The 122,798-nt window shown below is 40.8% G+C and overlaps 2 protein-coding genes, 1 long non-coding RNA gene and 2 pseudogenes across 3 annotated transcripts; 2 read left to right on the plus strand and 3 right to left on the minus strand.

Moving 5' to 3' along the window:
* Positions 1 to 648: 648 nt before the first annotated feature.
* On the minus strand, positions 649 to 20,722 carry ZNF367 (zinc finger protein 367). Its single transcript, XM_075549806.1, has 5 exons — positions 19,938 to 20,722; positions 10,960 to 11,110; positions 9,372 to 9,491; positions 7,823 to 7,961; positions 649 to 3,096 (listed from the first exon to the last, which is right to left on the minus strand). Exons 1-5 carry the CDS (start codon positions 20,331 to 20,333, stop codon positions 2,865 to 2,867), a joined length of 1,038 nt encoding a protein of 345 aa, XP_075405921.1. The 5' UTR covers positions 20,334 to 20,722; the 3' UTR covers positions 649 to 2,864.
* Positions 20,723 to 24,209: 3,487 nt separating this feature from the next.
* On the minus strand, positions 24,210 to 49,758 carry LOC142448196 (uncharacterized). The gene is made up of 4 exons (XR_012784509.1): positions 49,416 to 49,758; positions 47,349 to 47,385; positions 37,090 to 37,217; positions 24,210 to 26,202 (listed from the first exon to the last, which is right to left on the minus strand). It is a non-coding gene; the product is annotated as an uncharacterized LOC142448196 (long non-coding RNA).
* Positions 49,759 to 49,917: 159 nt separating this feature from the next.
* HABP4 (hyaluronan binding protein 4) lies at positions 49,918 to 116,529 on the plus strand. Its single transcript, XM_075549805.1, has 8 exons — positions 49,918 to 50,384; positions 54,608 to 54,770; positions 74,249 to 74,410; positions 74,558 to 74,626; positions 92,211 to 92,294; positions 108,177 to 108,348; positions 113,611 to 113,796; positions 115,165 to 116,529. The coding sequence occupies exons 1-8, from the start codon at positions 50,036 to 50,038 to the stop codon at positions 115,219 to 115,221; spliced, it is 1,242 nt and encodes a 413-aa protein (XP_075405920.1). The 5' UTR covers positions 49,918 to 50,035; the 3' UTR covers positions 115,222 to 116,529.
* Positions 77,009 to 80,251, plus strand: LOC142448885 (methionine-R-sulfoxide reductase B1 pseudogene; annotated as a pseudogene).
* LOC142448886 (histone deacetylase 8 pseudogene) lies at positions 97,702 to 98,249 on the minus strand (annotated as a pseudogene).
* Positions 116,530 to 122,798: the final 6,269 nt, after the last annotated feature.

Raw genomic sequence — 122,798 nt, forward strand, 5'->3', positions numbered from 1 at the left:
GGAAGAGTAACCAACAAAGGGCTAATGGTTAAGAGGTACAAAGTTTCTACTGGGGATGATGAAAGTTTTAGGAGCAAATGATAATGATAATACAATGTTGCAAATAATTACACTGAATTATACACTTTAAAAAGGTTAAATATCACAGTTGATGAAAATACCAAAAACCCACTTTGCTGACTCTTAGAAGGAAAAGGCTGAGTGGATTTTGGGGGAGAAGACCCCAAGGTTCAACATGACCAGGCTGTTAGTGAAATGAAATCGCAGTTGCTTGCTACCTTAAGGCCTATGAAGGGACTGGCAATGGCTTCAAACGTACCCACACAAATGAACTCGTAACATTGTGATAATGAACCAGATAGGGTAGTGAAATAAATATCTAAATCTGCGAGGATGTACTTGTAAAGTAATTCATGCTGTGGTTGTGATAGGCAGAACAAAGGTCTGTGATAATACTAGAAGGAAAGACAAAACGCACCGAAGAATGACGGGAAATTGTAGGGCTGCAGGTGACTTTTCTGCTTCTTAATTAAAAAACAAAAGTTTATATATTTGAGAGGAAAACAAACTATGAAAGCTACAAGGATGATGCACTTTAATCTTTAAATTAAAATAAAATTTTATTCAAACATCTCTTGAAGAAATTACAGCATATTTATTCTTTTGCTGTTAACGCTGCCAAATTACAATTTAGTCATATGAAGCATAAAATACCTCAAATTTTTAATTATAAAACCACATTTTTAAAACAAAAAGCAGTCATTAATGCATTTCAAATTTTAGATTTCAATGTATTTTGTCCAAGTATTTTGCTTATGTAAAAAAAGAACATCCTAAATATTTCTATAGTGAATAGTTGTGATAATTTCATAAACTGCTCCGATTATGCAAAATATAGTTTATATGCTTGAAAACATTAACTATTATGATTGACAAAAGCTGGAGAAACAAGGAAAATCCTTACTTTTGAAGGCCTTAAATTTTCTTATCTGTGAATTAGCAAGTGTTTTTAAAATTCTCACTGCCTTTCCTTCTTTTAGGTAAATTTGTCAAACTTTCAGGATCCCAAGACCAATGAGTCTTGCTTTTCTCTTTGTTTTATCATTTAAATGGTATTTGAGGGAAAATTCTAGAGGAAATATTGATACCTAAACAAAAATATCTGATGTTACAGTCTCTCTTACCGTGTTTATAAGTGCTCCAAGTTAAGATTCTACATTCCAGATGACAAGCAAAATCCTTTGACCATTACAAATACAAATTTATTACACACAAAAATAAAATAAAATCCCTCAAGGTTTGCAATTTACTGTACAGAGGAGTTACATTTTTAAAGTATGTCCTCTTCATACACATCATTTGTTACTGTATCTTCTTTCACTACTTTTCAAGGTATTTACATACCTTCCCTTCCCCGTGGCTACATAGTGAAACTACCTGTGTACTGTAACACGTTTAGGTTCTTTTTGTGAAGAAGCCTACATTCTAAATAATGTTTAAATGACATCTGAAGATACCACTTCAATTAAAAAAGGAAAAGACACTGAAGCGCCCATGTTTCCCTCTATTATTCTGAGATTTACTCCAAGTTAGCAATCTATAAATTACCATGCTAGGCATGGATATTTAGGTTCTGCTTAAAACAAAAAGCTAAAATGCTCGAGGCTTACACCTATATAAAGGAAGTTGACTGCTCAGCTCTGTGATTTTTCTGCTCATGCTTCAGTACATATATAAAAAGTGATGTTTAATAACTTAATCTATTTGGGGAAATGGTTTATAACCACCACACAAGTTGACACACTTGCAGTTAAAAACTAATCTAGAATCCTACTTATTTAGTAGTTAATATTTTCTGCAGTGTTCAATAGATAAATTTTGTGAACACAAAATAGGTTTGGATGTTATTCTGAAAGCAAGGTGGCTTTTGCACTGAAATATAAATATGGAGGCTTCCCACTTGCTGAGAATTCTAAACAAGCGATACAATTTAGTGTTTGCTAACAAAAGATCTAGAAACAGTTCATTACAAAACAACCCTGTAGATGTCCCACTTATGAATAAAAATCCAAGTGCCAAATCTCATTACAGGGCCCACAATACATGCTTTAAAAAGGACCAATTACCAAGTTACCTAGACTTTGCAAGATTAATCACTCAATTTCCGCAAATGAGAAATATAAAATGTGCAAAAGTTCCCAAGTTAACATACTATGACAAGTGATTTTCAAATCCCAATAAATGAGCATAAGAAAGCCCCCAAAAGAGAGAATAAAGCTGATTTTATTCAAATTGTGAAAATTCTGAGCAAGTGTCCATCTTACCAAATCCTTCTTGAACATGTTCTAAAAGAGCTTCCGTTCTCGAGCCTCACTGGGCAATTTAAGAATATGTGTATTCCATACACAGCTTACGCTTGCCTGTCTGCCTCAGTGTTTACAGTATTGTTAAACATACTCATATACATTGTTAAAAATGATCTTATACCTATTTCAGATTCTTTGGCTATGTGTACCATTCTGTGTTGTCATACAAGTGTCTTATTCAGAAAGTGCTTTCTGTGAGAACTGCTTCCAATGAATGCATTAAACTTGCAAAATCTAGCTTCCCACAATCGTTTTCTACCCTGTACTGTGCAGACCCATATTTACAAAATATTTTAAACTTTACATCAAATCCATTTCCATATTTTAAAAAAGTGCAATTCTCTCTCACCCCATATTTTAGGGCAATGACATTCTTCATAAATTTCTACAGAATAGCAGCCTATGATAAGCAAATAAGGTGCTTAGCTTATGCCCAAGGATCTACTTTTAAAGTACAACGGGCAGTACTTTTGTACAGTGGAGGAGTCAGTATGCCAGCTACTGGCGGAGTGGTGCTCCTGTCAGGTTGGCGAGCTCAATGAGGGCCAGGGCTCCGTGCAGGCGCTCCCGCTGCTCCTGCAGCCTGCGCTGTGCCCCGCTCTTCTCCTTGTCCTCCTCCTCCTCCTCGTCAGACTGAAGATACTCCAGAGGGTCCTGCTGTTCCTGGTCAGCTTTCTGAGCAAGCTTGCCTTTCAAGGTTGGCGCCCGCTGCTCTCTCGTTTCCCAATACCTATATGAAATACATATGCATTAATCATAGAATATACACTAGATACGCAAATGTTTACTTATCTCAACCAAGTCTCTACCACAGCATTGTTTTGTGTATTAGTGTACAGTACTATAAAGTGATTTTACATGAATCACATCCACTTCCCATTATAGAAGGAAAAAAAATGAAGTTCAAAGTGTGAGGGACCTTCTCTGTGCCTCATAATCCAAACGGACACTTCTGGGGCTCACACACAAGTTTATAATCATGGCTTTTTTGCCATTAAACTAGCGTGGCCTTGAAAATAATTAATAAAATGGACTAGAGTGAAATACACGCATAGGGTGTATGGGGAGAGTGGGGGAGTTATACACTTCCATTACATAGCAAATGTTCAACTCTTTTAGTAACTAAAGAAAGGCAAACTTAAGTCACATAAATATGATGCCATTATTAAAGTCCACAGTAAGATTTGTGTATGCTGTTGAGGTTAACTGCCATCAAATCGGTCTGACTCATAGCAACCCCATGTACTACAAAAGGAAACACCACTGGTCCTGTGCTGTCCTCGGAATTATTGATATGTGAGAGTCCATTTGCAGCCACTGTGTCAATCCATCATGTCAAGGGCCTTTCTCGTTTTCACTTGTAGACTGCTAACTTTATTCTTAATAGTTAAATGCAATAAATGTCCATCTACTGGCGAATGAATAAACAAGATTAGGTTTCTCTATGAGTTAGAATTGACTCAATGGCTGTGAGTATCTGGTGTTTATACCATGCAATATTACTCAACAATAAATAGAAATGAATTGCTGATACACACAACACAAATGAATCTCAAAGTAATTATGCTAAATTTAAAAAGCCAAAGAAATAGGAATATATACTGTATAAAACTCTGAAAAAGGTAAACTAATTTTTGGAGGAATACAGTAGATTAATGGTTCTTTGAGGAGGGTGTGGGGGGAAGTATCACAAAGGGATATGAGGCAATTTTTGGAAGTAATAGATATATTCACTAGCATTATTATGAAGGTTTTATGGGGCTTCAAAGAGTAAACAAAAATTCCATTACCTTTAAATTCAGCTTTTGCACAAACTGTTTGAAGGCCCCTCATGCCATAATGTATCAAAGTATATACTAAATGTGTACAATTCGTTATGTCAATTATACATCAAAAAAGTTGTTTTACATATAAAAAGAATAAAACTAACAAATTTCAAGAAACTCAAAATACTCCAACTGAAAAAATTTGGAACTAGTCATTGAGGCCTAACAAAGAAATTAAAATAGTCCAGTATGACTACTAGAAAGGAAATTGGCAAAAATAAGCTTAGGGAGGAAGCACACTAGAAAGGTTTGGGGGCTGCAGAAGCTGCTATCTGTGCTTCATCTTGGACTGTGGGCTATAGTACAAGAGTTTTTTCATTGCCAGTGGGGTGCTGCGTAATTTTTTTCCCTAGAAAGGGAGCTGTAGGCCAAATAAGTTTGGGAACCTATGGAATAAAGAAATCTTACTTTCAGATACCATTCGGCTTTGTATGGAGCTTACTCATTGGGATATTTCTCAGGGACATAAACGATGCTAGGCCCTGGGAATAACAGAAAACAAGACAATACCACCTTTCCTCAGGAAGGATTTGCTCCCACAGAGAAGGGGCACACTGAGTTCAGTGTTCTAAAAGGAAGAGTGCAGTGTTAGAATAGCATCTCAGAGTATGAAGTGAATCTGGCCCCAAGTTGGGAGTAGTGAACAGGCAGGGGAAGGCATCCCTCTAGTGAGTGGCCAAACAAAGCGGACACAAGCATTGCACACAAAGGCCCTGACATTGCAGCCAGAGTGCTGAGACCAACAAGACGCCCAGTGGCAACAGTGATGTGGCCAGAAGTGAGCAGAGCTATGGCAGGAATTATGGATTTGGACCTTATTCTAAGTAACAGAGAAAGCCAATGAAGGCAGGGAACGGCATGATCAAAGGTTGCTGGCTTATATATACAATAGTGAATTCTTAAAAAAATTTATCTTGAGAAGTAATTTTTGGCACTGTTCTTCCTGTGCCTTTAAAAATAAATAAACTGGATGTTTTATGGAACTATTCTTCAAAAGAACTTCTAAATTGTAGCCCTGTTCCAATCAGCAGACAGTTTCTTTCACAAAGAAAGTGAAAAGTTTTCCCTGATGACAAATGAAATGTGTTATTCATAAACCACTCTTTGAAAAAGGTGGCACACAGAGTCCGCTGAGATACGCTTAAAAAAAATGCAAAAGGACACAGGGAAAAAGCTACTGTATACAAATATTCCTGAAGTGAGGACGATGTAATGTGGAAGGGGCCAGACCAATCCAGAGATACACATGGTAGCCAACTAAAAAGGAGGGGTAAAAACAGAGAAAAAAATGGGTAGTATGGGAACAGGGCACTAAACCAACCAAGGGGAGGGTATTGTTTATATCTCCACAGGGAAAGAGGGACCAGACTTCAACATGGTGCTCCAAGATGTGAATGCTACATACCGGCATGAATCAGGGAACCAATGGAGAGGTCTGAGGGGCCGGTCTCAATCCCTACTACATGGACACCTGCCCCTCCCCCCAGAAGAATTCACTTCAGAGGACAGCACTGAAGCTACAGCTTAGGGAGAGGGACATGTCTGATCAGAGCACATGGGAGCAAATGAATGGGGAGAAAGAGCGAGTGGAGCACATCCTGGCCCACCAAGCCTTGAGGATGATATCCCTGCTCAGAGCAGCCAATGCACAGAAAGGACCATATGGCCGGCCCCACTATGAGACATGATATCCCTCACTGACCCATAGTCCTACAGGGGACAACACTGAAAACAGTGCAGGAATTGTGCCCGAGCTGACCCCACCACACCGAGGCAAAACACTAAGGGCATGTGGCAGAACAGCAAGAGGAGCAGAGCAAGGAAGTCCTGAGGGAGTACCAAAAATAGACTTTGGGGCCAGGGCATGGCACCCCATCCGACTTGACTGGAAAACACTCCCAAAGGTCACCAAACAGAGTTTGAACTATTTACAGGCTTTTGTTGTTGTTGTTGATTTTTTTGTTGTGTTTTTGTTTTGTTTTCTTTTGTTGCTTTGTTTTGCTCTGTCTTGTTTTGTGCAATTATCTCTGCAGGTCTGTCTAGATAAGATAGACTGGATAAACAATCTGGAGGAGAAAACAATGGGATCAACAGTTCTGGGGGACATGGGAGAGGAGGAAGTGGAGGAAAGGAAGTGGTGTTAACAAACCCAGGGACAAGGGAACAAGTCATCCAAAATCAGTGGCGAGGAGGGCATAAGAGGCCTGGTAGGGCTTGATCAAGGACAATATAACTGAGAGGAATTACTGAAACCCAAATGAAAGCTGAGCACGATAGTGGGACAAGAGGAAAGTAAAAGGAAATAGAGGAAAGAACTAGAAGGCAAAGGGCATTTATAGAGGTCTACATGCAGGCATGTACATATGTAAATATATGAGGATGGGGAAATATATCTATGTGCATATGTTTATAGGTTTAGTATTAAGATAGCAGATGGACATTGGGCCTCTACTCAAGTACTCCCTCAATGCAAGAACACATTGCTCTAGTAAACTGGCATTCCATGATGCTCACCTTTCCGACAATCTCTGAAAGACGAATAAGCAAATGTGGTGAAGAAAGCTCATGGTGCCCGGCTATCAAAAGATATAGTGTCTGGGGTCTTAAAGACTTGAAGGTAAACAAGCAGCCATCTAGCTGAGAAACAACAAAGCCCACACGGAAAAAGCACACCAGCCTATGTGATCATGAGGTGTCGAAGGGATCAGGTATCAGGCATCAAAGAACAAAAAAATCATATCATTGTGAAAGAGGGGAGTGTGGAGTGCGGACTCAAAGCCCATCTGCAGGCAACTGGACATCCCCTTACAGAAGGGTCTCGGGGAGGAGATGAGCCAGTCGGTGCAGTGTAACACTGATGAAACATACAACTTTCCTCTAGTTTTTTAATGCTTCCCCCTCACCCCACTATCATGATCCCAATTCTACCTTACAAATCCGACTGGACCAGATGATGTACACTGGTACAGATAGGAACTGGAAACACAGGGAATCCAGGAAAGATGATCACTTTAGGACCAGTGGTGAGTGGCGATACCGTGTGGAGGGAAGGTGGGGCAGAGGGGGAACCGATTACAAGGATCTACATATAACCCCCTCCTTAGGGGTCGGACAACAAAAAGTGGGTGAAGGGAGATATCGGACAGTGTAAGACATGACAAAATAATAATTTATGAATTATTAAGGGTTCATGAGGGAGGGGAAAATGAGGAGGTGATACCAAGAGCTCAAGTGAAAAGCAAATGTTTTAAGAATGACCATGGCAACAATGTACAAAGGTGCTTGACACAGTGGATGTATGTATGGATTGTGATAAGAGTTGTACGAGCCCCCAATAAAATGCTTTTTTTAAAAATGGTGGTACTAACAAGGTGCACGTTGATTAAAGGGAAAATTCATGCTTTTAAAATAAATTATGGCCTGGACTCTCCACTACTTATACTTACATTGTGGTCTCTAAACACTACTCACAACAATTCTATGATTTTAGAAATTAACATGCCATTTCAAATTGTTTTATAATATGCATAAAAAGCAACTTAGTTAAAATGAGAGAACTGCTGAAGTCCCTAGCATCAACTGAGCACTCAACACAGACTTTCCCAGTGGCCGAAGTGCAAAGTGCCTTACTTTGCCAACCACTCCGCGGCAGCCTTGTTGTCCGCAGCCTGGTGCTTACTGAGTGTGTCTGTGAGCTCCTCTCTCTTCAGTCTGGCATAAGGGTGCTTCGGACAGTGGCGATTTGCATGGGTGAATCTGCTTAGGCAGCCTTCAAAACACAGAGGGAAACACGTATCAGACTCTGCACATCAGCAAATTGACATGGAAAAATGCTCAGTTTCTCTTGTATCTAAGAAAAGTAAATTGATATTGTGAGGCTTAGCATGCTATCATTTGAAGACAAGCAAGCCCTACAGATAGTGTTACAATGAGGGAAACAAATGTAAGCTCGGTCTTTCCTGTCTTGGAAATGCGCCATCAGGTGAACTTGTCCAGTAGCCCTGGGAAGTGCTATGATAGGAGTCAACAAGAGATGAAAGACTTTTGAACCAGTAATTCCTTTATTGGAATCTACTGTAAGGAAATATCTCCAAAGATAAACAAACTAAATGATATCTAACGTCAATTAAGGGCATATGCTTAAGCAAAGTCGCTAGATAAAATAATTCACAGATGTCCCTAACACTTATAACAATAAAAAAATTAAGCAACAGGAAAAAAAAAACTATAACTAAGAAGTTCATGTATAACTATGTAAAAATGTTTATATGAAAAACATCTGATTAAGAAAACTGTTCCTGGGACAGATAGAACTGGAAACACAGGGAATCCAGGAATAGATGATCTCTTCAGGACCAGTGGTCAGAGTGGCAACACCGGGAGGGTGGAGGGAAGGTGGGGTAGAAAGGAGGAACCGATTACAAGGATCTACATATAACCTTCTCTCTGGAGGACAGACAACAGAAAAGTGGGTGAAGGGAGATGTCAGGCAGTGTAAGACATGACAAAATAATAATAATTTATCAAGGGTTCATGGGGCAGGGAGGGGCAAAAATGAGGAGCTGATACCAAGGGCTCAAGTGGAAAGCAAATGTTTTGAGAATGATGAGGGCAACAAATGAACAAACATGCTTGACACAATGGATGAAAGTGTGGATTGTGATAAGTTTTATGAGCCCCCAATAAAATGATTTTTAAAAAATTTTTAAAAATTTTTAAGTGTTAAAATCTTATCATTACCCCTACTCATGGGGGGTTGATTAGTGGTTTAAACTTTTAAATACAAAGTTGATGATCTGAATAAAAACCCCCACTTAATTTAATTTACAATGAAAACTGGCTTAAATTTTGTTTTCATGCCCTCTATATTTTAGTAAAGATTTAGAAGGCAATGTGCTTACTTGGCAAATCAAAAAGTTTAAAACCAACCTAAAAGGCCACCCTTAAGGCTGTACTTACCTTTGTCAATTATTCTACTGCCTACAACTGGGCTTAGTGTGCTGCTGGCTCTTTATTCTTTTCATTCTAAAGAAGTTCACATGGATTATAATTAACAAGCAAGGTCGGTTATGTTTTAGATGTCGGAAAGGAAAAGCTCTCCCCATAAAAATTCAAGCAAAGGTATTTCAATTTTAACTCACAACTAGTTAATCCATAAACTTAACTTTAAACTCCATACCATTTTCTGAGCAAACAAAAGGTTTTTCTCCAGTGTGAAGACGCTGATGTGTTTTAAGCTGTCCGCTTTGAACAAAGGCTTTTCCACAGTCTGGGTAGTCACACATATATGGTCTCTCACCTATGTATATAGATGTTATATGTTATTTCTGAGAGAATAAGGTGAGAAGAGGAAGGAAGGAGAGAGAATCAACCTTTTCATGAGTTATGTCCCACACAGCAACATAGTACATGTCATGCCCTGCCCAGAGCTGCACGTGGAAATACTAACAAACATTTTGGTACACACGGCTCTCAGCTTAGAAGCACAAGACTATTATTGTCTTTAGGCCTTGAGCTTTTCCTTCAGAATCAAATTTTTGAAGTTAGTGTCTTCAGCTTATCCCATCTTTTTGAAAAACCCTCCATAATCTGAATCACTAGATTTTACTGACTCTTAAAAATGTCTTTAGGGTGTTTCAAAGAAGTTAGATTGGAAAAAAAATTTTTTAATTAAAAATTGGGTTCTCTCACAAAGTAATAACTTAATTATTAGTGCCTAAGTCAAAACTTCTAGTCATTTTAGCTTACAATGATTCAAAATTAAAACTACCAGTTTTCAGGGACTTAGTTAAGAAAAGTATATTCTATCATCAGAATATTATCTTTTTAAAAACTAAAGAAATCATAATCACAATGGGAAAAATAGCCCAAATTCTAAATCAATATTATCCAATAAAAATACAAATGCAAGTCACTCAGAGTGGCCATATTTTAAAAATACGTTAAAATAGGTGAATTTTAATAATAAATCTTCTTTCATATATCAAGTAGTATCATTTCAACATGTATTCAACCTATAAGATGCATTACTGAAACAGAGTACTTTCTTCTCATACATGCTGCCCGTTTCAGTTTTGACTAGCTGCTCTTCAGAGGGCTCACTAGCCCCGTGTCTAGGCACTACCATTTTGACAAGCACAGTCCAATGCTAAAGGTACAAGAAAGTACAAGACAGTGGTAATTGGTTTTCCGGGGCCTCTCCGTCCGTATCAGGAAATTATTGGGTGAACTTTAAGGTTCCCTCTTCTGGGGCCAGCTTTCTCTATAAAAAGAATACAAACTCTTTACAAACGCACTGTTTGCCTCTCTATATGGTACTTAAAGTGCAAGTGCAATTTCTGTATACAAATAAAGACGTATGATAATCCTGACAGAGTAGTTTGCCACAGATTTGCTCAAAAAGCCAAATACTAAGATGGCACTCTAGAAAAATGACCATGTTAGTATTAGGCCTACAAATGTGTTCCAACAATTACAGACATGGCATAAGAGCATGCAGCGAGGTAGAACGATGGAACTAAAGTGAGCAGTAACATGCCTGTGATATGCCTGCTAATTACCATGCTAACTTTAGAAGTCACGTGGAATCAATGCTCAGAACTTCTTCCCACAAAAACAGAAAATTACTACTGTGCCTATTTCTTAAAGCCTCACTACTAATAGTGGTAACAAAAGACATAGGGAGCTAAAAAATTAATTTATAGGCCAAAACATTGAATCAACTTTTAGTAAACTGTTGCTTCTGGCCTTCCCTACAATTTGCTTACCTGTATGCGTCCTTTTGTGGGCCTGGAGTGACTTCTCCCGCGGAAACACCCTATTACAGATGTTACAACGGATCCTGCTAGATGAATGCTCTCCTTCATTTATTAAGTCTTGGACAGTATCTGCTCTGGGTCTACCACGTCGGATTCCATCCTGTTAACAAGTTTTATAAGTATCAATTTACTGTTGATCTCTCCACTCACTAAAACAAGGTATCATTAAAAAAATTGTCTAAAACAGCAGAATAGTTAGCTCCAATTGTTCACCTTTCTACAGAATCACCCCCAAATTGAGCAAAAACTGTCAAAAGTATATCAGAATTCTGGAAAATAGTCAAGAGATTCACATCAATAAAGAAAAAGGCAGTGAAAATGCTTGGGAAATTTTGCCTCATTTCCGTTTATCCTCATTTCACCCCTTCTTCAGCAGTCTTTAAAACAGCAGCTGTGTTCAGAGAGGGACCTGGGTCCCTGCATAGAGAGGGAGGAGAACATGCCTTATTGTGAAAATACACACATACGCACACGCACGTCAAACTCAGGGAGTTTGCCATAGGATGTTTCTGTTTCGGCCTGTCTGGGAGATATGCAAAGGACTGACACAGGGTGCTTGTCTAGGTGGAAGAGTACTCACACATAAGGGACTGGTTAAAATCTCTTTAGGGCAGTGAACAACCTGCTTCTACGTGGAGCAAAAGCTTTGAGGCAAACGTTAGGTGCACTGAGGCTGAGAGAAAAAGTCGAGTAGAGAAGTCTCTGAAAAAAATCGGGCAATGACAAATGCTCACTTACACCGAAGAATCTAGAAAGCTACACACATGGAGGAAAGTACCTTGAGAAAACACCTGAGAAGATGCTAAATGTACCTCTGGCTGATTTTTCTTTCTACTCTCCACAAACAAGTAAGGGGTAAGGTAGAGTTGTAAAGGGCCTAGCTGTGCTATACCTGTGAATGTGACATTGTTTAGAAATATGTTCTTTCTTTTGTCATGCCAAAGTAGGGTAGGTCCTGACTCTACAAGTGGTAACTTACAGAAAGGGAAATCAGACACAGGATGATGCCAGGGGAAGACTGATACCATGTGAGATCCACCCAAAAATCAAGCAATGACAAGGAAAGCTCAGGGCTACCAGGAACCAAAAGAAACAAGGAAGAATCTTCCAACAGAGCAAAGATTGCATGGCAATACCAGCACCCTGAATTCAGACTCCCGACCCCCAGAACTGTAAGACACACACTGCTGTTCTTTAAAGCCACCAACTTGATGGTTCTGTGTTATCATAGCCCCAGCACAATGAAACAGTTTGGTACCAAGAAATAAGGTTCTGTCAAGAGATGGCTAAAGTATGAGAGTAGCTTTGGAATTAATTGGGTGCATTGGGAGAATTTGAGGTGCTTGATAGTAATAGATTGCAAAAAGGCAGTTGGTAGAAGTATAGACATTACAGATGATACTGGTGAGGGCTCAGAAAGAAGGAAAGCTGTAGGGAAAGCATCTATCATCATGAATAGATGGTTGCTAGAAATGTGGGCATTGAATGTGCTTCTACAGAGGCCTTAAAAGAAAAATGATAAACATTTTATTATACATTGGAGGGAAGGTGATCTTTGTTATGAATTGTCAAAAAACTTGGCTGCATTGGTTTGTGAAAAGAAGAACTTGTAAGTGGTGGGACTCAGATATTTATCTAAGTCAAGTCTAGTTTCTTGTTGCTGGTTATAATAAAATACAAGAAGAAGAAAAAATAACTGAGGAGTTAATTATTATTCAAAAATCCAGAACTTGAAGATGTAGAAAATGCTCAGCCTATTTATACAGTAAAAACTGCTAAAACATATTCTGGGAAAAAAACAAACAGCAACAAGGGTGTGCCTAGCCAACCATTTGCTACAATGAACAGGCAAGTACTATGGATCCAATAAATCTTATCAGGAGAAACACTGCCAGGATAGGGAACACAGAGGTTAAAATGAAGGAAAGTTGTGCAGTTCCTAGAATTCTAACAAGCAGGAATCAAACTGGTGGAACTACTTGGCTATAAATATGCTAGCCTTCAGGAAAAGAAAAACATGTATTTTCTTGCTTCTAGAAGTCAAGAACAAGTGTCAAAGGGCAGAGCCACTTGGTCAGTTCCAATATAAAGATCTAAATCTTCCCAACAACTTAAAAACATTAGCTAGAAAACTTTAGGATAATACGTTACTGCAAAATTCTATTCACGTTGCTAGAAAAACTCAGTATATAGAGGTTATAAATTATGTTTCTAAAAGTTATAGATATTGGAATGTATTTCTAGCATAAGTTAATGGCCTCAGGTCAATCTTATACTGTGAAATCTAATTAGTTGTATACTTTTTTTTTTTTACTAATTTTATCCTGAAAACCCTCAGAAAGTTTTCAAAAATAAGCCCTTCTGTATTTTCATTTGGTCTTGAGGCATTAAATGTAAGGAAGAGGAAAACGTAAAGATTGGTACTAAGCGTATTTTATATTTGTAGCATAAATTCATAGAGGACTAGTGGTTAACAGATTAAGCAGTCACTCTTCAGAGAAAGATGAGGCCGTTCACTTCCTCAGGAGCACTCCTCTCTCGCAAGGAGTTGGAACTGACTCAGTGGCAGTGGATTTGGTTTTTGGTTTAGTATGAATTCTCATAGTAGCCCTGTTGAGGCTGTTGAGTAAGTTTTACACTGCTAACCACAAGGTTGGTGGTTCAAGCCCACCAGCTGCTCTGTGGGAGAAAGATTTATAGCTTTGGAACTCTGTATGAGTTGGAATCAATTAAACAGCAGTGGGTTTATAAATTTTCATCATTATATTTCATTTATGTCTTACTTATTATTTATAGTATTATAAAATAATTCATTGTTCCTTTCTCTATCTGGGTTTCAGTGAGGCCAACACTGGCTTTTGGCCAATAGATGTGAGAAGAAGTGAGGTCTACAACTTCTGAGCAAAAGCTTTGAAACCACCACATGGTTCTAACGCTCCTCTTGGTCCGGTGTGAAGCACGTCTGGGGTCTATTCTGCAGTCTGGGGTCTATGATAAAAAGGACCCAGAGCACATTTGCAGTCACCACTCTCTGGTCACAGCACATGCCCAATATTGTGATGCACCGTTACACTCTGAGGCTGCATTCTTCTGTAGCACATCTGTACATATACTAATTCCAACACCTTAGTAAGTACTTATTAAGCACTTATTTTTTCAACTAAGTACTTGTTGAAAAAAAAATCTCTCCAATTATTGAATACTGAGACTCCAGAAAGAGATCATTCCCCCCCCAAATTTATTTAAATCCTAAAGATGTTCCCATTCACAGTAAAACTAGGAATTGCTAAAATCTTAAACACCTTGAATGATTCTCATTGTTTAAATCCAAATTAGCCAATCAACTGATGGCATTATTAAGTAGAGCCCAAATTCTTCACCTTCTGTCCTTGGCTTTGATCTGCACTAGCCACAATGAGCCCTGGTTTTTCATGTGAAGGAAAAATAAAATTAGAGAATCAATTGCCATTATTTATTGAGTCAAAATAATTGTATATATGGCATAAGTTATGGTTTCATATAATGAACTTTAAGTCTTGCCTCACAATACAAAAATGCTTATTTTTCTCTACAATAATACAACATCTGAGGTCAATAAAAATAGTTAATTCCACTTACAAGGAAATGGATAGGGTACCTATTTTATGCAAATAGCACACACTTTTTATGTTTGCTTCCCAGATGCTCCCGCGGCCAAGAAGGTAGTTTCTTAAGTGCCACAGACACCAATTTGTTGTTTTTAAGATTGTTGCTGTAAATATATAGTTATATAGAACATACAAAAATACCTTCAAGTGGAGGGAGTAGTTGGCAAACATATAAGACTGGTGTAAGTTAGGTAAAGATAACTGTCCACATGATCACCTGCCTCATTTATCTTGATACCAGAAGAACCAGGTAGTGTCTGCCTACTACTAATGAACATTCTGATCAGTAACATGATCAGGCGAAATCCTTATAAAAAGTGAGAAGAATATAGAATAGAACTTAAAATTACTCAAGAATCCTGACTCACTGTACCTATTGAATCCAGAGGAATCCCTGAGACTACAATGCTTTTCCTAATATAGTAAATATAGAAAAACAGAGCACTGACTATGGAAATTTGAAATAACAGATTAGTATCAAAACTTTAAGGATAGTCATTGCAATTTTCTCTCTGCTTCTGGCAACAAAAATATTTACAAGCATGTCTAATGGTAAAGAAGATTTTAAACTTAATTGCCTCTCAGCAACTCTAAGATTGGCCTTGCTTCTGCTACAATCAATACATTTTCCAAATAAGCAACAGTTGCTGAAAAGTAAATAAAATACAACACCCTGGCCATATATAGGTAAGGTTTCACTAAGTGCATTCTTTCAGTAGAGAAAAGACAGACAAGTAATCATCTAATGCCTAAAGAAAGAGCATCCTTTAACAAAGCATATAAACAACAACAAAAAATGTTGCTTAAAAAGCATCCATTTCTTTGCCTCAACAAAAGACAGAGAGGAAGGTGAGAAGAGAGAAAACAACACATCCATGGTTCTGGGTGAGCCTGGGCAGTTGGAGATCAAGTCACCAGCAAACACATCCATCAGCAGACTAAGGGAAACAGAAGGCCAAGGAAAGAGTGCAGTTTCAAATTCGAAAGGCTTGGATCGCCATGATGCAAAGACTGTTGCAGAGTAAACAGCAACATGCCTCAGTTTGCAAAAGATGTTCCATTATTTAAATTTTATTAATTTAAAAAAAATAAAAACAAAATCTTAGTGTTTCCAGGAGGTAAACTAGTGATAGTGAAACTGCCTTAAGTATTTTAATGGTATTTTGCCTTTTTAATATCTTTAATAAAATTTAACTTAGCTCTCAAGGAGTCCTGGTGACATAGTGGGTGGCATGAGGTTGGAAGTTTGAAACCCCTGTGGCTCTCAGGAGAAAGATGAAGCTTCCTACTACCACAGAGATTCAGTCTCAGAAACCCACAGGGCAGTTGTACCCTGTCCTATAAGGTCACCATGAGCCCAAATTGATTTGACAGCAGTGGATTTGGTTTTTGGTTCTCCAAGTCACATAGCCTTTTTACCTAGGCTTTTCAAATGTTCGCCGTCAAACTGATTATTCATGCAAAGACTGATAAACCTAAATATCCTTGACACATTGTTAAACAAACAAAAAAATACAACCTAGAATGAAAATATAAATGTCTCCGATGGAAGCGTAGATGAGAAAAGATAATTAATTGGTCATTTTCCCATTTAGATTTAGATCAAAGTTTTGTGAGGCTCAAATATTTGCTTCCTAACTCTACTATCCACCTATTTTTCACTATATTTCCCACGACTTCTTTTCAGTTATGCATTATGTGTGCCCTTATAGGAGTTGTAAGGTTACCTTGTTTCATAAGTCTACTTATATATCAGCCTAATAATAAACAATAACAAAACCCTACAATCAATTCACACATGGTTTATATACAGGAGTAATATGGTATAAATATTTAAAGCAAGGTCTTTGGAAGTTATAATCAATTCCACTACTTACTCTAAACTTAACTAAACTTAACTTGGGGCCTCTTTTGTTCATTCTTCCTCATTTGGTATACAAGAACTAAATGAATTAAAGAATGCAAAACCCTCGATGGAGCCTGACACTTTGCTACCAACTGCCGGGCAGTAAGTGGTAGCTACTATGTTAGCATGGCAGTGATCAAAAGGTACTGTCTGAGGATTTCAGCCGCTAGAAAGGGGAAGTAGGATATGTAGCTGGCTGGTCCTTAGAGGTGAGAGGTGGCTGAAGCTGAGCACAAGGCTGCCAGACCACACAGGTCCACAGTCGAGAAGTCACCTGTACAGCAGTCTGGGGAGGAGCGTTCATGTGGCTCAAGGTAGGGAAGTGTGGGATATCGTAAGAAGGAAGGAGCTAACCCTCCTCCCTTCCCTTGGAAAATAAAACCAAACCACCTCAAACTGAGACAATCACAGTCGTGTGATTTGTGATAAACTAAAAACAACAAAATACCTCCCTGCCATTGCGCCCATCAGTGGGTAAAGAAAGATGGATGTGCTCCCCACAGGCAGGAGGGGCTAGCAGTAAACGGGAACCACTGAGAACAAGAGAAGGCTTACGCTGGTTATGCAGGGCACAGAGACCAACACCTCTCTGGGAACAGCGGTGACAAATGTTGGAAAATGAACACAAAGGTTCTCAATCATCACTTTTAGTGCCCCTAACTGTCCATTGGAGGAACCCTGGTGGCAATTGGGCTACTAACCACAAGATCAGTAGTTCAAAACTGCCAGCTGCTCACCAGGAAAAAGATGACGTTTTCTGCCCCATCAAATGTTACAGACTCAACGCACACAAGGCAGGTCTACCCTGTCCTACAGGGGTTAGTAAGAGTTGGAATTGACTTGATGGCAATGTTTGGTTTGGTAGAAGGACGCTGGAAAACATTCCCTAAAAGAATGAGGTCGGAAGTGGATGTTATTACAAACTTGTCTGTCATCTTCCAATACAGGACCTGACTTAGCACTGTTCACCAATGATCCATATGCAGATAAAGAACTACACACTTGCGAGAAAGTAGCAAAGTAAAATGGGCTGGTAGTGGCTGCCTTGAATCTGGGGTAGTGACCACAAATCCAATGTGGTGGTTGCTTCCTTAACTAAATAAAAACGACAACACTGTATTCCAGACCTTTCCCCTTAAAGGTGCAGAAACTAAAGGAATGGATTTTCAGTGCTGTATTTGAGTTGCTAGTTCTATAAAAAATAAATTAAAACCATTTTATCCAACTTATAAAACAACTATAACATTAAAGACTGTAGGAAGGAGAAAAAGAGAAATATATATAAAAGGTTTCTTCTTCATTGACTTGTTCTTCATAATTTCTGGTATATTTTAGCTCTCTAAATACAGGTAAGCAAAGTAAAAATAAAAATACACGGAATATGCTAGTAATTAAAGAAAAAGATTTGTGTGAAGGTAGATTTGTTTTAGGTAAAAAAAAGAACTTACTTAAAACTTTTACTTAGTGGTTGGAACCCATCCAGTTACTACACAGGAAAATGACCTGGCAATCCACTGCCCCAAGATGAAAGTCCAGGAAAACCCCTAGGGAAGGTCTACTCTATCAGCTGGAATTGACATTCAATTAACATCATATTACAACGTGCTAACATCTTCTTGGACAATACAAAATCATATAAAGGAATATATGAAAAGTATATTAAGAATAGCGATTAATGCAAAATCTTCCACAAGCATGTGTGCTGAAATATATATACATATATAGACACACACTCACACAAGACTAAACTGAACGTATCTTGAATACTCATCCATCTTAAGATCTAGAGCTACTCTAGATCCACAAATTCACTCGCACCCCTACAAATACTTCTATTTGTTCTTTTCGTTTTTATTGATACGCTTTTTCAAGTGTTGACATGTCAAAGCATAGTTAATTTCATAGTTCTTTACTAATATCATCAGTAAAATAAAATATCAATTTCCTCAGAGTTCAAACAACAGTCTGAACATACTGTTACAAGTGTAATCCCTAAACTTGTTTCGTTTTAGAAATACAGTATCTGCCAACACAAAACCCTTCCCACTAGGCCGTTTACATGTTATATATCTTTAGTAAACTGTTAATCCTATCTGTCTACTTAAACAAAATCAAACAACCCACTGCTTGGAGTCAGTTCCAACTCTTAGCAAGCCTACAGACCAGAGAACTGCTTCTTAGTGGCCATATAAATCTTCACAGAAGTACATTGCCATACCCTTCACTCACACAGCAGCTGCGGTTTCCAAGGACTTCATTCATCTCACTATTATTGAGCCCTTTGCATTTACAAAATATTAAGGTATTAAACTTGAATCGCCCATATACCTGGCCCTCCTGGGGCTAAGAGTTAACAGAGCTAAGTATACGTCTCCAGAGAGGTAACCCGAACACATACATCAGTGGGCCTTTCATTTGCTGACCAGTTGATCTTAGACTGGTGGTGCCCTGTGTAACGGAGTAAAACTGGCCCATAGGGTTTTCTGTGCTGTCATCTTTATCAGAGCTGGGAGCCGATCGTCAGGTCAAGTCGCAGGTTAGTAGCCCAGAGCTCACCCCTCGCGCCAACAAGGCCCTTTACAGCAAGACTAGAAGCCACAAAACCCAACCTCAGCACTCCCACCTAGCTTTGTAGTTCCTTTGCGGCTGTAAAATGTAGCTTCGAACCAGGTGATCACATGCGTGATCAAGCGTACAGCCTGAGGCTCCACGCAAAGGGAGGTCAGTGACAGAAAGCATCCCTTTCCCGTGTGTTCTCGGCACCCAGCAAGTAGTACCCGGGTACGTGAAATTCAGCTAGGACCCAAGCTGCGCGGGGAAAGACTCCCGGATGCCCGTCCAGCTCTTCAGCTCGGTCTGCAGCTCATCTTCAGCCAGGGCCGGTGAAAATGGGCTGTGACGGTGCAAGAAGTGGGCACCACCCACCCCTGGCCGCTCGCAGCGACGCGGCTCAAGGTCCGCAGCCCCTTCCTCCCTTGTCCGGTCAAGAGACTCAGCGGCTGGCTGAGCAGCTGACAGTGGCCGCTGACCGGGTCTCCTCTCCTTCAACAGCCTACGCAGCACCCAGGTCACCCGCTGGCCAGGCTGGGCGGACACCCAACCCCGGCCGACGCCATGTGACCGCCGCCCCCCGCCCTCCCACCACCCGCGGGGTGGGGGTGGGCGCCGCTTTTTGGCGCGCGGCAATGACGTCAGCGCCCAGTCAGTGGCCACGGCCTCACCAGCGGCCAGCGCCACCTCGCGTTTCAAACTTGGCCCCGCCCCTGCCGCCCGCGGAGTCCCAGGCACTGCCATCTCAGGGACGCGCCGTTAACGGGCTCTCGGCTGCCCCGCGCTGCACCCGATCTGCACACCCGCCCGCCTGCGCCGGTCACCTTGAGGTGGCCGCTGTCAGGACTGCTCGCTTCCTCTTCCTCTTCGCCCCCCGAGGCACCAGGCGGGGGCGCGCCTCGGCCCCGAAGTCCCGGGTGCTCGGCGGCGGCGGCCGGCGAAGAGGTGGCGGCAGCACCCCCCGAAGCCCCCGGGCTGAGAGTCACGTTGTGCGCGTTCTCGCCCCAGCGCCACGGATACACCATGAAGTCGCTGAAGCCCGGGCTGGTGGGGATGAGCGGTGGCGGCGGCTCCGGCTCCCTTCCGCTGCCGCACGCGGGCTTGATCGGGGTCGTCCGGATGACCGACACAAGGACCCGCTTCGGGGAGTCTTGGCAGAAGATGACGGGCGGCGGCTGCGGGGAGCTATCGGCCATCGCCGACTCCACGCCCCGGATCATCTTCCCGGCCCTGATCCGCTGCCGGGGGCCGCACTCCTCAAGTCCCAGTCCGGCTCTTGCTCCGCAAGCTCGAGCGGCTCCGAGGCGCTGGCTCTCAGGCCCGCCGGCTCATGGCTAGCGGACGTTCCCGGAGTCCTGCGCAGTGACCACCAGAGCAGCTTAGCGGGGCGCCTCGGCCGGCACCGAGCGGGCAGGGCAGGACCCCAGCGCCCGGTCAAGCCCACCTTCTTCCGCTCTTTGGACCCTGGAACGCAGCTGCAGCTTTGGGAAAGACCCGGCACCGGGGCCCTGACGGGGTTGGGAAAGCGGGGCGGACTGCGCCGAGCCCCCGAAAATAACAACCTGCCGCCGCGGTCCCCACTAGGCTTTTCCCGCGTTACATTTCGCGCCTGGGCGGAACCAATCACCGGGAGGCCCCTGCCCGCTGGCCGCCGCGGCGACTGACAAGCCGCGCGAGCCAATGGTCGGGCCTGCACGCCTTTCCAGCGCAGCCAGGCGGAGTCCGGCGGGCGCGCGGGTCCTTGCTGCCACGCTATTGGCTTCCGCTCTTCTTTTTTTTTTTTTCTCCTTCGAGGGCCAACTGCGTTCGAAACTTTGAGGGGAGCGCGCGACGTCCACAGCAGCCCAGACACACCCGCCAGAAGCCCCGCCCACCCCTGCGCTGTTTGTTGGGGTGGCGGCGGGCGGGGACGCGGCTCGTCCAGAGAGGCGCGCTGATTGGAGGCTCGGTGGGAGGAGGCGGGGCCGAGGGGGGTCGTTGGTGGGTAGTGGCGCGGGCCCTTCTGGCTCCGCCCCGTCCACCTGTGGCTGTTGGTGTGCGGTTCCCGCGCTCCCAGAGTTTAAAGGGCTGGGGAGGAGGGTCCAGATTCTGCGCCCAGCTCTCGTCCCGCCACCTAGACTGGGCCCCAAGATCTTGCTCTTGAAACAGTTTCGGTGGAAATTCCCTGGCGGTTTCTATTGTCTTAATGGACCTCTGCATGCGCAGCTATTGCTCTTGCTGTGAATTGAACTTGAGCGAGAATGCCTCTCCCCTGCCGCGCCCCATCTGATTTCTCCCCGTGGTGGAGATTGTCCCCGAAGGTAGGCATGGTGGGCATCATTTTCCGGCAGCTAAAAAGTGATCTCCGTTCACACCCAGCACCCATTCCTGTAAATCATCTGTAAAACCACACCCGCCCACCCTGCCCAACGGATCCAGGTCCGGAATGGTGCTCAGAGCACCCAGAGCCCGCCCTTCCTAACATTGTCCCAGCCCTCGCCGCATTTACCACTCCACCTTCCCGGCCCGACCCACTCTGGCCTGTGTGGCCACCTGAGAGCTCTTGCAATCTTTGTTGGCCAGCCCTTGCCAAGGCAGGGGGATGGGACTATCCTGAGAATCTGAGTGCCGCCAGGGTCTCTGAGAATCTGGAGGGCACATGCCTAAGGCAAAGTGGAATGTCCAGCCACACATTCATGTAAAAGGACTGCCAATTTAGCTCCTTGTTGTGTTTCCGGGACCTAACCTAGCTCACAGGGAGCCCTGGTGGCGCAGTGGACTGTGCATTGGGCTGTTAAAAATGTCGGCAGTTCAAAACCACCAGCTGCCACTCTGGAAAAAAGATCAGACAGTGTGCAAGCAGCTGCCTTAAAGATTACAGCTTTGGAAACCCCGTGTGGCAGTTCTACTACATGTTACTGCGTCGTTATTCGTTGCAATCCACTGAATGACCTGTCTCATGCTGGCTGTTCAATAAATCATGAGTATTCTGTCAGCAAACTTGGAATTGACTTAAAACCAGCATTACATGCTGTACACACACATGTGTAAGAGGGTACCCCCCCCCCAAAAAAAAGAAAAAAATGGTTCTGCTGGGTGGAGTTTGCATAGTATGCATTTTCCTGCTAGGCCATCATTAAGCAACTTGCTCTGAGTTACCAGTGGCATCGCCTGGCAAGGTTCTCTTTGGTCACAGGCAAGTTTTTCATAAAAGCAGTTGTGCTCCAACCTTTATATGATGGCTGATTTAAGAGAACAGTGTGAGGCTGTGAAACTTTGTTTTCTGCTGGGGGGAAATGCCGCAGAAACTTGTGATGTTGAACACAGCTTAACAAGGACAGCACTGTGGGAAAAAACTCTAGTGGTTTTTTTGTTTCAAAAGTAAAATGTTTATTGATGACAAACCTTGTTCTGGATGTTCCCGAATGGACTAACGTTTGTAGTGCATTTGGAGTTCATTCCACCAGGTCAGACTGTTCATCAAGCTTTCTATTTAGAGGTTCTCAAAAGATTGTGTAGAAGTGTAGAACAAAAAAGGCCTGTTTTGTGGTGGACAGAGGGGCTGGTTTTGCCACAATAGCTGCTCACACAGCCATCTCAGCGTGCTAGTTTTTGGCAAAAAGCAGCATGCCTCTCTTACCCCACACATCTTACTCACCTGACCTCCCCTCCATGTAACTTTTTTGTTTCCCCTCGATGTAACTTTTTTGTTTCCCCTCGATGTAACTTTTTTGTTTCCATGAATGAAGAAGGACATGAAAAGACATTGATTTGACAAGGTAGAAGAGGTGAAGAAAAAAGAGGGAGGTGCTATCAGTCATTCAAACAGATGACTTTGAGAAATGTTTCTAAAGAATGGAATCACAGATTTGACAAACATTATTACACATGATGGAGATTACTTTGAAGGTGATGAAGTTGTTTTGTAAAAAAATTTAAATACATAGCTTTGAAAAAAATTCCAGTTTTGGGGGTACCCTCTCATATACACACATAGGTACACCTATTAAAATAACCACAGTTGTTAAAAAGAATATTTTAAGAAACTCGACATAGTGATACACTAACACTAAGATGTATTTTAAATGGGAAAATTTAATGCAAAACACAAACAGTATGATTATATTCATTTTTAAAGTGGAATAAGGATACAAATATACATTGTTGCCTTTAGATATGCAAAATGCCACTGGCAAGATACATGTCAAAGGCAGCTCGTGTCTTTATGACATCCCAAACACCTTACCTGATCTATTCCACCGGTCATGTCAAGGTCAGCTAGAGGTGATCTTCAGATAACCTATAGACTAACACCACCTCCACATGATAATGAAGTGCTAAACTGTAGATTACGAGACCAATCATTATTGTGGAATAAGGACCAATCAGGATACAAGAATAAGGACAAATGGGAAAGCAGGATAGGGGCTGGCTGAGGTGAGCCAAATGCGTCCTGCCACTGAACCCCTATGAAATTCATTGTCAAACCCACGATGTCCCACTTCCTCAAACTGTGAGGCAACCTACTGTGTTTGAAGCATACTTTGCTTATTAAATCTTTGCTGTCTTGGCTTGCTGTCTTGCTTGTGTAACTCCCTCTGTTGTGGTGGCAAACCACTCGGGAGAAATTTGCTAGCTTGTCGCAGAAGAAAAGTCAGATGACATCAACTTTTAACACATAAGAAATTATATGTTTACATAAGTTGACACCAAGGATGGTAATTATGTGGCTGGGGAACAGATGTGAAAGTTTCAAAAGGTACAACATACATCTGTATCCTTTACGTTTCAGACAAAGCCCAAATGGATGTACCTTTAAAGTAAATAAATAAATAAATACAAACATACACACAGATTATATATATATATATATATGATATATATATCTACCATTTCCTGGGGGCCTGTTAGACATAGGATATGTCCGAGTCTAGATCACTCAATAAAGAGCAACAAATGATTGTTTTTGAAAGGCTGGCCCTAAAAACCCCCATGGGTTAGGCTCTTCCAAGTCAACAGAGCAAAAGGAGAACCAGGCTGAAAAATGAACCATGTGTTCTTTCCTCCATCTTCCTCATTTCCCATTTCTTAGATACCAATTTTTTAAGCTTTGGGGGCAAATTCAATTTTATAATTTAATAAATGATTCACCTGAAAGGCTGAAAGTTCAACTTTCCTTTAACTTAATATAGGAAACATTCATTTTGTTTTTATAATTAAATTCTTTTTATGACATACCTCTAAGTCGGTTAAGGGAAATATAACCCATCTGTTTTATACTTCAAAGAGAGAAAAAGGGAAACATGAACTATATTGATCATGAACACCCAAAGTAGAGCTTGAGCAAGATCCAGCAGATCAAGCACCAACTAATAGATCCTCTTTAACATAACATGCCCCAGAGTGCCAGATGAATCATCCAGAGTACAGGACACTGACTCCGGCATCTAAAAATGACTGCTCATCATCAATAACCTGGCAACTTCACTTGCTTTCTGCCACAGGAGAAAAAACATGCCAGGAAAGTGTGAAGTGGGCACAGAGTGATTCCAGGTGCCATGAGATCATGCAAAATCTTTATTTGTTCAGCTGCTTTTTAACACAACTAGGAACCTGTCTGAAGTGTATACATAGGTCAGAGTCCTGATCTCTCTGTTTTGCCCCAGATATACCCAATAGTACAGTGTATACTAACTCCAAAGAATACTAGAAACCACTTCAGGATATTAACTATTCCAGCATCTTTCCAACAAAATGTATGCCCCTTTCTGATAAAAGTAGGTACTGCAAATGGCCTTTTAAAAAATGCCTTTGAACATTGCAAGGTAAGTTAAAGTTTAAATAAAATAAAGCAAGATAATTGCTTTTACTTTTTTCATGTAACATCAATAAAAACATGAAAGTTGCTTGATTGATACAAATTTTTCTATCATTAATGTGGGCAACTGCATATAACATAAATCCTTTTACATGATCTATCTTCATAGATAAACATCTAAATAACTTTGTAAATCAATGTTGATGAAAATGAGGTAAACTGCCTGTATACTTGTTTGAGGATTAAGATACTTTATCACAAAAATTCTCTAAATGTTTTCAATATTTTCATTGGCAATAAACCCAAATTTAAGTTCCAAAGAATCCTCCTACAAAGACAAAAATTTAGGGGAAAATCGTTTCTAAAAGTTTTCCCAAGGGATTTTTAGCTCATTAATATAAGGAAAATGTCTGCATAGACCAGATACATTTTTACCCAAAAAATTCCTCCCCAAAATATTTTCCAAATATAGTGTTTATGAGAGTTGCTTCAAGAGAATCCAGAAGCAGTGTTGGCATCAATGTGATATATTTACTGTCACAAATGTCCATGTGCCTCATAATGACACTTAAGTTCTCTTTAGCTATACTGTTGCTATTTTCCTGAAAATTTGTTCGTCTGGTTTCAAATAGAAGATCTAACTTGGGTTACAAGTAAGAATTCACTTGTCAGGTTACAGATCAAAGGTAGAATTATTTAAAAGAAGACAGTTATCTCATAGACACCCCCCACCCCAAATCAGGATTACAACCTGGAACTAGTCATCTAAAACCCTCTGAAGACTCATGATTCTGATCTCTATAAAATCGGTGATCATGGAGTCAATTTCCACTTAGAGTAACCCCATGTGTCTCTGTAGAGCTTCAGTGGTTTTCAGTGACTGATTTTTTTTCCCCACAAGTAGAACATCAGGTTTTTCCAAAATGTCTCTTGGTAAACATGTACTGCCAGCCTTTCAGTCAGCAGCCAACCACACTTGTGACACCAGAGACTACTCTCTCTAGTAAATGTGCCTCATTCTATTCTCTCTGTTGAAGTTCTTTACTTCTCTATGCACATTTCTAGAGAAGTACTCAACCACAGATAGCTCTTGAGTTAGTGATGTTGGTGTTACTAGCAGGCAAACACTTAAATATCTAAATATCAGGTTCAAACTTGTAAGAGACGGAATTTTATTAACTTTCTTGGGTCCATACTCCACCACAATCCAGTAGTACAAAAGAAGGACCAGGCTCTTTGTGGTATGAAGAACCGTGCTCGGAGAAGGGAGAAGAAGCAGGTAATGGACAGCCCTGAGAATGAAAAGAAAAGAGAGAAAACACATCCTCTTCAGTAAACTGTGTCTTCACTTAAAAGTAATCCATGAATGTGCATTACATGTATTAAGGGTTTTTCTTAGAAATTTGAGTGGAATAATTATATTTCATTTCATGAGATAACCAAAACTTCTGGAAAGACCTATCAGTGTATTTAAAATGTATTTGCTATTTTTATATATAGCTATAATCTGTTTTTATATATAGCTAATCGTTATAGCTAAATCTATGCATATCTACCCATGGTAATTTTCTCAGGTTAAACCTTTCTGAGTAGAATTAACATGTTTTCAAAATTCTTAAATCTGTTGGTACAAAGTACTAATAACTTTGATGCAATCAAAATGCTTTGCTAATCACTGGTTACGAGAATGGAAAAGAAAGGAACAAAGAAGAAGGAGCAGTAACTGGAAAATGTGGTTTCCATGATAAAAAGATGATGGAAGTTTACCAGGCCGACAACGTACTCATTGTAAACACCTTTTTTCAACAATGTAACCAGTGACCATAGATAGAATACACAATAATGTAATCAAGTAATGTACAGAAAGAGACAATGAAGAAGCTCAACCTAATCAGTTCGAACAAGACCAGGAGTCAACTGCAGAACAGACCTTCAATTGCTCTTATGAAAATTCAAATTAAAGCTGAAGAACATTACGACAAGTCTCTAAAAGCCAAATACCACTTGAATTCAAGAAGAGATTTGCTACACTAATGACTAAAGACTTGATGAGTTGTGGGATGATATCAAGGATGATATACATGAAGAAAGTAAAAGACTATTAAAATGACAGGGAAGAAAAGAAATACAAAAATGTATATCAGAAAAGACTCAAACTTGCTCTTGAGTGTAGTGTAGCCAAAGGGTATAGAAGAAATGGTGAAATAAGAGTTGAACTTAAGTCCCCAAAGTGCAGCTTGAGAAGACAAAGTAAACTATTATAATTTAAAAGTACAAAAACAGGAAGATAGAAAACCAAAAGAGAAGAGCATGCTAGGCATTGTTATGCTCAAAGAACTAATAAATAAAAATTCAAGGCTCTATTTGAAATATTGAAGGATTCTATGGGTACACCCTTCATTTGGGAATACCTTCCCTTTTTGAAAACTATTGATATAAGAAATGTGTCTACTATGCCTCTGTGTTATGATACAACCCCACTCACAGAGGGGTCACAGAGAAGGGAATGAGTCAACCATGATGCAGTAAATCACTGATGAAACACACAAGATTCCTCTGGGTCCTTGAGGCTTCCTCGCCACCCACTATCCTGACCCAAGTGCTGCCTTTCACTGTAGGCTAGACCAGAGCATGTACACAGGTACAGATAAGTACCCACAAGACATGGAATCCAAGAACAGGAACGGGAATGATACCAGGAGGCTAGCAAGAAGGTAGGAAGAGGAGGGGAGGAAGGGGGAACCAATTGGAATGATCAACACATAACCACACACACCCCTCCCATGAGGAAAAAAAGAAACCATGGGGCAAGGGAGGCAGCAGCCGGTGTAAGATATGAAAATAAAATGTATGGTTTATCAAGGGGTCACGAAGTTAGAAAGTAAGAAGAAGAAAGGGTAAAAAAAAAAGGAGCTGAAAATGTTTTGAGAATGAGGATGGCAACAAATGTACAAATGTGCTTGAGACAATGGATGGATGGATGGATTTTGATAAGAGTTGTACGAGCCCCCAATAAAATGATTTTTTTAATTAAATAAAGAAGAGCTGATACCAAGGGCACAATAGAAAGTAAATGTCTAGAAAAGAATTATGGCAACTTATGCAAAAATATGCTTGATATAATTGATGATACAATTGATTGTTATAAGAGTTATAAGAGCCTACAATAAAATAATCTCTTAATTTTAAAAAAGAAAACATCACATTGAATGAAATAAGTCAGTCACAAAAATACAATTATTACATGATTCCAGATATATAGAATATCTAGAATAGCAAATGTATAAAGATCAAAGTTCACTAATGAACCAGGACAGGTGGGAAAAGAGAAAAGAGAAACTATTGCTTAGCTGGAGACTGTATGGTAGAGTTTTGCAAAACCCATAACTTATTCATTGAAAATACATTTTTTCAGTAACAGTTGCAGTGGTACATCGAAAAGGAATGTCCAGAAATTAAAGCCAGATTCAGAAGAGAACATGTAACACGAGATATCATTGGTGATGTCAGATCTAAGCCGAAAGGAGAGAATACAAGAAAGAGATTTACTACAAACTATGGGTATCTTCCAGAAGAACGGGAATTCTTGAACTCTCTGTTAACTCACATAGAACTTGTACGTGGACCAAGAAATGTTTGTCTCCTTTTAGCATCTATGAGTCTGGTATTCCTGGGAATCTTCATATGTCTTTTTATCAATCTTCCTATGTCAAGGAACTTCTCTGCAAAGGGACCTCATGTCTAAAGGATGCACTCTCTTTCTGTCTCTTTGTCCTTGGTGTTATTATGTCTTACCTCTTTGCTCACTTCTCTCCTCTTTTAATCCCCTTTAAGGTAAAAAGTGATGCACATCAGAACCCAAGTAAAGTCCTCTTGAATTAAATCAGAGGTGTGACCTGATTACACTATTGTATCCCACATTAGTCCCCTGACAATTAACTGATAGAAATAGATCACATCGTGGATGTTGATCCTATCATTACACAAATGACCCATTACATATTACAAAACTGCCAAAGCACAGAATATCATGACCCAGCCAAGTTGACACATATTTCAGTGGGAAAGAGTGTGTGTGACACAATTCCATCTGAAACAATCTATTTATCTTCAAGTCATCACCTTTCAGACATTGCCATGAGCCTTTTTTATTTAGTAAATTAAAATTTTAACTAAAAGGTACACATCATAAGGCACTTGAAAATTTTTGCTGACCAGGGGATAATCAGAAGAGGCATTTTTTGTAACTAGACATCTGTTGAACTAAACTTCCCTTTATGCTACAAAAACCATCCTTTTGGCTCTGGATGACTGTCCACCTTACTTTTTTTTATCATTTTATTGGGGACTCATACAACTCTTATCACAATCCATATTCACGTCAATTGCGTAAAGCACACATACATTCGTTGCCCTCATCATTCTCAAACATTTGCTTTCTGCTTGGGGTCTTGCAATCAGCTTATTTTTCATTTTTCCCCTCCCTCCCTCCCTGCTCTCCTCAATCTCATAAACCCTTGATAATTTATAAATTATTACTTTATCATATCTTACACTGCCCAACGTCTCCCTTCACCCACTTTTCTGTTGTCCATCACCCAGGGAGGAGGTTATATGTAGATTCTTGTCATCGGTCCCTCCTTTCTACCCCCCTTCCCTCCAGCCTCCCGGTATCACCTCTCACCACTGGTCCTGAGGGGTTCATCTGTCCTGGATTCCATGTGTTTCCAGTTCCTATCTGCACCACTGTACATCCTCTGGTCTAACCAGATTTGTAAGGTAGAATTGGGATCATGATAGTGTGGGATGGAGGAGGCGGTTAAGAACAAGAGGAAAGTTGTTTCATTGATGCTACACTGTACCGAGTGACTCATCTCCTCCCTACCATCCCTCTGCAAGGGATGTCCAGTTGTCTGCAGATGAACATTGGATCCACATCTTGCACCGCCCCTCATTCACGGTGATGATTTTTGTTCTTTGGTGCTTGATACCTGGTCCCTTCAACCCCTTGTGATCACACAGGCTGTTGTGCTTCTTCCAAGTGGGCTTTGTTGCTTCTGGGCTAGATGGCCACTTGTTTACCTTCCACCTTACTCTAAAAATAGTATTTCCTCTTGGGGAAGTATCCAGAATCTTAGGTGGCTTGTTATTGACCTCAGTCTAATGCCTCCAATCCTAAACTTCAGTACCTTAAAACAATAACCATATTATTATCTAATGATTCTATGGGTTGACTTGAGTTTTGCTGTATTGTTCTGCTGGTCTTGCTTCTAGAGTCTCAGGAAGTTGCAGTGATGTTGCAGAATCCTGCCAGTAATGAGACTGTGTCTTTCTGCTTCTCCAGGGAATAATAAGAGACTCTCTTTTCCCTGTGGCTGCTTGGGGGTCCTCACAGCATGATAACTGAATTCCAAATAGAGTCCCACTCCTCTTAAAGACTAGGTCTAGTGTTGGTATGACATCATTTCTACACTTTCCTATGATCACAGGGTAACATGGATGACCAGTTTAGATTCAATATGGGAGGGGTTTACCCCAGTATATAAATACCGGTTCATTGAGAGCCACTTTTGGATACCATCAGGATTTCTCCTGATTATTTCATTCCCAGCATAGTAAATCATATAATTTTCTGATTCAAAATGGCCCATACCAGTCCATTTCTGCTCACTAATGCCTAGATGAAATGTATTCCATTTCATTTTTTACAACTTCTAATTTTCCTAGGTTCATACTTCCGTGCCTTCCCACCTGAAAGCCTTGTCTTCTGGAAATGATCTACTTCCTTTCATGGGGTTTTCTGTATATGACAATGTTTCAAACCGATCCATATGGTTTTTAGTGACTAATTCCTCAGAAGTGGGTGGTTTATTCCTTCTTTGGAATCTGTTCTTTGTCTGGTAGCTCTGCTGAAACCTGTTCACTTTGGGTGACCCTGCTGGCATTTGAAATACCAATGACATAGCTTCCAGCCTCACAGCAAACTGGCAAATGGTTTCTCTGCAGATCGTATAAATCTTTTGCGTGCTTACTATTGTTAAATGCCCAAACCAAAAGGTTATAAGACATACAGGTACAAAGTGTTATGCAATTACAGAGGCAAAATGCCTACATTTCTTGGTGAGAAAAAGAACAAGCGTGCAGGAAAGGATATTTCCAAGCTCCATCCTGCATGATGAACTGTCACCCTTGCATCTTGAGCAGGGCACTGAAGTAACACTTACGCAATCACTGAGGCATCAAGGACACAGAATGATTGGGGGATGTGTCATTTAAGAATTACATGTGAAAATAGATGAACTAGCCAGCAATAAGCCTGAAGAGGAAATCTGAAATTTTATATATATTTTTTAAAAAGCAGGTTCTATTCTACTCGTGTTGTGGAATCATATCAGGAGTCAGGTATTTGAATCAGCTTCCTGGGTTCAAATGCCATGTGTGGACACCACGAGGTTGTTTACAAATATATGTGCTCCTATGTCCTCTGTATCCTTTTAAATTAGGTATGGCCACATGATTTGCTAAAGAAATGTAAATAGTTGAGTAAGTAGGTGAATAAGCAGATGCTTCAGGAATCAGATTCATGAGAGGCACTCTCCCTTCCTCAGGAACTGTGGAAATATACTGAGATGAAACTCCTGTGGCTTGATATCAGTCTTCCCCCATCTCTGCTTGCTCCTATGCTTTTAACTTCTTTTGCATCTCAAAAGGATTGAATCAAAATACAGCCTCATCCTGTCTCACATCCTCTCTTCTAGGGAGCATTCTGACTGTACTTGGTCCAAGCCAGATATGTTTGTCCTTCCAGCAGCCCATAGCACTCTCAATATTCTTCACCGACACCATACTCCAAAGGCATCAATTCTGCTGTCTTTCTTGTTGCCCAACTTTCACATGTGTATAAAACTATTGAAGATACCATGGATTGAATCGGGTATGTGCCCTAGTCTTCAAAGACACAAGCCATGGTATTAAGATTTTCAAGAGGTCTTGTGCACCAGATTTTATCAACAATGATTATGTATCCAAGCAAAATGAAATCCTTGAAAAATTCAATTATTTTTGTTTATCACAATGTTGTCTAATGGTCCAATTGTAAGGAATTTTGTTTTCTTTACACTGAGTTGCAATCCACACTGAAGGCTGCAGTCTGATTTTCATCAGCGTATGCTGCACTTCCTATGTTAGGGTTTTCTACAGAAACAAAACCAGGGAACTAATAATTATATAAATAGATAGATACATAGATAACATAAGAAATAAACAATTAATCTAGAAAGCAGTACAAATGACTCAGTGCAACTCACTTCTGTGAGACAGCTAATACACTGGCAGTTCTTCAAGTCTTGAGGGCCACCAGGTACAAGTCAAGGAAGCAGACAGCTGAGTCCTCTGTAGAGCAATTCAGGCTATCTGGCCACAGGCAGCAAACAGCAAGGCAGGTCACCAACAAGTCAGCCAGATGATAGGGTCCAACAGTTCCCAGCTCAAGAGATATATATTCCAGTAGTGTGATGAAGCAGGTATTGATGGAACCTCAAATTACAGCGACACAGTCCATGGGTTAGGTGTCCCACAGGTAGTGTAGCTTGCAAATTGAGGCACAGAACAAGCAAGGCAGTGCACACTGGTCCGATGATCAAAGAGCAAGAGACAAGAAAGGCAAGGCTCGCCAAGCCATTTATCTCTCTTCCCTTCAACTAATCCACATGTGTGCATTGGCCCTGTTGGTACAATAAACCTTAACTATCTCACTTCCTTTTTGCTGGGCAAGTAAGTTGTGCATATCTTAGGTGGTTAATAAGCCTTCCTCCAATCCTGATGTGATGTTGGTTCTTCTGCATATAGTCCAGCTTCTTGGATTATTTGCTCATCAAACAGATTGAATAACTATGGTGAAAGGTTACAATTCTGACACACACCTTTTCTGATTTTAAACCATGCGATGTATTCCTCTGTTCTGATGTGAAGATTGCCTCTTGCTCTATACATAGGTTCTACACAAGCATAACGAAGTATTGTGGAATTCCCATTCTTAGCAGTATTATCCATTACAACCCTATAATCCAAAGTAGAATTATCCCATAGGTTTCCAAGGCTGTAAATCAATACAGAAGCCAACTGCCATATCCCTCTCCAAAATATTGGCGGGTTGGTTAGCATCTGTGCTACAGATGTTTGCTCAAGGTTAGAAACTCTTTCTCTGAGACCTTGTAGGCAATCAATGAACTTGCCCTCCAGAATTTGAGTGTTGGCCATGCCCTCTGAATTCTGGGTGGAGGTCCCTCAGTCCTGGAATTCAGTTATACCAACCAGGTCCACTGGTAAAGTAACTCTCCTCCTTTGGTTTGGGCAGCCCCATTCTCCTAGTCCATCTGAGTGGTGACCCTATCCCTTTGGCTCTGGTAGGCCCTGTTCATCTGCCCTCCTGGGCATGGCAGCCCCACCGGCTTGTCCAACACACCTTAATGGTAAGCCCCACATTCTGAAATTAGCAAAGATCTAACTCTTTGAAACTCAAAAGGCTATGGCTCCAACCATCCATTGGGATCCAATACTATGACCCTACTCTTTGAAATTAAAAAGGCCCTGTTTCTAATGTTCCTTCCAATAGTTCTGCTGCTCCAAGCTGCTCCTGAGACGATCCTTTTATTTTCCTGGAGGATAACAGATGTGGTTCCTTTGGCCTGTTTCTTGCCTGTGGAATGATGAGACAGATAGATTTCTTTCCTTTTATCTCTATCCTCTTTGGTCTGTTTTGATGGGTTTTCTTCTGTCGTGGTTGGTAAAATCCATCAGTCACATGCTTAATTTCTTTCACAAAAGTTTAAGTAGCCATGTCCTTGTGAACATTCTAGGACTTGTGTTCTTAGTTTGTACAACAGAAATTTCCAAATCTTTAAATTTTGTTTTCATTTTGCAGCTCATTTCTAAGTCCATCTGTTTCTTCTGGCATTTTACTATAAGTAACAAGGATAAACCATCCAGCCCCTGTAGTACCTTGCTTAGAAATTTCATCAGCCAGCTATCCGAGTTCATCACTTACAAGTTCTACCTTCCACCAAACATTTGAACACAATCCTGATAAATTCTTTGCCGCTTCCTCAAAAGCATCACTCTTCCTCCATTGTCTAATCACATATCAGTTTCTTTTTTGAAACTTGTAATGTGAATTGGGTGGGACATCAGTTTATTTTAAAGCTTCACCTAACATCCATATTTCTTGCAATATTCTTCTCACTAGCTCTCCTTACTTTCTTCTGAGCCCTCCTCAGAATTGCCATTGATAGCCACAATTTTACGAACAGTCTTTTCAAGGTACTCTTGGTTTTTACTGTTAGGTACCTTAAAGTTTTTGAGACTCTACCCATTCCCCAATTCCAAAATCACTTCTACATTTTGTGCTGAACCCACTATGCTGATTCTAAATTATACAACTTCCAAATCATTCAGATTCATGGCCCAGCCAAGTTGGCACACAACCTTAATCATCCTAGATCCTCAGCAAGCAAAGCATGAATAAGCTGAGTAGGGCCCTTAAAACATCATGGGGTGGAGTGGTCATTTTTAAGCCAATATAGAACATGTCAAGTCTACTAGTTTTCTTCCCCTCCTTTAACTAATTATCCATTTTCCTAGTATATAGTCTTTTCTTGGAATTGAAGAATCTGATTTTAAATATTGACTACTTGCTAGCTCTATGATATTAGACAAACCTTTGAGACTTTGGGAAATATAGTTTCTTGTGTCTAAATTGGTGAAAATGACTCCTATCTTTCAGGCCCCTAAAGAGCCCTGGTGGTGTAGTGGATTACATGTTGGACTGCTAGACACCAGGCCAGCAGTTCAAACATACCAGTCATTCTGTGGGAGAAAGATGGGGTTGTATGCTCTCATACAGATTATTATAGCCTTGGAAATCCAAAGGAGCAGTTCTATTTTGTTCTGTGGGTCAATTACAAATCACTATGAGTCAAAACTAACTTGATAGGAATAAAGTTAAGTTATTTGAATTTTCAGGATCCTTGTAAGCATTGTCTGGCATGATATTGGTACTCAGTTGACTAATGGATTTAGGTATGTCTGCAAAGAGTGAGTATCATTAGGGTAAATTTGGGGATTTCTAGCTAGAAATAATAGCAAACACATTGGTGGTAGGAGGCAGGACAAGACTTCCATGCTGTAAACTGAGTATTCTATGATTTTCGTTTGTTTACAAATAGCTGTGAATGTGGGCCCACTATAAGCTTTTTAATACAGTTAAGCTCTCAAGTAGAAAAGTAGACTCTTTAGATTTTTTTAAGGTGTTGAAAGAGCTGGATATCTCTTGAGGTAACAGGGTAAGTGAGATATGTTATACTAGAAGAAGCCAGAGAGGCTTTTAATGACTATTCCAAAATGATCAAGGAAGTCTTTCACCTATGGATAATTTAAAACTTCACAAAAATTCTCCTTGGTAGCTACATGTGATAGTCTGGGTAGACTAGAGAAACAATTCATAGACACTCATATGTGTATAAGAAAGAGCAATTGAATATTGAGAAAATAGCCCAGCCCAGATCTAGTCCATAAGTCCAATATTAGCCCTTATATCCGATACTAATCTATAATTAGTATCCTCTTCAGACTCAAGAAACACATGCAATAACACTGAATGCAGGAAGATCACAGTCCAATGGGTGGAAAGTTTTGTGGATCCAGTGCTGGTGTAAGCATCTTAGCACTGGCAATGGGTCTCCACGTGGCTCCTCCAGCTCCAGGGCTCTAGCATAGCTCCATGTGCCTTGTCATCAGAAATATGAAGCAGAGAGTGTGTGAGTCTGGCCTAGAGTCTCCAAATGAGGTCATCAAGCTGTGACCTGATTGACAGGCTAAACTCCACCCCTTCACTCTTAATAGTCTCAAACTGACACCAGATTACATAACTACCATAGACTACCCTGTGTCAACTTGACACTTAAAAAAACCATTTTATTGAGGATTCTTACAGCTCTTATAACAATCTATACATCAATTGCAACAGCACATTTGTACACTTGTTGACATCAATATTTTCTGGACATTTACTTTCTACTGAGCCCTTGGTGTCAGCTCTTCTTTTTCACCCCCTCACCTTGACTCCCCACCCTCAAAGCCCCTTAATATATCATAAATTATTATTATTTTCATATCTTACACTGACCACTGTCTCCCTTCCCCCACAATTTCTGTTGTGCGTCCCCCAGGGGTGGGAGTGGGGTGCTGTTATGTGTCGATGATGGGAATCTGTTCCCCCTTCCTCCCCTCTTTGCCTTCCCCCTACCCTTCTGGTATCGCAACTCCTATTCCTGCTCCTGGATTCTGTTTGTCATGAGCTCTTATGTCTTATCTGTATCTGTACTTATCTTATGTCTTATCTGTACCTGTACTTGTGTCTTATCTGTACCTTATGTCTTATCTGTACCTCTAGTCTAGCCCGCAGTGAAAGGCAGGACTGAGGCCATGATAGTCGGAGCTAAGGAAGCCTCGAGGAACCAGAGGAATATTGTGTGCTTTACCATACCCTGATTGACTGATCCCTTCCCTGTGACTTCTCTGTGATGGGACATCCCATTGTCTACAGATGGGCTTCGGGTCTCTGTTCCAACCACACTGGTTCTCAACAATATGGTTTTTGTTTTTTTGTTTGTTTGGTTTGGATCTTCTAGTGCCTGTTACTCAGTTCTGATGATTGGGATCACCTCATGATATCACAGGCTGCTGTGCTTCTTCCATATGGGCTTGTTGCTTCTCTGCTAGGTGGCTGCTTATTTAATTTCAAGTCTTTAAGATCTCATTTGATAGCCAGGTGCCATCACTTTCTTCACATTTGCTTATGCACCCATTCTGTCTTCAGAAAATGTGCTGGGAGGGTGAACATCTCAGAATGCCAGGTTATTAGAACAAAGTGTTCTCACTCAACTTGACACCTTCACACTACTCTTTAGCCATATATAATTTTCCAATAAATAATCATAAAATCACATCTATATCTAATAGGATAAAACTAAAATGCATACAATTAAAAATGTGCCAATCTCACTTAAACATAACATTTTATAAGTGAACAAATGTATTCTATACTTATGTGAACACCTACAGGATAGTTCTATGAACATATTCCTCCAGCTATGAAAGTTGTTAAGCCAGTCAATTCATACCTTTGTCCACCCAATTTTGGGTATCCAATTTTTGTACTGTCCACTTACATCAACCCAGTGTCTGAGAAGACAATCATATTCTTTGATGTGACGAATCCTCATTCCTTGGAACCTTGTGAAGTCCCCATCTATAAGCAAAGTCGAATCAGGACAGTCATCCATAAAGTCAGCAGCAATATGCACCAGTTCACAGGCTCAAAAATCATCTATTCAGCTGATCGGGTTCTGGTTCACTCAATGTAGGCTGCCTCACTTAGCTTCACCAGGGTGCCCATTGTTTGTCTCGCTAAGACCATGGACACTGTCACAAATTCTCTACACTGGGCTGGGATGTTTTATCAATATTCAATTGTTCTTGTATATAAAGCTCTTTCTTTTTAAAAAAATCATTTTATTAGGGGCTCATACAACTCTTATCACAATCCATCCATCAATTGTGTAAAGCACATTTGTGCATTCATGGTCCTCATCATTCTCAAAACATTTGCTCTTCTATCAAGCTCTTTCTTATACACATATTTCTTTGAATTTGTTTCTCTAGTCTACCCAGACTAACACACTACAGAAATGCTTAACTGGCCAACTCTCCGTGAAACCCCTAGGCCATCTTTGAGTAATCCAGGCAGCTCTTGTTTCCACAGATTTTCCTCCAGCAAACATTAGCTCAAGAATTACTTTGCTTGACTAACCCAAGAATGTGATACAAATCTATTCATGTCCCTTTCCTCAGTTAAAAACCCTCTTTTAATAATGAAAAAAAAGTATGAAGATGGGTATGCCTAGGGTCAAACATTAAAGCATTGTGGAGATCAGTCGCAGGGAGTGGGGAGGGTTGGAACAAAGCACCAGTATGACCATCAAGAGAAAGTATGCGAAGTTTTCTATAGTGTGCCAGTTATTAATTTATTGCCTGCAACTCCAAATCCAGGGATAACTTCAAATTTTGGTTCATTGGTATACTTGTAATTCTCCCTTTCATGTGGGAGAAACCCATTGACATCAAGATGATTCCGATTCAATGAGACCCATTTATAGGGTTTGCAAGATAATAAATCTTTACAGGAACAAACAGCCTCACCTTCCTCCTGAAAAGCAGCGAGTAGTTTTGAGCAGCTAATCTTGGGCCTAGCAGTCCAACACTTATATCACAGTGCCTCCAGTTCTCAGTTTAATCCCCAACCACTACACCTTATCTGTACCACTAATTTGTCATTGGAGTCTTGGATATTACTATGGTGCTGAATAGTTTTCAACAAAGCTTCCTGAGAGAAAAATCAGCCTATGAACACTCTTTGGATTACAATAGTCCTCCAATCTATGCAAGTGTTTCATAAGTTGGGGATCAACTCTATGGCAGGTAAGTTCCAAATTATCAATTCTTGCCTGCTCTATAAAAATTCATCTGAAGAGTGGGGGTGGGGAGGGAGGGGAAAAAACAAGCTGATACCAAGGGCTCAATAGAAATGTCTAAAAAATAATGATGGTAACATATATACAAATATGCTTGATAAAATTGATGTATGGATGATTATAAGAGCTGTAAGAGTCCCCAATTAAATTATCTTTTAATTAAAAAAATTCATCTGGGCCCTTTCAACAGTTTTTCTTTGCTAATACCTGCTGACTCTTAGTGACATTGTAAGACAGGTTAGAAATGCCCCCAGTGGGTTTCCAGGGCTATAATCTTTACAGAAGCCTACTACCATCTATTTATCCATGGAGTGACTCTTGGGTAGGAACCACCAACCACTACACCAAGACATGTCAGTGGAAAGGACTCTACAGAAAAAGGATAGTTCTTCTCTAGTTCTAGTATGACGTGCTTGTCAGATTCCAGAAAAGCACGTCTTTTCTCCACTGTTTCAGTGATATATATATATCACAGAGAGAGAGAGAGAGAGAGAGAGAGAGAGAGAGAGAGAGAGAGAGACCGATTGCTAGGGCTTTGAAGGATGCAGTTTTAGCATGGGTCTATAATCTAGTCCAAATAGATGTTTCTAGAACTCTTTCCTTGACCCCTGGTGTGTATACTCCAGGGCATTCTGAGGCTGGTCACCTATTTGAACAGCACAAAAACCCCACCTCATTTAGTGGTCTGGGACCTTCCAGACCAAGGCACACCCAGAAATATCCTGGATTCCTACAGAGTACTTTCCCAACTTGTGGTTCCAGCAGTACAGGGAGCCCAGCTTCCACTTTACTTCCCCACGGATCCATCTCATTCTGCTTCCTCAGCAATGGTAGGACAATTCTGATCTGAGTCGCTGAGCAAACTTCTCAGCCATTCAATGGGTTGCAAGCATACCTTCCTCGATAAAATCTAAACTTCCTTTCAACTTTGTTCTTCCTTGGTTATCTCCCTTCAGTCCTAGGGTATCCATTTGAGTAATTTTCTATTTTTTACGTTTAGTCTTTTATCATAACTTGATAATTCTTCATGGTAAGTTTCCCCTATTTAAATCTCTGCATGGTTTGTGTCTCTGGATTCGACCAGGACCAATCCATTAGCACACTGGGTAGTATTATGTGGCTGCTGCAATGATATAGATGCATTCATGGACACAGAACTATGTCTTTGATGTAGTGTGTGATAAAATCAGATGTGTAAAATTATATGTGTATAAATAAAAAGAGAGGACTGAAAGTGGATATAGAAATTGCTGACAGGGGTCACTTATAGGTGGCAGGAATTTAGATGCGTGTTATTGTCTTTGTTGTTGTTAGGTGCCATAGACTTGGCTTTGACCCATAGCAACATTATGCACAACAGAATGGAGCACTCCCCAGTCCTGCACCCTGCTCACAATTGTTCCTATGCTTGAGGGTCTTTCTCTTTTTCACTGACCCTCTATACTGCATCAAACATGGTGTTCTTCTTCAGGGACCAATCTCACTGAACATGTCCAAAGGATGTCAGATGAAGTCTTGCAATCTTTGCATCTAAGGAGCACTCTGGCCGTACTTCTTCCAAGAGAGATATTTGTCCTTTTAGTGGCCCATGGTACTCTCAATAGTCTTCTCTGACCACAATTCAAAGGGCTCAATTCTTCTTTGGTCTTCCCTATTCAATGTCCAACTTTCACATGCATTTGAAAATACCATGGCTTGGGTCAGGTGCACATTAGTCTCAAAGTAAGATCCTTGCTTTTTAATAAAGAGGGTTTTTTGCAGAATTTTTACCTAATGCATCTTTTGACCTCTTGACTGCTGCTTTCATGAGCACTGATTGTGGATCCAAGCAAGACAAAATTCTTGGCAACTGTGGTAGTTACATAGTCTGGTGGCAATTTGGGACTTCAGATGATTACGAGTGAAGGAGTGGAGTCTAGTCTGTCAATCAGATCATAGCCAATGAGGCCTCTGTGTGGTCATGGACTTTTCCTGAGAATTCCTGGAAATTCTAATTTTTCCTCCTTGGAGGTGGGAAATACTCTCTCTCTACTCACTCCCTGTAAGACACTCTACTGACAAGACACATGGTGCTACACCATGGGAGATGGAGAAGCCACATGGACCTATCCTGATACAACCAGACCTCTGGAGCCAGAGAAGCCACGTAGAGACCCCTCCCAGCACTGAGATGCTTACGCCACCACTGGATGCAGAAGACTTCCAACCCACTGGCCTGTGATCTTGCATTTGGCGTTAATGTCTGTGTTTCATGAAGAGTACTTTATAGATTAGTATTGAACATATGGGCTAATATTGGACTTCTGGGCTTGATCTGGATTGGGCGGAATGTTTTCTCAATATTCAATTGCTCTTGTATATAAATCTCTTTCTTATTCACATGAGTTTCTATAATTTGTTTCTCTAGTCTACCTGGAAAAACACAGCAACGTAAACTTTTCCTCTCTCATGCTGTTATCCATTGGTCCAGTTATGACAACTTTGGTCTGCTTTACATTGAGCTGCGATCCACACTGAAGGCTGCAGTCCTTGATCTCCATCAGCAAGTGCTTCAAGCCCTCCTTGCTTACAGCAAACAAGATGTTGTCATCTGCATGTCATAAATTGTTAAAAAGCCCTCCTCGAATCCTGATGCCATATTTTTCTTTATACAAGCCAAGCAGCTGCTCTGAGTTTTTGCTCAGCATTCAGACTGAGTAAGTAAGGTGAGAGGATACAACCCTGTTGCACACCTTTCCTGATCCTAAACCATGCAGTATTCCCTTGTTCCATGCACATAACTGCCTCTCGATCCATGTACAAATTCTCTATCAAATGTTCTTTGCATTTTTAATAATTTTAATCTTTTTATTAAGTATGTAAAAATGCTCCGAAGGCAATAAAGTTAATTCTTCTCAATACTTAAAATACTCCACATGATAACAATCCCTCAATTTAAAGGATAAAGTCTCCTCCTCACCCCCCCCCTCCTTTTTTTGGTCATTCTACACACAAATTCTGTCATTTCATTAGTCCAAATTTATTGATTTCTTACTTATGGGCCTTCTTGCATATAATAATCCCTTTGTTGATGTTGGCTCTTCTCCAATTCAAGGCAAAGCATGCATGATGAAATCGAATTATTGTGCTGACTAGGGGGAGTAAGTAGCTAAATCTTTCTTCCTTGTCCAAGTGTTTCTCTAAGCTTCACTGAAACCCATTCAGCATTACGCAAGCTTCCATCGACAGCCAAGCAGTCACTAAACTTCAGATAAGTTGGCTGGGACTCAATTTAGGTCTCTTGCATGGAATGTAAGAAGTCTGTGTTTGAACCCTGATGCCCTCTGCTGTAATTCTCCCTGGAATAGCTTAATCATTCACAAGAGGCCTAGTCTAACATCTCCTCCTATACTGGTATTGCCCAACTTGTGGCCCTTAAATTTTGTGGCTGAAGGAACACAGAGAACTGAACAGTGAAACAGTGTGGTCTGTACGAGCTGTGAGATAAAGCTAAACTACTTCAACCATAAATGAGAACCAGGCTTCCGTCAGATAATACTGATAGTTCACTGTTGTCCTCAATGCTGGCTTTGTACTTTTCTTTTATCTCCATGCTTCTCAAATATCAATGTATACAGGCATCTCCTAGGAATTATGTAGTCAAGATTCTGATTCTGAAGTTCTAGGTAACACCTAGAGCCTGCATATCAAACATGCTCCCAGGAGATAGGGATGATACTAGTCCTCACACCATGCTTAGAGTCATGAGGTTTTTACTTATTCTGGAAGACTTCGGAAATGTCATGAAGAACAATCCTCTATCAGCATTTCAGTCAATCCAACCTCAGCATAGACATAATAGAGCTTTAACTCTGCAAACCAACTTAACATTTATACCCACTAGATCTTTGGTAAACAACCCCTCACAAAATGTACCCGTGATATAATTATAAGCCCACACACACTTTCCCTATAGGGATATTCTGAGAACAAGTCCTTTTTGTATACAATCAAGGCTGCCTCCTTGCTTGCATTGCTTTTCAAGGAACACACTTTGTATTTTTCTCCACTACATGTTCCAACTCTCCTTCATTCTTAGTGAGGTACCATAATGTTAAAAATGCCTGCTTTCATAATTCAACTCCATCACATACTGAAGCACTCATTTCACTGTGAAATGGGAACAAGGTATCTACTGCATATAGTTGGTGTGTTAACACATGCAAAAATATTTGCTGGCAGCATAATTATACAAACAAGAAATTAGCTCATCCAAACAAGTATTTCTTATTCTTAAATATTAGTTTTGAAGATGAGGACAGAAAGACGGGATGGAAAGGATCCAGAAATAAATTAGATAAAATTTCTAGCCTTAGGGAAGAAAAATAAGGAGAATTATAATGCAGGGCACTGCAGTCAAATGCTGTAAGAAATGCCAACAATATATTTATGCTAATCATTATCTGCAGAGCGTTCTGTTTGTTACCAATCCAGCATCTCTTACTCTGTATGGCACTAAAGCCAGTTGTAGAGTCAATTCTGATTTATGACAACTCTCTGTATTTCAGAGTGGAATTATTCTCCATAGGGTTTTTAGTAACTAACTTTTTTAAGTGGTTCACCATGCCTTTCTTCTGAGGTGCCTCTGGGTAGTATCGAACCTCTAATTTTCAGTTAACTGTCAATTTCATTAGCAGTTTGCATCAGCCCAGGAGTTCTCACTGGTCCTAGGAACCGTATTTTGTTTGGGGAGCCAACCCTTCCCTGCACTCTGTCTTAGGGGGTTCTGGAAGGCAGGCTCATCAGAATCCAGCTTGGGCTGGTGACCTGTGCTGATTGGTCAGAGAATTAAACATCACTTGCTACAACTAACTCAAAAGTGCCCATGTGAACCAATGGTGTATTTCTTGGTCTCCTGTGCACATGTCCAAAGTAACTTACTCCAAATGGTGTTTCTATTACTCAACTATTTACATGATCCAGAATAAAGATGGAATGAATAACTTCTAAATGCCAAGTTATTTTACTCAACCTTGATGACTACTGCAAACAGAGATCAAGATTTAATAGTAGCAACTTTCAGAGATTGAGAGAGGAAAAAAAACCTGACAAAAGTGTCTGAAGGATACGAAGCACTATGATTTAGTAACACCTTGTTTTAAGGATCAGAAAAGAAAGCTGATGAGAACCTGAAAGATCGTTGGAATATTGTCAGAGTGGGAAGTATATTTATTACTGCCTGATTTAAATGTACTCTGTATCTGTTCATAATGGACTGATCGCTGTATGGTCTGCTTGCTAAATGGTCTCCTGTACCACCCTTACTGCTCACTGATGGTTTATGTTTCTACAAAAACTGAACTTGTAAACTACCTATTTGCTTTACTCATTTGCTACAGGAAAGTGAATTTGAATTTACTTATTAGCCATGTAAAAGCTAAACCAGGAACTATAATGTCATTGTTCTTATCATCATTGGCTCAATTAGTATAAAAGATAATTTAGATCCTCTTGGACTTAGATTGGCATTATATTGACATTCTGCATATATTATGCAAGTAAAAATATTGGTAAGAGTGTCTTCTTAAAAAAAGGGGAAAAAATCCCTAATTTATTTAATTTTATTCTCCCACCAATCTTATGAGGAAACCAGGACAGATTATATTCATCCTGATTTCATGGAGGAGATGCAGCAAACAAAGAAACAGCAAACCCTCCCTCGGATTAAACATTGGTCTGAATAGGTATGAAAGGAGGAAAAGTTCAACTGAAGTGGACTTGGGTCCTTTAGTGACAAATAAGCTCCTTTTTTAAATGGAAAGAATAGCACTACTACAGTGGCAAAATATAGTCCCTGGATAGGAGCTCTTTGGTGATACAGAAAACTTTATCTTTCTAGCCTAAACTGGCCCCTCCTCCCTGGCCACAACCCAAGCGTTGCTCTATACAACACAAGTAATTGAAAGTAATAAAGCTGCATGCTTTTTGAAGTCCCACACTGATCTGTCTGTGAATTTAAAGTCAATCTGGAAGATTTTAATGTTTTATTTTATTTTTCCCAATGGAACTCCTACATTAAACAAACTTAAGCTAATTTACATTGTGCATGCAGTTAAGGTTAACTATATTTCCACTACTAATAATAAATAACTAAAATAGACAGTGCTAGTATTCAGTACCCATACCCTATTGTTCTTTTGTTACTATAATTACTAAAGATGGCTTTCATATATCAGAAACAGCAACATGACTGCATTAAATACAACATTGCAAATAACGCATGTTAATAAAGGTAGAGCTTTATTTTAGGAGTGAATTCAAGGGTGCAATCTGCCAGTAGTAAGTGGTCACTTAAAAAGGAAAGTGTTAAATAAGTTACCATCAGTAAATACTATCATAATCAACAGCACTACAAGAAACCCATGGGCACTAATCCAAGCTAGAGACTGTTCATCTATTTATACAACAAATAGATACAAACTATACTATCATATAGTGGTCTATGAATCAGAATTAAATCAATGGTAGTGAGTTTGGTTTGGTTTTTAAAAAGTGTTCTAAAGATGTCACTTTGACAACTAAAGGGTAGGTGACCCATGCCAGGGTATTTTCAATCCTTCCACATGCACTCAAAAGCTGGACAATGAATAAGGAAGACAAAAAAGAATTAATGGCTTTGAATTATGTTATTGGCAAAGAATATTAAAAGCGATAAAATAAATTGTCTTGGAAGGAGTACAATCAGAATGTCCCTTAGATTCAAAGATGATGAAACAACCTTTCAAGTATTTTCGGACATGTCATCAGGAAGGGCCAGTCATGCTTGGTAGAGAGACAGCAAAAACAAGATGGATTGCCACTGGCTGCATCAATGGGCTCAAGCATAACAACACTTGTGAGGATGGCACAGGACAAAACGATGTTTTGTTCTGTAGTACATCAGGGCTCTGAATCCAAAAACGATGTTTTGTTCTGTAGTACATCAGGTCACTGAATCCAAACTGACTGCACCATGACAACAAAGGTGCCTGAGATAGTCTTGGGTGGCACAAAGGTACTAACCTAGAGAATCATGGTTTGAACTCACACAGTGGCACCGTGCAAGGAATCTGCTTTCATAATGACGACAGCCAAGAAACCCCAGTGAAGCAGTTCTACTCTGACCCACATGGATGACCTTGTGTCTGAATCTACTTGAGGTGAACTACTTAACCCTGCTACAACTAGAACTGGTTCACTAGCAACTGTCTTAGGCAGTTGTGATTTAGAAATTAGAATGACGAGTCTAATTTAAAACTTAAGATCTTGCTGTGGTTAACCATGATGGAAGAAAGTAGTAGGAAAGCAGGGAAATGGGTTGTCTCCAGATCTTCAGCATGAAGAAAACAAGCCTTGTCCAAGGTAATGATGGTTCCTTGTTGATGTATCTTAAAGATGCCAAAGACAACCAGCAGTTCCAGAACTTGGTATTTGTTTAAAATACAGATCCTTGGACTCCATCCCAGAGCTACTGAACAGGAAACACTGAAGGGGGTTGGAGAGACACAATCTCTGTTTTACTAAATATCCAGGTGATTCTGATGCATGAAGAATATTTTGAAATTTGATTCACTGCACAATAATGAGGATTCTTTATGGGTCTACTTGATCATGATTCAAAATGATGATGATGGTCATGATGCTGATGATAAAAAAAACTCGCTAGCATTTAGTCACAGTGATCCACTGTTTGTTACTATAACTGTTTATGGGAGTAGAAAGCCCGGTCTTTCTCCCATGAAGCTGCTAGTGGTTTCAAACTGCCAACCATGTGGATCAAAATCCAACATGTGATGATAACAATAAACATGACAAACACTAATCTGCTTCTGTGTCTGTGGATTTGCCTATTCTGAACAGTTCCTATAAATGGAATCCCATAATATGTAGTATGTGTATCTAGTTTTCCTCCACTCAGCAAGTTTTAAGGGTTCATGCATGTTATATCACGTATCAGTACATCTTTAATCTTTATCGCCAAATAGTGTTCTTCCATAAATATACAGCATCTTGTTTGTCCATTCATCTGCTGATAGACATTTGAGTTGTTCCTATATCTTGATAACTGTGAATAGTGATGCTTTGAATATTTTTATATCGGTTTTTGTTTAAACACTTGTTTTTAATTATTTGAAGAAAATACCTATTTTGTGCCGACTTAAAAAAACAGACAACCTTGAAGATATTTTAAGATGTCTTATAATCAGAACATTCAACAAATATTTTTGAGAGCCTACTGTAGCAACTTAGAATGCAAAGCAGTGGGAATACAAATTGCAATGTAACAAGCATGATCCTGTATTAGGCCTGTTTGACTAGAGGAACAAATCCAGTGACAATCATGTGTGTGTAAGAAAGCTTTGTATCAAGAAGTAGCTACATATTATGAAAACATCCCAGCTCAGTCCAACTCAAGTCCATAGGTCGGATACCAGTTCATAAAGCCCTCCTCAGACTGATGGAGTCAAATGCAATGAAATACGATAAAATAAAATTCTGATATGATAAAATACTATAAAATTCTGATGCAGAATGCAGGAAGATGACAGGCCAGTGGGTGCAGAGTTGTGTGGATCTCATGGTGGACGCTACATCTTCAGGGGTCTGGCAAGTCTCAGAGTGGCTTGCCAGCAGGAAGGTGAAGGCAGAGAGACAGTGGGAGGTTCCCAGGTCCATCCTTATGAAAAGGCCACACCCACAAGGAGGTATGATCTGGCTGTGACTCGACTGACAAGCTGGACTCAACTTACACCTTTATATATTGATTGACATGAAACCATGTAACTACCACAGATGACATAAAATTTAGTTTAAGTGAGGAAAACACAGACCTGGTAGCAGTTAGTTTAAGGGTTCCTTTTCTGTTTGCTGTGAAAAGAAAGCAAAAGCTGGTAATGAAGTATTCAAGGAAGGTCCTCTATCAGGATGCTTTTAGATGTAAGAAACAAACCAAGGGCTGCTAACTGCAGAGTCAGCCATTCAAGCCCAACAGCCTTGCCTTGGGAGAAGGACGAGGCTTTCTGCTCTCAAAAGAATTATAATTTCATAAACTCTATGTAGAGTCTGCTGTGAGTCCGAAACGACTAAATGGAGGTGGGTTTAGTTTGGATTTAAGAGTAGCTTCTGCAGTAATTGCATTTATCATCTTACCTAGTAAATCTAAAGGAAGGAGGTTCTAGTGAGTCCCTGGGTGGTTCAAAGGTTAACTTGTCTGACTGCTAACCAAAAGGTTAGAGATTCAAGTCCATTCAGAGGCACCTTGAAAGAAAGGCCTAGTGATCTACTTAGGGGGAAAAAATCAGCCATTAAAAACATCATGGGACATCAGGGTTTTATACTCTGACATATATTATAGTTGACTTAACAACTGGTCTTAGGGAGGTTCCCTGGTTGTTAGTAGCTCCACAACATTTCTTTCCTACTCTGCCAACCTCAGGGTACCAGTTATTTCCTTTATGTCTCATAAAGGACAGCAACTCCAGGTATTATGTCTTCCTCCCAGAACAAGGTTCAAATAACAGAATCTAGTCCCTTTTTAGAGCAAGAAAAAAAATCTCCTAGAAATCTTAACATTCTACTTCTCAGGACTGCTCTACTACATTCACATAATAATCCTGGCAAGGGACTAGAAGTACAACATGTGATTTAAGAATAATCAAGTTTGGGGATAGAAAGGGGCCCAACTTGCCCTAACCTGGACAATACTTGTTCTAGAAAAATGTGGGAAGAGGAATGGCTGCAGCCACGCGTGTCTCCATAGGTGCCCTGACAAGGTTTCCATCCAAGTGTTCTTCTCTCAAAATCAAAAGTCAAATCTCACTGTGTCCAAGACTAAACTTATGATTCTCACTGCAGTGGTCTCTTCCCCTGCTGTGTTTCTTTACTAACAGTCCCACCAATCCAGCTGTCCAGGCCAGAAAAATAGGTGTCACTGTAACCCTCCACCTCTGAACGGCACCAAATTGTATCGGTTCCCTTAAAAAACAAAAAAACACACACTGATCAAACACACAACTTTCCTCTAGTTCTTTAATTCTTCCTTCTCCCACTATCATGACCTCAATTCTACCTTACAAACCGGATTAGACCAGAACATGCTCACTGCTATGGATAAGAGCCCACAACACAAGGACTCCAGGAGAGATAAAGCCCTCAGGGCCAACAAAGAGAATAGAGATACCAGGAGGATTTGGGAAGGTGGGGGCAGAAAGGGGGAATCAATCACAAGGATCAACATATAACCCCCTCCCCCAGAGGGACGAACAACAGAAAAGTGGGTAACCGGCGACAGAGGACAATGTAAGATATGAAAATAATAATCTATAACTTATCAAGGGTTCATGAGGGCGGGCAGATAGGGGAGGGAGGGGGGAAATGAGAAGCTAATATCAAGGACTCAAGTAGAAAGAAAAAGTTTTGAAAATGATGATGGCAGCATGTGTACAAATGTGCTTGACACAATGGGTTAATGTACGGATTGTGATAAGAGCTGTAAGGGCCCCCAATAAAAGTATTTAACAAAAAACAAAATAAAACAAAACCTCGTGCATCTATTCTCGCTCTCCACTATTGCCACCACACAAACACTAATCACAATGGTCAAGCTTCTTCGCTTAGTTTCCCTGCACCTACCCTAAGCTATCCCTTTGCATGCCAATTAAGTTACCATTTCAAATACAAGCACTACTCCCAGCCACTCCCGGGGGGAAAAGACAAGCTTTCTATGCCCGGAAACCTCACAGGAGTAGTTCTGTCCTGTCCCGTCCCGTGAGATGGTAGTGAGATGCTGCAAACTTACTTTCTGCTGTTGCTGGAATAAAGGCCGAAATACGGCCCCTACTGACCCGCCCTTCTCTAACTCCAACGCCGGGAGGCTGAATGTGCTTGCTCCATTTCACCCCGAGATTTTTGCTCCTCGCCGTCTCTTCGACTTGCCCAGACTTGCTCGCTACCAGGCACCTTCAGAATCCCGCCCTTTCTCTCCGGGGCACAGGATATGTCCGTGAAGTGGAAGCGCCCTGAAGACGAGGACGACAGTTTCCTACCACTTAATGCTCTACGAACAGTCGCCGGACGGCTACAGGCACGCACGCCTTTTGAAGAAGACTGGCCGATAGTGAATGCGAGGCCACCTCCAGAGAAGACCGCTAGCGCAGCCACTAACCGCGTCCCGAAGCTGCCCGGACCACCAACGCCCGCTTCTCTCCTCAGGAGCCCCGCCCTTTGGCCCCTCCTGGCGGAGGAGGAGCATAGAGGGATCGTGACGCGGCAACAGTTGGTCAGTGATTGGACGTTCAGGGGAGTGGCTAGAAAGAGGGCGTGTCCGAGCGTGCTGATTGGCTCTCGGGCGACGGCGAGGCGGGCCGCGTCGGCGCCGCGGGGCGGGGGGTGCCGGCGGGGAATCGACCTGGTAGGGCTGGGAGGGAGGCGGTGGCCGCGGGTGGAATGGGTCCCCGTCGCCGGCAACGCTGAGGCACGCACGCGTGGACTGCTTGCTGACCTGCAGTGCCGCGGCAGCATGAAGGGCGCCCTGGGGAGCCCCGTGGCCGCCGCTGGCGCCACGATGCAAGCGAGTTTCGGCTGCGTGGTGGCCAACCGCTTTCACCAGCTGCTGGACGACGAGTCCGACCCATTTGACATCCTGCGGGAGGCCGAGTGCCGGCGCCAGCAGCAGCTCCAGCGCAAGAGGCGCGACGAGGCGGCGGCGCCGGGGGTGGGCGCCCGCGGCGGCCGGAGCCCAGCTGGAGCCTCGGGTCACAGGACTGGCGCTGGCAGCTGCCGAAAGGAGTCCCAGAAGGAGCGCAAGAGCCTCCCGGGCCCTGGCGCTCAGCACCCGGACAGCCCCGGGGGCGGCCAGCAGCCGCCCGGTACGCGGTCCCGTGGGCACCTGGGTACCCCGGGTGGGAGCCGTGGGCGGGAGAGTAAGGAGAAGGGGCCACTCTGTTCTGACCCCCTACACCCCACAGTGGGGACTGTGGACCGAGGCCCCAGGACCCACAATCTAGAAAGGGGGGGTTCTGGAGAGAGCTGGGTTAAGGTAGGGGGCCCTTGGCAATGGAAGGTTAGAAAGACAAAGTATGGGGGCGGGCGGTTTGGAGGGGGGGCTGGAGCTAGTAGTGGGTCTACCTAACTGCACACTGAGCCCTTAGATCAGGTTGGACAACGCTAAAGAATATTGCTGGGGTGGTGTCAGCTACTACCCGGGCGGGGTTATCAAATCAGATCCAGCAGAGCCCGACATCTGCAAGATTGGACTCTGAAGGCCAAAGAATTGTGATAGGATAGGGGGAGGGGAGCACCCAGCCCACTGGAGGTGCTGGTCAGAGACAGAGGTGTGGGAAAAATGGTTCCTAAGTTGGGGTGAACCGTCGCCAGGCTTCTGTGATGAAGGAAAGGCCCGGTGACCGCGTGGGATGAGGCTGTGACGTAAGAGATGCGGACGCTTGCTGGTGGAGGTGTCTGCCTGGAGCCCCAGTTCATTGCAAGCACTGTTCCTTTAATCCATCCTTGTAAACAAGCTCCCAGGAGTCGGCAGGCATCAATTTTCAATGCCTCCCCTAGTGTTGATGAGATGTGTAACTGATAATTAACTGAAGACTGCTTTAAGATAATTTTTTAACCTGTTCAACAATACTGAGGAATTCGTACTCCCTGCTTATGAAGAAGGGCCGTTGGGAATCTTGGTGCAATACTGTATGCGTACAAGGAGTGCACTTTAGGTCGGTTCTAACCCCTACAACTGAGGTAATTGACCTGATCCACGCACTTCACCTGTTTCCTGTTTCACTGAAAGAAGCCATAGTCGGCCTCTGTTGCGATGTGCGGTTTGGCTTTCCGAGCCACAGCTTGGCAGTGTATTCAACTCAGCATATTGGTTTCTTCTTTGGGCTACACAAAACGTGTTGTCATAGCCCCGAGACAGCCTCCTGGCTTAAAGCTCCAGGCTTTGGCTTGTGGACCTACGTAATGATTTAACCTTTGAGCCCCAGTGGTACAATAGGTCACTAATTGAGCTGCTAATCACAAGATCAGAAGTGAGAGCCCACCAGGTGCTCCAAGGGGAACGTTGAGGCTGACTGCTCCCAGGAAGACTTGCAGCCTGGGAGACCTACAGGGTCGGTGCTGCTCTGTCCTGTAGGAACTTACTTCATGGTGGTGAGTTTGGTTTGTGTGTGTGTGTTTTGTGGAAAGTTAAGCTCCATAGATACCATTTGAGAATCGGAAAATGACTATACTAAAGCTGTTGAAAATTACCAAAAATGCTCCTGGATCTCAAGGCTTCTCCTTTGGCTAGGAAGTTCATTTATAAGCTTATTTTAGACAACAAAGCTTGAGATATGTTTTACCTTTTATGTTCCTTGTTTTTCTATTACATTTACTTAAGGGCAAATTAAAAACTTAGGCTCATCTTTTCTACTCCCTATTTCTGACAGATGAAAATACATTCCTTGATTTAGAATAGTGTAAAACGGCATTAAGTGTTAGCTACTGATATATTCCTTCTTAGATGTTCAAAATCTGTAAAATATCTTGCATTCATGTATAAAAATTGTAAACAATTCAGAATGTATGAAATAAAAAATCCCCTATTTTCCTTTCGGTTAACAGCTGACATCTATAATTGCACAGACTTTGTTGCTTCTTATTCAAACACCTGGAGGTGGCTTTCTCCCCATCCACTGTAATCTATTACAATTTGTACCTATAATGTCATTGTAGTTCTTTTCCCTGTGTTATTTCAGGAGTAAATAAGTCATTAACACTTACATATATGTAGTTCACTAAATGTATCTGTAATAGGAGTTAGAGAGTAACTGTCTCAAAGCTTTATACCACTCATGTATTTTCTAACTCAGATTTTTAAATTTAATACGAGTATTATCAGTGATGTTTCTTGTGGAGAATTAGCATCTAAATATATACAGCCGAGTTTAGGAACATTTATTAATCCTTAGTGGATGTGGAAAGCCTAATTTTTTCCCATGGAAACATAGGCTTTTAATATCTTTAAGTATCAATCTAACAATAGACACACGACCTGGCTAAAGATGTCACCAGAGCCTGTGTCAGCTTGTTTTCCTAACCTTTCAGAATTATGTTCTTTAAGCCAAAGCGTCATCTGTGTTTTATAGGAACCTCATTGTAAACTCATGATATTCTATCTCTTCATATGGGTTTGAGCTGAAATCTGAGATGGAACTAGTGATGCCCCTACTTATTAGGAAGCAATAGGGTTGCTATGAGTCAGAAGCAGGGGGTGAGTGAAATACAGCGTTTGCAGTATCTTCTCGGAGTGGCTGATCTAGGAACAAGGCAGCTTCAGTTTTCATCTTGATTATGAGGAGAGGGGAAAAGTCAACCTGCTTTCTTTTTTTGTAATTTAAAGAGAATGAAATGCTTTTAAGGAATTGATTTAATTATTCTAATAAGCAGCCAAATGTATTGACCAGCTTTTCAATTAATACCAACATTTTGGAACAGATTATGATCAAGAACAGGCAGTAAATATCATATTTTAAATTGTAATTAAAAATAACTAAAGTATTGAAAATTAGTGTTATAGTTAACAGTTGATGATTGTTATCTGATTATTTAGTATCATTGCAAGTTTGTTGATTTTTTCATAATGACATAACTTTCACATTTTCTACCATGAACACTTCTTCCAATTTTGATATGTACTAGTGAAATATGTACCAACAGATCTGACATTGCATACTCTTGTGGACAAGATTTTCAATCTCTGTCTTGATGGTTCTGGAATAAAAACATAATGCTCCACAATATAAAAATATCTTTTTCACATCCTAAATATTTCACCAGTTCAAATCATGGCCTCATGATAGAACATAAGTCACATTTGAAAAATGCTAAGTTATGAGACACTAAAACTATAGGAAATTGGATTTATATCTGTTATACAACATATTTCAAGATAACTAACATTTTGTTACTATTTCATATCTGGGAAATTACGTTAACTACTGAGTCACAAATTGCACTACTTTATTTTAGTGATATTACGTGCATGATTTCTGCTAAAAAATGAGCCCAGTAAAGTTTTGGAGCTATGTTAATGTTTTCTTGAACCCAGTTTATAAAATGTAGGTAGAAAATAAATAGGGAAATAGAAAAAATATACATAAAGATACATTCCATAAGGACCATATGTAGGTGTATCTGTCTCAGTGGGAGAGGAATCTAGTAAAAAATATATACCCAATCACTTGGATACATTTAATATTTTTATAACCATGTGACCAATGGACATAGTAATTTATACCCAAACCAAACAACCCACATAAACTTGAAGCGGTTAAAATGAAAATGACAGATAACATTTTAAATGGGAAAACTTGTAAGTTTCAAAATTTTATGCCCGTAAAAAAATAAAAGGACCATTTTGGAACATGATGTAAGAAGTAATGACATCCATAGTCTTATCTACCAAGTATTAGATGACTTCAAACAGACCCTGCTTGAAAGTTCTTAAAGTATGAAAACTAAAAGGAAGTAAAGTAAGGTGAGAGGAGCAATCGAGAAAGGCCCATGTCCCCAAACCCTGCCTGTTCTCAGGGCTAGCTCCTTGGTGTCCTCTCCAACCACTGGCTCTTTAGCAAAGTTCAAGCCCTGAGACATGATCATTTTGAGATGCCTGAAATTGTTAGGTTTTATATTTGTAGACTGTGTAGGAAAATATGTGATTTGATGGTAACTATAAGTGTTTGTAAGCAGTGGTTGACTCTATGAGGAGCCTTGGTAGTGCACTCAGCTGCTAACTGAAAGATCTTGAGCCCACCAGTTGTTTACGGGAGAATGACGTGGCGGTCTGCTAAAGATTTATTACCCATGAGGCAGTTCTCGGCCCCACAAGGCACGATGCTTTGGATTAACTCAATAGCAGTGGATTTGACACTAGCTAGGTTAATGTCAACTTTCTTTTTTCTCCATTGTCCTTTTCCAAGTTACATGGGCTTTTCTATAATATTGTCATCTAGAAAAGTGAGAACTACCAGTACCTGTAATGGTTAATAATCTGCAGTTCTAAAGACCTGTGTTCCAGCTCTCTCCTTTGATTTTCTGATGGTAGGTCAGAAGCGAACTACTAGAAGAGGGGAACAGCCAGGATGGAATGATAGCTGGGGGACAGAGGCGGCGCTGGATAGAGCAGAGCGGAGATCCTACAGGGAATACCGGCCCTATGAGACTGAGAAGCAGACAGAGTTTGCAGCTGAGAAGTTTACAGGTGAAAAGTATGTACCTCACGGGGAGGGCTATAGAGGCACCAGAAGGCCTTGGAGAACCACCGACCTTTTTGACTTGTTCATCATGCCAGCCTAGGGATACTTTTCCAATTTAAGTGGCGCACGAAAGGCCGTCTGTTTATCTTATATATGTCTGGGTCCAGAAAATGATTGTATATTGAAGAATACATTTTTTATTTCTATGAAAACCACTCTTGTGAAAATAATTGTATAGAACTGTATCAAACTGGTTACATTTTTCACTTGAAGCTATTACTTGGGGTTAGGGATGTAATTCTATTGTTGACTTGGTATTACTGATTTACATTACAAATAGAATTAAACTAAAATCCCGCCTTGTCACATGGTCAGGCTGGTTTTGATATTTGAAGAAAAACTGGTCTAACATTTACCACTGTATTTTGGCTTTCGTGCCTTCTCTAGAAAGTCTTAGGACAGGGACGGTGGTTTCCGGCTGGTGCAGTCTTACATGTCAGTGACATAGCAGCTGTGGGCTAGCTGTGTGCTACCTGTACACTGGTAGCAGATAGTTGGCTTATGCTAATGAAATAGTGGATTGCCACCTAAAGTTTCTGTCAAATTACTAAATCTAAATAGCCCAGAGTTTTGTGTGACAACAATATCACATGGAAGTAGAATTCTGCTGAAGATAATAAAAAATAGTTACAGAAGTATGTCAACAGAGAGCTGCCTGAAATTTAAGCTGGATTCAGAAGAGGATGTGGTATGGCATCATTGTTGATGACAAATGGAGCTTGACTGAAAGTACCGAGTACCAGAAATATTTTTACTTGTGTTTTATTGGCTATGCAAAGATATTTGTGACTGTGTGGATCATAACAAATTATGGATAGCATTATGTGAAGATCGGGAATTCTAGAACACTATTGTGCACAGGTGGAACCTGTACAAAGACCAAAAGGCAACCAATCATTTGAACAAACCACGGGATACTTGCTGTGCGGTTTCAAATCAGTAACAGTGTACATCAGGGTTGTGCACTTTCGCCATCCTTGTTCCGTCTGCGTGCTGAGCAAACCATAGTCCAGAAACAGGTCTAGATGAAGAAGAACTTGGCACCAAGTTTGGAGGAAGGCTTGTTAGCAATCTGGGATGTGCAGATGACACAACTTTGCATGCTAAAATTATGGGGGACTTGAAGCACTTCCTCATAAGAATCAAAGAATCCTGCTTTCAGTATGGATTGCAACTCAGTATAAAGAAACCCAAAATCTTTCCCACTGAACCAATAGAAAGCATTACGATAAGCAGATGAAAGACTAAAGTTGGTAAGGATTTCCTTTTCCTTGGATCCACAGTCAACTCTCACAGACAAGAACTCAAGCAGGAGGCAAGAAATCAAGTGACATATTGGGCAAATCTGCATATGACATCGATAGTGTTAAAGAGCAGGGCGTGCCTGACCTAAATGGTGGTGTTTTTAATTTCCTCCTAATGCATGTCAGAGTTGGACAGTGAATAAGGAAGACCGGAAAAATGCATTTCATTACGGTGTTGTTGAAGAATATTGGGATTGCCATGAACTGCCTTAAGAACAAACGAATCTGTCATAGAAGAAGTCCGTACTGCTGCAATCAGAATGCTCCTTAAAAGTGAGGAGGTGAGGTTTTCCCTCATGTGTTTCAGACAAGTTATCAGGAGAAACCACTCCCTAGAAAAGGACATTGTGCTTGGTAGAGAGGAAGAGGAGTGACACAGACCTGCACTGGTGGCTCCAACATGGCCATCATTGTGAAGATGACGGGGTAGTGTCTCATTCACTCTAAGTTGGTGCTGACTTGACAGCACTTAGCAATAACCATTACCACTCGGAGTTTAAACAAAGTTGTTAAGAAACTGGTGGTAATGCCAGGTAAGCATTGGGCTGTTAACCACAAGGATGGCAGTTCAAATCCACCAGCTGCTCCGAAGAACAAGGTTATCGGTTCCCATAACAGTTTACACCCTCAAAACCCTATAGAAGGTCTCTGTTAGTGGGAATTGACTTGATGGTGGTGTTTCTGGTTTGGGAGTTAGTAAGTGCCATGTAAAGGTAAATGAAGGGAAAGAGCCCCAGCGGTAGGACGGTTTAGTGGTTGCCTGCTAACCAAAAACCAGCAGTTTGAGCCTATCAGTTGCTGCAACAGAGAAAAATGTGGCAGTCTGCTTCTGTCGACATTTGCAGCCTTCGAAAGGCTATAAGGCACTTCTACTTGTCCTGTAGGCTTGTGAGTCAGAATCAGGTATGTGGCAATGGTAAAGGATGCGATACAAAGGCTTGAGGAAAGACAAGTGTATCCTAATGTCAAGCAAGCTGCTACTCCAATTCCACCCACAGTCCTTTTTTTACAAGTTTTAACCAGTGATGTGGCTTTGTAAAACTACACTATTAAAGAAAACAAAATCCCAGCAGCTAACAGCTTTGTCTGAGAGGGGCACATAGGTGGCAGCTTATGCAGATCCCTTTCAGCTAGTATTAAATACTCCAGTCATGGAGACACAGTATCCACCACAGCACAGAAGGTGAGGGCTTTAACATAGCTCGATGCTGCTCTTTCGGTGACTACATGCAATCTGCTGTACAGGGGTCTTAGCTTGCTGACTCAAATACGCTTACATCAGAGGCTATTGGGGAAGAATATGGGTCCTTTGGTTCAAATGCACAAACATTTTTAGCAAAACAGTATAATCTTAAGAAGATAGGACAATTCTTTATGTTAATATGGAAATAGGCCTATACTATGGCCCCCTCATGGCATAGAGGTTATGTGTTCGACTGCCAGTCAGACAGCTGTGTGGGAGAAAGATGAGGCTTTCTACTCCTGTAAAGAATTAGTCTTGAAAATCCACAAAGGTAGTTCTGTCCTGTCCTATGGAGTCATTATGGATCAGAGTTGACTTAATGGCAGTGAGTTTTTTTAAGTATAGAGGGTTAGAGCGGGGTATGAGATTATGGAGGGATTATTTTTTCATTTTAAAAATAATTTAAAATGTAAGTTAAGGAATAACTTATAACTTAACCAAAAGTTAAGGAATATTTATAATGAATTTCCGTGTGTCCTTTGCAGTGCAATGAATGGCTTTTCTAGCTATAGTTTTTTTGTTGTTACTCCCCGTGTGGGTCTAGATAAGGATGTAGGAGAAGGTACTGATTGCACTATGTGATTCAGCTGTGAGTGCCTCCTACTGGGTGGAAGGTGAGCCATCTCAGAAGAAGGAGTTGGAAGCAAGAGAAGTTAGCCCGGAGTGGAGAGCATCCTTTGGACCCTGCAACTGGTTTGCCTCTCTCTGATGGACTTCCAGTTCTTGGACATTAAGTTGGGGCCTCTTGACTGACATCATTGCACCAGCCTTGGGGATGAGGAGGATCCTCCCCAGTGGTTCTCAACCTTCCGAATGCCGTGACCCTTTAATACAATTCCTCATGTGGTGACCCCCAACCACAAAAGTATTTTTGTTGCTACTTCAAAACTGTAATTTTGCTACTATTATGAATCAGGCGACCCCTGGGAAAGGGTCCTTCGACCCCCAAAGGGGTCGCGATCCACAGGTTGAGGACTGCTGCCCTAGGCCCTACTCACCAAAGTAGGATATAGAGTCTTTGTGGACACTGATAATTGTGGACAATTATTATGATAATTGACCTTGGTTTCTGAGACTATAGTCCTGAGTCCCCAAGTCCAGTGACATTCCTCAAGGTGTTTAGCTATGTCTAAAAAGTGTTGATAACTCTATTATCTTTTCATTCCATTTCTCGTGAAATATTTGAAGCCCCCCTATATGTATTTGTGTGTTATATAGAATACATTTATGCATCATTTAAGCATAAATTTCAGAAATGTACCTTAATCTTTAAATAAGTGTATTTAATAAAAAATAAGAACGTATTCTTTTCTAGTACAAATATCAAAAGCATTGGCATTATTATAATGCTGTTATATAATTCTCTAAATAATACAATCCACAGACTATTCTCAGATTTAATCAGTTATCCAAATAAAATCCTTTTAGCAAAATAGAAAGCCTTTTAGTTGGGCCGATCCATGAATGTACATTGTTGTTAGTCTGCATTAATCTGGAAAACTCTTAGAGAAACACTATGTACGTGTACAATAGAACGAAGCCCTCCTCGCTCCTGGGTCATCTTCACACTTTCATGAGGCCATCAGTACAGCCACTATGTCAATCCATCTTGTTGAAGGTCTTCCCCTTTCTCACGGCCCCACTACTCCTTGCTGGCTGCTTCCATGGATATTGATTGTGGATCCAAGCAAGACCAAATAGTTAACAACCTGACTCTTTTCTCTGTTTACCTTGATGGGCCCTATTGGTCCAGTCGTGAGGCTTTTGGTCTGCTTTACATTGAGTGTTAATCCACACTGCGGGCTGCAGTCCTTGATCTTCATGAGCAAGTGCTTTCAGCAAGCAAGACTGTCATCTCCATGTCACAGGTTAATAAACCTTCAATCCTGACACCAAACTATTCTTCTTATTTTCCTACTTCTCTGATTATTTGCTCAGCGTACAGACTGAATAAGTATAGTGAAAGGATAAAACCTTGATGTGCATCTTTTCTCATTTAAACTATGCATCATTCCCTTGTTCTGTTTGCACAACTGCCTCTTAACCCATATCCAGGTCCCTCATGAACACAATGTAGTGTTTTGGGATGCCCATTCTTCTCAAGTTTATCCATAGTTTGTTATGATCCATGCAGTCGGATGCTTTGGTATAGTCAATAAAATACAAGTAAACATCTTTCTGGTATTCTCTGCTTTCAGCCAAAATCCATCTTGTATCAGCATGATATCCCTTGTTCTATGATATCCCTATTCTGGATCCAGCTTGAACCTCTGGCAGCTCCCTGTCAATGTACTGCTGCAACGATTATTGAATCATCTTCAGCAAAAATCTACTTGCATGTGCTATCAATGATAAACTATGATTAGGGAATTCTCTTGGGTCACCTTTCTTTGGAATGAGTATAAATATGGGTTTCTTCCAGTCAGTTGGCCAAGTAGCTGTCTTCCCAATTTCTTGGCATAGATGAGTGCGTCCTTCCAATACTTCATCAGCTTGTTGAAATCTTTCATTTGGTGTTCCATCAATTCCCGGAGCGTTGTTTTTGGCTAATGCTTTCAGTGCAGCCTGAATCATTCCTTCGGTATCATTGGTTCTTGCTCATATTTACTTCTTGAATTGATTGAATGTCAGCTAGTTGTTTTAGGTACAGCGACTCTGTAGTCTTTCCATCTCTTGATGCTTCCTACATCATTGAATATTTTTATGCCAATAGAAACTTTCCGTTTTGCAACTGGAGGCTTGAATTTTTTCTCTTGAGTTATTTCAGTTTAAGATATACTGAGTGTGTTTTCTCTTTTTAGTTTTCTAAATCTAGGTTTTTGCACATTTCATTATAATATTTGACTTTGTCTTCTCCAGCTACTCAGAAATTTCCTATTCAGTTCTTTGCCTTCGGCGTTTCTTTCATGTGCCTTAGCTACTCTGCAACTCAGACAAGTTTCAGAATCTCTTGACTTTCATGCTGGTTTTTTTCTTTCTTTTTCTTTTTCTTGGTGTCCTCTCACCAAGTCTTCTGGTCTTCTGTCAGTAGTGTTCAGTGTGTCAAATCTGTCCAAATCTGACGTTCTCAAAATTCATTGGGATAGACTCAACATTGGATTCTGGCTAGTGTGGACTTGTTTTCATTTTCTTTAGCCTTAGCGTGAACTTACATGTGAGCAATTGATTATCTGTTTCACATCAACCTTTGGCCTCCTTTTAACTGCTATGAATGAGTGTTTCCAGTGCCTCTTCCCAGAGATGTTTTCAGTTTGATTTTTGTATATTCCTTCCGCAGACGCATATGTGTCTAGGCACCTTTTGTGTTGTTCAAAAGCTAATTGCAATAAAGAAGTCCTTAGCCTTGAAAAATTCTGCCGTGTAATGTCAGGCTTAATTTCTATCACTAAAGCCATATTTTCCAGCTATTGTTCCATCCTGTGTGTTCCAACTTTTGCATTCCTATGGCTAATCGCTTGTTTATTTTTATTGTAAATAAATCATTTTATTGGGGGTTCTTACAGCTCTTATAACAATCCATACATCAATTGTGTCAGGCGCATTTGTACATGTTGCCTTCATCATTTTCAAAATATTTTCTTTATATTTGAGCCCTTGTATCAGCTCCTCTCTTTTTCCCTCCCACCCCACTCTCCCATGGCTAATAATAATTCATTCATCTTGATTGCATGTTTGATCTATTTCAGACTGAACACGTAGGTAGAATTCTTTAATTTCTTCATCAATTGTTTTCATGGTTGGTGCATAAATTTGAGTAATAGTTGTAGTGATTGGATTTCCTTCTATGCAGACAGATATTATCCTGTCACAGACAGCATTGTAATTCATGATAGATCCTGAAGGGTCCTTTTTGACTAAGAATGCAACACTATTCCTCTCGATTGTTTCATTCCCAACAGAGTAAACCATATGATTTTCTGATTTAAAATGGCCAAAGCCAGTCCATTTCAGTTCACTAATTTTTAGAATGTAGGGTTTTTTGGTGTTGAAATTATTTTTTACAACTCCTAATTTTCTTAGATTTATATTAGTACATTCCAAGTTCCAATTGTTCCTTGATGTTTGCGGCTGTTTCTTTTCATTTTGAGCCATGTCCCATCAGCAAATGAAGATCCTGAGAGCTTCACCCCACAGGCTTTACTCTGTCCTAGTCATTAAGATCAACAAATCAATGTTCAATTGCCTACTTTGGGTAGGCGGCTCTCCTCAGTCATATTCTGAGTGCCTTCAAGACCTGAGGGGCTCATCTTCAGGCACTAACTCTCACAACGCTCTGCTTTTAATGATGTTTTCAGTGTCAGACAACGTTCCAATTCTATCCATACGTTTTTCTGTGGCTAATTCTTTGGCAGTGGATAGCCTATTCCTTCTGTGTCTCTTCCTGCTCTGGAAACTGATGAAGCCTAGTCACTGTGGGGGTGGGGCCCTGCTGCCGTTTGACGTGCCAGTGACATAACTTCCAGCAGCATAGCAACACACACGCGGCCACAGTACAACAAACTGACAGACGAGACGTGAGGAACTATAGTCAGTTATTTTTTCCTAAATGTTTCCTGGTGATTCAGTTGAGGCTGTGCATTGTGGGCAGGAGCACAAGTGCAGGGATGTGTACAGACTTGCTATTTTCAAGGAATTTTTTAATATGTCGTTCTATCAGTAAATTTTCTTCTTAAAATTTATCTTCTTATTTTAAAGATTCATATTATCCTTAATGAAAGCAATGCATTTTAAATTATTTGGAAAGTGCAGAAAATTTCATCATTTGAGGTGATTAAGGTAATTGAGGTCAACACTTTGACCTATTTTTTAAAAAAATTTTATGTATAGATGAACTTTGCATTTTGTTATACTACATACAATATGCTGAGTGTTTTATGTTCTTGTCCACTTGAAATATCAATTTCTGTTATAATATTTTATTGTGTGTATTTGGAGTGTATAATGATGTCATCAGTCCCTGGATGTTAGAACTTGGATCAGCTTGCAGGCTTTTGTTTATAATAGTACCCAATGAGCAGCTTTTTACAAAATGTGTGCAGCTTGCTAGACATAGTCCTCGAGTTGAAAACCCAGTTGGTGTCAGACCAGTAACTGCAAGGTTCGAGGTTTGAGTCCACCCAGAGACTTATTGAGAAAAAGGCCTGGCAATCCTCTTCTGGAAAAGGAGCCACTGAGCATCTGGTTTAAAGGCCTTAAACCCATTGATGGCAGCAAGTCAGTATGTGAGTGGGCTGATCCTGTCACCCTCTCACACAACTGCATCTCATGCATAAATGGCAAGTGAAAAAGTATTGCTATAAAGTCATACAAATCTTATCAAGCAAAACTATCAAAATGTGATGTACTTCTTAAGGCAGATTTTCAATTCTCTAACTGTTCCCTGAAAAATTCTGTACTCCTTGATTTATAGCACTCCAAAACAACAGTTTTGGCGTCCTTGAGGGACCTAAAGCAAGTTTAAGAACTCAAAGTTCTTTGGGTGTGGAGAAGGAAAGAAGTCTGCAGGGGAGATCAGGGCTTTAGTGCAGGTGTGAGAAGGTGTCCCCACAGTATTCTGGGAGGACAGACAGCCCTTGCCACCTTGGAGGAACGAACAGGGGCATGGGTGTAATGGGACAATTCCTCAGCACAACTTTCCTGGCCTCTTCCTCACCAATATGCAACTTTCCATTTTCATCTTCTCAATAAGCTGCTGTGATAGTTGCATGTCTTTTGAAAAAAAAACTATCAAGATTACGTTTTTGGAATAACTGCACACCGCCACCACAACCACCTTAGCTGACTTCTTTGCTTTGAATTTTTTTCCAACTTGCATAGGTGTTCGTTTTGTTATTGTTGATAATACACCCTGCAAAGCAGGCCCTGATCCAGTGGTTTCTGCATGGACACTCCAGTGGCGTTGATTCCATGATTTGAATTGTGCACGCACTCTCAACTTCCTTTTCTTTTCTTTTTTAAATCATTTTATTGGGGGCTTGTACAACTCATCACAATCCATACATACATCCATTGTGTCAAGCACATTTGTACATTTATTGCCATCATCATTTTTAAAAAATTTGCTTTCTGCTTGAGCCCTTGGTAGCAGCTCCTCATTTTTCCCCTCCCTCCCCACCCTCTCCCTCACAAACCCTTGATAATTTATAAATTATTATTATTTTGTCATTATTACACTGTCCAAACGTCTCCTTTCACCCACTTTTTTGTTGTCCATCTCCCAGGCAGGAGGTTATACGTAGATCCTCGTCATTGGTTCCTCCTTTCCACCCACCCTCCCAGTATCACCACTCTCAGCACTGGTCCTGAAGGGATCATCTGTCATGGATTTCCTGTTTCCAGTTCCTATCTGTACCAGTGTACATCCTCTGGTCTAGCCAGATTTGTAAGGTAGAATTGGGATCATGATAGTGGGGTTGGGGGGAGGATGCATTTAGGAACTAGAGGAAAGTTGTATGTTTCATTGTTGTTAACACTGCACCCTGACTGGTTCATCTCCTCCCCGCAAACCTTCTGTAAGGGGGTCTCCAATTGCCTACAGATGGATCTTGGATCCCCAATCTGTACTCTCCCTCATTCACAATGATTTGGTTTTTTGTTCTGATGATGCCTGATACCTGATCCTTTCAACACCTCATGATCACACGGGCTGGTGTGCTGCTTCCATGGGGCTTTGTTGCTTCTGAACTAGATGGCTACTTGTTTACCTTCAAGTCTTTAAAACCCCAGATGCTAGATCTTTTGATAGCTGGGATCCATCAGGTTTCTTCACCTCATTTTCTTATGTACCCACTTTGCCTTCAGTGATCGTGTCAGGAAAGTGAGCATCATGGAATGACAGTCTAATAGAACAAAGTATTCTTGCATTGAGGGAGTACTTGAGTGGAGCCCAATGTCCACCTGCTACCTTTATACTAAACCTATAAATATATGCACATCTATTTACCCATCCTCATATATAAATATATTTTTATGTAGATGCCTTTATTTAGACCTCTATAACTGTCCTTTTCCTCCTAGTTCTTTCCTCCATTTCCTTTTACTTTCCTCTTGTCCCACTATCATGCTCAGCCTTCATTTGGGTTTCAGTAATTCCTCTTGGTTACATTACCGGTGATCACACCCTACCAGACCTCCTACACCCTCCTCACAACCGATTTGGATCACTTGTTGTTTCCTTGTCCCTGGGTTTGTTAACACCACTTCCTCCCCCCCACCACCTCCCCCTCTCTCATGTCCCTCCCCCCCCCCCCCAGCTGTCGGTCCTGTTGTTTTCTCCTCCAGATTGTTCATCCAGCCTATTTTATTTAGACAGACCTTTGGAGATAATAACATGCACAAAAGCAAGGCAGAGCAAAACAAAGCAACAAAGGAAAAGAAAACAACAACAACAAAAAGCCAATGACAAAAAACAAAAAGCCTGTAGTTAATTCAAGGGCTGTTTATTGGCCTTTAGGAGTGTTTTCTGGTTGAGTCTGATGGGGTGCCATGCCCTGCCCGCAAAGTCTATTTTGGTATTCCCTGGGGACTTTGTTGCTCTGTTCCCCTTGCTATTCTGTTGCACGGACTTAGTGTTTTGCCTTGGTGTGGTGGGATCAGATGGGGCGCAATTCCCACACTGTGTCTCCAGTGTTGTCCCCTATAGGGCTATGGGTCAGTGAGGGATTTTGTGTCTAATAATGGGGCCGGCCATATGGTCTTCTCTGTGGATTGGCTGCTCTGAGTGGGAACATCGTTATCAAAGCTTGGGTGGGCCAGGATGTGCTCCACTTTCTCTTCCTCCCCCTTCATCTGCTCCCATGTGCTCTGATCAGACATGTCCCTCTCCCTGAGCTGCAGCTTCCGTGCTGTCCTCTGAAATAAATTCTTCTGTGGGGTGGGGCGTGTGTGTATTTGGTTGGGATTGAGGCCAGCCCCTTTGACCTCTCTACTGGTTCCCTACTCCATGCCGGTTCTTTGCTTTGAATGTTACTGGTCGAGCAGATACCCTCAGATGGACCCCACTGCTTTGATTGTACCTTGCTTGTGAAGGCATCTTAATGAAACTAAGACAAGGATCTTACATCCACTGAGACATGCTTAAACACATTTCCTTTGGAGCAAATCCATGCCTGTAAGAACTGGAATCCCAGTAACAGCCCAAGTGTATCACAATCTCAGAGCAGGTCCACAGCTTCCAGGAATCCCCCTCCTCAGTGGTCTCTCTGAGGTCCTTCACCTCAGAGATTTCCAGCTTTGCAAGGCCCATTCGTACCACTGTAGCCCCGAGCAGGAAAGGGCTTGGGTGCAGTATGTTCCTGGCTCCTAGCTGGAGTTTGGAGTGAGCTTTCACATAGAAGCAGCATCAGAGATGGTGCTGGGATAAGCTTTCTGTGTATAAGTCTCAGAAATCAGCAACGTCTTGCATTTCTTATAATATGAGGGGACAACTGATGTTTTATTACTATATGAAATTTTCTTCAGATCTCAAAATAATTAATGTAGGCGAACTTCTAGAGTAAAGTCTGCCTTTGGGTACATTCCATCTCTTTGTACTGTACTGCTAGACATTTAAAGTTGATTTTAATTTTGGAAGAATCACTCAGATATTTTAACATTTATAGCAGTTTTAATATAATTAAATAGGGATTTCCCTTCAATTCACAGTAGTAAAACTAGGAACTAGAGATGAAGATGATTAATCTAGAGGTTTTGAACAAGAATTTGAGCCTCCTTTTGGTAAAGAAAATGAGAAAACGACTTTTATGATGAGACTGTAAGCCTGCTGAGGGATAATACATCCTAAGGACTTTACAGGATGCCTGAAAAATAGTAGGTCACAGCAAATATTAGTCCACAACAGATTATTTCATTACACCTGCATACAGATGGCAAAAGGAAGGAGCCCTGGTCACATCGTGGTTACAAGTTGGGCTGCTACCTGAAAGGTCAGCAGTTCAAAAACCACTAGCAACCCAGGGGAAGGAAGATGGAGCTTTCCACTTCTGTGAAGAGTTCCAGTCTTATAAATCCACAGGGTTCGTTCTATCCAGTTCTATCATGTCACTATGAGTCGGCATTGACTCAATGGCAGTGGGATTTTTCTTTTAATATATACAAATGGGAGTCCCTGGCTGCTAACTGAATGGTTGGTGGTTTGAGTTTACTCAGAAGTATTTCAAAAGAAGGGCCTGGTGATCTTCTGAAACATGAGCCAGGAAAACCCTATCGAAGAGATCAAACTCACTCATTGGACAGATATTGATGAAACCTCTGAGACTAGAGCCCTCCAAGTCATCCTTCAAACTTGGAATTGTCCTGACCCCTGGCTCAATTTTCAGCCAATCAGTAAAATCAAAGTCACTCTTAATGAGTTGATTCTGACTCATAGTGACCTTATAGAATGGTAGAATTGCCTTTGTGAGTTTCTGAGACTGTAACTTTTTACGGGAGTAGAAAGCCTCATCTTTCCCCTGCAGAGCAGCTGGTAGTTTCAAACTGCTAAACTTCTGGTTAGTAGCCCAATGTCTAGCCACTATGCCACCAGGTCTCCTGCAGGCAATCAGTAGCTCTCTAAGGACATACACACACACACACACACACACACCCTTAATAGGCAACTAGTAAGAATTAAAAAGACAACATTTTCCCAAGGACAAAGTTTAAAAAGCAGGAAGGGATAGGAAAGAAGGAGGAAAGGAAACAGGAAACAAAGTAGAAGTGGGATGGGTAATGTTATATTGTGGAGATTGCAAGCAGTGACATAAAGCAAAATGTACATGATTTGTTGAGGGGGAAACTGACTTGACAGGAAATCTTCACCCAAATCACAATGAAAAGTCAAACAACACATAGAGCACAATTCTATCTGACATACAAGGAGGTACCATGAGTTGGAATTAACACAATGGCAAGAGTACAAGTGATTGACTCAAGGAAAAATACAGACAGGAAACACACCTCTGTATTGACAACTGTGATCAGGTAGATTCGACTCTGAATAATTTAACTCTTCTAAGAGAGCTAGGGTTTTGCAAGTTATATCCTAGTTCCACGCTAAATGATCTGTACAGGTTACTTAACCTCTCTGAGCTCAGTCTCTGTACCCATAAAACAAGTACTCATTCAGAGTACTGAAGTTGTAAGGGTGGATTTCAAGTATATAGAACAAGATGCTTAGCGCAAGTGAGGTTTTTCTTCCTCATATTGTGAATTAATAAGAAAGCTTCCTTTATAAAAAGATGCGAAAGCTCACTGCCATCAAGTCTCTTCAGCCTTTGAAAGAAACAAAAATGTAAGAAACAAAGTACATTTTATAGTAAGGGTATTCTGAAGAAGTGATTGAGCATGTATTGAATTGGGTAGAAAGAGGGCACCAGTGTAGTCAAGATAAAAACAGCTACAGAATTAAAATGCACCAGAACACATGGGAATGGTTTTAGTTGGTTTTACTCACTATTGTATAATTGTGCTTTTTGGTGGATTTTGTATTTTGTCAGTATCCTGTCATATGAATTTAAACCCTATTTTAACATCTGGAATTCTTTTATGTATGTCTTTGTTCTTCATTTTCTCTAACCTTTTAGGTAAACTTTTTTATTTTAACTACCCTTTCTAAGCTTCTGGTTAAGAATTTACAGTTGTTTTTAGTATTTTAGAACTTGGCTTTAGATAGTCTAATTTAAAATCATTCCTTAAACAATCTCTATTTTAAAAAATAGATTTTAATGTGGGAAGGCAAGGGCCAGAAAAGGCAACAGAATTTTTTAGAATTGTGTTTCTTAGCGACTAGCAGTAAGTAACAAGACCTCTTTAGAATATTAAAAAGCAAGGACTTTAGGGACTAATGTGCACCTGCCTCCTGCCATACTGTTTTTGGTGACCTCATATGCATATGAAAGTTAGGCATTGAATAAGGAAGACTGAAGAGCAGCTGATGTATTTGAATTGTGCTGATGAAGAATATTGAAAGTACTATGGACTACTAAAAGAACAAACTGATCTGTCTTGGAAGAAGTACAGCCAGAATACTCTTGCTATGGGTTGGAATATACTCAATGGCACTTAACAATGAAACAGTATGCAATTAATGATTGATACTTAGGTATTCATATATTTAATAAGGAGAATTAGGAGTTTCATATCTTTTTACCCACTATTATATATTATCACTCACTCACTCACTACTCACTCACGCACTCACTCACTCACTCACTCACTCACTCACTCACTGAATCACTGCCATGACTCACAGCAACCCCTTGGGGGTTTCCGAGATTGTAACTGTTTACTGGAGTAGAAAGCCCAGTCTTTACCTTTTAATCCAAACCAGAATATCAAACTCACTGTCATCGAATTGATTTAGACTACAGAGACACTTTAAGACAGAGCAGAACTGCCCTTGTGAATGTCCCAACCTGTGAAGCCTCACCTTTCTGCTACAAAGTGGCTGCTGGGTTTGAACTGCTAACTTTGTAATTAGCCACCAACTGTGTAACCTACAAGGAGCCCTGGCCCAAGAAACTTATAGTTTAACATTGTTAGGAGTAGAATAGGAGTTTGTGATCCAATTGAAACAGGCTTCTCAACAAATCCTAAGGCTCTGTTACTAGCCATTTGTACCATATCAGCCTCGCCTCCTGGGGATAGAGTCTCTATTATTTTAGTGAAATCCAAGTTATGTATGTAATCTGACTCTTAAAACTTTATTTAGAATTTATGTGCCCATATTTATATCCAATAATGTGTCTATTTTTTAGTTAAAAATTCAATGTTGCATCAAGTTTGGGAAGTATGTCTATATCATTTGAATTGGGTAACAAATAATGTTTTATATAATTTTAAATATTTTATATAATATAGGGACTATTTATATTTTCATATTAAGAAAACAACTTCTCCTTGGGGCAGGGCATGGTGCATTGGACTGGAAGTCAGAACATCCAAATCATGGCTGAATTTTGGCCTTAATTTTCTGTGCTTCCTTGGCCCTCCCTGGCCTCCTACAGGACTGGGGAGCACAGGAAAGCTGGCCGAGATGGTCCCTGGTGCCATTATCCAGATGACCATTTTAAGCCTTGGAAGCATTTCTTTTGAAGGCCCTCCTCTGAACCTTTCTGACACCTTCTAGCACAGTGGTTCTCAACCTTCCTAATGCCGCGACCCTTTCATACAGTTCCTCATGTTGTGGCAACCCCCTACCATACAATTATTTTCATTGCTACTTCATAACTCTCATTTTGCTACTGTTATGAATCAGGCGACCTCTGTGAAAGGGTCGTTTGACCCCCAAAGGGGTCATGACCTACAGGTTGAGAACCGCTCTAGTAGATTTCTAGCCAGTGAGTTTTTCAACCCATCTTTTTTTTTTTTCCACTTTATTGGGGGGGATCTTACAACTCTTGTTACCAACCATACATCAATTGTATCCGACATATTTGTACATACATTCCATCTTTCTTTTCTAAACATTTACTTTCCATTGAGCCCTTGGGATCAACTCCTCCTTTTTTCCCTCCCCACCCCCAACCCTTGTGGCCCCCTGATAGATTGTAGATTGTTAATTATTTTCAAATCTCACTCCAACCGCTGTCTCCCTTCCCCTCTGGTTTCTGTTGTTCTTCCCCTACTGGGTGTGTGGTTATGTGCCATTCATTGCAATTGGTGCTCCCCTTCCTCTACCCTTTTGGCATCTCTGTTTCCATTCCTGTTCCTGGGCTCCATGTGTTATGAGTTTTATCTCTTGCCTGTACCTATGCACATGCTCCCATCTAGTCTAGATTGGGAGGTGGCACTGAGGTGGTGATAGCGGGGGTGAGGCAGCCTCCAGGGAACAGAGGTATATTGCGTGACCTGCACCCTGATTGACTCACCCCCTCCCTGTGACCCCTCTGTGGGGGGATGCTGCATTGTCCATAGATGAGCCTTGGGTCTCCGCATCAACTGCCCTCCATCTCACCAATGCATTTTTGCCTGGTTGTTTACAGTTTGTTGTGAATCTTCTGATGCCTGTTGCTCAGTCTCAACATCTCATGATTGCACCAGCTGGTATGCTTCTTCCATGTGGGCTTGTTGCTTCAGTGTTGTATGGCTGCTTGTTTAACTTCAAGCCTTTAAGACCACAGACACAGTATCTTTTAATAGCCAGGCACCATCCTCTATCTTCACCACATCTGCTTATGCACCCATTTTGTCTTCAGTGATTGTATAGGTGGGTGGGAAGTGAGCATCACAGACTGCCAATTTGTTACAACAATGTAATCTTGTATTGAGAGGAGGTATGAGCCAAGGCCCATCTGCAACCTCAGTGTATTGCCTTATAAATATATGTACACAGGCACATACCACTATTGTTGTGGATTAATGTAGTTCCATAAGTGCACACCTCTATTAATCTCCCTAGCAGTGCCTTTGCTTCCTAGAGCTCGCTTCTGTTTCCTTTTGCCTCCTCCTGCCCCGCCATCACTATCCCCCTTCTTCCATCTCTTAGTGCTTCCTCTCCACTAGCTTGGTGTTGCTCTAATACTCCCAGGATCTCTAACCTCTCCTAGCTGCTGGTTCCACTTCCCTAGTTGTTCCCCTGTCCAGGATGCTATCCGCTCACCACCCTTTTCTCCCCACCCTCCTCCTTCCCCCTCTATCTTCCAGGTCCATTGGTCCCATTGCCTTCTCTCCAGGCTTCCCTCCCATGTCCAACCCATATAATTAGGCCACTCATACATGTCCTAGTCCAAACAATAAGAAAACCTACGGTTGAAGAAAGAAAGGGGAAAAGAAAAAGATGAGAGAAAAGAAAGAAAAAAGACCCTAAATAGGTCCAGGTCTGTTTGCTGGTCCCCATGGGACCTTCCCCCCTGGTCCTGAGGGGGATCTGGGGGCTGCCGCTCCTTGTCTGAAGTCCTTTCTTGGGGCTCCTCAGGGCCTCTGTGCTCAACTTTACTCTGATTGCTGATCTGTTATGCTCCATACCAACACTGTCTCCCCGCCGTGTGTCCCCATTATTGTCCCCTGACCCCGTATGCTCCAGTTAGGGGGAACCATGTCTTGAACTGTTGGTAGTTCCACGGTCCCCTCTGTGCCGCAGCAGCTCCATGCAGGGACCTCATCCTCTGGCCTTGGTGTGCCCATATGGATAGAGTCTAGGGAAACTTCTCCTTTCTCTTTTTTCTTCTTGGTTTGCTTCCTTCTGGGTATAGTCAGTCGGTTCCTTTCCCCTACCAGAAGGTCTGGTGTCGTTCTCTGTGGCACACTACCCTTCTTTGTAATGCTTTGTAATGCTTTGTAATGGGTCCACCTTTCTCTTCCCCCTGAGAGCAGTTTTTGTTCTTCTTGAGCCTAAGAGAGGACAGTGCCTCTGGCATTGATTTCTTGGTAACTATGAAATGCTCTGAGAATGGGAAGCATCCTGACTGCCTTCAGGACACACCACTCTTTCTTTGGAAAGTCTTCTCCTTTGGCTTCCTTGACATTTGGCCTCTCCTTGATTTCCTTTCCCACCACCTTTGAAGGACTGGACTCTGGCCCCTTACCTTACAACTTCTCCTTGGACTGCCGTGTGAAGTACAACAAAGGTCCTTATGGCGATCCCATACCCTGGACCTGTCTCCAAAGCCCCAACTCCATGACCTCATCTGACGGCTGCCAAAGAAGTAAAGTCTGGAGGCAGACATAGAGGCCCCAAGGTCAGAGGGGTCAGGTAGCAGGGTGTCTTTGTTCATGCCTTGTGCTTCTTTATGGGAGGGGACTTCATTCTGATTTTACTGATAATCCTCCCCTAAATAGTTTCTCTTCTCCAACGCCCTAGCCCTTTCTAAACTTAGAGAGGACTCTGGAAATGGCTTCATATAATGGATACTTTCTTGTCACAAAAATAAGGTATACATTGTGGAAAACTGAGAAAAATACAGATAAATTCCAAGAAGAAAAAACTCATACTCCTGCCACTCAGAGGTAATCACTATCAACCATTCTTCTCTCAATGAAATTATAAATGTTTTAAGACATAATTGCAACTGTACTGACTACTGTTTAATAACGTATACTTTTTTTGCCATGTGCCGTGAGCCTCTCTGTCATTGTACAGTCTCCTGAATCCTCCCAATGATGGGCAGCTGAGCATACACCAGGCTGCTGGTGGTTTCAAACTGTCAACCATTCAGATTGCAGCCCAACTCGGAACCACTACACCACTAGGGCCCCTATCATATGCAGTATAGTAGATTTTAATGTTATTCTTTTGGCCCTAAAAGTAAAATAGGATATGCCACAAGTCATTATACCACTAGATTTTTTTGATGCTAGGATCTCGTCATTTGTTATGTGTCTTTTGACAACTTGACAATTTCAAAAAAATAAAATTTATCCTATTAAACTGGGATTATCTTGATGAAAAACAAATGGTTGTTTCCCCAGTTGTTTACTGTCTAGTCAGGGAGAGTGAAGAGTCCACAGAAAAAGGCCCTGCAATGGAAGTAGTTGGAAGAAGGAAGTGGGTCAAGGATCCCCATTTAGTACGTACAGGGCCCTGGGTACCCAGGTGGAGATGTCCAGGAGGCACTGGCTCCGTAGCCTGGAGCCAGAGACATCTAAGAAAAACACAAGCGCAAGTATCATTATGCACAATGAGAAGTATGTGGTGTGCGGTGGCATGAGAAGCCAAGGTGATGACACACTGAAGGGCAAAGTAGTACTGAAAAGATTGAGGGAGACAGCTCTGTCTGGAGTCTCAAAATACATTTTTTAATGAAAAAGGCAAGATGCTTTAGAAGAGAATATTGATAAAGTGGCATAACATGAAAAGTAACCCCAGCAGTAGAAATGTGAAGTGTCATATTGGTGAATGTTTTGGTGTGTTTATTTTATGTTCATTCCAAGGGGAAAAACAAGGTACAGATTTTTCCTCTTTAAAGACTTTGTAAATGACTACCTCTTCCCAAGGGGGAGGAGAATGGAGAACTTACAGGGGAAGAGAATAGGGAACTTATTAGCTCCATTTATTACTATGTTTGGGTATTATCAATTATAACAAAACTTTTTAAAATTTATGGACAAGCAGTGAAAGAAAAGTCAGAAAATTAGTCAACAGTGTCAAATGATGACATAGGGACTCTGATCACTGCCACTGAGTCAATGCTGATTCACACAGGAATAGAAAGCCCAGTCTTCCTCCCACAGAGCTACTGGTGGTTTCGAACTGTCTACCATGTAGATTGCAGCCCAATGTGTAACCACTATGCCACCAGGGCTCTGACATAAAGACAAGAGATGTTATTTTAACAACCAAGAGGTCTTCAACTAACCCTGAAAGTTTATGTGGGGCCATGAGGGTAGAAGTCAGACAACAGCAGATTAGTGTGTTCAGTCTCAAATGTTATCCGCTAAAGGGGTGACAGTGGGGATTTTGACCGGAGAGGGAGAGAGATTTTGGAAAGAGGATAATTTGAATTTGAGCCATTTTTCTTAATATATAAATTACTCTAAATTTAACTTAAAGGTTATATGAAAGCTAGCATGAACTTTAGAATTTCTGTATACACGAAAAAGTGAGATGGAGAGAGAAAAGATGTCCCAGTGGGATTAGTGTAGCACCTGCTTCTCTGATGTCAGTTCAACTTCCCAGGAGCTGTGCGACCTTGGGCAACTAACTTAATCCCTCTATGCCTCAGTTTCCTCATATATAAAATGAGTGATGGTTGTATCATATGTCATGGTGATTATTGATGCATGTTCTATGCTCAGAACAATTCCGGGTTCAGAATGTGTTCAGTAGAGAAGAGCTGCTGCGTGCTTATTCAAGCTACCACTCTTTCCAATTTGATGTCACCTATGTCCTGCTGGAATTTTTTCTCAGAAAAGCCATAGACTTTTACTCCAACTTACTGCTTTTTATTCTGCCACTTTCTCCTTAGACCAGTTGATAGGTTTGATCGAGATCGACCCCTGAGAGGACGAGGAGGTGTGAGAGGGGGAATGCGAAACCGAGGGAAAGGCGGTCCTGTGAACAGAATTTTTGATGGTTTCGACCAGAGAGGGAAATGTGAATTTGAAAGATACGGTGGGAATGATAAAATGTAAGTTTCTTTCTAATGCTGTTTTCACGTTTATTGTATGAATTTGTTACAAGTTTTCAAACATATGTAATAGTCGCAGGCTGTTATTTTTATGGGAGTCTGATCTTTGGTGAAAGCCTGTTTAAAGGATGCTCTTTCTTTCTCTAGAGCTGTCAGACCTGAAGATAACATGGACGGCTCTGGACCTTGCAGCTGGGCATGCGGTAAAGACACCAGGTGAGGTGCAGAGAGAGGTATGCGCTGCAGAGAGTGAGGAAACCTACAGTCAAGTGGGGCACTGGGTATCTTTTGCTTTTCCTGGAAATGATGTTCTCAGGGTTGTACTTAAGGAGAAACTGATTTTCGGCTTTGTTTGATGGGCACTTTTAAAAGACTGCTTTGTCACATTGCAATTAAGTTGTTAATGGCTTTTAAAATGCTAATTTTATCTGATTTTAACTGGACAAATCTGTGGCAGATGACCACATAGCTGTTAGTGTCCCGTGCACTTGGTACTGCCTGGTATGCCCATGCAATTGCTATTGTAGATAGATATTTTATCTAACCTTCTACAGTTCTTGTGGATCCTTGACTGCATCTTGACTTTATAAATTAATGTATGGGTTGAAGCCCAAGGTCAGGGTTTACCTGTGTTTCAAATTTGACATTTCTTTTGAGAGTTCCTAGTGCCAATTTTGTGTGTGGGAGTCATTCCACTCTGTGTCAGTTCCCAGCTGCAGAAACTGCCTGCAAGTTTTAGGGCACAAGCACTCCAGGGCCCTGCCATAGTTCGATCATTTAAGGAGAGTTATGAGGAATATTAAATTTGTTTGTTTGATCAATGATCGGTGAGTATATGCCAAAAATGGTTGCCATTTCAACATTTTCCCACATACAATTCCGTGACTTGAATTGCTTTCTTCGTGAGCAACCATCACTACTGTCCGTTTTCAAATAGTTTCCCCCCCCCCTCGCAGGACCTCAGTGTCCCTAAGCAGTATGCCTGGTTCCTTCCGGTAAAGATGAACTGAGGCACAGGACGAGTGAGGTCAACTGAGGCACAGGGAGACGGACAAAGGGAGAACAGAAACAGAAATAGCTTTATTAGTGGGGAGCTCCCGGCGAAACCCCATGGTCTAGCAAGTAGTCCAGGGTAATCACGGGCTTTGCCAGGGGTCTGGGGTTTTTAAAGGAAAGCAGGAGAGGGAGGTCCGTGCTGCTGCAGCAAGGTTTATGGCCCAGCATGTCGTTTATCGGCTCTGGCAGGTAGGCTGTCCGGTTATGGGGGAGTCAGGCATCTTGGTCTCCTCATTCCAGGGGGCAACTTGCTGACCTCCAGGGATGCGCAGGGAAGCTGGGTCCCATCCTGCCTCAGCTTAGCCCAATCGCTTCCTGCCTACCCTGGGTAAGCACGAATAATCTTGGATCTCTGTACTTATGCCTGTACTATAATTTCATATAAGTGGGATCAGATAATGTTTGCCCGTGACCACATTTCTTAGCGTAATGCTTTCTAGGTCCGTCCGTGTCATGGCAGGTATGCTCTTTATGGTTGAGTGATAGTGGGAGAAAGACTAGGTCTTCATTCCACTAAACCAGGGGTCCTCAAACTACAGCCCGCCGAGGACATTTATCCAGCCTGCCGGGTGTTTTTTTTTTTTTTTTAATTTTAACAATTTATTGGGGCTCATACAATTCTTTTCACAGTTCATATATATACATACATCAATTGTATAAAGCACATCTGTACAGTCTTTGCCCTAATCATTTTTTTCTCTTTTACATTTTATTAGGGACTCATACAACTCTTACCACAATCCATACATATACATACATCAATTGTATAAAGCACATCTGTACAGTCTTTGCCCTAATCATTTTTTTCTCTTTTACATTTTATTAGGGACTCATACAACTCTTACCACAATCCATACATATACATACATCAATTGTATAAAGCACATCTGTACAGTCTTTGCCCTAATCATTTTTTTCTCTTTTACATTTTATTAGGGACTCATACAACTCTTACCACAATCCATACATATACATACATCAATTGTATAAAGCACATCCATACATTCCCTGCCCCAATCATTCTCAAGGCATTTGCTCTCCACTTAAGCCCCTTGCATCAGGTCCTCTTTTTTTTCCCCTCCTCCCTCCCCATTCCCCCCTCCCTCATATGCCCTTGGTAATTTATACATCGTTGTTTTGTCATATCTTGCCCTATCCGGAGTCTCCCTTCCCCCCTTCTCTGCTGTCCCTCTCCCAGGGAAGAGGTCACATGTGGATCCTTGTAATCAGTTCCCCCTTTCCAACCCACTCACCCTCCACTCTCCCAGCATCGTCCCTCACACCCTTGGTCCTGAAGGTATCATCCACCCTGGATTCCCTGTACCTCCAACCCTCGTATGCACCAGTGTACAGCCTCTGTCCTATCCAGCCCTGCAAGGTAGAATTCGGATCATGGTAGTTGGGGGGAGGAAGCATCCAGGATCCGGGGGAAAGCTGTGTTCTTCATCGATATTTTTGCCCATTTTTTTACTTCAAAATAAGGTATGTGCGGTGGGGTCGGTGTACTCGGAGCTGTCAGCGTGTGAGAGCGGGACGGGAACCTGGTAGCACTATGTCTTTCTGCAGCTTCTCCACGGGCGAAGTTTGCCAGAATCACTTTGAACCCGCCGTCTACATGTGTGCCAAGTGCAGCTACGAACTGTTCTCCAGCCGCTCCAAGTACACGCGCACGTCGCGGAGACCATCCACGATGACAGCGTGGCCGAGCGCAATCAGCCTGATGCCTTTAAGGTGTCCTGCTGTAAATGCGGCCACAGGCTTGGCCTCGAGTTCCTCAATGATGGCCCCAAGCAGGCCAGTCCCGCGTCTGAATATTCAGCAGCTCCCTGAAGGTCATCCCTAAAGGCAACACATCTGCCTCCCAGAAGTAAGCGGGCAGCCCAACCCCAAGCAGCCACAGGAATTGGTCACCCCCCTTCAGAACTACAGCCTACTGACCTTCAGGCAGGGAGGACTGGATGGGGGGGGGCAGTTTTTCCTGATGACCCTACCCCCTGTGCCAGGATGGAGCCAGGGCTGGTTCATCGTGGCCTCCGAGGCTCGAGGCTGGGACTCCGGTCTCAGGGTATCTGTGTCTTGAAAGACATAACACCCTTGGCTTCTCTCATCAGCCTGGTGGCTCCTCCCTGCCTGTCTGCTCTCACCCCTATGAGCCTCAATTCTCAAAGAGGCTCCAGCCCTCACCAGGGCCCGTGCTGACCCCCTAAGTTGTGTGAGCAGATGCATCCACTACAAGACCATGTCCCAGTCGGCGGCTCCAGCCGAGTCACTGCATGAATCACACTGGTCAAATCCTTCCAGGCTCACCAGGGCACTGATGGTCTGTGACCTGCTGGGACATGCAGGCCCATGACACAACCCCTGAGCCCCAGGTCTCCGTCTGTGTGGGAGAGCAACCACTGATCCATTGTCTTCCTATCAGTACCCGGTAGGGCCTGGGTGGTCTTGTCCCACAGTCTGTACCTGCCAAGCCTGCCCCAGGAGAGTCCATCTAGAGCTCCTGGTGGCGGCCTCACCCTCTCCCGCCTCACCCTCTTCAACTTTCTGATCAACTTGAAACTAATAAAGTGAGGAGACCCAGAAGGCTGCCGTGTCCATGGCTGGGTCTGTCTCCACCCTTTAAAAAATGTGTAGTGTGCATAGGAATTTGTTCATAGTTTTTTATTTTTTAACTATAGTCCAGCCCTCCAATGGTCTGAGGGACAGTGAACTGGCCCCTGTTTAAAAAGTTTGAGGACCCCTGCCCTAAAACAGTTAGAGATTCAGAACCCACAGGGGGTTGCTATGAGTCAGCAATGACTCAAAGCCAGTGAGTTGATATATTTATATATCATGCACACGTTCATATACAAAAAAATTATATATACATAAAATACTACAAGCACTTTCTAAAGCAGATGAGGTGTACTATCATACCTAATTGTACTACCATCCCATTCTGTTTTCATTTATATCTAAAATCATTTGAGCTCCAAGTGTTTCTTTACTTTAAAGGGGCCAACATTGAACTTGGAAGGTTGTCCTGGTGGACTTTCATATCCCAAAGAGAATATGACTCTCACCATGTAGTACACATTTTCAGTTGTTTTTGTGAATTAAAAAATAAAAAATCTTCGATGGTAATGATTTTCAAATGACAGGTTTTCTTAGAATGATATTTACTACAAGAAAAAAGCCCAGGTGACTAAAGCACAGTAATTTGTCTACACCTGCTGAGGAACAACTGCTACTACGGGCCTTTTTTTAAAAAGAGAGTTTTGTTGGAACACATTGGCAGTGATCATTGGATTTATGGAGAAGATGCTTTCAAATTGGTTTCCTCAGCAGTTTGACAGTGAAGGTGTTGAAAGTTGAATTTTTTCCCATCTGTAAACTGAAAAAGTCTATCACCAAGTACTATTTTCCTGTTAGTGATTGGAATAGACAAACAACCTTTTCAAAAATGTGCTCTCCCAGTTTTTTATTGTGCAAGATAATTTTATGTCATTAATCATGATTAGAATCTGTTTGCTCTCAGGTTTGGTTAAGTGTGAAGTCTGATTAAATTTTAAACAAGGGGCCAATGAAGACGCTTTGGTGGTGTAGTGGAGATCAGTGCTGGGCTGTTAGCCCGCAGTTAGCAACCGTGGGAGAAAGATGAAGCATCTTTCTGTAAAAATTTACAGGCACGGGATCCCAAGTGAACAGCTTTCCTTTCCTGTAGGGTTGGTGTGAATTGAGATGGACTGAATGGCAGTGGTTAATGACAAAAGACTTGATGTGTACGACATCATTTTTGTGGGGACATAGGTGTGCAATTAGTCACTCTGTGTGTGAAGTATATTAAAACTCAAAATACAGGCGTGGACCCTTGTAAATCCAACCTTGTAAATCCAACTCTCTAAGAAATAATACAATCTGCCAAAATATAATAATGCTGCTAATTTTGAAACATAATTATCTTTTTGTATGGAAAACTAATTTTCTCTGTAAACCTTCACTCAAATCTCAAACTTTAAAAAATGGGTTTTGTAGATTTGGTTCTGTGGTAATAACATAGCTTAAGCACACTAGTTGTGTTTATTCATAAGATAATTAGCTTCCCGGAGGAGAGCTCCAATGCTTTCGTTAAAATGAATTGTCAGATGTGAGAAATGCTGGTTTTATGGTCTTTTTGTTTTGTGTTACTTCTCCTTTTCTTTTCCCAGGTCTTCATAACCTTTTTATGATTAATGATTGGACAGCTGTCACCAGTCAATAAACCTAAATTTTTCTACCCTGTGGGTTAATTAACAGAGCCTAGAAGTAAACAGAAAGTTTGAATAATATAGCATTGCTGCTGGGTTTGGTGGGGGCAGGTACTAAGTGCTAAAAACAAACAAACTGTACCCCCCCTGCCACTTATGTACAGTGGCTGATGCACAGGTGCTGACCAGCCATCTACATTGCAAGCCCCAAGTTCTTTTGATGTGGGATTTTTTTGTTTAGTTTATAATTAGTAAAGCTCATTCAAATTTTGTGTTGAAAAACTGAGTTTTAAAAGAATGTTTGGGGCTCAAGTAGAAAGCAAATGTTTTGAGAATGATGATGTTAACAAATGTACAAATGTGCTTGACATGGATGGATGGATGGATGGATGGATGGATTGTGATAAGAGTTGTACAAGCCCCCAATAAAATGATTTAATTAAAAAGAAAAGTGATACCAAGGGCTCAACTACAAAAAAATGTTTTGAAAATGCTGTTGGCAACATATATACAAATGTGCTTGACACAATTGGTATATGGATTGTTATAAGAGCTGTAAGAACCCCCAATAAAATGATTTTTATATATTTTTAAAAAGGAATATTGGCTATAATACTTTTGAGTTGAGAATATAACTAAATTGTCTAAATATAAAAAGTGGTTATTGCAGTTCAGTTTATATTTATTATTTAAACAAATAGTAATCACTTTGCATCACTTTTCTCCGAGCCCTGCTGAGGCTGCTCGGAGAGAGTGTGCTGTAGCCTGTAGGCACTGGGCAGCGCCCTCCCAACAGCCACGGTGCCCACAAAGGAAGGTCAGCCGGGCCAAAGGGGCAGTGAAAGAAGAGCCCAAAGGGAGAGCGTTGAGGTTGTGGTAAAACCTGCAACAACAAGAGTGGAGACAAAGTCAAAAGAGGCAGCAAGAAAGGATTGTATGTCAAGCTAATTTTATGTTAATAATCATGATTAGAATCCGTTTGCTCTCAGGTTTGATAATTTTATGTCATTAATTGTGATTAGAATCTGTTTGCTCTCAAGTTTGGTTAAGTGTGAAGTCTGTTACATTTAAACCAGGAACCAAAGACCAAAAAAGTACAAGCAAAAGAAAAAGGGGAGCAAAGGGAAAACAGGCAGGAGTGGCTGCCCTGAATGGAAGGAGGAGACGGAGCAGCGAGTCTGAGCGTGCCTGTCTCCCCGTACCGCCTCCCTTCTCGGCAGTCCAGAGGAAGATTTCTATCACCTGTTTGGTAAATGCAAGTTTTTAGTAGCTCGAGAAATCGTTAGAAGAAGAAAGACATCCAACTTTATCCCATTTTTTTAAAAGTGTAACTGCTTTGAAAAAATATGAAATGATTTATTTTTTGGTGTAATCAGAAAATAGTGGGGTGTTCGATTGTGGGAAAATTTAACTTTCTTGTGTGTTAGCTGAACATGCCATGGGTTGGTCCCAGTTTTTGTATTTTTAATACAAAATATACTTTATGGCAATTTGGAGTCGCCATGTATTTGTATGATTTGAACATTTTAAATTCTGCTTCCATATTTTTAGTAAAGTTGCTTTAAAAACTGTTACTTCCTCATGGTTCTCTCATCAGAACCGGAACATCTTTCTTTCATCATGGTAGTGCAGTTTTCCAAGTAACTGTGTCATGTGCTCTAAACGGTTGAAAATATGAGTGTGTAGTATGTGCGACATTACATTGTGAATTAGTGGTACTTGTGATGTAACAGCTTTTGAAGATACTGTTATTGGATATTCTCTTAAGGAAAATTTGAAGCTGTACGTTCACTAGAATTTAGAAAATACATGCCATTTTACGATTTTGGTACATGCCTTAAGAATTGTGTACAAATTGTTCACAATGTTTTTATACTGAGTCTCAAAACAACCAATAAAATACCGTTTTCAAAATCAATAGACAAAAATACAGGAGTACTGCTAGTGTAGTAGGCTATGCTTGTGCTACTAACCTCAAGGTCAGTGGTTCAAAACCAACAGTTGCCTTGCAGGAAAAAGATGAAGTTATCTGCTCCTAAAAAATTGTCCCAGAGGGACAGTTTTACTCTGATAATGAGTTTGGCTTTGAGTTATTATTTATTTGTTTTAAAATCATTTTATTGGGGGCTCTTACAACTCTTATCACAATCCATCCATCCATCCATGTGTCAAGCACATCTCTACATGTTGCCATCATTATTTCAAAACATTTTATTTCTACTTGAGCCCTTGATATCAGCTCTTTTCCCCCCTTCCCCACTCTCCCTCATGAACCTTTGATAATTTATAAATTATTACGTTTTTTCATGTCTTACGCAAACCACTGTCTCCCTTCATCCACTTTTCTGTTCATGCCCCTGGGAGGGGTTATATGTCGATCATAGTCATTGATTCCCTCATTCTCCCCCCATCTTCCCCTTAACCTCCTGGTAACGCTACCCTCTTTATTGGTCCTGAGGGGGTTATCTGTCCTGGATTCCCTGTGTTTCCAGTTCTTATCTGTACCAGTGTACGTACTCTGGTCTAGCCAGATTTATAAGGTAGAATTGAGATCATGATAGTGGTGGGAGGTGGGGGGGAGTATTAAAGAACTAGAGGAAAGTTGTTTGTTTCATTGGTGCTATACTGCACCCTGACTGGCTTGTCTCTTCCTTGTGACCCTTCTGTGAGGGGATGTCCAATTGTCTACAGATGGGCTTTGGGTCTCCACTCCACCCTCTCCCTCGTTCACATTGATAAAAAATATTTTTGTTCTGGGTTTTTGATACCTGATACCTGATCCCATCAACACCTCATCATCACCCAGGCTGGTTTGCTCCTTGTTGCTTGCAGCTAGATGGCCACTTGTTTATTTTCAAGACTTAAAGATCCCAGATCTTTAGATAACTCCGCACCATCAGCTTTCTTCACCACATTTGCTTATGTACCCATTTGTCTTCAGCGATCAAGTCGAGGAAGGTGAGCTTCACAGAATGCCAGGTTATTAGAACAAAGTGTTCTTGCATTGAGGGAATATTTGAGTCGAGACCCAATGTCCGTCTGCTACCTTAATACTTAACATATAAATATATGTACATAGATATATTTCCTCTCGGCAACATTGCATTTGATCAAGCCCCACCAATGATCCTGTGCCCTCCTTGCCATGGATTTTAGATCACTTGTTGTTCTCATGTCTCTGGGTGTGTTGGCCCCCACCTTCCTTTCCCCTCCCTCCCTCCAATGTACCCCTGAAACCAATGTTTCCATGGGTCCCGTTGTTTTCTCCTCTGGATTGTTTATTCTGCCTACCTTATCTAGAAAGACATGCAAAAATAATAAGTGCAAAAAGAAAGCAAAAAACATAAAAACAACAGCAACAAAAATAAAAGCCTATAAATAGTTCCAGGTCTGTTTGTTGACCTTTATGAGTGTTTTTTAGTCATGTCTGATGGGTTGCCATGCCCTGACCCCAAAGTCTATTTTTGGTATTCCTTGGGGACTTCCTTGTTTGCTCCCCTTAACTTTTAAGATTTTTATTGAAACCTTTTTCTGAACTTGGAAAAAGTAGGTAGACTGTATAAAATGTTTATAATAGATACATTTGTATTGACTATAGAATATTACTGAAAATAAAAATTCTTTTGCTTGGTATTTTTTCAAAGTGATGATCTGATAGGATCCATGCTAACACAAAATGGAAAAATTAAGATCATGTATATTAAAATTCAGTTGATTTCTCATTCATTGTGTTTTGATTTTTAATTTGGAGATTGTGTCCTTAGCCACACTATTACATAAATCTGTGCCTGTTTCAAAGCCTTGGTTTTCTGAAATAGTTATGACCTGATTTGTAATCATACACACCTTTTAATAGGATCTGTTTCTTAACATTTTCTAACATTTCGATATAATATATTCTTACTGATAATGTCATTTAACACTTGTGGTTTAAGAATTTTTTAAAAATTTCATTGGGGGCTCATACAACTCTTATCACAATCCATACATATTTCAACTGTATAAAACACATTTATACATTCGTTACCCTCATCATTCTCAAAATATTTGCTCTCTACATAAGCTCCTGGCATCAGCTCCTCATTTTCCCCCCTCCCTCCCTGAACCCCCCTCCTTCATGAACCCTTGATAATTTATGAATTATTATTTTGTCATGTCTTACACTGTCTGACGTCAACCTTCACCCACTTTTCTGTTGTCCATCCCCCAGGGAGGAGGTTATATGTAGATCCATGTAATCGGTTCCCTCTCTCTATACCACCCTCCCTCCACCCTCCTGGTATCGCCACTCTCACCACTGGTTCACAAAGGGATCATCTGTCCTGCATTCCCTGTGTTTCCACTTCCTGTCTGTGCCAGTGTACATTCTCTTGTCTAGCCAGATTTGTAAGGTAGAATTGGGATCATGATGGTGGGGAGGAAGCATTTGGAACTAGAGGAAAGTTGTATGTTTCATTGTTGCTACACTGCACCCTGACTGGCTTGTCTCCTCCCCTCGACCCTTCCGTGAGGGGGGATGATCAGTTGCCTATAAATGGGACCCCTATAGTGGAGTCCCCACTCTGCATCCCCCCTCATTCACAATGATATGATTTTTTTTTGTTCTGATGATGCCTGATACCTCATCCCATCGACAACTTGTGGTCACACGGCTGGTGTGCTTCTTCCATGTGAGCTTTGTTGCTTCTCAACAAGAAGGCCACTTGTTTACCTTCAAGCTTTTAAGGCCCCAGAACCTATATCTTGTGATAACTGGGTACTATCAGTTTTCTTCACCACATTTGTTTATGCACCCATTTGTCTTCAACAATCATATCTGGGAGGTGAGCTCACAATGATAGGATTTTTTGTTCTTTGATGCCTGATAACTGATCCCTTCAAAACCTTCTTCCATGGGGGCTTTGTTGCTTGCAGCTCAATGGCCAGTTGTTTACCTTCAAGTCTTTAAGACTCTAAATGCTATATCTTTTGATAGCTGGGATCCATCAGCTTCACCACATTTGCTTATGCACCTGCTTTGTCTTCAGCGATCATGTCGAAAAGGTGAGCATGATGGAATGCCAGTTTAATAGAACAAAGTATTCTTGCATTGAGGGAGTACTTGAGTGGAAGCCCAGTGTCCATCTACTACGTTTATATTAAACATATAAATATATGAACATAAATCTATTTTCCCATCGTCATATATATTTACATATGTACATGCCTTTATTTAGACCTCTATAAATGCCCTTTGCCTCCTAGTTCTTTCCTCTATTTCCTTTTACTTTCCTCTTGTTCCAGTATCATGCTCAGCCTTCATTTGGGTTACAGTAATGCCTCTCGGTTACATTACCGTGGATCACTCCCTACCAGGCCTCCTACCCCCTCCAAACCACCGATTTGGATCAATTGTTGTTGCCTTGTCCCTAGATTAACACCATCTCCTTTCCCCCCATGTTCCCCCTCTCCCATGTCCCCCTGGAACTGTTGTTCCTATTGTTTTCTCCTCCAGATTTTTCATCCAGTCTTATTTAGACAGACCTGCAGTGATAATAACATGCACAAAAATAAGACAGAGTAAAACCAAGCAAAAAAAGAAAAAACAACAACAAAAAGCCAATGACAAAGCAAAACAAAACAAAAAAACCACTACAAAACAACAACAAAGAAAAGCTTGTAGTTAGTTCAAGACTATTTGGTGACCTTTAGGAATGTTTTCCAGTCAAGTCATATTTTGGTATTCCCTGGGGACTTCTTTGCTCTGTTCTCCTTGCTGTTCTGTTGCACGCCCTTAGTGTTTTGCCGTGGTATAGTGGGATCAGATCAGGCACAATTCCCACACTGTGTCTCCAGTGTTGTCTCCTATAGGGCTATGAGTCAGTGAGAGATGTCGTATCTCAGATGGGGCTGGCCATGTGGTTTTCACTGTGGATTGGCTGTTCTGAGCAGGAATCTCGTCCGAGGCCAGGATGTGCTCTACTCTCTCTTCCTCCCCCTTCATTTGCTCCCGTGTGCTCTGATCAGACATGTTCCTTTCCCTGAGTTGTAACTTCAGTGCTGCCCTCTGAAATAAATTCTTCTGAGGGCGGGTGTCCATGTAGGTCGGATTGGGGCCAGCCCCTCAGACCACTCCACTGGTTCCCTACTCCATGCCAGCATGTTGCATTCACATCTTGGAACACCGTGTGGAAGTCTGGTCCCTCTTTCCCTGTGGAGATATAAACAATACCCTCCCCTTGGGTGGGTTAGTGGCCTGTTCCTGTGCTACCCATTTCTTTTTCATTTTTTTCCTTTCCTCCCTCCATTTTAGTTGGCTACCATATGTATCCCTGGATTTGATCTGGCCCCTGCCATACTTCCTGGTCCTCGTCCCAGGTATGTTTGTATATGGTAGCTTTTTCCCTATGCCCATTATGTATTTTTTTAAGCTTACCTCAGCAGCCTCATGTACTTGTCCTTCTGTGCTTGGTTTACTTCACTTAGCATGATTTCCTCCAATTCTTCCCATGCGGTGATGTGCTTCACACGTTCATCACTACTTTTTAGAGATGCATAATACTCCATTGTATGTATGTACCACAGCATTTTAATCCACTCGTCAATTGATGGAAATTTGGGTCGTTTCCAACTCCTTGCAATTGTGCCACGATGAACGTTGGGGCAAGATGTCTGGCCGTGGTTTCTTTCTTGCCTCTTCTGGGTATATGCCCATTAGTGGGGATTGCTGGGTCATATGGTAGCTCGATTTCCATCTGTTTTAGATTTCGCCAGATCTATTTCCCTAGTGACTGTTCATACCTACAGGTCCACCAGCAGTGGATGAGCATTCCTTTCTCCCCATAGCCCCTCCAACACTTATTTCTTTCTGATTTTTTGAATTGGGCTATCTTTGAGGGTTTTAATTTGCAGTTGTCTTATGGCTAAAGATCAGAAACATTTTTTCAGATGTTTATTGGCCATTCGGATTTCTGCCCCTGTGAAACTTCTGTTCAGGTCCTTTGCCCACCTCCTCAGTGGGCAATTAGTTTTTTTCTTTGTGGAAGCTAGCAGAGTATTGTAGATATTAGTAATAAGGTCTTTGTCTGATGTGTCCTTGTTAAAGATGCTTTCCCAGTTGGTGGACTCATATTATTCTCTTGGTGAATTCTTTCAATGTGCAGAGGTGTTTTATCTTCAGTATATCCCACTTATCAATTTGTGCCTCCTCTGTGTTTGTGTCCTTCCCTGTTTCTGATAGCTTATGTATTCCCTATGCCAAAGTTCTCAAGTTGGTCCCAATTCCCTCATTGATGGCCTTAATACTTTGGGTTTTACTTCAAGGTCTGTGATCCACCTTGAGTTTATTCATGTGCATGGTGTGAGATAAGGGTCTTAGTTCATTTTTTTGCAGGTAGATACCCATTTTTTCCAGCACCCTTTATTGAAGAGGACATCTACTTCCCATTGGATATTTTTGGACCCTTATTAAAGATTAGTTTTCTGTATGCTGATGATTTCATTTCTGGTTTTTTAGTTCTTTTCAATTTGTCTGAGTATCTGTCATTATACCAGTACCATGTGGTTTTAACAACTGTGGCTGTATAATATGTGCTAAAATCTGGTAAAGCAAGCGCTCCCACTGTGTCCTTCTTCTTGAGTTCTCTGCTAATTCTTGGCTTCTTCCCTCTCCATATGAAGTTGGAGTTTTTCCATTTCTTTAAAGTAAGGGTAATTGTATTGAGATTTCACTAAACTTATATAGTGCCTTGGGCAGAACTGACATCTTTACTGTATTGAGCCTTCCAATCCATGAGCATGGGATATTCTTCCATTTGTTGAGTTCACTTTTGGTTTCTTGTAATAGTGTTCTGTAGTTTTCCTCATATAGATCTTTAGTTCTTTTAGTCAGGTATATCCCTAGATATTTCAATTTGTGCTTTGCTATTGTGAAGGGTATCACCCTTTGCAGTCCGATGGACTTCTGTTTGTTGATCTTGTATCCTGCCACTCTGCCAAACTCCTCTATTGCTTCCAGTACTCCCCTTGTGGAACTTTTGGGATTTTCCATATATAAAATCATATCATCTTCAAATGGAGTTTCACTTTATCATTCCCCAGATGAATACCTTTGATGTCTTTTCTTTGCCTTATGCTGTTAGCTAAAACCTTCAGTACGATGTTAATTAAGAGTGGGGACAAGGGGCATTCTTGTCTGGTCCCCTTTTTGAGTGATATTGTGTTCATCTTTTCTCCATTGACTACCACATTTCGCTGTTGGTTTTTCATAAAAACTTATATTGTCTTGAAGAATTTTGCTCCCATTCCTATCTTCTCAAGTATCTTAAACAGGAATTGGCGTTTGATGTTGTCTAATGCTTTTTTCTGTATCAATCGATATTATCATACAGTTTTTACAGTTTTTCATGTTAATGTGGCGAATGATACTAATGGTTTTCATATGTTGAATCATCTCTGCATCCCTGGTATGAATCCCAGTTGGTCATGGTGAATTATTTGTTTTCTATACTTTTGTATTCTATTGACCAGTAGTTTGTTCAGGATTTTTGCATTGATGCTCATTAGGGATATTAATCTGTAGTTCTTGATTCTTATGGGATCCTTTCCCGATTTTTGTGTCAGAGTTATACTAGCTTTATAGAAGGACTTCAGGAGTTTGCTCACTTTTTCTATGTTCTGAGTTTGTGTAGGACTGGTGTTAGTTCTTTTCTAAATGCTTGGTAGAATTCTCCAGTGAACCCATCTGATCCAGGGGATTTTTTTGTTGGGAATCCCTTGATAACCTTGTCTATTTCTTTTATTGCTATGTGTCTGTTGAGATTCTTGACGTCCTTTGGGGATATTCTAGGGAGGGATTGTTTTTCCAAGAATTTGTCCATGTCATCCAAGTTGTTGAATTCATTGGAGTACAATCCTTCATAGTAATATGTAATTATCCTTTGATTTCATTAGGGTCTGTTGTAATGTCCCCTCTTTCATCCCTTATTCTTGCTAGTGAAATTTGTTCCCTCCTTTCTTTGGTTAGGTTTGTCAGCAGTCTGACGATTCTTTCAAAGAACCAACTTTAGCAGCATTAATTATTTTCATAGTTTTCTATTTTCCCTCTCCTGAGTCTCAGCCCTGATTTTTATTTCTTTTCTTTTGCTATTAGTAGGATAATCCTGCTGACTCTGCTCTGGTTGTTGTAAATTTTGGGCCAGCATATCAATCATGAGTCTCTCTTCCTTTTTCAGGTATGCATGTATTGCTATGAAACTTCCTCTGATGACTGCCTTTGCTGTGTCCCATAAGTTTGGGTCTGTTGTGTTCTCATTCTCATTGGTTTCTAGAAATTTCCTAATTTCATCTCTGATCTGTGCCAGTACACACTCCTTTTGCAATAGAGAGTTATTCATTCTCCAATTGTTTGCTCTTGTTTCTTCATCTTCTGTTTATTTTATTTGCAGACTTATGGCACAGTGGTCAGAGAGAGAAGTCTGTATGATATCAATGTGCTTAAATTTATATAGATTTGCCTTATGCACCAGCATGTGGTATATGCCATGTGAGCTTGAAAACAATGTGAATTTTTGGTATGTGAATGGAAAACTTTGTAAATTTCTATCAGGTCAAATTGTCTAATTGTAGTGTTTATATCACTAGCATCCTTGTTAAGTTTCTTTCCCTGTGATCTATCTCAGAGATAGATCTATCTATCTCACTGTATTGAAGTCGCCCACTATAATTGTTAAGGCTGTGATTTATTTTTTCATCTTTTGGAGTGTTTGGTTGACATATTCAGCGGGTCTCTCATTCAGGAAATGTATATTTACAATTCTTAGTGGTTCTTGTCTACCATTCCCTTGAGCATTATATAGTGTACCTCCTTATCTTTTCATGGTATGCAGTTTGAGGTCAATTTTATCTAAGATTAGGATTGAAACCCCTGCTTATTTTTAATAGCTGTTTGTTTGGTATACCTTTCTCTAGCCTTTGATTTTCAGTCTATTTTTGCCTGTATCCTTGAGATATGTCTCCTGTAGGCAGCTGATAGATGGGTTGTGTTTTCTAAGCCAGTCTGCTAGCCTCAGTCTTTTAATGCCTGAGTTCAGTCCATTGATATTCAGTTTTATTATCTCCATCTGTGGACTCTGTGATGTCATCTTATATCTTTGGCATTGGGTGATTTCCTACCTTCCTTTCTTATTAATTGTGTGTGTGTGTGTGTGTATCATTCTTGACTTCTTTCCATCTTTAAGCCAATGCTATCTTGGTGTCTGTTTTCTCTTTGTTGCCCTCTAGGTGAAGTTGTTCTATCTGTTTGCCTCTAATTTATGCTTAATGTTGTTCTCCTGCCCATACTGGGTGGGCAAGGATCTTTTGTAGGCCTTGGTTTATTCTAATGTATTCTTTGAGTTTTTCCTTGTATAGAAACACTCTTCTCCATCTATCTTGATCAGTAATTTGGCTGGGCAGAGTATTGTTAGGGTTTGCATTGTTTTCCTTCAATTTTTGGAATATGTTACTCTACTCTCTCTTCTTCATAGTTTCTGCTGATATGTTTTAGCATTTTTTTATTTGGGAAGCTTTATATGTGACTGCTTCTTTTTCCCTAACTGCTCTAATGGTTCTCTTCTATTCCTCAAAGTTAGATAGTTTAACTATTATGTGCCTTGGTGACTTCTTCTTGGGATTCAGATGACTTCATTGTTTTGTCTTCCTCCGGTAAGCCAATAATTCTAATGTTGTTCCACTTCATAGCATCAGACATAGCCCTTAGGTTTTCTTCAGCTTCTCTGATGATCTTATTAGATTTTTGTTCACATTTGTTAAATTCTGCTTGACTGTCCTCCAAGTCACAGTGCAGTTCTCTGCTTCCTCCAGTCGATTCTCGAGGTCCATGAGTCTGTTACTGGATTTTGTTATCTGCTCCCTAAGCTCGTGTATTTCCCTTTGGTGTATGAACTTTTTTTTCCATATGAAAATGGTGTATGGACTTTATCTCCTCTCTCAATCATATTGTTTCCCTCATATCCTGTATGAATCCAATCAGCATTCTGAAAATTTCTTTCTGTAGCACCATAATATCTGCTTCTTCGATGCATGTCATTAGGGTCAGGACGTCTTCTGCCATTGCCTTTTATTTCTCCTGTTTTTTTGTTGAAGTTGTTGGGGCTGATTGCTGTTTGCATTTTGTTGTTTTAGAGGAGCCAGGTGCCATTTTCCAGAGAGTTGAAGAGCTCTGGCTCTCTCTGGGAGACTTGTAGGAATGCTTCTTCGAACTGCCTACAGTTAATTTCACTATGGAATTAGCCTATCATTTTATCTTCCTGTGGCTTCCCTCTCAACGGGAGGAACCCAGAAACCTGATGAGTTGCCTGCTTTGGTGTAGAACACTGCGAGTGGTGGGCAGAATTTCCCTGGTTTGGTAGATCACTGCAGAAGTTGGGCAGAGGTTTCTAAAGCAGCTCAGAACATTGATGAGTGTTGGCTGAGCTGCCTTAGGCTTTTGAGGTACTAAGATAGGTGGGAGGAAGTTCCCTCAGTCACGTGGGTCAACAGAGGAAAAATAGGAGCTCCTCTAGCCACACAGGCAGGAATTCCCCAGTAAGAAGTTGGGTGGAATATCCTCTGGTGGAGGTTGGCTGAGCTTTCCCCAGCCTAGGGCTATGCTGCACAGGGTAGAGGTCACCTAAATGGGTGGCGGGGGGGGGGGGGCAGGTATAAATACCCTAGGCTAAGGGGAGTGGTCTGGAAGTCAACAGTGGTGTGTGAGAGGACAGTGGAGAGACAATGAGGAGAAAAAAATATATTAAAAACTAAGCCCACTGAGACTGTGGGGTGATAGAGAGAAAAGAGGGATACAACAGTAACAATATCGCTGAGCCCAGATCCCTGCCTTTGGGGGTGCAAGAGTTTAATCCCTACCCCGAGGCAGTGGCAAGCTATGGCTGTGTTGCGATTAAGTCCCTGTGCAAGCTCCAAATGGTCCAGGCTCCAGCAGAGACAGTGATGGGGCTAAGGTCTAGCCCTAGCCGGCCTCCACTATGGTAAGCCAAAAAACCCCAGCCCCTCAAAACCTTGTGGATCTGTGCCTACTTATCTTTATGATGCTCTTTCTGTGATCCAGTAGTGTTGAATTTCCCTCTGAGTAACTCTTCTGGGTTGATTTCTGCGGTGTCCCTCTGGTATGTGTTACTCAGACACCATCTTACCAGAAGTCCCGTGGTATCAGAATTTTTATGGTTTATTTTAAGCTTTGGAATTTCCTGTGATAATAAGGATTTTCAGTAGTTTACAACATATATTTTATTTTAGATCACTCATGAAAACCTTTATTTCTCAAATTATTTTTCACTTTTTGAGAAATAATTTATATATGAAGATGCAATTTAGAGTATTTTTGCATATTCATTTTGTTGTGTGTACATGTGTTATATATAGTTCTTTGAAGGATACTTAAGAAACATTATGTTAAAATGTGTTTTCTCCTGTGTTGAATCCAGAAAGGCATTAATGTGAACATATTTGTCTGATGGAACATTCTTGCTTTTTTGCAGTAATGTGGAACAGATGACACCAATAGAAGAGGCTATGGCAGTGGAGGAGCCCCAGGGTAGCCAGGAAGAAGAATCACCAGCCAAGTAGGAACTTTTGCATACTTTTTCTGTGGGTTATTAAAAAAAGAAATACTTTTCTTTAAGTGTTCCTGGGTACACTTCATAGAGTCAAAATGTAAATCCTTTCATGTATCATGGGAGATTGAAAGACACAAATGGTTAATGCTTGGACAGCGACCCAAAGGTTAGCTAAATTCACCCAGTAGTGCCTTGGGCAAAAGACCTACAATCTATATACTTAGTTATTGTAAACCCTTATGGAGTTTTTCTACTCGGATACACAAAGGATCACTATGAAGTGGAACCAATCCAATGGTAAGGGGGTTGTCTTTTGTTTGTTTGTTTTGCTATAGCACATATTATCTTACTAATATATTGACAACTAATTGTTGTGGTTAAGTGCCATCAAATTGGTTCCAACTCATAGCACCCTATGCACAGTAGTAGGAAATACTGCCCAGTCCTTCTCCATCCTCACAATCATTGAGCTCATTGTTATACCCACTGTGTCCCTGAGGATCGTCCCCTTTTTAACTGACTGTCTTGGATACCAGCAGGAGCCCTGGTGGTGTCATGGGTTATGCATTGGGCTGTTAATGTCAAGGTCAGCAATTTGAAATCACCAGCTGCTCTATAGTAGAAAGATGAGGCTTTTAATCCCCATAAAGATTTCATCTAAAAAACTAAAGAGAGTCAGTTCCACTACGTCCTATGGGTCGCTAGGAATTGAAATTGACTTGATGCCAATGAATTTTGAGTTTTTTATTATACCAAGCGTGATGTCCTTCTCCAGGGACTGAGTTCTCCTGATAACATGACCAAAATATGGCATTCTTACTTCAAGGGAGCATTATAGTTGCACTTCTTCCAAAACAGATTTGTTTGTTGTTCTGGAAATCCATGGTACTGTTCTGTATTCTTTGCCAACACTGTAATTCAAATGCATCAGTTGTTAATGACTAACTCATGCGCTAAATGCAAGTATTCTTTCTGCTCACAAGCAGCTTGTCTGATTCCCTCTGCCATCACTGGTTTCTATTTAAAAACTTGACTTTCATGTAGGAAGGGAAGGGACAGAAAAGGCAACAGAGAATTTATTTAGGGTTTTGTTTATTAGAGCATTTATATAGAAAGCCTCACCTTTGTCCTGTGGAGTGACTGGTGGTTTCAGACTACTGATGTTGTAATTTATATTACTATACTATATTACTATACTAACTCCAGTTAAGCCCTGTAAATTCTTCATTCATTTTGTTGTTATTGATAATATATTAATTCAGTAGTTTCTACTTGTATCACACAGTAAATTGATTCCATTCTTAGAACAATGGAACCATTCTCACTTTCCAATTCTGAGCTGTCCCTCCCTCATTGACATAAATGCAGTGCCCATCAGCTTCCTCTCTGATCTTTCAAATTGACGTCTTCTGTTTGCTCCCATGTGGATACTTCTTACACGAGCCTAATGCCCAAGGGAGACATTTTTCATTAGTTAGCTACTCTGTTGTTTGAATGTAAGAAGACTTTAAGGAATACTTTTGATTTCAGGTTTAAAGAGTATCTCAGGGTAGTGGTTTCAGGGGTTCATAGCATTAAGTAGTCTAAAGTCCTTGAGAATAATAAATTCCATTCTGCATTCCATCAGCCCCCCCATTCCTCCACCCCCACCCCCCCACACACACACTATGATCAGGATTCTTCTTTGAAATCTTTGGTCAGAGTGTTCAGCTGGATACCATCAGTTTTTCAGGTCTCATATCAAAGGGAACAGTTTTTATGGAGACAATTGGCCACACATGCTAAATTTTCCCTTTGTTCCTTCTTCATCTGTTGTTCTAGGTGAATAAAAACCAATTATTTATATCTTGGATTGCCACTTACAAGCTTTCAATATCCCAGGCATTATGGAATGAACTAGGAGGTAAAACAGAAGCATTACACACATGATCAGGCCAATTAATTGGGATGCCTCATGAAACCATGACCCCAAGCCTCAAAAGAAAGCAAATCCCAGAAGCATTTGGTTATTCATAACCAGCTTCAGCAACTCTTTTTTATTGGTTCATTATTATATATACTTGTATATCTATCACACAACTTTTGCTAGTTCAACTTTTTACTGGTATACAATGTATTGACAATAATTGCAATAATTGGATGTTCAACTTTATCCTTAATTCACCTTGTCACCAGTACTTTGTGCATGTGCGTGCACACACATGTGCACGCATCCACCCACACACGCGCACACACTTTCTCCCAAACTCTGTTAACCATCAATATACTTTTTCCTCTATACATTTACCACTTTTTGTCTTTTTAATTTTTTCATGGTTAAGTACCATTTAAAATGAGTTGTATATACATCATCACAATCAATTGTAGTGTTCCTTCTCTTTCCCACATTCATTGTTTGCTCACCCTTGCCACCTTCCATCTCCCCTGCACATTCCTGATAAAACATTGCATCAGTTATTGTCTCTATGCATCTCCTCCATCTGTGGTTCACAAACTTTAAACAATCAAAACCAAAACAGCAATAAGAAAATAATAATAATATAAAGATTAAGAAAGAAAAGACCACCATCAATATTTTAAAAGCCAGGGGAAGAATTTTTGTCATGGAATAAGGGAGAAATACTTGAACCTAGAGCAAATTCAGGTTGTGTCAAGAGGAGGTCATCTGACCAAGTATCAATCATACCATGGTTCGCTCCAGCATAATTAAATTTACTATATCTCTGTCTGATAGTAAAGCTGTTGGAGTCCTTTGCCTGTAGCTAGAAGGTTAATCTGACTAGATGGATTTGGGCCTCCCACTGACCTCCATAACCTTCTACAATTGCCTGTTCACAATTTAAGCTCGGATACTTTTCCCTTCGTCATGTTGTCTTTTTATATAAGTGGGGTCATTCATATTTGTCCTTTTGTATTTGTCTTATTTTCTGTGCATAATGTCTTCAATATTAATTCATAGTGTAGTATGTATAAAAACCTCATTTCTCCTACTGGCAGAGTAGTAGTCCATTGTATATATAATTATATACAATAAAATGTGCATGTGTGTATATGTATATATAAATTTATTTTTTTAATTGTGAATTAGGTGGGGTTTACATAGTAGGTATTGATTTTTATGTTCAACAGCTTAAACTTACCAAACTGCCTAATGATTTGTCCTCTTGTTCTTTGCTTGCACCACCAGATTTTATTTATCCATTCAACTCCTGATGGGCATTTAGGATGTTTCCACATTTCACTATTGTGACTAGTATTGTAGTGAGCATTGGTGTGCAAGCCTCCTTCTGAATCTCTATGCTCATGTCTTTATAATATATACATAGGAGTGGAATTGGTGGGTCATATAGTAGTTTTTTTATATCTAGTTTTTGAACAACCACTGCTCTGTTTTTCACAACATTTATGTCATTTTCTATTCCCACTAGCAATGGATAAGGGGTCCAATTTTGCCATGTCCTTGCCAACATTCATTATTTTCTTGGATTTAAAAAAATTTTTATCTTAGGCATCCTTAGGCGGAGCGAAATGATATCTCATTGTGGTTTTGATTTGCATCTTTCTGATGACTAATGACAGCGAGTATCTCTTTCTGTGTTTAGTGGCTATTTAAATTTCCTCTTTTGTGAATTGTCTATTCAACTCTTTGGCCTGTTTAATGATTGCTTATGTCTTTGCTGCTAAGTTGTTCAAATTTTATATAAATTTTCATTGTTAGATTCTTATCAAAATTAATCAGCTGGTAGCTTGTCTTTTAACTTACATGGTAAAGCCTTTTAATGAGTAAAAATTTTATTTTCATCAGGTTCTATTTATTTATTTTCCCATTTGCTTTGTGTGCTTTTGCTATTATACTAAAGAATTCATTGTTAAAAGCTAGGCTTGATGGAATTCCCTCTAGTTCGTCTCAAAGTTTTATGGTTTTCATTTCTACATTTGTTTTTGTGTATGGCTTCAGGTATGGATCCTTTTTCATTTTCTACATGTTGAAACTCAGTTTTGTCAGCAAAATTTATTGAAATTTTTCTTTTCTCATCAAATGGGTTTAGTACCCTTGTCAAAAATCAGTTGGCTATAGATGTTTACTTATGGTTTATTTATGGACTCTCACCACTATTCCATTAGTCTGTGAGCTCTGTACCCTCTTTCCCAGCAGTTTTCTGAAATGAGCCCACTGTACCACCAGCAAGTATGTTATATCTGTTGAACTGACTGAAGCATTCGTAATATGAATATTAGACAAAAATAATTCTTTAATCAGTTATGCTTATAGACAAAGAAATAAGGCATAATTACTTGGTCCCCAACCCACTATTAGAAATATACTAAAAAAAAAAAGTTCCTAGTAGAACTAACTAGAAAATATATCACTTCTCTACTACCTGTCATTGAAAGTCAGCATCTGTTTAGGTGCACACAGGAGAGAAACCATAGGGGAAATGTGGTTGACCGTGCTCAGAAATTCTTGTCCCTGCATTGTATTGCCCAACTTTAAAATTATTACTCAAATTTCTGACCTTACAATAAAATTTTTTTTATGATTTCAAAGTTAAGTCGATATCCCAGAAATGGATTCTATGACAGGGATGCTCTCCGACTTGCACTCTGGCTTGCATTCTGATCTATCACGCAAGCATTCCTCATTCAGCCAGTGTGTGGCCATTGCAGCTCTCAGTTTTAGAACTACTTGGTCAATTAATTTTGTCTCATTTATATTCAGACATACTAGTTTAAGTAGGGTAGTGTATTTTAATTTTTCATATTTGTTGGAGTATAGTGCTGCATAGTATTTTTTAATTTCAGTTGATTCTTTTGTGATTTCTCACTTTTCACCCCTTATTCATGATACTGGCATCTTTTGCTTTATTTAATTTGCCAAAGGTTTGTGAATTTTATTAATACTTTCAAAGAACCAACATCTTATATTATTAAGTCTTTCTATTGTTTTTCTGTTTTCTGCATTTATTTTTGCTCTAATCTTTATTGTTATTATTATTATTATTATGGTGGCAGAAGGTTTGTCTTGCTGCTCTTTTTTAAATTGTTGAAGATGTTGGGTTAAGGTATAGATTTGAGGTCTTTCTTATTTTGGGATATGTGCATTTATTGCTATAAATCTTCTTGTGTACTCTTTTAGCTTTGTCCCAAAGGTTTTATATGTTGTACTTTTGTTCTGGTTTATTTCAGGAATTTTTGAACTTCATTCCTTGTTTTGTGTCCTAATATATGGTCTATTCTGGAGAATGTTCCATGTGTGCTGGAAGAGAATGTATATTGTGCTTTATTGTTTGGTTCAGTGTTTTTTTTTTTTTTGTTTTGTTTTGTTTTTTTTTTGCAGATTTGACAAATGTATTAAGTATAATGGAGGGTAGTTTGAAGGTGATAAGGTTGTTTTGTAAAAAATTTAAATACATAGCTAGAAAAAAGTTTTCATTTTGGGGGGAGAGTACCCCCTTGTACATAACAGGAAAATTGATTCAGGTACAGTCAGAAAGTAGGAAAGCAATTTTCTTACTTCTTTGCATGATGCCACCCTCCAGACCAGTTAATTGCTATTTTGCTCTTTCCATCAATCAGGCATTGGGCAGCTGTGATTGTAGCTCCTCCTACAGCTGCTGCACAGTCAAATATCCCTTCAGTGGCTGGGCAGTCATAACCTAGCCCATATTCTATGGAGTCGGGGTGGTCATCATCACCATCTTGGCTGACCATCTGGAGATGCTGCAGATAGGCATCTGTATGAAAGGAGGCCATCTCCTCCATGGACGCCACTTTGGGCTTAACAATCCTCATTTGCTTATGCAGCGCGTATGCTTCAATCAGAGAATGTACCATACTGGCCCGTTTGGGGACTTTCGACAAGGAGTCGCACATCCTGACATACTCAGGACTGTAGATGTAATCCGGGGCCAGCGACTGCCCACCATCCTCAGACTCCTCCATCTTCCACTGGCAATCCTTCCGTTAGTTCAGTGTTTTATATATCTAAGAGGGCATGATTATGTTGTTAAGTCCTGTCTTTTTGTTTTTAAGTTTTCTTGGTACATAATTTATATATCATACAATTCAATAGTTCCATCATTCAGTCATATCAAGGAGAATTGTACAATTATTACCATATCAATTTTAGAAAATTCCCCCAGTTCTTTTGTATTTGTTAAGGTTTTTAAAAGTTTGATATATAATTCACATATATCATATGATTTAGTAGTTCAGTCATATTGAAAAGACTTGTGCAGACATTACCACAATGAATTTTAAAACGTTTCCTTTTTTTGTGCTCATTGTTTTTATGTCTTCTAGAACCACCCATGCCATACCCCTAGCAAACCATTATTCCACTTACTGTGTCTATAGATTTTCCTAGCCTGTATGTCATATACTGAAGAACATACAAAATAAAAGCAAAAACAATTCCAACAACAATGACAAAATAAAATAGAAAAAAACTTAACTGAAAAAAACCCAAAATATTAAAAACTGGAACAAATTTAAAATGGGTCAAAGGGAGATCAAATGATACATTGCATTTTAACCTAACCACGTCTGCAATAAGCCACTTTACAATGTACTCTGTCTGATGGCAATGCTGTTCTATTCACAACCCTGGGCTAAGGTGCCAGGGGATTCTCCTGAGGCTTAATCCACATGGGGATGCTACAAATAGATTTTGAACATACGCTTTCATTCATAGCCTTCTGGAAACCGGGTTTTCAGAATTTATGCTCTAATACTCCCTCGTCTGGATTTGAATTTTTTTTTTAAAGTATGCCCTTTGTGAGTGGATATTAAAGTCTACTCTTAGTATGTTGTTGTTGTTATTGTTAGGCTTCAAGGAGTCAGTTCTGACACCCACCCACAGCTCTTTCTATGCTTGAGCACATTGTTGCAGTCATGGTGTCAGTTCATCTTTGTAAGGGCCTTCCTCTTTTTTGCTGCCCCTCTACTTAACCAGGCATGTCCTTCTCCAGCAACTGGTCTCGCTTGAGAGATGAATTCTCACCACCCTGGCTTCTAAGGAGCATTCTGGCCATGCTTCTTCCAAGGTGCATCTGTTTGTCCTTTTAGCAGGCTGTGGTACTTTCAGGATTCTTCTCCAGCACTGTAATTCAAATGGAATTTTGATTGGACTTTGATTGGACTTTGATCTTCTTTAGTCAATGTCCAACTTTCACATGCCTATCAGGCAATTGAATATACGATAGCTTGGCTTAGGTGCACTAGTGTAACCTCCTTGCTTCTCGTGTTCTAAAGAGGTCTTTTACAGCAGGTAAATAATGAGCTCGTATTTTGATCTTGTGACTGCTCCTTTCATGAGCATTGATTATGAACCACACAAGACAAAATCCTTGACAACTTCAAATGGAGACATTTATTGTGGTCCAGATGTGAAGAGGATTGTGGTCTTCTTTACACCGAGCTGTAAGCCACACTGAAGGCTGCAGTCCTTGATCTTCATCAGCACGTGCTCCAAAGTCCTCCTCACTGTCGGCAAGTAAGGTCGTGGCATCTGCGTCTAGCAGGTTGCTATTAAGGCTTCCTTTACTCTTAATGCCACCATCTTCTTCATATAAGCCAGTTTTTCTATTTGCTCAGCATACAGATCGAATAAGTAGTGTGAGAGGATACAACCCTGATGCACATCTTTCCTGATCCTAAACCATGCAGTCTTCCCTTGTTAATTTTGAAGAACTGTCTCTTGATCTATGTATGAGATCTGAATGAACACAATGAAGTGCTCTTTCATTCTCATTCTGCTCAAGGTTATACATAGTTTGTTATGATACACACTCGAGTGCCTTGGCCTTGTCAATAAAACACAAGTAAACATCTTTCAGGTGTTCTCTGCTTTCAGCCAAGAACCATGTGACATCAGCAGTGATATCCTTTGTTCCACATCCTCTTCTGAATCTGGCCTGAATCTCTGGCAGCTCCTTGTCAATGTACTGCTGCAACTGTTGTTGAATGTTCTTTAGCAAAATTTTGCTTGCGTGCGATATTAATACTCTATAATTTTGAATATTTTGTTCAGTTACATCTCTGAAATGGGTACACATATGGATCTCTTCAGTCAGTTGGTCAAGTAACTGCCTTCCAAATTTCCTGGCATAGACCAGTGAGTGCTCTCAGTATTTCACCAGCTTGTTGAAACATTATAATTGTATTCCATCAATTTTGGGGGCCTTGTTTTTGGCTAATGCTTTCCAGTGCAGCTTGAACTTTATCCTGCAACACCATTGATTTTTGCTCAGATGCTATCTCCTGAAATGGTGGAATGCCAACGAGTTATTTTTGGTGCAGTGATTTTGTGTATTTTTCTCCATGTTATTTTGAGAGCTCCAACAGATATCACAATCCATAGTTCCATTAGATCAGGCACAGTCATACAATTGTTGCCATCATCATTTACAATCCATTTTCTTTTTTCTTGAACTTCTTAATATCAGTTCCTTCTTTATCCCCTCCCCCATCACCCCTTTGAATACTTAATAAATTATATATTATTATTATTATTATTGGGGTTTTCATATTTGCCACAACTAACACACCACCCAATGAATCCATTCACCTATAATTGAGACTTTGTGTATTCTTGCCATCTTTTGTGGATGCTTCCTGCATAATTCATTCACCCCCGCCCCAAAGAATCTTTGAATAATTTCAATTGCAATTCAAGTCTTGATTTTTCTTCCCCTTCCTTCTTTCTGCTTACGATAATGCTGTGGCTTTCTATTTTGGTTTTCTAGTTCTAGGCCCTTGTACATTCATTATAATATGAGGCTTTCTCTTCTTGAACTGCCCTTTGAAATGTTGTTTTCAGCTCTTTGTCTTCATAATTTCTGCCATATGCTTTAGCTATTTGCTCAATAAGAGCAAGGTTGTCTCTTCTGACATCCACTTTGATATTTTCTTTCTTTCCTGTCTTTGCAATGACCTTTTGCTTTCTTCATGAGTTGCTTTCCTCCCACAGCTCATCAGGTCTTTTGTCATTAGTATGCAGTGTGTCAAGTCTGTTCTTGAAATTCAGGTGAGGTAGACTCAAGGTTGTATTTTGACTCTTGTGGACTTGTTTTCATTTTCTTCAGCTTCTTCCTAAACTTACGTATGAAAAATTCATGGTCAGTTCCACAGTTAGCCCCTGGCTTGGTTTTATGTGCTGTATTGAGCTTCTCCCTTGTCTGCCCACGGGTGTCATAATTTGATTTCTATGTATTCCATCTCAAGAAGTCTACGTATTTATGTTGTTTCAAAATGGTTTTTGCTATGAACAGGTTGTTGGTCTTACAAAATTCCATCATGTGATCTCCAGCTTCATTTGTAGCACCACGTTCATATTTTCCAGCTACTTTTACATTCCCATTGCAAGTAGTTATGAATGCATCTTGATTGCATGATCAATTTCTGACTGAAGTTTTTGGTAGAATTCTCCAATTTCTTCATCACTAACTTCTGTGGTTGGTACATAAATTCAACTACTTTTATTGATCGGATCTCCTTGAAGGAAGATATTCCGATCAGAGACAGCATTGTACTTCATGATTGATTTTGTATAGTCTTTTTTGACAATGAATGTTATGTCATACCTATTGATTGTGTTGTCCCTGACATAGTAAATCATATGATCTGATCCAAAATGGCCAATACTAGTCAATTTAAACTCAGTAGTGCCTAGGATGTCAGTCTATGCATTCCATTTCATTTTTAAAGATTTCTGATTTTCCTACATTCATACTTTGAACATTTCAAGTTCTGATCATTAGCAGATTTCTGCAGCTGTTTGTCCTTACCTTGATTCGGGCCCATCCTCCATCACTATCTCTGACAATGTTCTACTTCCAGTGATTCAAGCCAAACCAAACTCACTGCCATCAAGTTAATGCTGACTCATAGTGACCTTCCTGGGGGTATCACAGATTGTCGCTGTTTACGAGAGTAGAAAGCCCAATCTTTCTCCTGAGTTGCTGCTGGTGGTTTTAAACTGCTGACCACATGAATTACAGCACAAAGTGTAACCACTACACCATCAGGTCTTCAGTATCTTTGGATGTTTTTCAAAGCTATGCTTAAGTTTTTAGCGGCTCCTTCTTCTGAAGTACAGCGAGTCCTTTGTTGTCTAAGATTACCCTATTATAGTCTTACCTATTTTTCCCTTTAATTCTATAAGAGTGTGATTAGTAGATATTAATGGTCTTCCATTTGGGGCATAGCTATTTATATTTTCTTGTCCTGTTTTTCCTTTATTCATTATGCAATGCCTTTTTTTGTTTTTCATGGTGGATTTTTGCCCTTATGTCTCTTTTTCAGAGATTAAAATTATTCCTACTGCTATTTTATGGCCATTAACTATATATATATATATACATACATATATATATATATATATATATATATATATATATAATGATTTTTCCCCTTCTGATTTGAACCCACTTTTGTGTTTACATGTTGATGCATCCTTTTTTCTTGTCCATTCTGCTACTCTCTGTCTTTTGACTGGTGCATATAATCCATTGATACTCAGTCTCATTGTTGAGAGTTATACATTTATTTTGATCATTTTGCTTTGTACCTTTTTTGGTGGTGGTGCTTTCTTTGTTCCTTCTAATTTTCTTGAATAACTCAATTTTTTGTGAGTTTTTTGTCACTTTTTTGCTGTTATTGTTGCTGTTAATATTTTCTTCTTTCACATTTTGATGAAGATTACCCATTTTCTTTGAGTGTACTTTGTTATTTATTAATTTTGTCCCAAGTAGAGAACCATCTATTCTATCTTGAAATCTAATTGTCTTCCTCTATTTTCTATCTTTCCTATGCCCTCCATTTCATGGGTTCTCCAACTTTTTTGGCTTACTGCCCATTTTCAGAAAAAATTAGCACCACCCTGTTGATTAAAAATTTGTACTGTAGCCATAATCAAGAATAAAGTATAGATATCTGCTCTTATAACCCCCCCCCCCAGATACTCAGAAGGTAATATCAACCACTTTGAGAGCCTCTGCCCTATATACTTTTCAGTCTTACAATTTAATTTTGAGTACTGCTATAAGTTAGTTGGTGTTGTCTTATATGTTGATCTCTACAGTTGATAATTTGCTGTTATTGATTATCTGTCCAAAACACTCCACTTAGTACTTTTGGGAAGATTTATCTTTTTAAAAAATAAATTCCTTTAATTTTCCATATCTGGGGATACTCTATTTCCCCCTTGTATTTATGAAACAATTTTGCTGACAATTTTTGGTTGATAATTTTCCCCCAGAATTTGTGTACGTTGCCCCATTGCTTTCTTGTCTATATGGTTTTCACTGGAAAAAAAAACAAAAACAAAAAACGGGCAGTTTCCTCTTTTTGGCTCTTCTTTGAGGTAATTTACGTTTATCTCAAGCCGCTCTGAAGCCTCTTTCCTTTTCTGTGATTTTGGAAAGTTGGATTATGATATGTCTTGGTGCTTTTGTTTCAGGAGCTGTTTTAGATAGGATTCTTGCAGTTTCTTTCTCCTCTTTCATAATGTTAAGGTGGATTTTGCCCAACAGTTCTTGGACAAATTTCTCTGTGCTTTAATTTTTTCTTCCTGTTTTGGTGTTCCTATAACATGTTATTATATATTGATACTTTCCCACATAATTCTTAGACTATCTTCAAAGATAGTCTTTGATTCTAAAAGAACTTTGGTTCTTTTAATAGACTGCTAGTTTCATAGACTGGTATTCAGAAACTTACCTCCAAACTTTGCTTCAATTTTACCTCTTTGCTCTTACAAAATATCATCTATTTCTAATATTTTAGTTTACTAGTCTGGATCTCAATTTGCTGTTTTTGTATGTTTCCTAATTTCTTATTCATTTTGTAAGATTGCTCTTAAGTGTTTTCCTGAGTTTTCCAGTGCTTTTTCTGTTTTTATCATAGCTCTTTTTTTCTATACATTTATAGTATGTTAGAGTAATTCTTTTAAATTCTTTTCCTGTTAGTGTTATTGTCTCTTTTTTTCTCAGGAAAACCTTTGGTTCCACATATTAGTGACTTATCACCATTCTATCTTGTTTCTTTGCGTGAGCTGCAATCGGCAGTTGTCTCTGAGATATCGTGATGTTTTTGTGTGCATATAATGATTTGGTGGTACTTTGTTACTGGAGTGGCTGGTGACCCCTGTCAACTTGGTGAAGTTGTTGGAGGTGTGGGGAGGTCTTGGTTGTGTGGGGCCAACTGTTTATGCTTGGTGGATCAAGAAAGGAATAAAACAACAACAAAAAGACAAAGCAGGAACAAAAAATGAATGATGAAAAAACAAATAGTAACGCAAACAAGAAACATAACAAAAACACAGTCGTGTGTGCATGCATGTTTGTGTGTGTGTACAAAACTCCAACCTGGGACCAGCAGCTTCTCTCTCTTTCTCAGTCACCAGTATGCACGTCTCTGTCCTGTTTCTTGCCTGTGGAATCTCAAGAGACAGAGAGCATTCTTTTGTGCTCTCTCTATTCCCTTCAGCCTACTCTGAGGGGTCTTTGGCTGTTGGTAGCCTTTTAGACCCATCAGTCTCAGTTAACCTCGAAAACAAAGGATCATGAAGCCACACCCTTGGTGACTGTTCTAGGATACAGCTTCAATTTGTACAAGTGAGGTTTACAACTCTTTAAGTTTTGTTTTAATTTTATACAGTTAATTTGTAAGGCTTTTTCTTTTTCCTTGAATTTTACTATTGGGAGCAAGGAGAAACCGTGGAGTCCTTTTAAGATCTTGCTTAGAAATTTATTTAGCCAGATAGCCAAGTTCATTTCTAACAAGTTTCCCCTGCCTCCACATATTGAACATAATTCTGACAATTTTTTGCCACTGCCTAAAAGTATCACACCTTCTCCCATGATCAAATCACATGTCCATCATTTCCTTTCATAGCTTCACCAGAAGCACATTAAACATCCATATTTCCAGTAACATTCTACTGTTGGCATCATATGTATTTTCTAACACAAAAGACTTCTCTGTAGCTTTTGTTTCCTTCTGAGTTCTCACCATACTTGCCTTTAATGACCATAATTCTACCAACATCCTTCAAGACAATCTAGGTGTCTGTTAGGCACCTCGAATACATTTTGGTTGTCAGAGCCCCCCTCTTCCAGGACCAAATTCTGTTTCATTTATCTAGTGCTGCCATAATGGAAATACTACAAGGGAATGGGTCCAGTCCCTCATAATTCAGGAAGCTAGATGTTGGAGCTCAGGCTAGCAGTCCCAGGGGAAGGCCCTCCCTCTGTTGGGTCTGAGGGAAGGCTTTGTTCCCAGTCCATCCCCATTTGTGTAAGCTAGCCCCTTTCTCTGCTTGCCTAATCGGTGCCTTAAACACACCCTATGCAATTCCCAACTCATTAACATAACAAAACTTACTTATAAATAGGATTATAACCACAGGCATAGACTTTAGGGTGTACAACCCCTATTTTGAGGTGTATACCGTTCAAACCATAGTAGTGTTTATGAAATCTAGTATTTGTTGTGGTTCTTTTCGTAATTTAAGAAAGCATTGCCTAATAATAAAGATGAATGTCTATACTTTCTTCTAAGAGTTTTACAAGTTTAGCTCTTATATAGATTGTGTGAAGGAGGAACCTAATGATTTTTTTTGACAGAAAGAAATCCAGTTGCTCCAACATTGTTTATTAAAAAAAAAAAAAAACTGTTCTTGCTCCTTTGAGTTGTCTTTGGTGCCCATTGTCATAAATCTTAGTTGATTGTAAATAAGAGGTGGAACACCACCCCCTCCACCCCAAATGGAATTGCACTGGGCAGAGCAGAACTTTTATAGTACACATTTTCCCCACTAGGTGAGCATTGAGCAACCCGCTCTGAGTTTTAGTGCACTCTGTGGCATTGCCTGGGAAGTTTCTCTCTGGTCACAGTGAATTTTTTCCATAAAAGCAGTTTCACCCAAAACTCGTTTTTTTAGTGATTGCCAATTTAAGAGAACAACACATGGCTTAGGAAAATTGTCACAGAAACTGTTGTGATGTAATATAGCTTAACAACAGGTGTGTCAGACGGGCGGCCTGTGGGCCACATGTGGGCCCCGAGGTAATTTTTTTGGGCTGCAATGCTCTGGAATAAAATGATAATAGAAAAAATTGTTTTGAAGAAAACAGCGCTTAGGGGAGATTGAGGCCATACTGTACACACAATTCCCTCGTTAACCCTTTAACTACTGAAGACGAGTAGATACGCGGCCCAGTGCCTTTCCTGGGGGCGTGTGGACATGTGTAAATGTGCTGTCTCAGTTCCGATGACGTTTGGAAACGATATGTCTGCCACTCTCAGTGTCACGTAATGTAAACAGACCCCAATAGCAAAATGGTTAAAAAGAGCAATCTGAGTTGTGCTTTTATGAATCATACCTAGCGGCAACACGAGTTATCATTTTAAGAGGGAAGCCATTATGATTTGCCGTACGTTTGTCAGCTGTCCAACATTTTGTGTTTTTTATTAGTTATTTTGTTATATTTTCTGGTCTTAACATAAGAGGAAATTGAAAACTAGTAGAGGAAAGTGCTGTCAAGTTTCAGGTAAAAAAGAATAATTTGAGTTGTATAAACACATTAAAAAATAAATGTTTAAATAAAAGTAATTATACAATGTTGTAATGATCTGATCCATATTCCTGAATCCTCACTTCAAAATATAAATTTAACAAAATTTGTAAATGTGATGTGGCCCGTGTGAATCTTACTTATTACACAACATGGCCTGCGCTTTAATTGAGTTTGACACCCCTGGCTTACAAGGACAGCGCTTTGGGCAGATTTCAAGTGTGTGCGTGGTTTTCTCATTTCAAAAAAGGTATTAGGTCAATTGATGACAAACCTCTTTCTGGACATCCATCAATTTCCCGAATGGATGAAAATGCTGACACATAGTACATTTGGAGTTTATTCTATGAGGTCAGACTGTTCAGTTATCTATTTAGAGGTTCTGAAAAGATAATGTAAAAGTGTGGGACCAAAAAAAGCCTGATTTACATTGGGCCTCTACTCAAGTACTCCCTCAATGCAAGAACACCTTATTCTATAACCTTTCAGTGGTGTTCAGCTTCCCAACATGATTGCCAAAGGCAAAATGGGTACATAGCAAATGTGGTGAAGAAAGCTGATGGTGCCTGACTTATCAAAAGATATAGCATGTGGGTTCTTAAAGGCTTGAAGATAAATAAGCAGCCATCTAGCTGAGAAGCAACAAAGTCCACATGGATGAAGCAAACCAGCCTGTGTGATCAGGGGACTGGTTTTGCCACCATGACAATGCATTTGTTCAGGCAGCCATCTCTATGAGCCAGTTTTGGGCAAAAAGACAGCATATCTCTCTTACCCCATGCACCTTACTCACTTGGCTTCACTCCTTGCAACTTCTTTTTGTTTCCACGAATGAAGAGGGACATAAAAGGACAGCAATTTGACAATGTAGGAAGAGGTAGAAAAAAAAAACGTGGGAGGTACTGTCAGCCATCCAAACAGATGAATTTCAAAAGTGTTTCTCAGAATGGAATAGCAGATTTGGCACAAATGTATTAAGTATAATAGAGAGTACTTTGAAGGTGATAAGTTTGTTTTGTAAAAAAATTTAAATAGCTTTGAAAACAAATTCTGGGTTTTTTTGGGTACCCCTTCTATGAACTCTGAACGCCATCCTATGGATGTATATGTCTTACTTTGTATTGACAAAAGATGCTTTGGGTGCTTCACTGTTTTATAACTTGTTTCATAATTTCTTCTATTTGATTTCAGTATTTTCTTAACATATTTAAGATGCAGTCACATGAAACTATGTTGTTAGTGGTTATGAACTTTTGAGAGAGTAGACTTACTCATCAAAAAGTAAATTTTCATGATTATATGTTTATAGAATTCCTGAGTTGGAGGTAGAAGAAGAAACTCAAGTTCACGAGATGACATTAGATGAATGGAAAAATCTTCAAGAACAGACCAGACCAAAGCCTGAGTTTAACATCCGTAAACCTGAATCCACTGTTCCTTCCAAAGCAGTAGTGATTCACAAGTCAAAATACAGAGATGATGTAAGTCTTACCTTTTTTTATATACCAGTAATCTTTTCTTTACTTTATTAGAAGCAAAATAGACTTTTTTACTTCTCTTTTGAAAGTGGAACATTAGTAATTGGCATTCTGATTTCTACTTGAGCAAGCAGAGATGATGTGGGCTTAGTATTACTGTATCTTTATTATTTCAAAAATAATCTAAATATGATCAACAGATAAGCAGTTATGGTGAGCATATATTTTATGCTCACCTAAAACTATGCTGAAAATATATATGAGTGGTATGCACCAAAAATGATGCTCATTTAAAAAATCATTTAATTGGAAGCTCTTACAGATTTTATAACAATCCATAATTCAATTAGACTGAACATCATTGTACAATATCTGCCACCACTAAAACAAAACAATATCTGCCACCATCAATTTCTAAATATTTTCTTTCTTCTTGAACTCTTTGATTTCAGCTCCCTTTTATCCCCTCCCTCCCCCACCCCTCCCCCAGGAACCCTTATTAGTATATATTGGTATTGTATGTGAGCGCCACATCTTAGCTCATTTATTTATTTAAAAATCATTTTATTAGGGACTCATACAACTCTTATCACAATCCATAAATACATCCTTTGTGCCAAGCACATTTGTACATTTGTTGTCATCATTCTCAAAACATTTTCTTTCTACTTGAGCCCTTGGTATCAGCTCTTCATTTTTTACCCCTTCCTCCCCCATCCTCCCTCCTGATCATCGTGAGGGGGCGGGGAGGAGGAAGCATTTAAGAGCTAGAGGAAAGTTGTATACTTCATCGGTGCTACATGCACCCTGACTGGCTCGTCTCCTCCCCAAACACCTCATGATCACACAGGCTAGTGTGCTTCTTCCGTGTGGGCTTTGTTGCTTCTGCCACTTGTTGATCTTCAAGCCTTTAAGACCGCAGATGCTATCTCTTTTTTTTTTTTTTTGAGAATGCTTTTTTTTCTTTTTTTACATTTTATTAGGGGCTCATACAACTCTTATCACAATCCATACATATATATACATCAATTGTATAAAGCACATCCATACATTCCCTGCCCCAATCATTCTCAAAGCATTTGCTCTCCCCTTAAGCCCCTTGCATCAGGTCCTCTTTTTTTTTCCCCTCCCTCCCCTTTTCCCCCACCCTCATGTGCCCCTGGTAATTTATACATCGTTATTTTGTCATATCTTGCCCTATGCGGAGTCTCCCTCCCCCCGCTTCTCTGCTATCTCTTTTGATAGCTGGGCACCATCAGCTTTCTTCACCACATTTGCTTATGTACCTGCTTTGTCTTTGGTGGTTGTGTTGGGAAGGTTGTGCTTCACCTTTAGTGACGGCAGAAAATGGCTCCAGGTGGGCTGGATGGCACTTGGACTCCAACCTGGCCGGGGGGGGGGGGGGGGCACTTCAGAAGGAAGTCATTTGCTGAAAAACCAGCCATTGGAACCTGCCCTACACACACTTCTCTTGAGTTAGAATGTGCTCCGTGGCATTTTTTTAAGAATGAAAAACTGGTTCTAGCTCTGAAGAATCCAAACCATGTTCTGGCCTCAAGGAAAGCTGGATTGTTAAGGAAATACCTGCAAAAAAAAAACCCAAACAACCCCAAAACAACCTGCAATGACCCTAATGGGCTATTAAAAGCTAACTGTTTAATGTAAGGTAGGGGTGATGCTAAAATGATAATAAAGGGGAGGAGACATGGAAGATGCTGAGTCCAGTTAGAAAAACTGGGGGTTCAGGTGGGGGTGAGGGAGGTGAAGGATGACTTGACGCCCAAGCACACAAGTGAAGGTGCCTCTCAGTGGGTCAATGTGGAGTCTAGAGCTGCAATACAGGCTGGGTCCTTTCCAGAGTACCAAGAGGGGTATCAGTGGTTGCACACACCGAAAGCTTAATCCACATGGCACTGAATTGTCCACACAGAAGTTGGGGCACTGGAGGGCGTTTTGTTGCGGACAGTTTTGTCACAATTGAAAACAGTAATTACACAACTAGCAATGAGTACAAGGCAGAAGAGCGTGGTTCAAAAACTGACCGGTGAGGATTGCACAACTCTTGTGAGCGGTTGAATTGTGCTCATTTATGGTTTGAAGTGAGGGGGATAGTTCATTTGGAGTTCATATCACCAGGTCAGACTGCTAATCAAGCTTTCTATTTAGAGTTTCTAAGAAAGGTTTCATAACAGTGTTTGTTCAAAAAAGGCCTGATTTGTGGCAGACGGGGGACTGATTTTATCACCACAACAATGCACCTGCTCAGATAGCCATCTCAGTGTGCCAGTTTTTGGCAAAAAGCAGCATGCTTCTTGTGCCCCAGGCACCTTACTCACCTGACCTCATTCCATGTGACTTCTTTCTGTTTCTGGGAATGAAGAGGGATGTGAAAGGACAGCGATATGACAAAGTAAAACAGGTGAAGAAAAAAAAAAGATCCAGGAGGTGCTGTCAGCCATCCAGTTGAGTTTGGAAAATGTTTCCAAGAATGGAATCACAGATTTGACAAATGTGTTAGGAGATTACTTTGAAGGTGATAAAGTTCTTTTGTAAAAAACAAACAAACAAACAAAACACCTAAATATATAGCTTTTGTGGGGGGGATTCCATTTTTGGGGGTTGTCCCTCGTAAATACTGTGTTCATTTCATTTCTGTCTCTTAAATGAGGGCTTACAAAATACTTCTGATACAATTTCAAAGGATAACTACTCTGCATTTTCATAATAAATTTATCTTCCACTCAAGTTCGTAGAACATTTCATATGAATTTGGGAGTAGTTGAGCATTTGTAAGTGCAGTTGAGACCATTCTTATTTTAATCAGCAATCTTGCTTCCACTGCTTAACCACAGAAAACTGCACAAGTCCGTGAGGAGTGAGGCACAACATCCAGGCCCTCATGACAGTTGACTGCCATCTTTGTGGGTAGGCCATGGATTTCCGTTTCACAGTGAGGAGTGAGGCACAACATACAGGCCCTCATGACAGTTAACTGCCATCTTTATGGGTAGGCCATGGATTTCCGTTTCATTGTGAGAGGCTTATTCTTTATGGTTTGCTTTTAGTTTTTATCACATCTCTCAGCTATAAAGAGGGATGTTTTGGGGAAAGTCTTTACCAGCATCTGTTGATAAGGTTAACCATGGATTCATTTAATCCTATCTTTACTAAGTCACTGAAGAATACAATGAAGCATTCTGATTTTAGAAATTAGAATTTTTTTCATTTAATCACAGATACTGATCTTGATCCCAATTCCTGTGTAGATGGTAATGGTGAGTATATCCTTCCTCTTTACTGGATATTATTCCTTAACTTCCTTTTTTGAGACTTGGAGTTTTAAAGTATTAGATTTCTCTGTGGTTACTTACATTCTGGTTATTGGTACTTGCGTGAAGTTCATTGATGACAACAGGACTCCCTTTCTCACCATCCCACCCACCCCACCCCATGTCACCCATGTTTTAGTCCGTCGAAGCTCTTAGAGGCCTTACTGATATTTTAAGATGCTCCATTAGAAATGTCTTTGTGTAGACAGAGGAGGCTAAACCTCATTCTCTTGTACATCTGTGAGGCTTTGTATAAATCCATCAACTGGTTGGGTTTGTCCTTTGTTATCCACTGTTGTTTGGTTCTGGGTGTTTTCAGTAAAGCTTTGCCTAAAGCAAATGCACTGTCAGGATGTAAAATATGCAGCTTCCATGTCTGGTAAAAATAGCAGCAGCTTTTCCATAATCCACACCAGCTCCATCATTCCTTGGCAGCTGCGTTAGTTGAGTCATTGAGTTTGGTCTCAGTAAAGAACACATCTTTGGTCCTTGTTAATATTGTGGTATTGAATAATTTAGCCAGAACTGTTCTTAAAGCAACATAAGTCAGATGTTAGACTCACTACGTTTGTTCTGGGTACTCTGTTGAAGCATGAGAATAGTACCTCTTCTCTGTCTGGAGCACTGTTGGTTGGGAAGTGCAGAACTGGCAGGGACTCTGAAATGTGCTGGGCCATTGAAGCTCTGTCCTAGGGCCACGCAGAGGGGCTACTCACTACTGCATCCTGTAGTCCAGCTCTTGCAGGATCGACTTCACCAACTCTTTCCCTGCCGATGCATGGACAGCCAGTTGCATTTGAATAGTACAGTAGTTTGCTATTAGTTTATCATTTTGCTTGAGTTTCAGAGCTCCTGAATTGTTCTTCCCTTCACATTTTTTGCTTCAAGAGCCCAACTACATAAAGCCTGTTTTACTTTATAATCAGATACCTTGTAAGAGGGTAGGTTACGAATGTTAAACTTGAAACCTGTAGTGAACCAAAGGAAAGGGGTTGATGTGCTTATGAAAATATGATTCCATTTCTTGAGCCTGGGGGAGGTTCCATATGATAGTCCTTTGAAGATTTTCCAATTCTCCAAATACTGGCATATATTCTTTTCTGCAGGTATGTTTTTGATTACCTATTACCAAAATGTGAAATCAAATATGAATATTTCTTTAACATAATTTTCTTTTAATAATTAATTTTTAACCTTTTGTAATATGCACTTTGTTAAGCTTGGTAGCAGCTGTTAGAGGCCCATATCTATTACTATTTGCACACATTTCTGGACAGCACTGTTTCTCATAAATCATGAAATTGTTATCACATGGTATTTGCATAGTCAGAGTCCCCGAGTTTTACAAACAATTAACATGCTGGGCTGTGAACTGAAAGGCTTGAGTGCACCCAAAGGCCCCTCCAAAGAAACACCGGTCAATCTATTTTGGAAGAATCAAGGATTGAAACCCATATGGAGAAGAGTTGTACTCTGACACATATGGGGTTTTTATTTGTCTAGTCAACACCCTTGCTGAAAGGATTAAAGTAGCAGTTGTGAATGATAAGCATATAATACAAATGATAATTAAAAATGGAAACTTTTTATTCTCAACAAACTACTTTGTTTTTAGTCATGTCGCTCCGTATATCTTTCCCAACTAAGACGATAGATACTTGGTCTTATGTGAAATGTTAGTAAGTTCAAAGCTATTTAGATTAAGACTGTAATTATTAGACTATCTGTTGTATGTACAGAATTATTTTACATCAGAATCAGAATAGCAGAGGGACATTCTTCCTCACCTGGCCCTACAGCTCTGGGGTTTATTCAGGGGTGTCTTCTTTCAGCCTTGCCATCCCCTCAGCTTCGGGCAGCCTGTCAGCGACTGAATACTCCGACACTTGGCTGAGCTGGTGTTCAGGGAGGCAGTATGTATGTTTGTTTGTTTCAGATGGTAAAGGATGACTATGAAGATGATTCCCACATTTTCCGGAAAGCAGCCAATGACATCACATCCCAGCTGGAGATTAATTTTGGAAACCTTCCTCGTCCTGGGCGTGGAGCAAGAGGTGGCACCCGAGGAGGCCGGGGAAGGGTCAGAAGGGCAGAGAATTACGGACCTCGAGCAGAGGTGGTGGTAGGTGTTTATTTATAAACACTGGGGGGGGGGTTGCTAAGAGTAGCGAGGGGATAAGGAAGCCTAATTTTTTTAAAGTCATCTGGTGTGTGCATCTTTCTGATTCTGGAGTACCTAGGCAGAATGCCTTCAGAACCCCCAACATGTATAAGACGAAGACTATTTTGCCGGCCTCCAGGGAGGTCCACTGTCTGCAGGAACACTCTCTTAGAACTTCCCTGCCAGTATTATAAAAGAATCGATGTTTGGGATGAAATCACATTACATGACAATTGCTTACTGCATAGTTTGACTATCCTCCATGCCCCTGCCCATCTCTCTGATTGCCAGCTCACATGTTTCAGGGTGAACACAAAATTATTCTCAAAAGGCATCAACACCCTTAATAATGAAGCCCCCCCCCCTCTTCCCTTTCTTAGGATTTTGTCAGACTCCTCACTCAAACGTCCTTTCATACTTCTCAGCCACGCTCCTCTCCTAGATCTTCCGAGAATCATGTTCCTCCTGCCCATGGCCTCCTTAACTAGAACAGACCCCTGGAACCACACTTCCACAGAGAAGGCTCCTTTGGTCATGCTTCCCTCCAGTGCATGCCAGAGCCTGTGAACCAAGGGTTATACTTCTTCTCCTGGGAGCATTATCCCTGCTTGTACATGTGTTCCCATTGGTCAGTGTCTGCCTTCCTCACAATGAGAGCAGAAACCACGGCAGCACTTGGTCAGTCTGTTGGTCATGGGCTGGGCAGTACCCTCGGGCCCCACCTTAGAGCAGATCTGTCTCAGGAGCCCTGTCTTCTGTGCATCTATTGAAGTTCATCTTAGCAACTCCTTTCCCCCAAACCCTTGCCCACCATGAAGCCTGCTTTGCAGACAAGTGGCATCAGACACCCTTACTATGGCCCCCAACTCCCAGGACACCAGTTCCTTGACATTACCACACTGGAACTTCCAGGACGGGTGCTGCCTACTCGCCCTCTCTGCCCAGTGCCCTTCTGCCCAGCAATAACCATTGTGTGTGCACTGGTTATTACAAACCGGCTCACACTCTAAGAATGTACAGGAGGAAGGTGGCTGTAGCGGCAGACCCTTTGAATAGATGCAGAGACCGCTCTGACCACTTCAGTGGCTCATCCATGGGGCTCTAGCTCCCGGTTAAAATAAGGACTGGAGCGCAGCTTCCCTTCCTCCACTCCATGGCCCTATGATGCCTGCCTTCCCTGTGTGGCTCCTAGTAGAACCTGCTCTGTGCTTTCATGTGCATGGCCTTCCTCGGTAGTCCCGTTTGTCTTTCTTTTCCACCAAGGGCCCAGCCATGTTATGTGTGCCTGAAATGAGAGTTGACTTGTGAACCTTGTCGTTCCTTCTCTAGACACAAGACGTGGCTCCAAACCCAGATGACCCTGAAGACTTTCCAGCGCTTGTTTGACGAGTCCAGTGTCCCTGGCAACTGAAGACCACATGGACAGACCTGAAAAGAAATTTTCTTTGCTGTAGGAAGTCTTGACTCTAAGAACAATAGATGCTGCTTTTTCTCGTGTAATGTGAATGTGTCCCACTTTTTGGTCTTGGGGTAAGGCAGGGATTACTCCGGGCACAGGAGAGCAGTCACTTAATTCCTTGAGAGCTAGTCTTGCACTTTTCTAAGAAGGTAAAGAATGCTGATCATTTTTTTATTTCAGAAATTCCAAATGAAGTTAAAAATAATATTTAAAACATATACATAGAGATTGTATTGATTCCTTCCTAAAAGCATACAGAGTAAAATATAAGTTGTAAAGTATAAATTATTAAGACTATTTGGTATGTTGTATAGAGATTTGAAGACTGAGTTGTTTACTGTTTAAGATGAAAAAAAAGATGTAACTTGATTTAATAATGTAAAGAGTTACAGCTTAGTTTTCAGAGACCAAGACACTGAGACACAATTGTATTTTTGTTTGCCTGTAAATGCTACATTCTCCTGTAAGTTTTTGAGTTCTGGTTTTCATTTCCATTTAATCATAGCTATTGTGTAGGCACTAGCTACCATTCTGACTGAATTAGATAAAGTACCAATTTTTAAATGGTGATTTATCAAACTACCTCATGGTTTCTATGTGTGTTATATACACACAAAAACTTAGTTATGGACGTGCATAGTGACTAGGTAGTCTCTGGGACAAAGAATCCGTATGTGATTTTAAAATCAGGTTATTTAATCTGGTGATCAAATCAAACGGAGTCCTGACAGTAGTGTCGTGGAATAAAGACCTTTCTTCCTCAAAAGCAAGCATCCAAATTCAACAACTGTTTCAACTTGCTGGTGTGTCCAAGCCACCCAACCCCATGCCAGACTTGTAAATAACTAATATTCATTGACCCCTGATGCAGCTTTTCTCGTTAGGTTGTTGTAGCAGTTCTGTAGAGTCCTTATTTATGGGCTTTGGTGAAATACTTGGGAGGGGATGGTCACCGTAGAGTTCCCCTCTCGGCAGTAGAGTTGGGGCACTTATGGAGCCAAGCCCTGGGCACTAGTGGCCCAGGACAGGGCCGGGGCCAGCGGTGGCTGCTGGAGCGGCTGGAAGAGCACACGGTTCTCCCCTTTACTGAAGAATCAGCATTGTTTGCTTCTCCTCACCCGGCCAGTATGCTTCTGTTGAGATTTGAGCCTTGGCCTATGTTTTTACTCACTTTACTAGGCTTTGAAATTGAAATTTACACTAGACTTTGAAATTGAACTGGCTTGTAAATAAAGGTTGGCATTCCCTTCTAACTTGTGTACACAAAAGCTACATCCTCAAGAAGTGGATGAATGGGCAAAGGCCGCAGTGAACAGAAGTCAAGTTTGCTAAATAATCAAAACTGAGCCTATAGCCTGTTACAGTCACACTACAGAATGTTTACTTTGAGTCAGTGCCTACATTTGGTCTTTTGTTATTAATGTCCAAGTGATAAGGTATATATGGGAGCATTTCCCCACTTTCCCTGACGTCGCTACCATAGTTGCGAGTGTCTCATGAGCGACTGTCAGGACCAGCCGTTTCAGTTGGCAGTGTTTCATGCAGGTTTGAAGCTGTCATGTTAAGTCATTGCCTGAGCTTTGAAGAGTGAAAAGAACAGATCCATTTCAAGAACACGCCATTAAGTACTGAGAATTCCACTCGAAAACCCCTTAGCACTTGATTGAATGTCATTAGCAACAAAACATTCTGTCCTTTTGAATTAGTTGGCAATTTCTGCTAATGTTGAGTGTTCTGGGAGAGAGGGTCACTTTTTGAGCCTGAGATAATGGGCTTTTCCTCTCTCTGGATGATGAATTCTCTCCAAGTTGGTTGGGCAACAGATGCCAGGTGTTTGTTTTAGCCTTTTTTTTTTCTCTAAATGCCCCAGTCTGAGAGACTCAAAGCAGAAGACAAGCTAAAGGACAGGGGGGGAAATAGTTAATATGCAAGACCTTCAAGGTCAAAGTAGATGAGCTGCAGGAGGTGGTGTGCCTCACACCACACTTCAGGCTGAGCAGACAGAAAGGTGGAGACCAGGCATGTGTGAATTCCAAGCACAGGTTAGTAACTTAAGGCCACCCCCCCAAAAATGGGAACAAGGGATTAGCCTGTGTCCCAATACATTTGAATTGTGCTTCCAGGACATCTACTTAAGACCATGATGTGGGCCATGTGCCAGGACCTGGGAGAGGCTGCCTGTAACAAGGGACTCAGGAACAGTGTGAGCAGGAAGGAGTCAGGTCCAAACCAGTGTCAGGACTTATAAATAGAGTGGGTGTGGTTCTTGACAGCTGTCACCAAAGAAAAAGAGGGCTGGGCCACTTGATCTGGCTGGATGACCTAACTCAGGAGACGTAGGCAGGGACTGGTGGCTGCTGCTTGGAGAATAGTTTGGAAGGAATTGAATTGGGTGGTTTTAAGAGGTGGTCAGACTACTGGGAAAAGGAAATCTAGCCTAATGTTGCTAAGTGTGTGACACGCTAACCCCGGGCCAAGCCGGCCCCTCAGGGCCACAGATGCTGTGGCGGACAACTTCCTCCCTACTGTCCATAAGTACTTCCTCCATGCCGTTCATGGCAGAAGTGAAGGCATTGGTTTTTCGCTGAAAGGATACCATGTGGTATTGATTGGTAAGTCCCCTGGAGAAGCTGGAAACGGTCAGCACTGGGAACATGGGTGAGAACACACACTGTCCTCTTCTGAGTTGTCAGCAAATGAACAGTTCTGCCAACGGCAGGCACTTTGCATGGCATCCATGTTCCTTTCCCTTTGATGGCTGTCTCCCCTCAGCCTCTGCCAGGATCCTCCCTTGTGTGAACAGCCTTCTCTAACCCTGTCAGATCCAGCTCCCTCAGGCTCTTATCAAAGTCAAGGGCTCAGGTATAACAGACAAGACCACCACTGCAGTCACATGTCTAATGGGAAGGCCTGCCTGGCTTCCTCTCCCAGGGCAACCACATTCTATGGCAAAGGGGAAGGGGAAAAATGCAGCTTATAATTTTCAAAACCCTAATTTAATTATTCATTCATTCATTTTTATTCATTCATTATTTATTTAAATGAAAATGCAAAACTTGTTGCTATTGCCTAAGAATTGGTTTTTCTAGCCACCCCAAAAACCCATCCTTGATCTAATCATGATCTCTGTTCCTAAGGATGTGTTCATAATAGCTTTACCCTTTTTTAGATGTTTCTTAAAGGTCTCTTCTCCTTGTACCCCCAGTTTGTTAAGGAACCAGGGTTATTGGAGGTTCTTGAGAACCTGTTGGGTACTATTCTGTAATTATTTTGTTCTAAAAGGCAAGTCATTCTGTTTCTCCGAGGCCATTGTTCTTTCTGCTCACAACTGAGATTCTCAAGTAAGCCATCCCTTGGGTACAGCTGCTTGGAGAGGACAATAAAAATCATGAGACACACACCCAGCTGAGGTCTTTCTGTGCCAAGCTCTGCAACTGATACAGAGATGAGCAGACCAGCCTTGCCTACAATGTGTCTACCTAAGTTTTCTGTGCAAATGGAATCAGGCGGTTATTAGACACTTCATTAGGTTTTTGTGCAAGAAGAGGTAAAAACCTTGAAGCCTTTACCCATTGAGGTACCGGTGAAGATGGCCATGTGGGGGGTGACCTCAAAGGTCCCAGCAGAGCAGGAGCCTTTGGAATGAGCAGCTCTACCAATCACAACGCTCTCCTTGGTTGCTATATTTCCCATAATGCAGCAAGTGGATTCTGACCCATAGCAAATGTACAGGGTAGAGCACTGCCCTTTTGGACATCTCAGGCTCTAAATCTTTTTTTTTCTTTTTTATCATTTTATTGGGGGCTCATATAACTTTTTTTAACAATTTATTAGGGGCTCATACAATTCTTATCACAGTTCATACATATACATACATCAATTGTATAAAGCACATCTGTACAGTCTTTGCCCTAATCATTTTTTTCTCCTCTTCTTTTTTTACATTTTATTAGGGACTCATACAACTCTTATCATCATCCATACATATACATGAATCAATTGTATAAAGCACATCCATACATTCCCTGCCCCAATCATTCTCAAGGCATTTGCTCTCCACTTAAGCCCCTCAGGTCCTCTTTTTTTCCCCCTCCCTCCCCTTTCCCCACTCCCTCATGTACCCTTGGTAATTTATACCTCGTTATTTTGTCATATCTTGCCCTATCCGGAGTCTCCCCCCCTTCTCTGCTGTCCCTCTCCCAGGGAAGAGGTCACATGTGGATCCTTGTAATCAGTTCCCCCTTTCCAACCCACCCACCCTCCACTCTCCCAGCATCGTCCCTCACACCCTTGGTCCTGAAGGTATCATCCACCCTGGATTCCCTGTACCTCCAGTTCTCATATGTACCAGTGTACAGCCTCTGTCCTATCCAGCCCTGCAAGGTAGAATTCGGATCATGGTAGTTGGGGGGAGGAAGCATCCAGGATCTGGGGGAAAGCTGTGTTCTTCATCGGTACTACCTCGCACCCTAATTAACCCATCTCCACTCCTAAACGCCTCTATGAGGGGATCTCCAGTGGCCGACACTTGGGCCTTGGGTCTCCACTCTGCACTTCCCCCTTCATTTAATATGGTATATATATACATATACATATACACATATATACACATACATACACACGCTTATATCGTGTTTTTTTTTGCATGATGCCTTATACCTGGTCCCTTGGCACCTCGTGATCGCAATGGCCGGTGTGCTTCTTCCATGTGGGCTTATTTGCTTCTGAGCTAGATGGCCGCTTGTTCACCTTCAAGCCTTTAAGACCCCAGACACTATCTCTTTTGATAGCCGGGCACCATCAGCTTTCTTCACCACATTTGCTTATGCACCCATTTGTCTTCAGCGATCCTATCATGGAGGTGTGCAGTCAATGATATGATTTTTTGTTCTTTGATGCCTGGTAACTGATCCCTTCGGGACCACTCGATCACACAGGCTGGTGTGTTCTTCCATGTGGACTTTGTTGCTTCTGAGCTAGATGGCCGCTTGTTTATCTTCAAGCCTTTAAGACCCCAGTCACTATCTCTTTTGATAGCTGGGCACCATCAGCTTTCTTCACCACATTTACTTGTTCACCCACTTTGGCTCCAGCCGTTGTGTCGGGAGAGTGAGCATCATAGAGTTCCAATTTAATAAAAGAAGGTATTCATGCATTGAGGGAGTGTTTGAGTAGAGGCCCAAGGTCCTTCCGCCACCTTAATACTTGACCTATAAATATAGACACATAGATCTATTTCCCCATCCTCCTATATATATTTGCATGTACATGTCTTTGTCTAGACCTCCATGAATGCCCTTTGACTCCTAGCTCTTTGCTCCATCTCCCTTGACTTTCCTCCTGCCCTACTACCATGCTTCTTCGCCACCTGGGCTAGAGTATACCTCTTCTCTAAGCAACCTTACCCTTGATCATTTCCCACCATGCCTGCCACTCCCCTTTCTCTACCATTTGGGGTCCCATGTTTTTCCCTTGTCCCTGGGTTTGTTAACACCACTTCCTTACCCCCCCTACCCCCCCACCCCAAGTCCCCCCGAAATTGTCGGTCCCATTGTTTTTCCTCCAGATAGTTCATCCAGCCTGTCCTATTCAGACAGACCTGTGGAGACACTAACATGCACGAAAACAAGACAGAGGAAAACAAAGCAACAGTATACAACCAGACAACAAAACAACAAAAACAAACCACTGACAAAGAACAGAACAAAACAGTTCACAAGAGAAAAGCTTGTAGTTAGTTCAGGGGATCGTTTGCTGGCCCTTAGGAGCGTTTTCCAGTCCAGTCTGTTGGGGCACCACGCCCTGGCCCCAAAGTCCACTTTCAGCATTCTCTGGGGACCTTGCCACTCCATTTCCTTGCTGTTCCGCTGGACTCCCCCAGTGATTTGCCTCGGTGTGGTGGGATCAGGTCAGGTGCAATTCCCACACTGTGTCTCCGGTGCTGTCCCCTGTATCGCCTTTAGTCACTGAGGGGCATCATGTCTCATAGTAGGGCCAGCCATGTTGTTCTCTCTGTGGACTGGCTGCTCTACTCAGGAACATCATCATCACGGCCTGGTGGGCCAGGCTGTGCTGCACTCTCTCCTCCTGCCCCTTCATCTGCTCCCGTGTGCTCTGATCAGATATGTCCATTTCCCGGAGCTGCAGAGTCAATGTCGTCCTTTGGAACAAATTCTTTTCGGGGGAGGGGCAGGAATTCACTTAATTTATGGTGCTGGGGCCAGCCTCCCAGACCTCTCCACTGGTTCCCTCCTCCACGCCAGGATATTGCATTCACACCTTGCGACACTGGGTTGAAGTCTGGTCCCACTTTCCCTGTGGAGATATAAACAATACCCTCCCCTTGGGTGGATTAATGCCCCATGACCCCACTACCCTTTTCTTCCTTGTATTCATCCTTTTGTTTTCCTTTCCCCACCTCCTCCACCATTGTCTACCATGTACATCCCTGGTTTTGGTCTGGTCTCTTCCATACTACACAGTCTTCACCACTAAAATGTTTGTATACAGTAGCTTTTTTCCCTATGCCACTTTTGCTTTTTAAAAAAAATTTTTAAATTCTTACCTCAGCGGACTCATGTTGTACTTGTCCTTTTGTGCCTGACTTACTTCGCTTAGCATGATTTCCTCCAGTTCTTCCCATGCCGCTATGTGCCTCATACGTTCATCACTGCTTTTTAGTGATGTGTAGTATTCCATTATATGTATATACCACAGTTTTTTAATCCAATCGTCAGTTGATGGAAATTTGGGTTGCTTCCAATTCCTTGCAATTGTGAACTGTGCCGCAATGAACATTGGAGCACAGATGTCTGGTCTTGGTTTGTTTCTTGCCTCTGCGGGGTATATGCCCAGTAGGGGGATTGCTGGGTCATATGGTAACTCTATTTCCATCTGTTTTAGGTATCGCCAGATTGATTTCCATAGTGGCTGTATGTACTTACAGTCCCACCAGCAGTGGATGAGAGTTCCTGTCTCCCCACAGCCCCTCCAACACTTGTTGCTTTCTGATTTTTTGAATTGGGCTACCTTTGAGGGTGTCAGGTGGTACCTCATTGTTGTTTTAATTTGCATTTCTCTTATGGCTAAAGATCGGGAACATTTTCTCATATGTTTGTTGGCCATTCGGATTTCTGCCCCTGTGAAACTTCTGTTCAAGTCCTTTGCCCACCTTTCAAGTGGGCTATTGGTTTTTTTCTTTTTGGAAGCTAGCAGAGTACTGTAGATTTTAGTAATAAGGCCTTTGTCTGATGTGTCATTGCTAAAGATGTTTTCCCAGTCTGTGGACTCTCTTATTACTCTCTTGGTGAATTCTTTAGATGTACACAAGTGTTTTATCTTCAGTATATCCCATTTGTCGATTTGTGCCTCCTCTGTGTTTGTGTCCTTCCCTATTTCTGATAGCCTGTGTATTCCCTGGTCCCAATTCCCTCATTGATGGCCCTAATAGTTTGGGGTTTAACTTCAAGGTCTGTGATCCACCTTGAGTTTATTCTTGTGCATG

The sequence above is a fragment of the Tenrec ecaudatus genome, chromosome 5 (assembly GCF_050624435.1).
Source record: "Tenrec ecaudatus isolate mTenEca1 chromosome 5, mTenEca1.hap1, whole genome shotgun sequence".
In the NCBI taxonomy this organism is placed as follows: Eukaryota; Metazoa; Chordata; class Mammalia; order Afrosoricida; family Tenrecidae; genus Tenrec; species Tenrec ecaudatus.

What these genes read in the sequence shown, in the direction of transcription:
- ZNF367 (XM_075549806.1), bottom strand. Translation starts at nt 20,333, where the DNA reads ATGATCCGGGGCGTGGAGTCGGCGATGGCCGATAGCTCCCCGCAGCCG. An exon ending in CTGACAGCGGCCACCTCAAG is followed by an intron (nt 11,111 to 19,937) that starts GTGACCGGCGCA and finishes ACTTGTTAACAG; the next exon opens with GATGGAATCCGACGTGGTAG. An exon ending in TTTTGTTTGCTCAGAAAATG is followed by an intron (nt 7,962 to 9,371) that starts GTATGGAGTTTA and finishes TGTGTTTTGAAG; the next exon opens with GCTGCCTAAGCAGATTCACC.
- HABP4 (XM_075549805.1), top strand. Translation starts at nt 50,036, where the DNA reads ATGAAGGGCGCCCTGGGGAGCCCCGTGGCCGCCGCTGGCGCCACGATG. An exon ending in TACGGTGGGAATGATAAAAT is followed by an intron (nt 74,411 to 74,557) that starts GTAAGTTTCTTT and finishes TTCTTTCTCTAG; the next exon opens with AGCTGTCAGACCTGAAGATA. An exon ending in GACCTCGAGCAGAGGTGGTG is followed by an intron (nt 113,797 to 115,164) that starts GTAGGTGTTTAT and finishes TTCCTTCTCTAG; the next exon opens with ACACAAGACGTGGCTCCAAA.